The 141,736-nt window shown below is 51.9% G+C and overlaps 2 protein-coding genes and 2 long non-coding RNA genes across 6 annotated transcripts in view; 3 read left to right on the forward strand and 1 right to left on the reverse strand.

Annotated features, from left to right (window-relative positions):
* Positions 1 to 56,892: 56,892 nt before the first annotated feature.
* LOC143437598 (uncharacterized) lies at positions 56,893 to 68,922 on the forward strand. Its single transcript, XR_013106981.1, has 4 exons — positions 56,893 to 57,040; positions 59,187 to 59,402; positions 62,841 to 62,916; positions 66,823 to 68,922. It is a non-coding gene; the product is annotated as an uncharacterized LOC143437598 (long non-coding RNA).
* An 873-nt stretch (positions 68,923 to 69,795) lies between these two features.
* Positions 69,796 to 73,009, forward strand: LOC143437599 (uncharacterized). Its single transcript, XR_013106982.1, has 3 exons — positions 69,796 to 71,363; positions 72,347 to 72,487; positions 72,893 to 73,009. It is a non-coding gene; the product is annotated as an uncharacterized LOC143437599 (long non-coding RNA).
* A 2,028-nt stretch (positions 73,010 to 75,037) lies between these two features.
* Positions 75,038 to 119,872, forward strand: Fam222a (family with sequence similarity 222 member A). Of its 2 annotated transcripts, none has more exons than XM_076922478.1 (3): positions 75,038 to 75,182; positions 100,766 to 100,893; positions 117,463 to 119,872. In XM_076922478.1, the coding sequence occupies exons 2-3, from the start codon at positions 100,812 to 100,814 to the stop codon at positions 118,740 to 118,742; spliced, it is 1,362 nt and encodes a 453-aa protein (XP_076778593.1). In that variant the 5' UTR covers positions 75,038 to 75,182; positions 100,766 to 100,811; the 3' UTR covers positions 118,743 to 119,872. The 2 variants fall into 2 exon arrangements, with proteins under 2 accessions (XP_076778593.1, XP_076778594.1); XM_076922479.1 differs by lacking the exon at positions 75,038 to 75,182 and adding an exon at positions 115,579 to 115,753.
* Positions 119,873 to 127,805: 7,933 nt separating this feature from the next.
* Positions 127,806 to 141,736, reverse strand: part of Trpv4 (transient receptor potential cation channel subfamily V member 4) — a 35,784-nt gene continuing 21,853 nt past the window's right edge. For both annotated transcript variants that reach the window (XM_076922482.1, XM_076922480.1), the window contains exons 4-16: positions 141,444 to 141,596; positions 140,450 to 140,590; positions 139,485 to 139,783; positions 138,206 to 138,385; positions 135,972 to 136,130; positions 135,653 to 135,745; positions 135,281 to 135,354; positions 134,135 to 134,300; positions 133,870 to 133,936; positions 132,090 to 132,406; positions 130,238 to 130,365; positions 129,145 to 129,266; positions 127,806 to 128,467 (exon numbers count right to left, since the gene is read on the reverse strand). In XM_076922482.1, the coding sequence (XP_076778597.1) occupies positions 128,310 to 128,467; positions 129,145 to 129,266; positions 130,238 to 130,365; positions 132,090 to 132,406; positions 133,870 to 133,936; positions 134,135 to 134,300; positions 135,281 to 135,354; positions 135,653 to 135,745; positions 135,972 to 136,130; positions 138,206 to 138,385; positions 139,485 to 139,783; positions 140,450 to 140,590; positions 141,444 to 141,596 (2,057 nt within the window). In that variant the 3' untranslated portion in view covers positions 127,806 to 128,309. The remainder of the gene's footprint in view (positions 128,468 to 129,144; positions 129,267 to 130,237; positions 130,366 to 132,089; positions 132,407 to 133,869; positions 133,937 to 134,134; positions 134,301 to 135,280; positions 135,355 to 135,652; positions 135,746 to 135,971; positions 136,131 to 138,205; positions 138,386 to 139,484; positions 139,784 to 140,449; positions 140,591 to 141,443; positions 141,597 to 141,736) is intronic.

The raw sequence follows: 141,736 nt of genomic DNA on the forward strand, positions 1-141,736 counted from the left end.
CTGTGGGTGGGTAGGGCGGGGGCTGAAGCAGGAAGACACATTCCTGACCATAAAAAATACAAGCCATCTAGGTGGGGCTGTGACTGGAAGAAGTGAGAAATATTTTGTAATGATGGTATAGGGGACAGTGACTTGGTAAGACTACATTTTTGAGAAAAATGATTGTACTGAGTAATTTCCATGGCTATTAACCTTTCAGGGTGGGTTTCTCTGGAATGTTTCACTATTCTTATGTTATGTATCCTTGGCAACCCCTCACCCCCCAACTCCCCTGGTTTGCGGTTTTCCTCTTTAAAAGACCCCTTAACCCGTCACTCGAGGCCAAACCTTGCTCTTGAGAGAGAGCTTGTGGTTTGATCACCGGCCAACTTCCCTAATAAAGCCTCTGCTGATTGCATCCAGGTATGGTTTCTTGTGATCTTTGGGTGGTCGTGATTTCTTGAGACTTAAGGAAGGGTCTCATGAGTATGGAGGTCTTCACAACAACGCAGTAAAAACAAAGCTCCCGGTGTGGTGTGATACTCCCCTCTAACCCTAGAACTTGGAAAGCTGAGGCAGGAGGATCACCGCAAGTTTGCGATCAGTCTGGACTATACAGTGAGTTCCAGGTCTGGGAAATATAGTAAATTCTAGACCAGCCTGAGGACAGAAGAGTGAGACCCTGTCTTAAAAAATATTTTTTTTTTCTTTAAAGAAAATTGCTTTTAAACCATTTACTGGCTTAAAATTTGTTTTAAAATATCATTCAGTGCATTTTTGGCTTGGGATTAAAACAGAACTTCTGACGTTTCTGAAGCGGTACCAAATATTGAAAAACCGTAGAAGATCTAAGTAAAGCTTCTCACAGTAGATGGCAATTAACAGAAACCCTCAACTGATCACTGTATAGAAAACTATAGACTGTGAGGTGCTCAGGGCTGAACGGGATGCAAACCTCCTGTACGGCCCCTGGGAGCTCAGATACCTATGTGAATGAAAGGAGGAAGTTATTACTGGAGTTGTTAAGAATTCAGTTAAACTTAAAAATTAACTGCTCCAGGGCACATCCTGGGAGGAGCACATTTCTTAGTCCAAGGACACCTACTGGATAACCCTGCTAGATTAAGATTCAGAGGTAGAAGGGATTAACATTCCTCAGATCACAGGGAAGAGAACTCACCGGCATGTGGGGATTGCCCAGAGCACATAGACACATTCCAAGCAAGCACAGACCAACCCTTGACACTTACAGACAAGGGAGGTCCTTGCCACCTCATTCCCCAAAGACCAATCAATTTAAAAGTCACACTGTTCTGCCAATCATATTGTGCCTAGTCAGTTTCTGTAGTCCACCCCTTAAACTGTATAAAAACTGCTCTTAACTTCTCTTGCCTACAATGCAAGGGAGCCCTGGTGCACCAGTATCGTTAAACCTCATGTTGTTTCAGCGAATCCCTTCTGTGTGTGTTTCTGGGGGAGTATGTTCCCTGGTTTTGGATTTTACAACAGAGTCAGCTGTGGTGGGCATCTCCAAGGAAAGTGTCTCCCAGATACAACAGGACACATTCATGTATGAACTCACACAGACTGTGCTAACAGGCACAGGACCTGCCAGACTCAAGCCAGACACAATCCCACCCCTAGCTGAGGAGCTATTAGCATTTGTTTGCTTCAGGATGTGAAATCTCTAATGGTGTGATGGATGCTAAGGCCACCACACTCCAGGACAGTCTCTGTGTCCAACAGTTGTGTAAGATTCTGACAAGCCTTAGCTTACCGGGGACCCCCTGAGTGAACAACACAGAGCCAGGGGTCTATGCAAAAGCAACAGGAATTTTATTGTTCCAGCATGCTGGGGTCATCCTGCATCCAAAGAAGAGGCAACGAACCCCAGGCAGCTCGTTTGGTCAGTTTTTAAACAGTTTTTAGGGGTAGGCTAGAGAAACAGTGACTAGGGGTGATACCATTGGCAGAACAGTGTCACTTTTAAACTGATTGGTCTTTAGGGAATGAGGTGGCAGGGAATTCCTTTGTCTGCAGGTGGCCAATGGTCCATCCTGTAGAATGTGTCCATGTGCTCTGGGCCTCCCCCAACCAAAGGTGGTCCCCACCCTCTGTGGTCTGAGAAATGGTAATTAGCCTCTCTCTTCCCGAGGGACAAGTGTCTCAGAGTTCCTGAGCTGACCTCTGTCAGTTGCTCAGTACAGCTGAATTCAATGATTTGAGATTTTTGTTTGTTTGGTTTTCGTTTTCCAAGACAGGGTCTCTCTGTATAGCCCTGGCTGTCCTGGAACTCACTCTGTAGACCAGGCTGGCCTCGAACTCAGAAATCTGCCTGCCTCTACTTCTCAGTGCTGGGATCAAAGGCGTGCGCCACCACTGCTGGCTTGAAGGGTTTTTTAAAGAGAGAGAACACAAAGTATTCATCAGTCTTATTAATATGCAAATTGTCTTCAATCTGATCAAAATTTTCAGCAGATTGATAAATTCTTAAAATAAATGTCATGGTTTCTTAGCAGCAAGTGTTTGATTTGTGTACCTATGAGCCTGGAATTGCTTGGAAGTTTCTTGGGCAAGAAGGGATCTCAAGCCCAAAAGGTTAAGAAGCCCCGTTATAAAAAAAATGAGAGTCCAGAAGACAATCCTGGAAACCTGACTAAAGACTCCCTTGCTTTAGAAATATTGTTTGTTGGGGCTGGTGAGATGGCTCAGTGGTTAAGAGCACTGACTGCTCTTCTAGAAGTCCTGAGTTCAATTCCCAGCAACCACATGGTGGCTCACGACCATCTGTAATGGGATCTGATGCCCTCCTCTGGTGTGTCTGAAGACAGCGACAGTGTACTCACATGCATAAAATAAATAAATCTAAAAAAGAAAGAAAGATTGTTTGTGATCTCTGAGCAGAGGCAGGAGGTGACCCCTTGGTGGCAGTGCCATCTCTAGGCCCAGCTTGAAGCCAATCGATCCCTGTGTGATGCTGTTCTTGTGGACAGGCCTTGTTTTATTTCTCCATTGCAGATGGGGGAACAGCTTGCAGGGGTTGGGGTGGGGAGTAAAGGGGGCGGGGTTTGGCTGGAACTCAGCAGACAGAGAAAGAGCTTGGCCCAATCTCACACTCTTGGAGGCTGACCCCCCAAGTCCCATACCCTCATCATCAGTAAGGATAAAGCATGGCAGGAATCACCCCCTTTTACAGATGTGGAAACTGAGGCTCTAAGAGGGGGATGGGACTCCCAAGCCAGTGTACTTGATACTGAATCCCCATATATCTTGAATGTAAACCACATGATTGGGGTTATGGGAGGATGGGCCAAGCAGAGAGATTGAGCCTTCTGGGGACAAAGGGCCCCTGTAGCCCACACAATGGTAACAGCCAAAGCGGGATGACAAGCGCTAGGCTTCAGGAGCAGCTTGCAGTCCACCTGCTGCCTCTTGCACACAATAGGAAGTCTGTGCTACCCGGGGGCACAGCAGGCACCCTGCCTGTACTGGGCACTGTCCATTTTCTGCACTGCTCTGGGGAAGAGACAGCAGGGCAGTTGATGCCAGGTCTATGAGCCAGGGGGTGAGACATGGACCTATGTGACATTGTTTGGTTTAGAAAGTCTTTCTTTCCTGGCCCGAATACCTCACCATCAGCGTCCTGTGGCTATGTCTAGAAGCATTCAACTAGTTGTCCATTTTCTGGCCTTTGGGTAAGAGATCTAAATCTCCAAGAGCCTAGAAGACAACCTGTGTGCTGCAGAGGGTGCAGCCAAAGAAGCGACCCAGGTCCCTTGGAGGAGCCCAGAGGACCTAGAGTTGACCTCACATGTTAGACACTGAGTTATTTACATCTGGAGTTTAGTTTTGCTTGGTTCAGATTGTGACTGCGCCCTGGCTCTTCTCTCTTGAAGTAAGCATTTAATTAATTTATTTTATTTTATTAGAGCCCACAGTTGACAGACTTTGGGTTTAAAAAAAAATCTGTTTTTTTTTTTTTTAAGAGACTGAAATTTTAAAGTATCTGAATTTGTAGGACTGTGGGCTGAAACTGAAAATATTTGATATTCTAATGTTGTGGGATGAACAAGACAGGAAAGGTTGTGGCTTAGCGGCGATGTGTTTGTGTGTCAAGTTGACACAGGATCAATCGTTCTGGCTAGTTCTAGGTCAGCTTGACACAAGCTAAAGTTATCTGAGAGACTGGAACCTCAGCTGAGAAAATACTTCTATGACACAGGGCTGTAGGCAAGCCTGTAGGGCATTTTCTTAATCAGTGATTGATGAGGAGGGCCCCACCCTATTGTGGGTGTGACCAGCTCATTGTGGGTGGAGCCATCCCTGGGCTGGTGGTTGTGGGTTCTATTAGAAAGCAGACTGATGCCTGTGGATACCATTCTCTAACTGGTCTGTCTGTGCCTAGCCCTGCAGAGATTTGATGTGCCAGGGTGAGGGGATACCAGGGAGAGCCTCTAACCTCTCAGAGGAGAAGGGGAGAGGAGAAGATCTCTGTGTGTGTGTGTGTGTGTGTGTGTGTGTGTGTGTGTGTGTGTGTGTTGGAACCCGGAATCTGGGCAGCGATCAGAACGTAAAGTGAATAAATAAATAAATTATGGGGAAAATACATTGTCCACCAAACAATAAAATAAATAAAAATGAAAACAAAATTTAAAAAGAGAATGAAAGAAAGAACGCAGGCTGAGCAAGGAAGAGAGAGTGGCACTGGGCCTGGCTAAACTGCAAAGCTTGCCTCCAGTTACACACTTCCTGCAACAAGGCCTCAAGTACTCCAGCAAGGCCACACCCACTCCAGCAAGGCCACACCTACTCCAGCAAGACCACACCCACTCCAACAAAACCACACCCACTCCAACGAGGCCACACCCACTCCGGCGAGGCCACACCTCCGCCATCAAGGCCACGCCCACCCCAGCGAGGCCACACCTCCCCCAACAAGGCCACACTTCCTAATAGTGCCACTCCTGTGATCCCTTGGGGGTTCATTTTCATCCAAACAACCAGACTTGTGGTGTCTAAACAAGCCTTCTCACCTCTGAGCTCCAACTTCCTCATCCTCTGAACAATCACAGTCAGTTGAGGTTGCATCCCAGAGCCGCTGGAAGACACTGGAAATGGCAAGGCTGCAAGGTAGAAGGCTCTCTGGAGCCAGGGGCCTCTACCACGCGTGGGAAGAGTCCTGGGACTGCTGGGTTACTCGGCAGGGACGGGTTGAGGAGAGCCAGGCTCCCTGGGCACTCGCTGGTGGCCCCAGAAGAGATTGATATAACTCATCTCCTGATGAGAGAGCCGAGGTCTGATGATGTGAAAGTCTCTTACCATGGTCACGAACCAGGCCCAGTCTGCAGGACAGAACCCAGTCCTGAGTCTTCCTGGCAGCCAGGTCTTGTCTGTGGGTATGCGTTCCTGTGTGAAAAAGCAGTTTTTCTTTGTTTTTTTTGTTTTTGTTTTTGTTTTTGTTTTTTTTTTAATCAAAAGTGGCTGGCCTGCCAGGGACCAGAGTTTCATGGATCTCTCTCAGCTTGTAAACCGCTAACGCAAAGGGATTTCAGATCTTTTTATCTCCCGCACTTGGCGGGAGCTTATTCACAAGGAGGCCCTGCTGCCTTTGCTCGCTCCCTGCTGTGAGTGATCCCGAGACAAATCCTTACACCTTGTGACCTGACTCTGCTGTTCCTAAGCCGGGCTCCCTGCTCTGCCCCTCTACAGCGGGCGGGCGAGCCAGGGCGAGCATCTGGAACATGCTGGGAGCATCTGTAAAGTGGGAGGTTGGTGTACTCTCCTGGTGCTCTGATGGAGGGCAGCTCTGGGGTCACACATGTGTCCCTACCCAGTAGGGCACAGCATCTACAGATGGGACCTTCAGAGCTGTGGCAGGAAGCAGGTGGGGGGGGGGGGTGTTCAGGCAACTGTTGTGCAGGTTTGGGGACTGAAGGGACAGGCAGACAGGCAGGCAGACCAGCCTCTCATGGCTCCTCCAAGGGGCACCTTGTCTATAACCATCCCCTAGGTTGGAATGTCAGCAGGTGTCTCCACAGCTTTATCGGGAGTGGATGCTCTTACGTGTCCTCCTCCAGTCTGCCACAGGGAATCAAAGGCTCTGACAGGACCTTTAATGCAGCTTCTCAAGGGATCATCAGACAATTCCAACGACTCTGTGACAATGGCTGTAATTAAGGTGTCAGCATGTCATTTCTCCCTTTCCTTGAGAAATCCTGGACAGAGAAAGGCCTCTTGAGTGAGCTGGAGAGAGAGCAGAGAGTAGAAGCAGGGGCCTGTGCCCCACAGAGGTGTGTCTCCCCAGTCCAGATGGTGGCTTCTCTCAGCAGTCTCTGCTGACCCAAAAAGACAGACCGGGCAGGTGAGCATCTGAGCCCGAAGGCCATGGTCATGGAAGTGTCCGGAGACACATTGGAGTTTGTGCTAGTTAGATGTTTGGTTTTTTTTTTTTTTTTCCTCTTGAGATTATAATTTAATTACCAACATTTCCCCACTTCCCTTTCCTCCCTCCAAATACTCCCATGTACCCCTCCCCACACCCCTTCAACGCCATGGCCTCTTTTTTTTGTTTTTGTTTTTTGTTTTTTTGTTTTTAAATAATAGTTATTGCAGGGCTGGAGAGATGGCTCAGCAGTTAGGAGCACTGACTGCTCTTCCAGAGGTCCTGAGTTCAATTCCCAGCAACCCACATGGTGGCTCACAACCATCTGTAATGGAATCTGATGCCCTCTTCTGGTGTGTCTGAAGACAGCGACAGCGACCAAGTACTCATGGATAAAATAAATAAGTAAATCTTTAAAAACTAAATTTAAAAAATGTTATTGCTTGTGTGTGTGTGTGTGTGTGTGTGTATATATATATATATATATATATATATATATATATATAAACAATCTGCTCGGTCTATATATTGTATAAGGTATATATGTATATATGTATAAGGTATAACTTGTATATATGTTTTCGGGGCTGACTGACTCTTGCTAACCAATTAGTGAGCTCTTCCTCAGAGAAGGCCACCTCTCCCAGCTTTCTTCAAGTGCCTGTAGTTCTTGTGCAGGGTTGAAGCCTCTGGGCTTTCCCCAACGCACCTTGGCGTGTCCATTGGCGTGTCCATTGGCGTGCTGGCTCAGCTCATATTTGACCATCATGTTGATAAGACTCAATGGGTGTAGCTCCCAATGTTACCAGGAGACACAGTCTGACAGCAAACTCCCCGATCCTCTGGTTCTTACAATCTTTCCACCATGATCCGGAGCCTTAGGTGCACCGGTGTTTTGTAAATGTAACCAGTGGGACCGGGCTCCACAACGCTACATTTTGATTGGTTGTGGTTTTCTGCAACAGTCTCCATTTGTTGCAAAGTGAAGTTTCCTTGTTGCGGAGTGAAAACCACACTTCCCTGTGGTATGAGGACAAATGTTTATAGATTGAGGTTAAATGCTGGTTACTTTTGTCAATTTGACACAAACATGTCACCTGGGAGGAAGGAGCTCAGGGGGGGAGTTGCCTCCATCTTTCTGGAATGTCGGTGGAGCATTTTCTTGGATGCAGTGTGGGAGAGCCCAGCCCACTCTGGGTGGTACCACTCCTAGGCTGGTGGTTCTGGGTTGCTTAAGAAAGGGAGCTGAGCAAGTCATGAGAACAAGCCAGAAGCAATGTACTTTCATAGTCTCTGCCTCAGTTCCTGCCTCCCGTTTCCTGCTGCAAGTTCCTGCTTTGGCTGCCTTCAATAAAGGGCAGGAATCTGTAAGCCAAATAGATCTGTTTCTTTCTGCCTGTTACACCCTGGCAACGGAAAGCCAAGCACCCATCCACCCCGAGTCACGCCTTCACGCCTTGGTTGGGGACACATACCGCTAGCACTTTACACCGCAGAGGATATCATACCACGCACCAGCAAACACTGCCCCAAATACCTCAGCTCAGACTTGAGAGTGTTGTATGTTGTGAATTACAGTCTTCCCACCGCACATGCAAAGGCTTTTATTCATATACGAACAGACACCGAGGTTTAATTACAGAAAACAGACTTTTCGTGTTTTCTTACCACCATTTCTCAGTATGTAAGTATCAAATTAGTCTGTCTTGGGATTAGCTTGTGTTAGAATGTGTGATTTAAAAAAAAACAAAACAAAAAAACCCCTACTGTTTGAGTTGCTGGCTTGAGCCTCATTTAAAGTAAACACGTTAACTGAGTTTTGGCTCAGGATGCGGGCACAATTTCCAGCAATTCCTGAAATGGCGCCGAGGGTGCCCCGTACTTCTGCTGTCTTGAGCTAGTATTTGTGTGAAGCAGGGTTCTCAGCACTGCCGGTTATAGAACCAAAACACTGGGCCTGTGAGATGGCTCAGTGGATGAAAGCACTTGCATCTAAGCCTGATGACTTGAGTTCAATCCCCAGAGTTCACATGATAGAAGGAAAGAAACAATTCTCCCAGTTCTTCTCGGACCATCACATATGTACTGGGATGCACACGTGCCCACACATGCACGTGCTCACACACATGTACATACACAACTGCCCTGACTTAGCCAGGTTTACTGCTGCTATAATGAAACACTGTGACCAAAAGCAAGTTGGGGAGGAAAGGGTTTATTCAGCTTATGCTTCCACACTGGTATTCATCGCTGAACCAAGTCAGGGCAGAAACTCACGCAGGGCAGGAACCTGGGGACAGGAGCTAATACAGAGGTCATGGAGGGGTGCTGCTCACTGGCTTGCTCTCATCAGCTTGCTTGGCCTGCTTTCTTATAGAACCTAGGACCACCAGCACAGGAATGGCCCCACCCACAAAGGGCAGGGCCATCTCCCATCACTCACTAATTATGAAAATGCCTTACAGGCTTGCCTACAGGCTGCTTTTTTTTTGTTTGTTTGTTTTTTCGAGACAGGGTTTCTCTGTATAGCCTTGGTTGTCCTGGTACTCACTTGGTAGACCAGGATGGCCTCGAACTCAGAAATCCACCTGCCTCTGCCTCCCAAGTGCTGGGATTAAAGGCGTGCGCCACCACTGCCTGGCGCCTACAGGCTGATCTTATGAAGGCATTTTCTCAATTGGGGTTCCCTCCTCTCAGATGGCTCTAGCCTGGGTCAGGTTGACATCAAACTTATCCAGCTCATCCCCAATTTTTTAAAATAGAAAACATTGATTAACTCTGAAAAATGTTGACGATCCTGCAGTGTCAAATATCCAACAATAATTCTTTATGCAAAAATAAGTGCATCCATCTGGTGAGTATGCAAATCTGTTTTCATCATTAATAAATGGAACATTTTATATATAGCAACATATGTGTGTTGCGCACACACACACACACACAGAGTATCGTTTTTGGTTTTCTTGGAGACAAGGTCTTACTATATAGATCAAACTGGCCTTTGATAGGTAGAACTCACAGATCTACCTGTCTCTGCCTCTGGGATCAGTTAAAGGCCTGTGCCACCACCCCCGGCCCTGTAAATGTTCTGATGTACCGTCAGTCAGTGTTTGCTTTGTGTTCCTGTTGCTTTCACCAGGATCCCCTGGTCCCTAGAGAGTCCATGGACAGATGGGACTATGAATGGGAGGAAGTCTGAGACCTGCTTCAACAGGACTTCCCACACCTCCTTTTTGGGCAGAAGTGAGGTATGGGACAGGTCTCCTTATGTTGCCCAGACTGGCTTTGAACTCACATTCTTGTCTCTTCCTCTCAAGGGTTGGGATGACAGGCATGTGAGACCATGCCAGCCCCACACCCTCTGATTTTTTTTTTCCTCCTTTGGGTTCTTTGGTGGCAGCTGTTCTCCTAAAACTGAATCATTCCCTTCCTTCCTTCCTTCCTTCCTTCCTTCCTTCCTTCCTTCCCTCCTTCCTTCTTTCCTTCCTTCTTTCCTTTATTTGAGACAGAGTCTCACAAGGTAGCCCTGGCTAGCATGGAATGCACTATGTCTATCAGGCTAACCCTAAATTCATAACGCTCCATCTGCCTCTGCCTTCCACTAATGCTGGGATTTGAGGTATGTGTGTCATGCCTGCTTCCTCTTCTCTTGGAGAGACGCTCGCCACTGGGCCTGGCTTAACTCTGTCCCAGCTCCACAGACCATGGCAGTGCATGGGCCACATGACAAAGTGGCCCAGACCAGGGGAGTGACATGGAAAGGACAGGAAGGAGAACCTTTCAGTTCTACGGCTGGGGAAGCTGGGACCAAGGCATGATCAGTGTAGTTTGGAGATAGCCCATTCTCTGTGTGCAGGATAGTGATGTGATATGTCCACTGAAGGAGGGGACACTGTGTCCTTCCATGGCAGAAGGACAGGAGGACAAACAATCCTCACCTTTGACTCTGAGGTCTTTTAAAGGGTGCTGATCCCACAGGCAAGTTAGGGTCCTCACCACCTCCGGAAGGCCCCTCCATCCCTGAAAGCAAGGGAAGCTGCATCTCCAATTAAGGCCCCATTCTCTGGGCTGTGGACTTCACCACATGCTTCTGGGGACTCAGTTCCATGCACGGAGGCCAGCGAAGGGTTGACTGCTATACAATCCTGGAAGCATTGGGTAAGACCCCAATTGCCCAGGAGCTACCAGGACACAGTATTTCTGTTCCTACATTGCCTGCACCCCCATTTTATAGATGAAAAAACTGAGGGCTAGGACCATTCAGAGGTCTGGGGAGGTGACAAAGTGCATACCTCGCACACAGGAAGCCCTGGGTTTCATCCCTAGCTGGACCAGAAGCTTTTCTGTTGTTGTGATCAAACACAATGGCAAGTTTACTTAGAGGAGGGAGAGTACCTTTGGGTTTCCTTAAGTGCTAGAGTCCACGCTGGTAAAGCAGAGACGGCAGGCGGCAGGCCTGGCAGCAGGAGCAAGAGGCTGAGGCTTCACATCAGGAGTCACAAGCACAAAGCAAGGAGGGTGGAGTGGAGAATACATATGAATTAGAAATGGCTACCTTTAAACCCTCAAAGCCTGCCTGTGACATCCTTCCTCCAACAAGGCCACGCCCCCTGGGACCCCCCCAACATTATCACAAACTGGAAACCAAGCATTCAGATGCTTCCGTGTGTCCAGCTGTCCTCCCTGTGGCTTCTACTCCCATCCCAACCCCAATTCCAGGGTTGCAGATCTAGCTGGTTATCCAGTATCTGACAGCACAGGCATTGCCAGCTTGACCCCAGCTGACCCCAGCCCTTTCTTGCTCCCTCCCAGCATTTCTCTTCTTGGTCCCCAAGGCTCTATCATCTGTATCCTCAGCTCCATCCTCTGTATCCTCAGCCCCATCCTCCATATTCTCAGCCCCATCCTCCATATCCTCAGCCCCATCCTCTGTATCCTCAGCTCCATCCTCCATATCCTCAGCTCCATCCTCCATATCCTCAGATCCATCCTCCATATCCTCAGCCCCATCCTCTGTATCCTCAGCTCCATCCTCCATATCCTCAGCCCCATCCTCTGTATCCTCAGCTCCATTCTCCATATCCTCAGCTCCATCCTCCATATCCTCAGCTCCATCCTCCATATCCTCAGCCCCATCCTCCATATCCTCAGCTCCATCCTCCATATCCTCAGCCCCATCCTCTGTATCCTCAGCCCCATCCTCTGTATCCTCAGCCCCATCCTCCATATCCTCAGCCCCATCCTCCATATCCTCAGCCCCATCCTCCGTATCCTCAGCTCCATCCTCCATATCCTCAGCCCCATCCTCTGTATCCTCAGCCCCATCCTCTGTATCCTCAACTCCGTCCTCTGTATCCTCAGCCCCATCCTCTGTATCCTCAGCTCCATCCTCCGTATCCTCAGCCCCATCCTCTGTATCCTCAGCCCCATCCTCTGTATCCTCAGCTCCATCCTCTGTATCCTCAGCTCCATCTTCCATATCCTCAGCTCCATCCTCCATATCCTCAGCTCCATCTTCCATATCCTCAGCTCCATCTTCCATATCCTCAGCTCCATCCTCCGTATCCTCAGCTCCATCCTCCATATCCTCAGCCCCATCCTCTGTATCCTCAGCCTCATCCTCTATATCCTCAGCTCCATCCTCTGTATCCTCAACTCCATCCTCTGTATCCTCAACTCCATCCTCTGTATCCTCAGCCCCATCCTCTGTATCCTCAGCCCCATCCTCTGTATCCTCAGCCCCATCCTCTGTATCCTCAGCTCCATCCTCTGTATCCTCAGCTCCGTCCTCCATATCCTCAGCCCCATCCTCTGTATCCTCAGCTCCATCCTCCATATCCTCAGCCCCATCCTCTGTATCCTCAGCTCCATCCTCTGTATCCTCAGCCTCGCTCTCCCACTGCAGGGTCATTTCAGCATTACTTGGTCAGCCCCACCTCCTGTCGATGTCCAAAATCCCATCACCTCCCACCAGCACTGTTAAGGTCATGCCCCTGCATCACACTAGCCTCCTGTCAGCCTGCCTCGATGGCGTCCTGTTTCACTTCATCTGTTCCTCAACACAAATGCCACAAGGGAGGTTTTCAGAGAAGGAGTAGCCTGTCCCCTCTGCTCCAAACCTCCACTGCACAGCGATTTCCTCTGAAACATTATTCTCTTCTGTAGGGAATGGGGGAAACTCAAATGACTCCCAGGAAAGTTATAAAAAGTTATATGAAACTTGAAAGGCCCAGAAGGCCCCTTTCCTGTGTTCTGTTGGCAGCCAGCGATTGCTGGGGGAGAGGAAAGTCTCTGGAGGAGACGCCTACAAGCTGGGCAGGGACCCCAGCACACAGCGACTTCAGTAAACTCACTGGTTCACCAAACCAGACTTGGGATCCTTTCTTTGCTCCATTGTTAGTTTCCTGTGTGGAGTTAATAGGCATCTGTTCATATCTCCATCCAATCCCCCCAAAATGCCAAACAGCAAGTTGATGGACAGCTGGGGGCAGGGGCTGTGGGTCAGTGGTAGAGCACCTGCCTCGTGTGTGTGTGTGTGTGTGTGTGTGTGTGTGTGTGTATGAGTATGTGTGTGTATGTGAGTATGTGTGTGTATGTCAGTGTGTATGTGAGTGTGTATATGTGTATGTGTGTGTTTGTGTGTGTGTTTGTATGTGTGTGTATGTGTGTGTGCATGTATGCACTAGGGACAAAAATAAACGGGAGCTGACACACAAACCAAAAGAACCAAAGGTAAGCATGGGAGGGTATTGGCGTGGACAACATCAAGCAGACAAGCCCGATCCTTCTGAGAGCAATTCTGACACACCCATGTTGTACAGGATGATGTGACTTCACAGTGCAGCGGCAGTTGTGGTGAGAAGACATGAGGCTGAGTCTGGGGGACTAGGATTCCCCTAGGGGAATCCTCTACATGATATCAAATCGCATCCCTCCTTGAAGAATGGGGTCAGTCATTCGTGCATAGGGAAGCCTGCACCCTGCATGGCAGTCGGACTTGAGAATGCACGGCTGCCCTGGTGGCTGCATGTATCTGAAGGGATTGTAAGCAGGCGTCATATACGGTCGTGTGGGTTTGGCTGTGACTGCTACATCATTCAACAGAAGCTGTTGTGTCTTCCCAGGCAGAACTCACCCACATCAGAACAGGAAGAAGATAACCAGTATCTGGCCTCTTGCATCTAAGTTCTCCTGCTTGGCAGTGTTTTCAAGGTCCAGCCGTACCAGCACCTGACATTTTGGCCTGTATTTGCTTTCTCTGTGCTCCTCTTCTCCTGAATCCCTTCAGCTTGGGGAACCACAGAGCTCCAGCCCAAGACAGCATCAGGCACAGCTAGGACTTCACGTGCAGAGGGATGGGGCTAAGGACACTTGAATTTCTCGTGAGACTCCCCTCATATCCAGAGCTCTCTGTATGCCTGAAGCCACCCTGCTTTAAACCAGCACAAACTTACTTCCTTTCCTGGGGTGTCTTTTGTATATACATGTCCCAGGACTCTGTCTTACTTCATCTCTATTGAGACTCTTCACGGTGTCCTAGGATACCCATCCTAAAGGCTGTTTGAGGCCTCCACAGGGCCCCTATCTGATTTCTGTTGACTTTTGTCCTGGGGGTGCAGGTTGCAAAGGGTGGGTTTGAATATGACAAAGTTCCACTCTGCTGCACACAAAGGACTGGTGGAGGAGATTTCCAGATACCCAATAAGTCTCCCCCTTTCTCCCATGCTGCCTAGAATCAGCCAGCAGATCTATGGGATGCCCCCAGGAAGCTCCTCAGAAAACATGGAGAGCAGGAAGCAGAGCCCTGGCTGAACCACTCAAGCTGGAGGAGGAGGCGTGCATTGCCCAAGGAGGCAGCGACAGCAGGCATTGCTGCTTTCCCTGTTACTGATTGGTAAACTGAGGTCTATTTGTGGCCAAAGGCCTCAACATGAGTGACTGCCTTAGAGGGACTTTTGTGAGTCACTAAAATTCAAACTTAGTCAGGGTTTGTATTCCTGCACAAAACATCATGACCAAGAAGCAAATTGGGGAGGAAAGGGTTAATTTGGCTTACACTTCCATGTCACTGTTCATCACCAAAGGAAGTCAGGACAGGAACTCACACAGGGCAGGAACCTGGAGGCAGGAGCTGATGCAGAGGCCATGGAGGGATGTTACTTACTGGCTTGCTCCCTGTGGCTTGCTCAGCTTGCTTTCTTATAGAACCCAGGACCACCAGCCCAGGGATGGATCCACCCACAATGGGCCCTCCCACCCTTGATCACTAATTGAGAAAATGTCTTACAGCTGGATCTCATGGAGGCATTTCCTCAAGGAAGGCTCCTTTCTCTGTGATAACTCCAGCTTGTGTGAAGTCGACACACAAAACCAGACCTACACAAACCAAGGAACTTCTATCTTGCTACCTTGTAACAGGATTACCCAGCTGGACTTTTTAACTGTTTACCCACCCCCACAAGAACCTCACCTGAGTCTCCAGTACTCCCTGCCATGTGTTGTATGCAACTTTGCCTCGATGACACACGGTCATGGGAAGGCCTAGAGCGTGTAGGCTGAGGAAGGTTGTGGACGGGGCCAACCCTGCTGGGCAAGGGCTTTTTAGTTAGGCCTTTGGGGGAGCACCCTCACTCCTGTAGGCACCCTCACCTATACTCTAAGGAAGTTTAATAAGGTCATTAGTTCCCCAAGTGAACTTTGACCTAAACGGCACCTCAGCTTGCTGTAGGGATCTTGGGAGGAGGGGTAGATGTTTCCTGTATTCCCCTGAAGAGGAATTTTAGCAACAGGGTCCCAGGATCACACTCAGGGAAGATCCTTGGGTGCAAACCACCTGTGTCAGGTTCACTGGGGGAACCCACTCCAGAAGGCTTCCCCCAGGTGACGCTGTCTCTGAGGATTTGAGTCAGAACCCTTTTGGCTTCTAACATTCTGATAGTGACACCCGTGGGGCTTGACCCTGCTACCTGGTGGGCTCAGGACCCAGAAGTTGTGGAAGCCCGTCCAACCCAGTGTGTCTGCTTCCCAAGGCGGCCTCCCTCTGCCTCTGCCCCTGCCTCTCCCTCCATGGGGACGGCTGCCAGCCAGCACACACGGTTCTGCTGGTAAAGTCTTTATCGGGAATGTCGCCTAATGCATTCATATCAAACAATAGCGCCTCATACATCATCCCTGCCAGAGGCCACCCCTGCTAGGACAAGCACAGTCCATTACCCTGACGGGCGCAAGCCATGTGCAAAACAGATAACAGGTCCCGGCTGTGCGGGAGCACACGGGGTGGGGAATCGTCACTGGCCTCTGAGATCACTGAAGAAGCCCTGGACAGCTGCCACCTGGTCAGCCGGGACACGGGACTCCTGAGCTTCTGATATCATAAAGCAGTATGAAGGATGGTTATGGAGGCCTAGCTGTGCATTCTCCAGGGAGTGGCTCGACCTCTCTGAGCCATGTTATCCCTATTCATTAAATAAGGTTGGAAGTGGTCCTTGCTTGCTATGGGGCTGGTGGGTGCTTTAAGAAGGGAAGGCTATTGAAAAGAGGAGTGGCCTGGAGCAGGAAGACACTGTCAACACCCAGAGTGGTGGCTGCAGTCCTTGAGCAAGTTGTCACCTTCTCACCTACTCTAGAAGTAGTGACCATTTCCTCCAGACCCCCCTTGGGAGCTAGAGAGGGACAACCTCTCCCCTTCAAACAGCTGGCTCCCCAAAGCGGCTCCTGGAGGAAGCTGGAGGCTTCCACAAACCTTGGAGAGGAGAAAGACATGGGGTGAGCAAGCTGCAGATAAAGAGGTTCTGAGAGAGCCAGAGTGTCACAATGCATGATGGGATGTAGGCCCACCAGTGACCCAAGACAGAGTGTGGAGCCCACACATCAAGGGGCTAGAGAGTGTTGACAGGCTCACCAATTTGCATCAACCTCAAAGCTGCTCTTGAGGTAAAACCCTCCATGAAGTGCAGGTGACAGTCTTGTTGGTTCTCATGGCCTCAGACCCCAATGTCTCCCCGCACCCCCCCACCCCCCACTGCAGGCTTTAGCATAGTGGCAGGAAGCCAGGAGTCTGCTCACTGGATTTCCCATGGTGCATTTCTGTCTTCCAGGTCCACCATGAACCCTCGAGACTGCCTCAGAGTGACTTGCAAGTCCCTCTTTTCCATCAACACAGCATGGGTGCCTAGTAGCTGCTCAGTAAACCTTGAGGTAGGACAGGAAGCATTGGGAAAACTCACTAGCAAGTTCTTAAGCTTGGGAGTTTGCTCATGGCCGCCCGAGCCAGGAAGGATGCCCAGTGAGGAACAGGATCAGCAAGCCTGTCGCCCATGGATCGGGCTATGGGATCTGGGTGTCTGCTGGCTCCAGGCTGGCAGTAAGTACTTTTTACTGTGGACTCAAACCTTCTTTTTTTTGCATATGCATTTGTGTGTCCATGTTTGTGTGCATATGTGTGCACATGCGCATGTGTGTGTAGAAGCCGGAGGTTGTCACTGGTGTCTTCTCTTGACCGCCCTCTATTTTATCTACTGAATCAGTGTCTCTCTTGACAAAGGGCCAGCTTGCTCTTAGGGGCCTATTTCTTCCTCTGGGCACTAGACATACACACAAGACTTCAATGCCTTCATCCCTGTCCGGCTTGTACGTGGGTGCCAGGGAACCCCAACTCCAGTCCGCATGATCGCATGGGAAGTGGCTTACCCGCTGAACTAGCTCTTCAACGCACTGAATTTGTACCCCAGCTCTGCCTGAGTGTCAGCTAATGTAGGGACTCTGGTGCCCTGTCGCCCAGGCATTAGCCAAGCCCTAAGACTCACTGGCCATGCCTTTGGACAAGTGAAAGGCTGTTTGTCTTAGCTGTTTGTCTGTGAAGGTAATGTGGAGGTTCTGGGGTGCTTGTCTCAAGGGCTGAGTATCACGCCTGATGGTGTGAGTTTCAGCATGATGGAGGTGGGTCCCCAGAAATCCCACCAGCTCACGGAGTCATTCCCTTAACACTGTATGTGACTTTGTGTCATGTGTGACTGAAAACTTCAGGCCTGTGTTTAATATCCTGGTAGGGACTCGTGCCTCATAAGGCCCTTGACACGCTAGAGTGGCTGCTGTCTCTTGTTTTGGCAACAAAGTTGGCAGCTGGCAGCTGGTAGACTCAGGAGAGGGTATTTTGGTGATAAGGGGACCAGTCTGATTGATTGACCCTTCTGGGTGGCTGCTGGCCCCAAGTGCCCCAGGCCCTCACTGGCTTCCCCGTTGGTGTTCACTGTTGGGTGATGATGGACCTTCTCTCTCTGAGCCAACCTTGTTGGGCTCCTAAGCCCCAGAAGACCCAAGGAGACAGCAGTAGAGCAGACAAGGAGAGAGCTGGCTTAGGGTCTCAGGGAGATGGAAGAGCTTCCTAGACCCTGTGATTAAAGACTCCCATAATGGCATCTGACAGAGACCTCATCCCTAGGGCCGGGCAGGAGGAAAGCCCAGAGCCCAGCTGTGGTCCAGGGTCAGGGGCTGCTGGGGTGGGGAGCACCCCCTTGGAGCTCAGCACTGGTGCCATACATCACTCGGCATGCCTTTCTGTGGGACTGCAGCTGACAGTAGCCATTTATCTGAATGTCATTGGCAGTAAACTAGAGGGGAACAGTGAGCAAGGGAGTGGGGGGCGGGGCTCCTCGGGAGTTTCTCACAGGCCTCAGCAGGGTACAGAGAAGTGGGGAGCAGGGTGAAGAGAAGTGGTGGAGTGGGGGTGCAGAGGTGTCCCCCCCCCCTTCTTGGGAACACAGTGGGGGAGTGAAGGAGGCCAGAGAACTCAGATCTAACCTGGGAGTCAAATGGGAGGTGCTATGTCCTGGGAAAGGATGCCAGGTGTTTACAATCTCTCACAGTTACAGGAAGGGATCTGAACCTGCGGTCCAGTCCTGGTGTTCTCCTTTGTTTAAAGGAACCCACTTCCCAAGACGTAGTTCCTGCAGGCACACTCACAGGACCCAAGGTGAACAGCTCACGGTTAGCTGTGTGTCATCAGCAATTGCTGTGATGTCTCTGTGTCTCAGAGCCCTGTCTGTAAAGTGAGGGTGGGCATCAGAGCCGCTCTGCAAGGCTGTGGGAGGTGGTGAGTGACAGGAGAGCTGACTGACTCACAGAGGATGTGGGTGTTTCCCTGAGTCTCTGAGGTACCAAGCCATTGGGAACCCGTGCAGGCGAGACCTGGAAAATGTGGCCAGACCTGGAGAATGATTACCAATGGCGCAGAGGAGGTAGAAGGTTTTCTACCCATACACTATGACATAGGCAAAGCCCTCAGGGCAGGAAAGACACCGTCCAGGAGCTAACAGGAAGCTAGAGGGGCTGGCAAGGGTATAAGCATCTGCTCTTGGGCCGAGTCCCCAGGCTCTGGTTCCTTATCTGTTAAAGGATAAGGAGATTCTGTAAGCAGAATCCCCCTTTCTTGAGTCCAAGAGGAGTCAGAGTCTCCACCAAACTGGCTTGGAAGATGCCTGGTCCGACTCCCAGTTCCAGCCCCAGGGAAGCCTGAATACAACGCTCTACCTTCAAGCCAGAAGAGCCTAGAGGCCACTGAATGTCACAGGTAGGGTGGTGAGAAGTCAGAGGCTTTTGGAGAAATGTGTACACCAAAAAAAAAAAAAAAAAAAAAAAAAAAAAAAAAAAAGCCATGGAGAGTCCATAGATAAAATTTACCTGTCATCCTGTCATGGCCGGGCGGTGGTGGCACACACCTTTAATCCCAGCACTTGGGAGGCAGAAGCAGGCGGATTTCTGAGTTCGAGGCCAGCCTGGTCTACAGAGTGAGTTCCAGGACAGCCAGGGCTACACAGAGAAACCCTGTCTGTCTCGAAAAAGAAAAAAAATAAATAAATAAGTTTACCTGTCATGGAGCTCTTGGGATGGAGATAACGGCCGCCACTCTGCCTTCCCATGTATGAACTGAAGGCTTGTACAGGGCCCACACAGAGCACATACGGTACTCAAAGACCCTATGGGAGGCTGCATAGGGCCCCACCTGAAGGAGGCCTCCCTCTCCTGGCCTGTGCAGACTGGGGCAGCCTGACTTCTCAAGTGCTGGTTGCAAGTTACATTTCCTTGTTCCTATATGTTAGGAAAAAAAAACAAAAACAAAAACAAAAAAACAAAAACAAACAAACAAAAAAAAACGTTCTAGGTTTTCTCCATGTAGCCCTGGCCGCCTTGGAAGTCACTCTGTAGATCAGGCTGGTCTCAAAGTCATAGATCCGCCTGCCTTTGCCTCCAGAGTGCTGGGATTAAAGGTGTGTGCCACCACCTCCCAGCAACTTTACAGCTTTAAATATATATGTATATATGTGTGTGTATGTATGTGTATGTATGTATGTATGTATATATATATATATACATACATACATATGCGTTTGCAGCCTCCAGGGAGTAACATAGAAAATGAGGTCCTTCTTCCTCGGGGATCCCTCTCTCTACCTACATCCTCCTGGTCTGCCTGTCTCCATCTACTGACTGGGTACCACACCTTCCAAGATAACCTGGGACCCACTGAGGTGCAGGAACCTCTGGTTCAGAAGGGAGCCCTCCCCAGCCAGGAAGCATGGGTAGCTGCTGTGTAAGGGGTGTGTGTGTATGTGTGTGTGTGACAGCCTTGTGATCCCTCAGGCTTCTGCTCTCTTCTGATCAAGGTGGGAGAGCCATTGTGGGTGGTGCCATCCCTGGACTGGTACTCTTGGGTTCTATAAGAAAGCAAGCCTGGAAAAAGCAAGCCAGTAAGTAACATCCCTCCATGGCTTCTGCATCAGCTCCTGCTTCCTACCCTGTGTGAGTTCCTGTCCTGACTTCCTTTGGTGATGAACAGTGATGTGGAAGTGTAAGCTGAATAAACCCTTTCCTCCCCAACTTGCTTCTTTTTTTTTGTTTTGTTTTGTTTTTTGTTTTGTTTTGATTTGTTTTGTTTTTTTGTTTTTTGAGACAGGGTTTCTCTGTGTAGCCCTGGCTGTCCTGGAACTCACTTTGTAGACCAGGCTGGCCTCGAACTCAGAAACTCAGAAATCCACCTGCCTCTGCCTCCCAAGTGCTGGGATTAAAAGCGTGCGCCGCCACCACCGGCTCCCAACTTGCTTCTTGGTCATGATGTTTGTGCAGGAATAGAAACCCTGACTGAGACACCATCTTTGGCATCAGGAAACCCTAGAAACCTAGTGATACAATTCCCTGGGGTCTGTACCTTAGGGAGAGAGTGCAGGGATGGCAGTTGTGACTCAGAGGTAGGGGCAGGATTACATGACAGTAGATTTCATACTAAAAGGAGTGATCTGAGGCCAGCCCAACTGTAACCAGTGGAGAAACCAAGAGAAGGCATCCCGTACAGTGCGGGGCTCCATGTGTTAGGGTCCATGTGTACTAGCTGGGACGCATGCTTTTTTTCCACAGTAGTCTCCTGACCAATGCTGGGAATAAGGGTTGGAGGAAGGGTTCACTCCCTAGGATAGGGAAGAGGGCTGTGCGGGCCTGCAGGCTATGTCTTCACCTTGGTCTCTCCTCTTACTGTGTGTCCTTGGACAAGTCTCTTAGCCTTCCTGTGGCTCAGTCTTAGCACAGGGAAATGTGATGTCATGTCTGGCTAATAGCAACTCTCTAAAAAAATGTTTTTACATCTATTCATTTGGAGTGTGCCCGCACACACAAGGACACATGCTCACATGTGGCAGTCAGAGGGTAACTTCTGTTCTTCCTATGTGGCTTCCAGGGATCAAACTGAGGTCACCAGGCCCAGGCTGGGTGGGGAAGCATCTTTACCTGCTGAGCCATCTCATGGCCTGTGCCGGGTTTTTTCCTTTCTTTCTTTTTCGTTTTTTTTTTTTTTTTTTTTTTTTTTTAAACGCATTTATATCTGAACTCATTTCAGAGAGTCCCCAAGTGCTTTTCAAATATTTACCAAGTTACTAAAGCAGGAGACGCTTAGGTGAGATGCCGAGAATAAGGGGAGGGTAGCTGCCCGGGTACGTGGGCTGAGAGTTTCCTGGCAGCCACTGCAGAGAAAATATGACCATTATTGTTAGCAACCAGGCACTTATTTCCACCAGCCTGCCCTCGGGGACCTAGCAGTGGCTTCTGTCATCACCATCACTGCTGCCAGATGCAACAGGTGTTCCAGGTGTGGCTCTCTCTCCCTGTCTCCTCTCTGTTTCTCTCCTCTCTCTCTTCTAACTCCTGTTAACACCGGGTCTCTCTAGTTAGCTTATTCTCTCTGTCCCCCATCTCTTTCTCTGTCTCTTTGTCTCTGTGTGTGTGTCTCTCTAAGTCTGTCTCTTTGTCTCTGTGTGTGTGTCTCTGTCTTGGTCTATTTATATATCTCTTTGTCTCTCTCTGCCTCTCTGTTTTGTGTGTTCACTCTGTCCCCCATGTCTCTTTGTCTCTGTCTCTCTGAATCTCTCTCTCTCTCTTTCTTTCTCCCTGTTTTGCTCATTCTTTCTGTCCCCAATCTCTCTGTCTCTATCTCTCCCTCTTGTCCACACTCCAAGATGGCCTTTCTCTCTCCCTCCTCCCCCAATAAACCTCTTACATGAGATCTCTTGTGTGGTCTTATTAATTTCTTAGTGGCCCACCAAAGGTTCTTCCCCGCCCCCCCCCATCTTTGCCGCTTTATCCTATCGATTGTACAGACAAGTAGAGTGTCAGCTGAGAGGCCATCAAGACCTTGAGGAAAATGGAGACTCTCCCAAGAAAGAGGGATAAACAGCTTCTCCTGTTGAAAGGTCCGGGACTCCCCAGAAAGGAGGTCCACTTAAGTCACAGGATAGCACGCACCCAAAGGACACACGAGAGACCATCTTGCTGTAAAGCACATGAGGTGGTTTATTAAATCAGAGCTCTGGGCCAGCCCATATCCCCATATCTCACATAGGGGATAGAGGGACTGACCTCGTGGCTCAGGGGTCTAGCGCTTATATATGGGCGGGGTGGGGAAAAATCGAACTTTCGCGCGGGTGCACAGGATTGGTTGTTTTACCTTTTTTGAACACTAGTAGGCCGTACCATGGGGCAGGGTGTAGTTCTTCCCTTGGCCAGTCAGTTTCTGGGATGTTCTTAACAGGCCTTTGTACTGTAACTCCCCCTCCTCTGTAACTAATTAGATGGACCCAAACCTGCTGGCAGGTGCTTTTCTGCCCAAGGTCTAAGGCGAAAAATTTACACATATTTCATAAAATGGCCTTTATAATTTTTCACTCCACACTGTGAGTCTGGAACAAGCAAACCCAAACCATGAGGGTGTCATGACTGACAGCCCAGGCTCTGGATGACAAAACCTGTGGTAACACTGGGCTGGCAGGTCCTCCACAAGGCCTTCTATTTCCCTCTCGGCAAAACAAGAGGAAGGAATTACAATAGAAGTGTGCAACCTCGGCTTGTCCTGACCTTTCAGGACTGTAAAAAGCTTTCGGAAGTGCTTGGCATACAGTAAGTGCTCAATAAGTGCCTGCTGCTCTTACAGCAGGAGCTCCGTAAACACCCTGTGGATGGGTATGTGGGAGCAGCCAGATCGTTTTATCTCTGAGCCCGTCCCTTAGGCTTCTCAGCAGCAGACCTTCTCCTGAGCCCAAATGGAAACCATGTGTGTGTGTGTGTTGATCAATTCCATGGTTTGTGGAAGCCAAAAGCCCAGGTTAATGGAACAGAGCCGATTCCCTGGTGACTTCCAAACCCTCCCTCAAAGCCTTTTGCTTTTTCCTGCTCAGCCACTGGGAAGCCACCGCCTGCACTCTGGAGGAGAAATTGAATAATTGATGCAATTTGAATAACACTAGGATTTGTAATGATATTGAAATGTAAAGATAAAAGGGGCGGGAACTGGAGCCAAGAGCGGAAGGGAGAACTTGTTAATAGGCTCTCAGGGGTTGGTGTGGGGGGGGCTCTGCTGGAAGCAGGGGCTGAAAAGGCATTTAAAAGAGGAGGTACCCAGCAAGGGGCAGGCTGGGAAACTTCCACCCCATGAGGGGGGAGAAACCATATTCATAAATAAGATGCGGAAATTTCTCCAGACTCAGCAGCGCTAACAGTTAGAGAGTGGATAATTATTTAAATGCCAAATCACTCCGTTCATTAGAATCCCAAATTATATCTGAAGAAATTGATTGCTCTGGGCAGGATGGAGGAAGGGCAGGGAGGAAGGGAGGAACCAGGGACTTATGGAATCAGGGGAGGGACCCCCCAACCTTTCTCTAACAAGAGATGAAGCAGAACGAATAGGAAGAAGGAAGACTTGAAGCCAGAGGCAGGCACTACCGTAATCTCAGCATTTGGAAGGCTGAGGCAGGAGGATAAGGGGCGGGTTAGTGTAAAAGCCTATGTCCAGTAGCTCTAACAAGCTAGATTCAGCCACTTCCCTGCCAACCTGTAGCCAAGCAATGGTGAAGAGAAGGGTTCATTCAGTGTTGGGAAAAGGGATGGCATAGGGGTCAGTGACCCCAGCTTGATGTGAGCCTTAGGTTTAAGTAGAATTGGAGAGGGGACAGGAGATACAATCAACAGGGTAGTGTGTCCTATAAAGTCTGGCTCTTCCTGGAAACCCAAGATGAGCCAGTTTAGGACAAAGACTTAGCTGTACGCCTGCAGCTTTGTGAATCCAACTGAAGATTGGATGTTTACTTACTTAGTAAAAGCAGCTTCTCTGAGCCTGCTCCAAGAGTAATTTCAAATTCAAGGGCAACCGGGGATTTGCCTTCATCTCCATCTCGGTCCTCAGGGGTCAAAGAGGAAGGCCTCAAGTTGCAGGTCAGTCTGGGCTACATAGTGAGACCCTTTCTCAGACAACAAAAGAAAAGAGGTCGGGGAGATGGCTCAGTTAGTAAAGGGCCTGACCTGTATAAAAGCCAGGTATGGTAGCACTATGCAAAGGTCATCCCTGTGCCTGGGACTTGGAGACAGGAGGAAGGGTTTTCTGGTTGCTGGATAGGTTCAGTGAGAGTCCCTGTTTCAGAATCTAAGCCAGAAAACAACCGAGGAAGACACTTGATGCTGACCACACATACAGGCCAAGCGGACCTGAGCTCAAACCTTGAGCCAATACTTCCTTCTTGTGGACATTTTTATCACCTTCTCTCTTTGAGCCTCAGTTTATCCAGCTGAGCAGTGGAGGTAATACAAGACTCGTTTCTTCACAGGCAGGACATGTTCATCGTTCCTTGGATAGAGCCACAGTCCCAGAAAGTCGATCATAAGATGAAAGCATCGTAAGTCAGAAACGTATTTAATCCCCACGGACACTGACATTGTAGCTTAGCCTCGCTGACCTTGAATGTGCTCAGAACATTGACGTCAGCCTATAGTGGGTGACATCATCTAACACAACACCTAGTTTTATGATAAAGAGTGAAGCTGGAGGTGGCGGAACATGTCTGGAATCTTAGCACTTGGGAGGCTGAGGAAGCAGGAGGATGAAGTTCAAAGGCAGTCTGAGATACACAGAAGACCTTGTGGTGGTTAGTGTTACTGTCAGAATCTACAATCACCTGGGACAAGGATCTCTGGCCCAAGAATAGGTATCAACCTCCCTGACTCTGCTCTTGGGTGGTATGAGTAAAGAGACGAGCAGCCAGGGGGTATTCATTGCTTTTAGCCTTCAGATTACCGATACATTGTAACCAGCCCCGTCCAGCGTCTGATTCCCTGATGTCTCAGGACCTCCGGAAAGGGTACTGAATGGCCAGCCAGGAATAAAACAAAAACAACACCCGTTCCCCCCCCCAAAAAAAAAAACCAACCTTTGTCCCTTAGGTTGCTTTGTTTGTCACTTTTCTATTTCTGAGATAAAACACCATGACCAAAGCAACTTTACAGAAGAAAAAGCTTAATTGGGCTTCCAGCTTCAGAGGGTTTAGAGGCCATGATGTTCCTGCACAGCGCCAAGAGCAGGGAGCTGAGGGCTCGTATCTTGAATCTGAAAGCACAAAGCTGAAAGAGTGAACTAGAAATGTCTCAAATCTTTAAACTCCAGAGCCCACCTCCAGTGACATAATTCCTCCAACAAGGCCACGCCTCCTAACCCTCCCCAAACAGTACCAGCAGCCGGAACCAAGTGTTCAAATGCCCGAGACTATGGGGGACATTCCATCCAAACTACCACAACTGCCTCTGTCAGGACATTTCTTTAACATCACAGCCATAGGGAAAGAAATGAAGACGGATCCTGTCTTAGTTAGGGTTTCCATTGCTGTGAACAGACACCATGACCACAACAACTTTTATAAAGGAATACATTTAATTGGGGCTGGCTTACAGTTTCGGAGGTTCAGTCCATTATCATCACGGCCGGAAGCATGGGAGCATCCAGGCAGAGATAGTGCTGGAGAAGGAGCTGAGAGTTCAAAAGCATCCGGAAGGCATTCAGAAGGAGACTGTCCTCTGCAGGCAGTCAGAAGGAGCCTCTCTAAGCCCACCCCCATGATGGCACACTTCCTCCAACAGAGCTACACCTATTCCAACAAGGCTACACCCATGGGGCTAAAGATATTCAAATCACCACAAGGTTCTAATCCCTGTTTGGATGCACAAGTGTGTCATAAGGTCAGTGCTGGAGAAGGAGCTGAGAGTTCTACATCTTGATCTGAAGGCAGCCACATGGAGACTGTCTTCCAGACTGGGTGGAACTTGAGCATGGGACCTCAAAGCCCACCCTTACAGTGGCATACTTCCTCTAACTAGGCCACACCTCCTAATGGCCACTTCCCACGGGTCAAGCTCGTTCCAAACCATCACAGTCCCCAGGGTCAGGTGTTAGAGCGGGCTCACCCAGTTGCTTGATAGCCATGGATGCTGACTTGAGATAGAGCTGGGCTTAGTCCTTGGGCAGCTCCTAAAAGTATAGGCTAGACCACTACCTCCCAAGTCCACAGGATGACAAGTGGCACATGCTAGGAACAGCCAGACTGTGGGTGACAGCCAGAGGATTGGGGCCAGAATTTATTTTCGTTGCTCTGTGGTCTTGATCTGCTCCCTTCTCCTCTGAGCCTCAATGGAGACGTCAATCCTTCCTGCTTTGTATGTACTAATTTCGAGGGCCTAGTAGGTCCTGGGATACAATAGGTGCTAGATAAATGCTTGGTGATACCACAGATACTCTTATTGGGGGAGAAGCAACGGCTATACTTCTGATGAGCCGGCCCACCTCCATCTTAGGCTTAAAAGCGATTTAATAGTTTAAAAAAAAAAAAAAAACAAACCTAGGCTCGTTCCTGTTTGTGACGAAACCTCTGTTTCTCAAGGATTGGACTATTCCTCACCTGTAACCTTAAGTACATGTGGCTCTGTACGGCCTGTTCCAGGAAAGGTCAACCACGGGTTTATTTCAAAAAGTTGTTTATAACCATCTTGCGAAACTACCTTTGTTTCAAAAGGTTGTTATGACAACCCATCGTTACAATGACCTGTTGTTATGACGACCTTGTTATGCCCACCCTGCAGTCACGACTTTGTTTCTAGAGGTCGCTATGACTAATCTGTTACACTTATGTTCCGCCCCTGTAGCCCCTCCTATTTTGCCCACCAAATCTCCCATTTGGAAACCCCCTACCCCTGAGCTATAAAAACCTTGTCTTCCTCCCATCCAATGCTGACCTCTGAAACCTTGCCTTAAGGGAAGGCAGCCATGTACATAAATAAAAAAGCTTGCTTTAATTAATCACTTGCTTTTAATTAACCTGGCCATGGTTGATTTGGGTCTGGGGTCTTTCTCCTCCCATCTTCGGGATTCACTTCCTGCCACAGCGGCATGATTGGTGTACTTGTTTCATTAATGTTACTCTGTGTCCCACCTGGCCCCAGTCAAACCAGCAGGGCTATACAGCATCCTGGAGTAATATGACCCAGGGACCTGCTGGCTCCTCAGCTGGCATCGCTGGGTGCCCTTGCTTTCTGAAAAGAGGTGGAAGCTAGCTTTGGGGTGAACATGAAAGCTTCGTTTTCCTCATATGTCCCCAGGCATAACGTCCTCTCGAGAAGACGTTATGCTCATAATAGATATCCCATAACGGTCCCCCTTGTAGCATCCCCCTACCCCGACAGTAAGGAAAAGAACATCAAGCCCCTAAGTAAAGGCAAGCGGGCCTTTAGCCCCCTGGGAGCCTCGTCAGCAGGGCCAGCTCCAAATCGATCTTTTCTCCCCCATTTTTGTAGCTCATGTCAGCATCTCTTGGGATGGGCGGAGAAACTGTCCGAGTCAGCACACCGCGCCCGCCAGACACCGCGGTTCTTTATTAATTAACCGCCAGATGTTAACTTTGCATCTTTTATCAGAGGGAGCTTTGTCACAGGGACCTTGTATGTCAAGTCATTAGGGACAGGCAGAAAATCGTCTCTGGAGGACACTGAAATTGACAAGGTGGCTCCTACACCCTTGGGGCACACAGGCTCCCACCCAGAGCCCTGCCTATGCTTGGGGCTGCCCTGGAGATACAGAGCTTTTGGTGTTGGTCTCTGCAGATACCTTGCTGAAAAGAACCTGTTTCACCCCATTCCGATCTGCTGGAGAAAGACCTAGAAGCCAGTTAACCCAAATAAGCAGTCCTGTGACAAACCAGTGTCTGTGTCACCAAGGAAACTGACAAGGCTCCTGGAGAGGGGAAATGACCAGCAAAGAACCTAATTTAGATGGAGCAGTTTTTCCTCCCTCTGGGGAGTTGATGTTTAAGTATAGAGTCATGGGAAAAGTCAAGGGCAGAAGTTCCAGGCTGAGGGCACAGCAAAGGCAGAAGACCTGGGGCACACATAAAGGACTGAGCCAGGATCTGAGAGGCCCAATGTATGAGAGGCAGCTACGAGACTTGTGGCTCTGCGGAGGCCAGGGTGGCGCCCTCGGGGGACACAGCAGAGACGTGGATTTCTTGTGTGGAGGGCACTAGAGAGTCACAGCAGGCTTCTGGGCAGACATGGGATGCCAACGGGGTAAGGGATAGGCTGATTTCAAAATGGCCAGTGTGTCAGGATACTGATGTCTAATCGTTGACATGGATGTAGTTTGGCAATGTCTCAGCGGGGATACAGAACTCACAGGGTATCCGCAGGGTACCAGGGTTCAGGAACTGCTTAGGAGGTGGAGACTAGGGAGCAAGTTTGGATCTTCCTTCCAGGTGGAAATGGGCAGAAGAGAAGTACCACCTGGAATCTTAAGTTGCTCGCTCCTGACAGAACTGTGGTTTTCTCCCTCTTTTTAAAGATTGTTTTTTTTTTGAGTGCTCTATATGCATGACAGACATTGGATCCCATTACAGATGGTTGTGAGCCACCATGTGGGTGCTGGGAATTGAACTCAGGACCTCTGGAAGAGCAGCCAGCGCTCTTAACCACTGAGCCCAAAACTGTGGTTTTTGTTTGATTGATAAGAGCTGGCACCAGGGCAGCAAGATCAAGGTCATGCATAAGAAGCAGCAGGTGGAATCTCTGAACCAGGCTGGCAATCATCCAGGTCACCCTGCAGCTGACCAAGCAGCCTTTTACAGTAGCTTCCGTGCCCTGCAACCTTCTCCCAACTCACACAACAAAGGCCCCTGGGAATAGCATGCACTGAGCTGTCCCCCGGCAGGAAGCAGTGAGTTCCAGTTCCAGGCTGCCCCAGCCTACTAGACCCCAGCCCATGATTGGTCCAGGACTCTGCGGATGCAGATCCAAGCCTGTGGAATTTGGACACACAGAAAGCCGTCACCTCAGGTTATCATTTTCCATCCGATCCCCAAGCCGTCTGATAAACAAGTGATTACTTTGGATTTGCATATAATAAATATCACCCCCAGGAAGGGTGCGCCGGTTCTTGAGGGTGGGAGCGGTTCTTGAGGGTGGGAGCGTAGAGCAGGGCTCATGTCTTATTTATGAGGATGAGCAGGAGCAGAAGCTGGTATAATCAACACATATTTAATCTTAGTCACCCTTTGACTCTAATCAGGCAGGGTCTTACAGTGTGTGCAGGTTGTGGGGGACACCCCTGCCACAATCTTCATCCCACTCAGAGACGGCTTGTGGCTGGCACCCAGACTACCTAAGAGGACTATTTAACAGAGACAATGCCTTTTTTTATTTCTTTTTATTCTTTTCTTCCTCCCTTTTCTTTGCTTTAAAAAATAAACAAACAAACAAAAAAAATAGGGTCACAAGTAGTCCAGGTTGACTTCAAAATTGCTGAATAGCCAAGGCTGGCCTTGAACTTCTGACACTTCTGCCTCCACTTCCCAAGTGCTAGGACTATACACATATGTCGTCATGCACAACACTGTTTTTAGTTAGTTTTTTTCCTACATACATTTGTATGTGGAGGGAGGGCTTGCCATGGAAAAGATACAGAGGCCAATGCTGGTTTTTCCTTCTATGACATGGACTCTGGCTGGGGACTAAACTCAGGTCACTATGCTTCACAGTAAGGTCTTTTACCCCAGGAACTATCTCTCTTGTCCTTTGGTGTGTGTGTGTGTGTGTGTGTGTGTGTGTGTGTGTGTGGTTTTTTTGAGACAGGGTTTCTCTGTGTAGCCCTGGCTGTCCTGGAACTCACTGTGTAGACCAGGCTGGCCTCGAACTCAGAAATCCACCTGCCTCTGCCTCCCAAGTGCTGGAATTAAAGGTGTGCGCCACCACTGCCCGGCGTATGTGTGTGTGTGTGTGTATGTGTGTATATGTGTGTATGCATGTATGTGTGTATGTATGTGTAAATGTGTGTATGTGTGTATATGTGTGTATGTGAGTGTGTATGTATGAGTGTGAGTGTGTATGTATGCATGTGTATGTTTGCATGTGTATGTGTGTATGCATGTGTGTATGTGTTTATATGTGTATGTATATATATGTGTGTGTGAGTATGTGTATGTGTGCGTGTGTGTGTATGTGAGTATATGTATGTATGTGTGTATGTATGTTTGTGTGTATGTGTATATATATACACGTATGTGTGTATGTGTGCATGTATGTGTGTATTTGTGTATATATGTATGTGTGTGTGTATGTGTGCATGTATGTGTATATTTGTGTGTATGTGTGTGTATATGTGTATGTGTATATGTATGTGTGCATATGTGTGTATGTGTGCACCTGTGACACGATGTGTGTCAAGGTTGTGGAGCCCTTTTGTACGGTCGGCTCTCTCCTTCCACCTTCATGCTGGTTCTGGTTATCAAACTCCTGTCATCAGGCTTGCCCAGCCACGTGAGCTCCAGGGATAGATTCAGGTTGCTCAGCTTGTCAGCAAGCCCCTTGACCACTGAGCCATCTCGCTGGCCCATAACAAGCCCCCCTACCTGCCCAGTGTTGCCAAAATATGTCTGAACCATCAAAAGTCCTTGAAGACAGTAATGTAAATTGCAGCGTTCGCCATGGTTCCGCCTGTGGTGACATCTACCACTGCAGGTTTTCAGTGCAACAGGAAAGCAAAACTGGAAAAGAAGGGAGGAGGGTGAGCACTGTACTAGAACATAAGTCACGTGTTTACGTTTGCCAGAGAGGAGACTCGAACCTGGGACTCAGAGCCTGAAACCCAGGACCCCCTCAGCATGCCACTTTCCTAATGTGGCAGGAAAGAAACCAGGCAGAAGCTCTCCCTTCACAGTCTCCAGCTCTTAATCCCCTGTTAGAGGAATTTAGGCACATTAAGGGGAAGGTGTTTGTTTGCCCAGATTCACACACAGAACTATGGCAGGAATAGAACTTAGATGCAGGTATTGACTACACATGTGGTATTTACACCAGGGCTCTTGGATTGTCCTTGCCATTTCATGGTGTGGGGTGAAGACAGACATAGTGGGGAGCCAAGGAAGCCTGGTGTGAACAAAGTCCTGAGCGAATGTGTGCTGTTGTCATGGGTACAGTCATGTCAAGAACCCCAGAGCCTCGGGCCGGGAGACAAATGGCAAAGCTTTCCTTTCTGGTCTGTGTGTTGATGTTGATAGTGTGTACAGAAAATATCTACCATAGTGTTCTCCCCCAAGATATTTTCAGCCTGCAGAATAAACCTGCCTCTTTGTTCAGCTTTACACCATATACCCTGCCTCTTGTGCTGGGCTTTCTCCATCAGCAGCCAGATCCCCAGATCCCAGATTTGTCCGTGTGTCTGTCTCTGTGTGTGTGTGTGTCTGTCTTTTTTTCGTTTCCTCTCTGCCCTCATCAGGTCCACCTCCCATGCAAGGACATAGTAGTTCTCTTCGATCCATGATGACTGCACCCAAATTTGGGGGCCTGGATGACTTGAAGTACACCTGAGATCCATATCTTTCTGTCAGTGGAGTCCTTGGGTCTAGTCATTATTGCATGTTCCGGGGCTGAAGTGCCAAGGGTGGTCCTTCCACTCACACATCTGGTGCCTGGATTCTGTGACTGGGGTGGCTGCAGCTGCCCATGTCCCTCCTCTCCTCAGAGCCCCCTCGCTTGCCCAGTTAGTGCTTCCTCACAACATGATGGTTAAAATGGTATCCTACATCTTACGGCAGCTGTCTTCCACAGAACTGACAGTCTAAAAAGTCTTGGATGCATTTTCTCTTCTGGTGTGTTTGTTTGTTGTTTATGCAATGCTTTATGCCAGCACAAACGGTGGCTGTGTGGTCTTAAAGTTTCAAGTAGCCCAGAAAGTACAGATTATAAGAAACCCAGCAATCACTCAAAATTCCATCACACAGAAACACGCTCGGCAGCCATGACCGACCGGAAGGAGCTAGCTACAGAGTCCAGTCTCTGACTGGTTGCTGGACATTCTGGAAACGGGCCACTTCCTACCAGTGAATTTCTAAAGAGAAAGTAACCAAGAGGTAGATTCCAGGCACTCACACACAGGACAGGCGCCTCTCAGTGGCCTCCCACTGTCCAGCCTGAGTCTTTTAGATTCCCAAAATGTCATCTCTGTCTGACCTTTGGGGAATGCTTTTCTGCCACGGCTATATGGTGTCCAATCCACTCCTACTGTCACCATTGCTGTGGCCACTGTTAACCACAATAAACATTACTATCGTTACTATGATGGTTACTGTCATTGTTACTCCCATAAAGACAGTTACCGCCACTATTGTTACAATAATTGCATCGTGATAACTATTGCTACAATGTTTGTCACCATGCTTGCCACCACCACTGTATCACTACTAGGACTGCTGTTGCTGTCATAGCCACTAATACTGTTACTGATGTTACCACCGTTGCCAATGCTACATAGTGTTACCACCTCACTGCTGCTGCTGATTTCCCTTCTCTGTTTCTACAGTAATTGTTTTAGTGATGTGTGTGTGTGTGTGTGTGTGTGCATCTGAGTGTGAGTATGAGTGTGCCATGGCATGTGTATGAAAAGTGGAGAGATGGCCTTGCGTGTTGATCCTTACCTTCCACCCTGTTTTGGGACAAGATCTCTTTATCTCTTTGGTTTTTCCTGCTGCTTGAGCTAGTCCAGATGGCCTGTGAGCTTCTGGAGAATCTCCTGTCTCAGCCTCTCATCTCCCCACAGAAGGCCTGAGATCATGGATGCACGCTACCGTTTCCAGCTTTGACATGACTTCTGGGAATTTGAATTCAGGTCCTTGTGTCCACACGGCAAGTATTTTACCCACCGTGCTTTGCCATCTCCACAGCCCTTCTGTAATAATTATTTTGTTACTTTTAAATTCTCATTATAAATGCAACAAATTTTCATTATGTAAAAATTAAATTATAGGTAATTTCAAAGAAGAGAATAAAACTCATTCCTGAGTGCCACCATGCAGAGGTGTCAGGCCCCACTCTGTCCTGATCCTTCCACAGCTAAATCCACTCATCTTGTCTTCCTGTTGCTTCTCTGGTGGAGTTTTTTTTTTTTTTTTTTTATTAATTCTTTTTCAAGACTTATTATGTATGCATCAACACTGTCGCTATCTTTAGACACACCAGAAGAGGGCATCAGATCCCATTATAGATGGTCGTGAGGCACCATGTGGTTGCTGGGAATTGAACTCAGGACCTCTGGAAGAGCAGTCAGTGCTCTTAATCACTGAACCATCTCTCTATTACCTCTGGTGGACTTCTTACATCAGTTTATTTTTCAACTTTAGCAACATTTTACAATTTTAAAAGATCATGTTTCTTTAAATATTAACTTAAAAAATATTGACACTTCCATTTTTTCTCTAAAAAATTCTTTATTTATTTGGGGGGTGAGGTCATGCACCTCTCTTGGTACCTGTGTAGAGTTCAGAGGACAACCTGAGACAGTTATGCCTCTCCTTCCACCATGGGTGTCCTGAGTGTGTGCATGCATATGCGTGCATGTGCGTGTGTGTGCGTGTGTGTATGTGTGTATCCCCAGAAGCCAGAGGCATTGGATCACCTGAAGATAGAGTTACAGGTGCTGTGAGCCTCCTGCTGTGGGTGCTGGGAATCGAACTTGAGTTCTCTGGAAGAGGAGCACATACTCTTATTCACTGAGCTATCCCTCTAACCTCTCAGACTATTGGCTGGGGTGCAAAGCAGAGCTGCCTCTGGCTTTCAGTCAGTCCCTCCCCTGCTGAGAAGCATTGGGGGAGTCTCTGGGGCCCTCTGACCACATTTTTCTACAGCAAAAGAGGAGATTAGCAGAAGCTACAGAGAGATGGACAAAGGACAGCAGCTTTACTGTGTGACTGTCACTCCCTCAAGAGACAGTGACACTCCCATGCCACTCTGCTGGTGAGTTTGCACCCATCGTTGCACCAGACAACATGAAACTGTTAAAACATTGTAGAGAAGAGTCCCAACCCCACTCCCACCTGTTTTCAGAAAGGTTTCTGCTAGGCATGGAATCTCAGGTGAATCCCAGTGTATGACCAGGAGCAGGAATGCGTGGTGGGTACCAGAATGTGACATCTGTACTTGGGGAGGCTGGCAGGCCTCTGGCTGTCTGTATCCTGTCCTTAGTGACAATATTGACCCTCCGTTAGAGGAATTTTCCCATGTGGCGGCGGGATGGGCACAAGGTATCCTGTGGCCACAGGGAAGGGTGTCAGGACCGGACAATGAATCCTAGAGGCCGGTCAGCCTCTAAAGGTGATGCTCACTGTGGAGAGACAAGGTACTTGCTCCCTGGACTGGAACCTAGGGGTAGTTCCTAATAGGCACGGACACTTTAAAGTAGAAGGCAACTCACTCTCAGCGTCTCATGTCAGCTCTGTAGGCAGTTTATTTCTGGGTGTGATCATGGTTACCTGGCATCATGGAAATCCTGATTCTGCATTGAGAATGGAGCTTAGTTGCCAGAGTGCTTGCCAGGCATGAACAAAGTCCCACATCTGATCCCCAGTACTGAATAAAATGGGTGCACGCCATTATCCCAGCACGTGGAGGGGGAGGCAGAAGGGTTAGGAGTTCAAGGCCATCCTTGGTTACTTGGCCCGACCTGGACTACAGAAGACCCTGTTGAGAAAAAAAGAAAAGAGAAAAGAAGGGAGAAGGGAAGAAAGGAGGGAGGGAGGGGTGGATGGATGGATGAACAGCTGTTCCTGGTTCACAGGTAAGTGGTTAGCATCATCATATTCCTGTTCAGTGATAAGAAGTCAGCATTGAGTTTAAAGGCTCAGGACTTCAGAATGTGGGGCAGGGTCCTTGACCTCTCTGAGTCTGTTTTCTCTCAGACCTCCCTGGCAGATGGGGATGTGAGGATGGCACGAGTCTCACTCATGATAGACTTGGAATCACTGGCACCTGTTACATAACGGGTAGCGTCTTCTTAGTATTCTGTGGCGGTCACATTACCAGCCACCTGTGTGCTGTCTGCTTGGGGCTGGCAGCTTACCTGGACTGAAGTTCACCTGCTATGTCCGGGTCACCAACAGCATCCTTGAGATGGAAGTTGGGAGTCCATAAAACATTCTCGAGTTTGCTCGGCTGATTTAGGATTCTGTAGAAAGTGACCTCAGAGCTAGGTTGCAGGGACATGGGGAGCTCCAGGGAAGCTTCAGGGGAATGAACTCGCGCTCCATGTGTGAGGTGTATTCCAGTGTGTAGAGCGAACAGCATCCTCAGGTGCTCTGTGGGGAAGGCGGCAGGCATCAGGGAGAACCCGAGTGTCCATGGGTACCTGCCTAGTAAGCCTGGGAGAAGGTTCTAGCAGCCTGGAACAGAAGAGAGTACAGGCAGGCCAGGAGGGCCTGTTGCCTTCCAAGTAGCATAGCCAGTTCAATCCTTGTAGGTTTTTTGCGAGACACAGATCTCAGGAGAAACCCAGCCTCGGGGTGGCTTCCTGTGGTCTTCCCAGCTCCTTTGCCTGCTCTGACCCTCCCATGAGCCACAGTGGGTCTCCCCATTCCACTGCTGCAGAAAAGAGGCCCAGAGAGGCAAGGGGAGCACGGAGGATCTCAGGAGCAGAGCCTCTACCCAGTCAGACAACCAATCTGAGACAGAGCCAGTGCATGTGTTCCCTTGTGGCTCAAAGGACAGAGTGGGCTGTCCTAGGAACTAGCTCATCCTCAGAGGGGCTTCAATGCAGAGTCGGTTTTTTTTTTTGTTGTTGTTGTTTGTTTTTGTTTGTTTGTTTGTTTGTTTTGAGACAAGGTTTCTCTGTGTAGCCCTGGCTGTCCTGGAACTCACTCTGTAGACCAGGCTGTCCTGGAACTCAGAAATCCGCCTGCCTCTGCCTCCCAAGTGCTGGGATTAAAGGTGTTCGCCACCACCGCCCGGCAAATGCAGAGTCTTTATGCACCTTTTTCCTTCCTCTTCTCCGTCTTCCTTCCTTCCCCCTCTTCCCCTTTCCTCTTCCCTCCTCCTCCCTCTCCTCCTCCCTCTTCTCTTTTCTTCCTTCCCCCCTCCTCTTCCCATCTCCCTCTCCCCCTCCTCCCTCCTCCCCATCCTCAGCATCCTCTCCTCCTCCTTCTCCTTCCCCTCCCCTCCCTCTCCTTTTCCTCCCCTCTCCTCCCCTATCCCCCATCCCTCCTCCCCATCCTCCCCATCTTTCCCACCTCCTCTTTTTCTTCTATCTTCTTTTCAGGCAGCTAGACAGACACTGCACCACCGCTGAGCCACACCCTCAGCCCTTGCTTCTCCTTTTAAATTTCAGTGGCCAATGAGTGGGTGGTTTGGGTTCTGGAAAAAAAAAATTAAAAACTACAGAAAAGTCACTTACATTAATTACATGTGTAGCTCTCGACAAACTCCTGAGAGACAGGGACTCCCCAGCCCTCCGTTTAGCCCTGGGCTTCTGCCTTAGAGAGTTTTAAGGGGTCAGTGGGGATCAGTTGAGTCCTTTGACGGTCCCAGCCTCTCCTCCCCATTCCAGCCCTCCACTTTGTCTCCCCAGCCCAGCCTGTGCACTGCACCCAGAGGCAATTTATGAAGCAGATGTTTACTGCAGGGTTTTACATGTGCTTGGTGTCTCGCCAAACGCTATAGTAATTGGAGGTTGTGTTTAATTACTGATCAATGTAAAGTTAGGACTATGCAGGCCTGGAAACACTCGGTCTAGACTCTCCTCTGTCTCAGAGATGGGAGGGGATCCTGGCATCCCAGGCTCAGCCCTTGCCAACCAAGGCCTGGGAGGGGACAAGGATGGGCAGAGCAGCCTCTGCTTGTGTCATTCCTCATTGTACCAACTCACCACTGATGCCTTTTCTGTGCCAGGCACAGAGCCACCTTGGCGAATGGTGGTTTACATACATACCCAATACAGGAGATCCACGGTAGCTGGGTTCTGACCACAAAAGCAAAATTTTGTGACTTTCAAGGCTGGGTCATTAGAGACACCCCAGCCCCTGCTTTGCTTTCCTGGGCCACTCCTGGGAAGCCAGCACACCTTGGAGATAGTCCAGCAGCACCGTGGAAGGATCAGATGGAGGGACTGGATGCTACTGTGGAGACTGCATGCTGCTGCCCCAGATAGGCTTGCAGATGTTTGGGTCTCAGGGAGGAGCAAATGGTAACTGTGTTCTCATGAGACACCAAGCCAAAGCCTGGTCCTGTCCCACAAACTGTGAGGTGTGGGGCGGTGGGCTGTGAGAGGCAGCTGGGTACCTGATCGAGCACAGGCCTCGAACCCCGACAACCCTAAAGGGACGGTGTTCATTCAGCCTTGCTCCTGGGCCCTGGTTCCTTTCACTTACCTTCAGCCATCCACAGCCCCACCCAAAGAAAGGTTTGTGGCCTTTAGTCACGTAGCACAGGTTGAGGGCGTGACTACAGGCCGCAGAGCCTCAAGAGATCTCCATATTCATGAGATACCTAAAGGCCAGAGGGCGTAGCCAATTAAGCATTCCTTTCCAGACCCTCCTACTCACAAAAGGTATTTAACCTCAGGCCTGTTCTGAGAACACGAGTACAGCTTCATCCACTTTCCCCCATGATAATAAACCTTTTAAAACTGTGGACTACCTCTCGTCTTTGGGGCCCCCGCTGTGGGGGACTGTGGAGGTCTTCAACTACCGAGCCAATGCCTAATCTCCTGCCTAAGGACATCTCTATGTTCCAGCCACAGAGAGGCCGCCAACCCGAGCAGAGCTAGCCGAGCCAGCCATGACCCAGACAAGCGGATCACTGACCAAGAGTCTCATTCCCGGATGGGTGCTGCAGGTCGCTCTAGCCCATATGCCCGTCTCAACTCTTCCGAGGCCTCTCAGTGGTGCCTGGGATGGGAGCCCAAGGGTCTGAGACCAGTCAATCCTTGCCCACCTTCTTGCCCGGGCCTCCAGACCACGCGGGACCTCAGACTGGGATCTCGCCACACCCAGTGGAGCTCTGTGGCTTCCCATAGCCCGGTGTCCATCCTGGGCCTCTTGGAGTGAACTCAGTTGAATTCCCAGGCTTCTGCTCCCTGAGCTGTGTGGTTCCAGCCGCCTGGGGCGGCAGACACGCGGGACCCACAACTCAGCCCAACAGGACCCACGCCCACTCGTGAGACACGGCCTCACAATAAGGGACAAAATGCTTATGTTGTCACTATACTTTAGAGCTCTCCATGAGAAAGAAAGGAACTCACTGGGAGCCTGAGAAATAAAAGCAGCAAAGGGGACAGCGAGGTGTGGGGACTGCACAGCTGTGCGAGGTGCAAGGGAGGTTAACAGCTTTATCTTTTAATATTGATTGAATGTGTCTCTCTCTCTCTCTCTCTCTCTCTGTGTGCATCTATGTTTATCTCTGTGTGTGTCTCTGTGTGCTTGTCTCTGTGTGTGTGTCTGTATATTTGTGTGTATGTCTCTGTGTTTGTGTATATATGTGTTTGTGTGTTTTATGTGTGTATCTCTGGGTGTGTCTACGTGTTTATATCTGTCTCTGTGTGTGTATCTGTGTATGTATCGCTGTATGTATGTGCCTGTGTGTGTGTAAATATGTGTGCATGTTTGTGTGTGTGTATCTGTGTGTATGTCTGTGACTGTGTGTATCCGTGCTGTTTTTGTGTCCCTATGTGTGTCTGTGTATGTATCTCTGTATGTGTGTATCTTGGTATGTATCTGTGTATCTATGTGTGAGTTTGTGTGTCTGTGTATTTCTGTGTGTATCTGTATATGAATTTGTGTGTCTGTGTATTTTTTTGTGCATCTGTGTGTGAGTTTGTGTGTCTGTGTATGTATCTTTGTGTGTGTATTTCTGTGTGTATCTTTGTGTGAGTTTGTGTGTTTGTGTGTATTTCTGTGTGTATCTTTGAGTTTGTGTGTTTGTGTATTTCTGTGTGTATCTGTGTGTGTCATGTATGTCTCTGTGTATAACTGTGTGATTTTGTGTGTCTCTCTGTGTGTGTTTATGCATGTGTGCGCATCTGCAGCACATGTACTCAGAGGCCAGAAGAGGACGTTGAGTGTGTTCCTCTGTCACTCTCTTCCTTTTGGGGTAGAATCTCTCTTTGAACCTGAGGCTTAAGGATTCTGGGCTTGGCTGAAAATCAGAAAACCTCACCAAACCTCCTGTCTCTGCCTCACTTAGAGATGGGGTTACAGGTGTGTGCAAAACAAAACCAACTTGTTACATAAGCACTGGGGGCTGGCCTTTGTTCTCGTGATTGTGCATTGAGAGCTCTTAACTGCCAAGTCATCATCTCTCCAACCTACATATTGATATTTGTTGTGTGATATTATAATACCATCATCACAATAAGTGTGAATGAGTTAAACTTACCAATCAAAATGGCAAATATTATTTCCTTCTTTACAAAAATCTCATAAGATAGACACTCTTGTATCCACCTCAGAGATGAAGAAGCCAAGGCTCAGTAGGAAAAAAAAATGTACCTAAGTTCACCCAGCTCATGCATGGTGAGCCCAGGCCCTCCTTACTACAAAGCCCAGTGGCTATAACACCATTCTGTATTGTTTTTGTTTGTTTGTTTGTTTGGTTTTTCAAGACAGGGTTTCTCTGTGTAGCTCTGGCTGTCCTGGAACTCACTCTGTAGACCAGGCTAGCCTCGAACTCAGAAATCCGCCTCCCTCTGCCTCCCAAATGCTGGGATTAAAGGCGTGTGCCACCACCGCCAGGCTCATTCTGTATTGTTAATTCCTTTGATTGTAAGAGGAAACTGAAATCCAGAAAGGGTCTCCCAAGGTCTGCAGTGGGTCATCTCAAAGCTGGAGAGGAAACCAGGAATCCCATCCATGCTACTGATGTTAAAGATCTGTTACCAAAGCATAAAGATACTGAAGACACTTGACCATGGCCATGAGACCCTGTGGGGTCAGATGGTGGGGGCTCCTCAGGAAAGGAAGACACAAGCAGAAAACACGGAAGGGTTCAGGGAGAGGAGGCTCAGTGCATTGAGCTAAGCTCCTGCAATTATATCAGCCACGTGTAATCTGTATCTGGGTGATGAACGTCTGCAGTTTTGGATCTGATTGCCCTACTTACATTCGGGATTTGCTGATCTGTTATTCATGTGTCCTAGAGGCTTGGGCAAGGGGGAGCCAAGGAGCCCTCCTTTTTCTAGAGCTCAAGAATATGAGTCCTTACCCCTTCACATGTAGCCCAGGCTGTCTCAGACTTCTCTTGGACCAACTGACAGCAAGGCTGAATTGAGCTCAGATTCCCAAGCCTCTTGGAGATTAGTGCACACACATTTAAGTGTGCACACACCCAGGCACGGCCATTGCATCTGGACACACACTTACATGTGCATGCACCACACACTTACACACCAGCAAGCACACACAGGAGATGTGCATGAGTAAGTGGAAAAACCCACGTGTGTGCACATCCAAGTGTACATACGTGTACACGGGTGCAGCGTGTGCATACTCCCCCGTATGCTAGGGCGGCACAGCAGATTTCCTGGGTGGGCCTCCTGACCACAGAGTGGTGATAGGTGAGTATATGAACCACTGGCCCAGATGGCATCTCCCGGCTCTGTCACTCTCACCAGCTGTGTGACCTCACACAGGTCACCTCCCCTCTCTGAGCATCTCATTGGATTGTTGTGAGGATTAAATGAACCACCAGAACTTATTATTTACGCATTTTGTTGAAGGGAACGTTAAACGTATTCTCCCACACCCATGGGCTCAGAACACACACAAATCCATGCATGTATCGTCGCACATGCCCGTACACTCACGTACTCCTCCTGACCCTTCCTCGGACATCTCTGCCTGCTCCTTCTCCTCCTGGAGCATCAAGGGTAGTGTCTACAGACTGCAAGCAGAACCGAAGTGTGTGCAGACGATAAGCATCAGGCCTAGCTCTCAGACTGAGGACCAAACTCAGCTCAGGCACCTGCTGACAGAGGAGCCTGGCCTGGCAACCCTGTGCCTCGTACCTTGTACAGTCAGGTCACGATAGATGGGGCAGCTTGCAGAACTTACCCCACTCCAGGTGACCAGTTGCACAGAACTGTCCCATCTCTGTGTTTACTAACAGGGTTGTAGAGGAGGCGGTGACCTCACTCCCATGCAAATGAGAATGCAAATTATGTTAATTCTTTAAGATGTGGAAACCCAGGACCTCCCCAGGTCAAATGGCTCTCTCTTCAACCAGATGTTTGCTCCAAGGCATAAGGGACCAGGGACACAAACAGGATTCAGGAGAGGTGACACAGCCAGGTCACATGAACACATGCACACACACACATGTCCAGATACCCTATTCTTAAAGGAGCACCTTCAGCCGGGCAGTGGTGGCGCACGCCTTTAATCCCAGCACTTGGGAGGCAGAGGCAGGAGGATTTCTGAGTTCGAGGCCAGCCTGGTCTACAGAGTGAGTTCCAGGACAGCCAGGGCTACACAGAGAAACCCTGTCTCAAAAAACCAAAAAAAAAAAAAAAAAAAAAAAAAAGCACCTTCATACAAACATGGGAACACGTGTGTGAACAGTCAAACATCCGTGGCCCAGCTGCGTGGGAGGAGCTGGAACAAGGCAGGCTCTGAAGCTCTCTCTGCATCTGCTCTTTCTTCTGTAGGATGTGATAAAGCCACAGCTGGGACGTCTGAGACAGTAGGTGGTGTTCCTGCTTCTTGACTGAGATCCCTGAGGTAGGAAAACCCACCTTGAATGTGTAGGACTGTTCTGACCTCTGCAGACACCCCAGGTAGATATACATCTGTACAGACAAAACATGGGAGGTGGGTGTGGACTGGGCACCAGCATTCATCTCTGTCTGCTTCGTGTGAGGAAATGTGACCAGCTACCTCATGCTCCTGACAGCACCGTCAGGATTTCCTCAGCAAAAAGGGCAATATTCTCAAGTTTGCTGATACCAAGTATTTTGACACAGAGAGAAAAGTAACTAAAACCCATGGTGAGACGTGGTACACAACAGGTGCCAATACACGGTGGCCACACTGGGAGCTTCTTCACTGGTGAAGTTCAAGGCTGGGAGAGGCACCCGAAGGCTCCTGGTGGCTCCAAGGTCCTGTGACTCTGTGGTTTCTCCTTAAAGTCTGTTAGCCACCTAGATAGGGGTGGGCTTTAGGACGTTTCTTGAAATTGGCCCTCTAAATTGTTTTACTGCTGTTCTTTACCTGTGCCCACCTCTGGCCTGTGACACAGAAACTGAGAAAGTGGGAAGAAACTGAGGCCAGAGTCATCCAGCGTCACCAAGACCACCCCAGAGCTGGTGGTGGGATGATTCTGGGAGATGTGGTTGCTTCAGGCTGTGGTCCTGCCCACAGCGTGTTCTTTAGCTGTTCTGGGCCGGAGTGAGGTTGAGTGTCCCGTTGAATCCTCCAGGGTGGCCAGGACCCAAGCAGTGCCCCCAAATAAAATGAGGTGGGGTGTGTGTGCATGGTAACGGGCACGTGCTTGCACTGGGCAGACACAGACAATGCTGTTCTTCTTATTCCATTCGCAGGAAGCACATAACCCCAGGCAAGGTCACTCAGGGAAGGACTAATAGACAGGACTTGAAACTTGGTGCTCTGGGACTTCCCCTGGGGGGGTAAAAGCAGAGGGAAACAGGCTTGCAAATGGCACCTGCCAGGTGCCCAGTACAGAGGCCTCCTCAGCCTGCTGGGGACAGGGGAAGTGGCATGTAGCCCCATGTGCCCATAAGGACCCCCTGCTTCACACCCGAGGAAGCATCGTCTCCCTGCCGTGCCAGGGAAGGTCGGCAGAGAACACATTAAATAAGGCCCATGAATTTATCATGAAGGCCTGGAAATGAGCAGGCTTATCATTTATGGATGGAATAATTAAGCCGGGCTCTCCACAGGTTCACGCCCCCCCCCCCCCCCCCCCCGCACCCAGGTGCCAGGTGCTGCCAGCAGCTGAACTGGGGACCAATCTGAGGCCTTCATTATCACCCCCAACCTAGACATCTCACCCTGAACTCTGGGTGTGGACATCCCACGGATGCCCCAGACGTCTGGGTAGGCCCCACCCCATGATGTCATATGAATTGGCCAAAGGTGGGGCTGCACCTCCTTAGACAGAACCGGTGGTTCTAGCTTCTTGGGCAAAAGAGGTCCCTAAAGTGACATTTAGAGGAACTTGGTCTGACCTATCCTCAAGTTTTGACTCTGCCGTGTCTGCATTTCTGGACCGGTCACCTCCTCTCTTTGAGCCACTAAACAATGGGTGAGGTAAGACATAGGGTGGTTGATACAGTGCTTGTGAGCTCAAAGCCCTAGACTGGGTCTCCACTCCAAGTACGCTTCAGTGTGCCCGTCAACCAGCTGTTCAGCAAGTGGAGGCAGGAGGACAAGAAGTTCAAGGTTATCTTTGGCTATGTGGGGAATTTGAAGCTAGCCTAGGCTACATGAAAGCTTGCCTTAAACTCTGAAGCAAAACAACAACCACAAAAACCAGCCAGGGATTCGGGGGGCAAGTTCAACACACCTGTATGTACTTAGTTTATAAAAATTGAAAAATAAAATCCCGGGTAAGGGGAAAGGCTCAGCAGGTTAAGGCCCTTGCCACACAAGCTCGGCGACATGAGTTCTCTCTCTGTAGGAAGTGACAGAAAGGTGGAGAAAAGAATCAACTCCACAAAGTTGTTCTCTGTCCTCCGTGACACAAATACTCTCACACACACACACCCCTCTCTCTCTCTGTCTCTCACACACTCAGGCATACAGACACACAGGCACGCATTCATGTATGCAAGTACACACATACACACACACACACACACACGAGAGAGAGAGAGAGAGAGAGAGAGAGAGAGAGAGAGAGAGAAAGAATAAAGCTAATTTTTATAAGTTAAATGAAAACAAAACACAGGCAGCTAGGAATCAAAGGCTCAGAGAGGCAGTGGGGCTTGACCAAGGATGCACAGCACAAGAGCAAGACATGGATACCTACTTCCCTCCCTGTGGTTACTCATGGGAGTGCCCAGCCCTTCTGCCAACAGAGGCCGACCCCTCCCCCAGCTCTCCCAGGTCATTGGAGAGGAGGGCTGTGGAGGTGACCCTGACTGTGAAAGTCTGCCACTTGGTCTTCTCTCATGACTTCATTCTATTCTGTAAGCTACTCTTACAAGCCAGCACCACAATTACTCCCCCTGTTTTATCTGCATGTATGTATGTATGTATGTATGTATGTATGTATGTATGTGCGGGCACACACCACAGAATACATATGGAGGTCAGAGGACAGCCTCTGCTGTTGGGTCTCTCTGCCGACCTTGTCTGAGGTGGTCTCTCTCCTGTTCACTGCTCTAAGCTTTTTGGCTATTATCCTGTCCTGGCCTTCCACCTCTGCATGGGCGTGGGTACTGGGATTGAGAGGCAAGCTACTGAGCCTGGCTTTGTGTGAGTTCTGGGGATCTGAACCCAGCAAATAATACCCACTGAGCATCTCCCCAGCACTGTTCTTCCCATTGTAAAAGACTTTATTTAATTACATTTTTATTTATTTATGATGAGTACACTGTCGCTGTCTTCAGACACTCCAGAAGAGGGCATCGCATCCCATTACAGATGGTTGTGAGCCACCATGTGGTTGCTGGGAATTGAACTCAGGACCTCTGGAAGAGCAGTCAGTGCTCTTAACCACTGAGTCATCTCTCCAGCCCTGTTCTTCCCATTTTAAAGGTGAAGAAATTGAAACCTGTGCTCAGTCCCTTGGCCCAAATCACTCAGTCAACAAGTAGGCTCACGAGACTTCTGGTGTCCCAACATTGCCAGGCACGAGCCCAGCCAACCAAGGTCTGTTTCAGTGCTGCTGGCAGAGTCCGGAATCACATGTTTTTTTTTTTTTTTCTTAAATGGGCCCAAGCCCTTGGCTTACAGATGGGAAGACTGAGGCCCTACCAGAACTAGCCCAGCCTGGCTATTGGTGGTAGACACTAAGGCAGATGAGATCAGTGGGTCTTCTGATACCTGCTTTGGGGATAGGGTCCAAACCCTTCTTGCCTTCCCACCCCACCCATCCTCCGTTGCCATGGCAACCATGCAGGTGAGGCTCATCTCCGCTAATCCTCTAATTACCAGCCACCTCTTCAATCGGCGGTAATTACTTTGGGGACACAGTTAACCTCTCATTAGGAACGCACGGCCGCTTTCTCCAAAAGCGCTGCGGTGACATGCCTAGTAATTTACCGCCCCGGCTCACGGGCCTCTTTGTGTTTAACTCGGGTACCATCGCATCCCTGTCATTACTCCAGCCCGGTTGTCATGACGATTAATCATTCAATCCCTCATCAGCAACTTTTGCCAAATGTCACCCTGCTCTTGATCAAAATCCATCCTGCAGCCCGACACTGGGGGATTAATGACTTGGAAATCGGCTGCCCGGGCTTCCCACAAGATGCTTGTAGCTCCTCCAGGAGCGGAAGTTCGCTGTGGGGAGGGAGGCAGGAAGATGGGGCACACTGAGCTATGTGCTAGACTCCTGAGGGACCGCATGTGTCTAACTCTGGAGACGATCCGTTTCCTGGAAGGGAAACTGAGGCTCTGGAAGCCAAGAATAAAAAGATCAACCCTAAGTCCGTCTGGATCCCGCGCTGGGCTCCTTCCTCCAGAGAGCGCCAGGCTCAAGAGCCATCACAAGGCAACTCAGAGAGGGACTGAGGCCTGGAGCAACAGGCCTCAGCCTCCGGCCCGTGCTGACCTCATATCCGGGGGCGGAAACCAGGTGGACCGCATCAGCACCAAGACCACAAAATCATCTGAATAGAGGCGATCAGGACAGAATAGCCCAGGCTGGCCCCCAACTTTCTACCTTCCTGCCTCAGCTCCCGGGTGCTGGGACTCCGAGCATGCGCCTTGATACCCAGTTTAGACTACGAGCCTGACCTTGAGAGCTTAGAGCTTTACCATGGGCTCCATCCAGAAGGCTCTGAACCCCGGAAGTGCAGACTGGGTGTGAATTGCTGCTGAGGCTATCTCACTGCCCTGTCCCCAACATCCTTATTTTATTAAAGGGGAAACGGGGGGGGGGGTGCGAGGGGGGGAGGAACAGGCATCGAGGAGCCATAATAACAAGTCAGAGTGAGAGACACAGGTGAGCAGTGGGTGAGCCCTTTCTTGTATGCCAGGGCAGTCATGTGGGGTCAAGCAGGCTTGTGTGGTACACAACTCCAAGGGACGATGAGTCAGGGCACCGACGCCCTGTCTTGGAATTACGTAAAAGGGGGATTTCGTTGTTCTCTTTTCCAAGAGCTTCTAGCCCCATCCCGGTCCCCAGCCTCCTGAGGAAACCCAGCCCCCTTCTCTGCTGAAGGAATCTTTCCTCGGCCCCTCCCAGGGAATGTTCCCGCTGGCTGGGCCCGCCAGCATGTGTGAGACATAATTACAGCGCGTTGTAAATGGCATTAACAGACTGTCACAGCAGCCGCATGGTATTAGCAAACGGCTCTGTCTTCATCACCAAGTCCCCACAGCCCTGGCTGGAGCACTTCCCAAGGGGTCTTCTTCGGAGTCCAGGTTATAGGATCTCCTTGGGAGGGGAGAGGGGGAGCCATGATGCCATTCACAGAGGCCCTTGACACACCCCACTCCTGTCAGACACACAGGCACTGCACTCACCCTGACCCCCAGGCTTTCTGACATGTCCCTATCCCCCACCCCTCACCTCATTCCTGGCAGACTGCTGATCAGAAAGTTAGGAAGCCTGAAATGCTGACCTGGTTCTGCCTGTTTCCATGCGGGAAGGTCAGCCCTTTCTCAGGTTGCCACAGGACTATGTCATCTTCTTAAGCCTTGTAACTACACCAGAAATGGTTCTCTTCACTGGGCCACACTGTGACTCGGATGCAGAAGGTGACTGGCTCAGGTGCTTTGGACTGACTCAAGCCAAGGCCAGACATCACCCCAGCCTGTACTTTTCCAGCGTGAGGTGTTTGGTGAACTGTCAGTCACTGATCAGTTATCTGCCAAGAGATAGTGTAGCCGGGCATGGTAACTCCCACAGCTGCTCACCACCAGAAAGTTACCACTGGATCTATTGCCGTCCTAACAACTGGGATTATAGAAATATGGTATGTTTCCACTCAAGTCCTCCCATGATTCTTTGCAGCAAGCCCACCAGAGGCAAAGAAACAACTAGATACTTGTGAGAGGGTTGAGAACCAAGGTCCAGAGGGGGAAACTAACTTGCCTCAGGCTGCACAGCAGCCTGCAGCAGAGTGAAAAACTTTACCTGTTGGCAAACTCCCCGTCAGCCCAGCAGGTGGGGATGGGGGTCTCGAGGCTGGCTTTGCCCATCCTCCCACCTGCCCTGTTGGGCACAATGACTGCTGCTGCATGGGGGCAGACCTCCTGGAGCCAACACCAGTGGCAGGATGCACTGTCTCTGATTGGTAAGCAAATGTCCCGCTGAGCAGGTCATATTTGATCCGGGCCACCACCTGTCAGTTCATTTGCTTATGGACATAGGTGCTCATTGGGAGGAATTATCTGGGATTTAGCTCAGAGACCCTGGCAGACAGACAGACAGACAGCCAGACAAGGCCAAGGCTAGATGGGAAGCCAGGGACTTGACCTTGAGATCTCTATGTCCCGCCTCCTCCCCGACCTCACCCTCCCGGTCGCCTTGGAGGAATTGAGGGTAAGGGTACTGGAGGGGTGAGTTGTCCTGCTTTGGGGGAAGCTGGTCTTGACTTCCGCCCCCATCCAAATTCCTCCATTCTCCAAGGCTTGGTTTGGTGTCTGGATCTCTCCCCTCTGACACCTTCCAAGATCTTCCCTTCCCTCTGCCAAAATAATTCAGTGACAGGGACTGTCCCAGGTAGCATTGGTGCCTGGTGCTGTCACATGCTGCCTCACTTTATCAAGACCAATAAAAGCAGGGGTTTTATGCCCCTGACTTTTTACATGAGGAGTGTGACCCTCGCAGAGAGTGCAGATGGGACCCAGCCCCTCTTCCCTCCCAGATAGTCCCTGACAAAGCGCCTGGCCACGATCCCTCTCTAAAAGCCGACCTCTGTGTTTTCCAAGCTTGTCGACCTTTTTAAAAAATCTAGTGTATTTATTTTCCATTCTTGTCTGTTTGTTCTTTTCTTAGCGACAGGGCTTTCACTATGTAACTTGGGCCGACTTGAATTTGAGCCTCAAACTCCCGAGTGCTAGGGTTTCGGAGGTGGAGCTCCCACATGCCAGCTCCAAAATAATGACCAGGGTCATATTTACAGAAAAATTACTCCAGATTTACAGAAAAATCATGCAGGTAGAACAGACAGGTCCCCACACTCCTATACCACTTCTCCTTGCATAAGCCTCTTAAGAACACCCTGTCACAATGGAAGGGCCAACATCCACACACCCTAACAGGAACAGACATTCTTAGTGTTGACCTGTGGTCCCTTTCCTTTATCTGGCTTTACAGATACTTTTCCTTAGTGTCTTCTTAATTGAGGCAGTTTCTGGCAAGTTTCTCGGTTTTGCTTTGGGGCATATGAGCGTCTGCCTGTGGACATGCATGTGCCTTTAGAGGCCAGAGGTCGTCGACATTGCTGTCTTTCTTCGTGATTCTCTACCCTGGTTTCTGAGGTAGGGACTCTCAGTGAACCCATAGCTTACCAATTGCCTAGGTTGACAGGAGGAGACCCCTAAGCCTCCTCCTGTGTGCACCTCCCTGTTCTGGGATTCCAAGGGATGACTGCCATGCTTGGCTAGTTATATGTGTGCAACAGGTAGATCCGAGCTCAGTCCCTCGGCTCATACATGTTTCTAGTAAACCGTCTCTCCAGCTGCAAGTGTCCTTATGTTGGTGGCCACCCGGGTCTTGTGGGGCTCTGGCCACATAGGGTAGCACTCAGTAGGGTGTTGTGAGGTGACTCTTTCCAGTTATGTCATGAAGGAGGACCACGGAGGCCACCAGGGCAATACACTATCCACAAAGGGCCCAGGGACCCCCGTCTCTCTCATTGAATAGAACTTTCTTTTTTGTTTGTTTGTTTTTTGAGACAGGGTTTCTCTGTGTAGCCCTGGCTGTCCTGGAACTCACTCTGTAGACCAGGCTGGCCTCAAACTCAGAAATCCGCCTGCCTCTGCCTCCCAAGTGCTAGGATTAAAGGCGTGTGCCGCCACCACCCGGCTTGATTAGAACTTTCATGGTGACACTCGGGGACTGTTCCTTGCTTGGGCTTCTCTGTGTGAAGTCTGTCTCTTTCATCTTGTTCCCTTCAGTAGAAAACCACCTGTGTAGACTTAGGGGTAGGACTACTCTGCCCGTTCCCTCTTCCGGGAAGAGTGTCCAGGGACAAACACTCCACCAAGGAGAACATCACCTGTACTTATGGCGTGCTGTCTTTGTGCCAGCCTGTTCCAAGGTCAATGTTTTAGACCTCCGTCTCTTCTCTTCTGTGCTTTGTGAATGACACTTGCTGCTTTCCCCCTTGGCTGATCAGCATCCCCTCCCCCAAAATCTGCTCTGAGGCAACCTCATTCCACGGGGGTTTTAACAGGCAATCCTCTTAAAATAGTTTCTGGAGGCAAAGTCATCTGAGGTCGCAGCACAAGAGCAGAGATCCCAGCTGCAGGACTTGTCAGGTCTTTTACGTGCTGATCCTGTGTGTGGTGAACCACTCAAGAGAAAGACCTGGGAGACAGCCCTCCCCGAGGGTCTGTTCCTACAACCCTGGTCCGGAAGAGAAGATGGAAGACACTAGAATCGAACCTGGGTCTTCTTAGAATGCCCTCACCTCAGGATGCCAACCAGCACTGCCTAATGCCCCCCCCCCCCCCCCCCCCGGCTCAGCTTTGAGACTGTGTACGACCAACTGCAGTGCTTTTTACCACACAGTTTGCTCTTGTAAAAACGTTGTGGGTCAACTACAGAAAATAAAGAATTTTAATATTTTTCTACCACCATACCTCAGCATGTGTCAAATTAATATTCTTGGATTGTATTGTGTTAGAATGCTTAAGATTTTCTTTTCAAAATTTTTAATTATTTTACTTCATATGAATGGGTTTTGCCTACATATAAGTCTGTGTCCCATGTGTGTATCTGGTGCTTACAGAAGCCAGAAGAGGGCATTATGAGATCCCCTGACTGGAGTTACAGACAGTTGTGAGTTGCCATAGGAGTGCTGGGAATCGAACCTGGGTCCTCTGGAAGAGCAGCCAGAGCTCTTAACCCCAGAGCCACCTCTCCAGCTCTGAATGCCTCTCCGGAATGTTTTTAAATTGCTATTTGCATTGCTGAGTCTCTAAGACAATGGTTCTCAACCTGTGAACTGTGACATCTTTGGAGGGTAGCAGAGCCTTTCACAGGGTTTCTGCTTAAAACCATTAGAAAACGCAGGTGTTCACATTATGATTCACAAACAACAAAAACAACAACCAATGCTAAGTGAATTTTTGACTTGGGATTAAGATGGAATTTTCCAACAAATTCTGAAATGGCTGCCAGTTTGTGCTGTGTATTTATAAATCAAATATCAATCAACTCTCAAAACTTTGGAGATGTACTATATGCTGCAGTTCAAATACTCAGCCAAGAACTCATTCTTTTTATATATACATATAATTCTTATTTTATTTTATGTGCCTTGGTGTTTTGCCTACATGTCTGTCTGTGTGAGGGTGTCAGATCTTGGAGTCACAAACAGTTGAGAGCTGCCCTATGGGTGTTGGGAATTGAACCTGGGTCCTCTGGAAGAGCAGTCGGTGCTCTTAAGCCCTGAGCCATCTCTCCAACCCCAATAATTTATTCTTTATAGAAACAAGTGCATATCAGCTTGTGAGTTTGCTTTTCCTTTTACTACATGGCAAAATTATATGCATACCAAACTGACTTAGAATCAATTTCTTCCTTTTCTTTTCATTCTATTACTTTATGTGTATGGGTCTTTTGTTGCTTGTATGTCTGTAGTATAAACATGCATTTCTGTCAGAGACCAGAAGAGGGCGTTAGAGTCCCCGAAAATGGAGTTACCGGATGGTTGTGAGCCTCCATGTGGTTGCTGGGAATCGAACTCGGCTCTTCTGGAACAGCAGCCAGTGCTCTTAACCACAGAACCATCTCTCCAGCTCCTAGAGTTCATTTCTCTACTTCCTATCAGGACTAAGTGACCTCTGTATACCTATTTTATTTGCTGTATACCTGGGGATTCAGGACGTTTCTGACGGGGTTGGGGGTGGGGTGAGGGGTGAGGGGTGGGGGAATGTGAAGATAGCCTGCAGTGAGGTGCGAAGGAAAAGGAGGTAGGAAAGCGGGAAGATGGGTGAGTAGATGGGTGGACGGGAGATGGGTAAGTGGATATTACATAGACGGATACATAAATCAATAGAAAGTTTTGTGATTAATGACGGGTGTGAACGGATGAGTTGATAGGTGGATGAACGGATGAAAGAAGTTTGATAGGTAGGTGGATTGATAACGAGGTGTGCTGATTAGTTTTTGTCACAAACTAGAGTCACCTAGGGAAAGGGAACCTTCACTGAGGAAAGGCCTCTACCAGAGTTGTCTGTGGCATGGATGATTGACTTGTGACCCAGGACCCAGCCCACTGTGGGCGGTGCCATCCCCGAGGACCCAGCCCACTGTGGGCGGTGCCATTCCCGAGGACCCAGCCCACTGTGGGCGGTGCCATCCTTGAGGACCCAGTCCATTGTGGGCAGTCAAAACAGCTGAGGAAGGTGTGGAGAGCAAGCCAGCAAACAGCACTCCTCCTTGGCCTCTGCTTCAGTTCCTGCCTCCGGGTTCCTGCCCTGACGTCCCTCAGTGACGGACTACGACTTGGAAACGTAAGGCAAATAAATCCTTTCTTGCCCAAGTTGCTTTCGGTCACAGTGTTTATCAGAGCAACAGGAAGTAAACTAGGGCAGGTGGGTGGGTGGCCGCGTTGGCAGAAGTTAGCTCGTGGCTTTGAGCATTCCCTTTACCAGTACTAAATATCTCACCCCTCAGTCGCCTGTGAGCTCCCAGAATCAGGGCCTGAGGTCCTTGTCTGCTGAGGTGGTGAGGGCAGGGTCAGCTGACTCTGCCATGCCCGCGGGCTAACAATTTGGCATACCCTTCTGTCTTCCAACAACCTAGAAGGTAGGTATTAATGTTTCTCTCCATCACTCAAAGAAAGCAACTGACAATCGGAGATGTCAAATTCCTGAGGGGGAGGGAGGGAGGGAGGGAGGGAGAGAGAGAGAGAGAGAGAGAGAGAGAGAGAGAGAGAGAGAGAGAGAGGGAGAGAGAGAGAGAGAGCGCGCGCTGGATTGGAAGCTGAGGCTAAAGTCTGTCTGCTCCTTGGATTCCCCACAATGGCTGAGGTCTCATCCTATAATAACCTCAGCTAGCTCCCTTTGCTGTGTTCTGGCAGCTCTGAGGGAACTGTTCTCGGGAACCTGGTAAGAACGAGGCCCCAGCACGTGGGTGCTAGGAGGGGCCAGGAAATGGACACGCCAGGATCCCAGAAGCACCAAGCCTTCAGACCAGATGTGCCAACGTACGAGTGCGCATGCGTATGAGAGGGTGTGTGTACATCCGAAGACCGGGGTTGTTTTATGTAGCTGCCTGGATTGCTTCCAAAAGATGATTTGAAGTAGTTGACATTAAAGGGGGAAAAAAAAATCTCTGCTTAGTTAAAATTATACCATTAAAATTGGAAATACAATACAAGGGCTAAGAATAAACGCTGTTGGGAGCAGAAAAGCACCCGCTCTCATCAGCGAGAGCGAGTGGGGGGAGCGAGCTGCCGGAGAAAGGTGAGAATCTGCACCCAAAAAAGGTTCCAATCCTCAGACTCCCGCAAGGTCAGCAATCCCTTATAAATAATTTAAGAGGCATTTTTTAAAAAAGACTTTGAGTTCCCCTATGGTATTCTATGAGGAGGAAGATTATACTAGAAAATGTAGGTTAGTGTCAACAACGATTAAGTCTAAACTGACCCCGAGCTTCCTGGTAGCCATAGCAAAAACAAACAAAAACCACACATTAGTGTTCCTAGACCCTAAAAGCAACATTGAAAAGAATGAAATCGCCGGGCGGTGGTGGCGCACACCTTTAATCCCAGCACTTGGGAGGCAGAGGCAGGCGGATTTCTGAGTTCGAGGCCAGCCTGGTCTACAGAGTGAGTTCCAGGACAGCCAGGGCTACACAGAGAAACCCTGTCTCGAAAAACCAAAAAAAAAAAAAAAAAAAAAAAAAAAAAAAAAAAAAAAAAAAAAAAAAGAAGAAAAGAATAAAGAATGAAATCACAAGTTTTTAAGAAGTGCAGACCACCCTAGATGCTGGATGGCACAGAATGAGCCTGGGAAACATCGTGGTTTCTTGAGACAAGTTTCACTGTGGAACTTAGAATACTATCAATTTTGAATCCTCCTGCCTCAGCCCCCGAGTGCTGGGATCACAGACATGATCCACCACACCTGGTCATGGCTTACCAATGACATCCTGCACCCTGGATGCCTGTGCGCACACACACACACCTACACAGATTCTGTCATCAAACCTCAGTGAGTGTTAACGTTGCATTGCCTGTGGGGCTGGTAACAGCTCTGTCTGCAGTGTGATCTGACTTGATCTGGGGACCAAAGGGTAACCCATACTCAGCTGTGACATTTGCTGGCGGAAGCAGCAAACAAGGGTCATCCAGCTTTGGGGGCAGGCTAGGCAGGCTGGGCTTGTTCTCTGGCACATGATGGGACCAGTCTGGCTAGTCTTTGGACTGTTCTTCATAGAAAGTCATAAGTAGGGCCTCTGCCCATCAGTGAGAGGCCTCAGCCAAATCTACAAAGCAGACCTGGAGATTAGACAATCAAGGCTCAAACATCTGGACTGGGATGTAGCCTAATCATAGCACCCTGGCCTAGCATGCCTAGGCCCCAGGTTCCATCCTCAGCACTGCCTGAACACACACACACACACACACACAGACACACACATACAAACACATAACACATACACAGATATACATAGACACACACAGATATGCACATAGGGACACATACATAAATATATGCACAAAAACACATACACACACAGACATATACACGCAAACACAGACACAGAGCACACACAGAAACACACACACAAACATCCATAGCAAACAGACACACACAGATATATACACAGAGACATACATAGACACACATAGATATACACACAGGGACATACACACATACACATTGTTCTGTCCACTGAGCTTTGTGACCTTGGACAAGGACCTTGAGCTTCTAGAAGCCTCAGGTTCCTCAGGGTAAGAACAAAAGCTGCCCCCCGGCCACCACCCCAGCCCTACAGACGCACCCAGTATCCTGGTGTTCTCTCTCTTAATCCAAGGAGTGCAGAACATGATGCTTTGAAAACAGCTCTTTGGGGTTTCCTTGTAGGTTTGTTGCGTCCTCAAACCCCTAAAATACAATGGAGAATTGATCCTCTCCCAAGACAGGTACTCATGGCCTGTCAGACAGCCAAAGAGGTTCTGTGACTCCAGAAGCCAAAGGGAATGATGGGAGAATCCCACCCAGTGCTGCCCACTGAGAGCCTCCTAGCCCAGCCCAGCTCAGCCTTGTTTACTGGTTCCAGACCGGGTTCTGCCTCTGCTGCACAGGGGATGTGGTCAAATCTGCTCCATAGGCTTGGGGCTGCCTCTAGGAAGCAAAAGTCCTTGCGAGGGGTCTGGAGGGGTAGCCCAGTGGTTAAGAGCTCACACTGCTCTTTAAGAGGACCTGAGTTGCCGGGCAGTGGTGGCGCACGCCTTTAATCCCAGCACTTGGGAGGCAGAGGCAGGCGGATCTCTGAGTTCGAGGACAGCCTGGTCTACAGAGTGAGTTCCAGGACAGCCAGGGCTACACAGAGAAACCCTGCCTCAAAAAAAAAAAAAAAAAAAAAAAAAGAGGACCTGAGTTTACTTCCTAGCACCCACATCAGAACCCAGAGGATAATGCGTGCATGCGTATCCATGAGTTCGCGCACGCGCATACGCGCGCCGCGTACGTACATGCTTGCGCCCGCCTGACAGGCCACATGTAGCCAATCATCTTCCCTCTTCGCCTAGAAGTCAGCCTGGGATTCGTGAAAACCAAACCAAAGAAAAGATTGTGCCTAGAGCCACACGAAGTGAGGTTGCACCAAGGATGAGTTATGAGTGATTGATAACGTTTATAAGTGATTTCAACCTGAGTGTTTTTGGTAGCAGCTTCGGCCAAGGCTGCACACACCTGTGATTCCAAGGTATAGGGGGGCGGGGCAGAAGGCTGAACTCAGGGGACGGAGGCAGAAGGGCGACAAGGCCAGTGCATTCTGAGCTACATAAGGACACCATTTCTCAAAACCTCAAGGGTCAGGGGTAGCTCTGTGCGGCAGAAACACTTGCCCAGCATGTTCGTACAAAATCCAGTCTGTCCATCTATCCACCCATCCATCCAGCTATCCAGACATCCCTACGTCCAGCCATCTCTCTACCCATCCATGCATCCATTCACCCATCCATTCATTCACCCATCATGCATCTGTCCATCCACCCACCCACCCACCTATCCATATCTACCCTTCCATCCCTGTGTGTTGGTGATGGACTATGTGGTTCCTGGGAGGTAGGCTGGAAGCCCCAGTAACAGAAGTCTCATCACTCTTTTTGTTTGAGCTTGGCTGTTTGAGACACAGTCTTTCCGTGTAGCTTGGCTGCCCTCGAAGTAATGATCTTCTTGCATCGGCCTTCACGATATCCAGATCACAATGATCACAGCCACCCCAGCCCTTGAACATCACACCCACAAGGCTTTGCTTGTTTTGGTTTTTAAAGCCAGGGTCCCATTTGACCGAGGCTGGCCTGAAATTCCGCATCCTCCTGCCTCCACCTCTCAAGTGCTGCCGTCTCAGCCGTGGGGCCACCCAACTCAAATTTGCACCTAAAGTTTTGCTAAGAGCAGAGCTGTTTCAGGCTTGGGGGCTGGTGGACGGAAGGGCTAAGGTGTTGCAGGGTGGGTCCTTTGTGCGATCATCCCAAGGACAAGCACTTTCCTGAGTTCCGTGAGCCATTCAACCGTATATGAAACAAGAGGCATCATGGGAACCTTGGAGTCGGTGGGTCCTATTTGCATGGAAGAGGACTGGTGAGCCCTGAGCTAGCAACTGGTGTCAGAGAAGCTTTGTTGGGGGGCTGTAGCCTGTTGTTTGTGGGGTCAGAGGTGGGGATTAGGTGTAAGGTGGACAGTGAGTGTAATTGTGACCTCTCCCTGGGCAGGGTAGGCTCCACACTCTATGGCTGTGCCCGGGGCGTGCTCCCTTCTGCAGCCCTGCCCTACCCCTTACCCACACTCACAGCCTCAGCGGGTCACTGGCCAAGCCCTTCTCAAGGGTGGTATCCTCTGGGCCAAGGACTGTGTCAGGTGCTTGGGACAGGGAGATCTATCGTAGGCACACTGAAGCCCTCTGCCTGGGTCCCCCAAGACCCTCAGGTCCCTCTGGGTGCTCATGAAATCCTACTTTTGCTTGGGACTCAGCTTCCAAGGCATCTTTGGGGGTTCTAGGGCTATCCTGGCAACTGTACAAAGCAGGGTTTCTTTTCTCCTTTGGCTGGCATGCTGGGCAGCCAAGCCAACGGCAAAGCTTAGCATTTCACCTGGGGCATTGGCAGCTGCTTGCCACTCCTCTGGGGTGCCGGGTGGGGCTGGCAGACTGTCCTCTACCTTCCATGGTAGAGGACATGAAACGTGTTTACCCTTTTCCCATCCCTCCTAGTTCCCCACCCTCCTCTTTCTGCTCTCTTGGTTAAGTAATCATTTGCATACCAACCTTGGTTTCTGGGGCAACATAAACCCCAGCTCTATCCTCCGGAACTCAGGTTAGTTGCAGGGCAGGTTACAGACCTTTCCAAACCTTGAAACGAACGCTAATGGAGACCAGTGCTCCACAGGGAAATGACAAAACAGGGCATGGAGAGCTGCAGACATGCCTGGTGAGAGCAACCAAGAGAGACTCCCTGGAGGAGGCGCACTGCAGGAAGACGGGGTGAGGATGGAGTATGGCCTGGCTGATGCAAAGGCCCTGTGGCAGGAGAAAGGGACAGCAGCTGAGCAGAGCGGGATGGAGCTGGCAGAGGCAGGAGTCAGGCTTGTCAGCCTGAGTGGGGACTCGGATTGCTCAGAGAGTTGAATGGGGATTTGGATTTGAGTCTCTATAGTCTTCAAATGCAGAAACAATTTGGATCCTAAGAATTGACCTTGTGAGCCAGCCATGGGCAAAGCTGCAGGAGGGAAAGAGCATTGCCAGGATTACCACAAAAGGAAGAGCATTACCGGAAGGGGCGGGAGAGCCAACCAGACAGTCGTATGAGAGCAAGCTCAGAAAGCACGAACCGGACTCATATGGGACTCCAGGCTGGGCCACCATCACTGTCATATGTTCATTGCATGTCCAGAACACACGGGTCAGTCACGTGTGTTCTCATGATTGTCCCATGCTTGGGCAGAGAAAAGACCTCACTATGAAGTCAAAGCTGGCCTCGAACCCATGGTGATCCTCATGCCTCAGCCTCTGCATCGTGGAATTAGTGTTCATCACCGTGGCCTGTCTGTGTGTATTTTCTTTACATATATATATATATTTATTCCTGGGAAGTACAATGTACATACAACAAAATTAGCTTAGTTTAAGAAAGTACTTTGATCAGTTTCCACACACAGAGTCACGGTGAAGGCCACTCCTGGACCCCACGCTCCCCCTCCCCCCCTCCTGTCATATTGAGTAAAGAGGCTGCGGTCAGTGTGCCCGACCAGGGCTGTCGAACCCCACGAGTGTCCTCGAGGGTGACAACAGTTAGTGTCACCCCACCCTGTATAGTGTAAGGCTCCCGTTTAGAAAGCCAGGCAACGGCTTTCCTGAGAGATCAAAGGCTTCTCCAATGTTTCAAAACGTAGAGGGGCAAGCTGGGGCCTGCCTCTGCCCAGTGCTCAGCCCTGGGGATTCTGGGATTGAAAGGGAGCAGGAGAGAAAGTATGCTAAAAATATTAGGGTCGATGGATAGATGTGAGCAAGGACACACATACACACACACACATACACACACGCATACACATACAGATGCACACACAGGTACACACACTTGCACACATGCACACACGCACATGCCTACACGGGTACACACACATATACATGCACACACATATACATGCACACATAGGCACACACACATGCATGCACATACAAACATGAATACACACACACACACACACACACACCGCTTCTACAATAGGAAAACACAGCAGGCACAGGGACCACTGCCATGCCCAGGGTCTATCTGAGTCCCTCACCACAGGTGTGTGCTAGCCTGAGTCTCTCAGCTGGGACCCTGCTGAGGGTAACCCTGAGGGCTGGGAGGGAATAGAGGGTACATGAAGCTGCACCCTTCTCTCTCTCTCTCTCTCTCTCTCTCTCTCTCTCTCTCTATATATATATATATATATATATATATATTATATATATGTGTGTGTGTGTGTGTGTGTGTGTGTGTATTTTGTCTTTTCCCCAACAGTAAGTGGTGAGGAGTGTCTCTCTCAAAGCCCTATGGTCCCTGTCAGGGGAGGACACAGGCGTGTGAGGCTTAGCCAGTCCATAACCATGAGAGAGACATTGCCCACATCTGGAGGCCAGGATGGCCTTGAGTGGCAGGAGCCTGGGAGAAGTATCACCCACCTGGCCAGGGGCCACTTCCACCCCACAGGAGGCCCAGGCCCTGGCTAGGACTCACAGGCTTGGAGGCCTTTTGTAGGGCCGGCTGGGCAGCCACTGCCAGCCAGGAAAGGACTTCAAAGGCTCCCCTAATCCCTGTGACATTTTCTGACACAGGAGTTTGCTTTTTTATGCTGCACATCAAAGCCCGGGGCTTTATAAATAACCCTCATAAAAGCAGAGGGGCCTGTAAAGTTAAACAATAAGTCACAGAGTGTGGGCAGGAGAGAAGACAGGAAGTCAGCCTTCTCTCCTGGGCTGCTCCTCCTCCTGGCTAAGTGCAGGGAACAGGGATGGGGTGGAAGGGATGAGGGCCCTTGGGAGGCTGATGGGGAACAGGTGTCCAGAGGCTTGGGGTTGGACTCTGATAGGTGTCCTACTTGAGTTGGGCATTCCATGAAATCATTCCTTCCCTTCTTTCTTTTAGTCAATCAACAAACACTCCCCAGTGCCAACTCTAGTAAGAAGCCCCTGACCTGACCGAGGAATGTGAACTTGGGAACTGCTGACCTTAGAATCTGAGTTCCTAGCTGGGGACTTCTGAAGGTCACTGTCCTCAGTTGTGGCAAGTGGCTTCAGGATGGCACCAAACCAATTTAAAGATGAGAAACACCGCAACACAGGAAGGCTGGATCACACCCAGGTAGAGCTGGCCCCACATCAACCTCTTTGGCTGCAACCAGGCCAGTAGCCCAGCACCCTGTGAGCTTCCCACCTTACCCCACCCGACTCCCCGCTGCCCCCAGGCTTCCTGCCCAAGCCATTCCCAAGGGAGTGAATTAGTGTCCAGAGCTGAGAATCACGTAGCACAGAAGCCACCAGCGTCCTGGCTCTTTGCAGAGGCTGGATTGGAACAGCCTGACCCCAGCTAACCACACAAGGTGCTAGGTCTGCCCAGGGTGAGCAGGAGATACATCCAAGGACACTTTCTGACAGAGGTGACAGTTGAGCTGGGGCAAACAGAGAAGTCAGCCAGGCAGGGGACTGCAAAAGGGAACTAAGGCAGAGGGACAGACTAACAAAGGTGGACAGACACTGTGGAACACAGGCTTTGTCCCGTTTCAAGGATTTTTCTACTGCCTGGCATCCTATGATGCCTCATACCTGGTGTTCCTGACCCTGTCTTCCCCAGGTGGATATTATAACCCACTGTGGCACCTGAGACCAGGAATGCTCTGTGGTTGAAGCCACAGAAAAACGTCATCTTGGATCAGACAGTCCAGGAAGATGAGAATATCCAAGACCCAGCTCCCAGGCCCCCTCTGGGCCTCCGGGGCGGCACAGGCTTGGCAAGTCATAAGAGGACCCCCAGTGGAGGTCCTCTTATCTGCAAACATCCTCTAAGATAGGAAGAAGATTCCAAAATTGTAATAAAGATTCCTCCCACACGCCATCCTTACAGGGCAGGTATGGAGTGGTCCCCAAAGGAGGACAAACCCTGTCTTAACTAGGGCAGGGACAATGGCAGTCCCCTGGGGATGGCTGATAATTCCTCCCCAGAGACTCCTGTTGGTCTGTCCCCAATGCAGGCCCTGGGCTTTCTGTGACACCTGACAGTACTCTCTACTTGCCCACACTCAGGTCCCTGCAGATGTCAGTTCTTGGTGGCAGAGGCATCTTGAGAGCTCAGTATCACGTGCCTATTGGCCAGAGTTGTTGCCAAGGGAAGGGGGGGGGGACCCACAGAGCCTTGGATGCCGGAGGTTATTCCTGAGGTCACCCTGATGTCCTCTGTCTGGAAAGCAAAGATGGAGAGTGTTGGTATCAGGCTCCAAACCCAGTGACATCACATCTAGGTGACCCCTACATGTATGGCAACCGCCATACATTCCCAGAATCCACCAGGCTACCTCACCTTTACCTGGGAGAGGCTATGTCACCGCCCATATAAAACAGGCAGAACCCCCCTGACCTCTTCCTCTCTTCTTCCATCTTCTTCCTCTTCTTTCCACCCCCCATCTTTGCCCTCTCCTGAGTAAACCCCACTTGGAACCATTTGATCTGGTGTGGTCTCTTCTAAGCCGTGTGCGGACTTATTTCAGCGAGGCCACCCTGTGAGCAGTTCCTCAGCCGTAGGAAGCTGTATGTCTGATTTGCCAAGTTACTTCAAGAATTAACCACCCACAGGGCTGGAGAGTCACCTCGGCTGCTAAGAGCACTTGCTGCTCTTCCAGGGCACCCGCCAAGTTCAGTTTCCAGCACCCACATTAGGCAGGTCAAGACTACCCTGGCTATCCTTGGAACTTGCTCTGTAGACCAGGCTGGCCTCAAACTCACAGAGATCCACCTGCTCTGCTTCCCAAGTGCTGGGGTTAAAACTGTGGACCACCAGGCCTGGCACAAAAGTTTTAATAGATGTATTTATTTATTTTATGTGGATGAGTGCTCTATCTCCATGTACACCTGCATGCCAGAATAGGATATCAGATCCCATCACAGATGGTTGTGAGCCACCATGTGGGTGCTGGGGATTGAACTCAGGACCTCTGGAAGAGCAGTCGGTGCTCTTAACCACTGAGCCATCTGTCCAGCCCGAAATAACCTTTTAAATCTGCCAATTCTAACGATTATGTGCACTCATTGAGCATTTACTGCGTGCTGGTGACGATGTGTCAACTTGGGAGGTGGCTCTTGCTTCTCTCCCCATGCTACACCAGAGCAGGCAGAGACGGTAGGAGTGTTAGGGTCTCACAGAGCACGGGAGATCAGCGAAGGTTTGTTTTCATCTTCCTTTCGTTCCCTTCCCTGCCACACGCCCTCCAGAGATGTCCTTCGTGGGCTTTGACACTGACTAAAGATAGACCTGAGCTATCTCCAGTAGCCAGTACCCATCACCCCGGCACGCAGGAGGCAAAGGCAGGTGACCAAGGCCAGCCCTGGGCCACATAGCTAGACCCTATCTCAAAATAAACAAAAGAAGTAAATAAATGAAATAAAGCGAGTCCCCAAAGGCACCTCCAGGCCTCGGGGATTGTGGGTACAGGATTGTTCCTCAACCTCAAGGCTTTGGAAACCCCAAACCCAGGGGTCTCCCCAGCTATACACCAATGCCACCTACGCTGGACCAGCCAAACAGTGGCAAAGTCATGGTGTCATCTCACACACATCTGCTTGGGCTGGGGATGCCAGGCTATTGTTTGGTACTGGGGGAGGGGCAGTATCATCATGGCAGGATCCTGGGATTGGCATGAACACCCCCTTCCCCTCCTCGTCGGCAGCCCACCCCCCAGCAGCCCAGCCGCTTCTGCTCCCTCCGACCTCATTTATCACTCTGAGGGGGGCAATGGCACCGTGAGGTCCCCGGGGACAGCTTCACTGTGGCCCCATCTGATTGAAATCCAGGCCCAGCAAACACTCCACACGGGAAAGTGGCTGCTCGGAACCCGGAATAAATAACACTGCGGGCAGCAGGCACGAATCTGCCACTAATTATGGCATATCCTGATTAAATGGGGTGCATAAATAAATATTGCAGCAAGAAGATAAATCGGTCAGCGACGCTGGCTAGGCTGGCGGAGCTCCGAGCCCCTCTTGCCCACTTTGCCTTGGTAGGGCTGAAGGATACCCCTGTGATTCAGCTAAGTGTGAGGCTGGGGGCAACCATTCTGCCCTGGGGTTGGGGGTGGGGCAGTCGTCAAGCAGAATCTTAGCCACACTCTGGTCTGTGACTTTGTGTGGTGACAAGGAATCCAGGACCTGGCAGTGTTGGCAGCCTCCCGTCCCTTGACTCAGTTTCCCCATCAGTAAACAGTGGAAGAGGAGACCCGCGTAGCGCACAGTGTGTAGTTCAGCAGAAGGCTGGCAGGTTCCACTGCTGGAGCCAATGGTAGCTATGAGCTGTCATTCACAGTAAAGGTTCCCAAGGGTGGCCCCAGGGGAGGCCACACTTTCCACTCCTGCCCCACAGCTCCCGGGAGAGCTCTGTGTTTGCCAGCACGGGTCCCCTAGTCATTTCCCAGGAACAGTCACAATAGCAGCAAGGGGGAGGGGCTGTCATTCTGGAAAAGTTTAAATCAATTAACTCCCTTACCAGAAAGCAGGCTGGGAAATGTAATGGGGAAATAATGACTTTTCTCCACAGGATCAAATGACAAAGACCAGGGCCTGGCAAGGCGGCAGAGAAGCTGGCTTGGTTTCCGAGGCCTGTGTGGCCCTGGGTGAGTCCGGGTCCCATTCTAAGCCTTGGTTCCCCAGGGAGCGGGCTTGAGGACTGGCTTCTGGATAGCACACCTGTCTCGCCTCCCTTCCTTGACCGCAGCAGGCATTATTAATGGGTTGTAGCATCATTCTCACCTAGTCTAATCCAAGCCAACGCGCAGCATCACCTCTCAATGGGTCCAGTTAGCACACGGGCATCAGGTTCCCCTCCGTCATGAGGCCAGTATCCACCAACAGGGTTAGTTCTGCCTATCGCAGCTGGTAAAGGTCCTTAACACTCACTGAGAGCTGTCTGTGGGCCAAGCACTGTGAACGCTTTCATGCATAAAATCAACACGTCACAACCAGCAGGCCGGGCAGTCACCATTAAAACCATCATATTTTAGACAGAGAGAGGGAGACCCAAGGCCGCACAGCTACTAAATGACAAGTCAGGATTCAAACCCAAAGCCCTGCCTTCCTGAAACAGTCCAGAGCAGAGAGACCCCTCTCTTGTGAGTCGAAGTCTAGGGAAGAGGTCACCATCACTGTCTCTCCATCATGCTAAGCTCTCTGCCAAACGGAACACACATTACCAGTTGGCACTATGATCAGCCTGATTTTGACCGAGGTTCTGAGAGGTGCTGGACCTGTTCTGGGTCACATGGCTGACTGTTTGCCTGGGATGAAGTGATACCCTTCTGGTGTGTGCTGTGGGCCCCGTGGACTGGAATAGTGACTGTCTATCTTGGTAAGCTCCAGAGAGGCTCCCAGGACCTGGCACCACTGTGGAAAAAATTGATGAGAGGTGGGCTAGCAACTCGGAGCCTGGCTCTCCAGACACCCAGGCTCTAACACCAGCCCTCCCTCCAGGATGCTTTGGGCAAATATCACTTATCAAATATCACTGCATCCAAAATGGCAATGTGTGTTTGGTGGGTGGGTGGGGGTGGGGAGTTAAGGGAGATCTACCTGGTGTCTGGTAGTCCCCAGGGTGATGCCTCTCACAGAACCACAGCCGGCCTGAATTTCTGAGTAGATACAGCTACTCTCTTCCTTGCTTTGGCCCTCAGTTTCCTTATTAGTGAAATAACAGAGTTGATTTTTGCTGGTTGGTTAGTTGGTTGGTTAGTTGGTTGGTTAGTTGGCTGGTTGGTTAGTTGGTTATTTAGTTGGTGCTTGTTTGGTTAGTTGTTTGGTTAGTTGGTTGTTTGGCTAGTTGGCTAGTTGGCTAGTTGGTTGGTTGGTTGGTTGGTTGGCTAGTTGGCTAGTTGGCTACTTGGTTGGTTGGCTAGTTGGTTGGTTGGTGAATTGGTATGTTGGTTGGTTAGTTGGTTGGTTAGTTGGTTGGTTGGTTAGTTGGTTGGTTGGTTAGTTGGTTGGTTGGTTGGTTAGTTGGCTGGTTGGCTAGTTGGTGTGTTGGTTGGTTAGTTGGTTGGTTGGCTAGTTGGTTGGTTGGTTGAGACAGGGTCTCAGGTAACACAGTTTGGTCTCAAGCTCACTATGCAACCAAGGGTGACCTTAGATTTGTGGTCCTCATGCTTGCATGTCCTGGGATTCCAGGCACATACCACCAGATATGCTGAGGGGCCTTGAACCCAGGGCTCATCCTCACTGGCTGTGTTTGCAGAGGACCTGGGTTTAGTTCCCAGCACCCACACGGCAGGTAACCTGGGAACTCCAGTTCCAAGCGATCTGGCGCCCTCTTCTGGTCATCACAGGCACGGCGCCCGTGTGCCACAAAAGCTAATATATTAAAATAAAAATAAGTTTTAAAAATCACAGCCAGGTAGTGACGATGCATGCCTTTAATCCCAGCACTCAGAAGGTAGAGGCAGACAGATAGATCTCTGTGAGTTTGAGTCCAGCCTGGTCTACAGAGTGAGTTCCAGGACAGCTAGGACTACTCAGAGAAACCCTATCTTAAAATAATAATAATAATAATAATAATAATAATAATAATAATTTTTAAAAAGTAAAAAAGATCAAATGCCAAGTCCCATGATGAACTTGAACACGTTCTTGAGAGATAGCCAGTAGAGGAAGGACTGCTGTGGACCCCAAATGCCCTCTACCGAGCCCCGTCAATAACTTCCGGTCCTCAAGAAATCCTAAGTTCATAGAAAGAATTTGGAAGTACAAGGATCGCTCATTCCTTCCAAGCGTTTTGTCATGAAAATGTTCAAACACACAGGAAGAAAATCAAAGACATTTACAATGACCCTGGTGCCTGACATTAATACTTTACTGCCTCAGCTTTCTCAAATGAGGGTGCCCTGGACACTCAGAGAGTGATGTGCTGGGGTGTCGTCGTAGAAAGTGGTACTGACAGTGCCGGCTACCTCTGTGGGTGGACTCCAAGGCTTCCAGACTTTAGTGAAGAACGGTTCACAGCCAGGGTCACTGGTGTGCATGTGGGCAGCTTTCTTCCACGGTCATTTAGTGATGCGGGTGCCTTCTTTTGCCCCTATCCTGCCACGCCCTGCCCCCTGCTCTGAAGTAGACAGGAAATTCCACAGGGAGGAAGCCAGCCACCCCATACCCTGCGCTAAAACATCGCTGGCAGGAGCTGTTGGCTGCATTGCCATCCTAGAAAAGAAGCAGCCCGTTGGGCAGTGCTCCCTGTGGGCGGTCCACCCAGAAGGGGCTTAGTCCCACCCCCAGTTTGCTGTCTCCTCCCACATCCACTATGGTTGGGTACCCCAACATACCATGTCCCTTCCCCGCTTCATCCAATCAGAGAGGAGCTGACCAGCTGTCCTGAGGAGTTTAACACTGCTCTACAAACAAGTATTGAGTGCTTACTGTATACCTGGGCTGCATCCCGACGCGGATCTGGCCTACTTCAGTGAAAAGGAAAAAAAAATGAGCTTTTTTTTTCTTAAGCTCACCCTTTCAAACAGAAAGCCAGTGAAATTTCCTAGCTCGTGAAAGTGGGTGGAGCTAAGGTTTTAGAAAACTGGGGAAAGGGTCAGTAGGTCATCTTAAATTGATTTTGTTTTCTTAAGATTTATGTTTAAGCCGGGCAGTGGTGGCGCACGCCTTTAATCCCAGCACTTGGGAGGCAGAGGCAGGTGGATTTCTGAGTTCGAGGCCAGCCTGGTCTACAGAGTGAGTTCCAGGACAGCCAGGACTACACAGAGAAACCCTGTCTCGAAAAACCAAAAAAAAAAAAAAAAGAGTTATGAGTGTGGGTGGGTGTGTATGTGTGGGTGGGTGTGTGGAGGGGGGAGTGTGTAGGTAGGTGTTGGATCCCCTCAAGTTGGAGTTACAGGCTGTTGTGAGCTGCCTGGTATGGGTGCAGGTCTTCTACAATCAGTGTGTGCTCCTAACCACTGAGCCATCTCTTCAACCCTGTTTTGTTTTGTTTTGTTTTTTCCTGAGACAGGGTCTCATTGTGTAGACCATGCTGGCCTGGAAGTCATGCTCCTCCTGCCGCCGTTGCCTGGGTGTTGAGATCACACTGTGTGCCTGTGCCCAGCTTTGCTAACTTTGTATTGGCACCTTCTGTGGGTCTAGCCCAATCCCAAGGCTCTTGAGTAGAGTTAACGATGTCACCGCCCAGAGTGACGTCAAGGTTCCCTGAGATCTGAGTGCTAACATCGATTTTCCATCCTAGGGTTCTGCCCTCCTCTGTCCTGTGAGGCCCCCTGAGGCTGATGCTGGGTTTGTTTGTTTTTTTAAATGCGTTTGCCTACATGCATCTGTGCAGTGCGCATGTCCCTGATGTTCACAGAGGCCAGGAGAGGGGAGTCAGATCCCTTGGAACTGGAGTTACAGAGAGTTGTGAGCTGCCACATGGGTGCTGGGAATCGAACCGGGTCCTCTGGAGGAGCAGCAGGCTCTTAATCGCCAAGCCATTGTGCCAGTTTCACTGATCACTTTATGTGCATCCTTTTAATTTTTTTTTTTTTTCTCTTTTTCAGTGCTGAGGTTCCACTGGACGATAGCTGCATGAGAAAGGGGGCCATAAGCAGGGGCTCAGAGAAGTGGAGTGACTGACCCAAGGTCAGACAGCCTGTTTGGGTTCACCTCCTGGTTTGTCAGACTCTCTCGGTAGGGTACACATTGGTGTTGTCCGTAGTTTACAGGGTGGCAGAAGGCCGGCTTCCTTAACCGGGCACAGCACATTTTAAGGCAGCAGAAAGTGTCTCTGAACAATGGTTTAGCAAACAGCTTAGCAGAGCTCCTCACAACTGGATCCCAGCCAGAGAGGGGCAAGGGAGGGGGGCTCTCATGGAGTACTCTGGGTCTGAGCCCTGAGTTGGGGCTCCCTGCAGGGACTGGGCAAGAAGGGACTGGCCTATCGACAATGAGGATAGCAACGGGTCCAATCAATGCTATCTCTCCAGGCCATTCCTGGCCAGGCATTGATTTCTAGCAGTGTTGTTAACTCCCTGTTTATGTAACGCCTGAACTTTGCACAACTGAACATTTAATGCGCAGAGAGGGCCTGTTGCCATGAAAACCAGGCTACACTGACAGCCGGGACGCGGCCCTATCCCTGTTTTATTGGCCTGCACAGAATGTATTTTAACCTTGATAAGTCAATAACTTTTTATACAAAAGGAAATCTGCCAGGAGGGCTTAGGACCCACTGGCCTCTCCCGGTCAGAGGGGAGGCGTGCAGCAGCTGGCTTTAATCCCCTGGAAGTCTCTCTGCCACTCACAGGCCTGGCCTGCAGATACCAGCGCCTAGCTGGGGGGTCGGGGCGCAGACCACCCTCACTCCCAGCCTCTGTCTGGTTACTGAATGCCTCCAGCAAAGTTGGAAAGGCTGATTGGTGAAGAGACCCAGGAGGCTCAAATTCCAGCTCCACCTTCCCATGACCTTGAGGAAAGCCAAGGTCACCAAAATCCACACTGGTAACCCAACCAGTGAGTCCTCACTGTGGCTTGTGCCAGGTTTATGGATAAAAAAACAATCAGAAGTATGGGGGTGGGGTAGGGTTAGCTAGTCACCGTGACCCCAAGGGGCTGCGGTTGTCATCGTTGTCACATTATTTACAATATAAGACTTGTGCCTGTTTTCTCATTATTGTCTTGAGATACCCCCACTTTCCAGTTGTGCAAACTGAGGCCCAGGGAAATTGGCTATCTCATACAGGATTTTGTATAAGAGGGTTGTTCCAAGCCCTGTGTACTTCCAAACTCAGACACTTAAACACAGGAATCACACACACACACACACACACACACACACACACACACACACACACAAGCTACCAGTTCAACTCAGTAGACATCACTAGCCAAAGACAGCACAGCGCTTTCCCTCCTGAGCCTGCCTCAGAATTCTCTTTAAGACAGAGCTGTGTTCCAAATGGATCTTATATGGAACCATTTGTCCCTGAAGGGCTCTGTGTTCATGTTCTCTGTCCCGAATTTGCTGTGTGACCCTGGGCAAGTGCCTTTCCCGCTCTGGAGGTGACCCACACCAGGTAGCCAACGTGATGTAATATGGAAATGTTTTGGGGCTCTGGGATTCCCAGAGAGTTCTCCCATCTTGGAGGAAGCCCCATGAAACCTGACTTCCCATCCTAACTCTGCCCTCTTCTCAGAGCCCCTGAGAGAGACAGAGAGACAGAGAGACAGAGACAGAGAGAGACAGAGAGAGACAGAGAGAGACAGAGAGAGAGAAAGAGAGAGAGAGAGAGAGAGAGACTTGCTAGTGAGAGTTCAGCTCACTTCCACTTGTCTTAATACAAGCCCAGATCTTCTGTCTAGGGAATGGTGACACCCACAGTGGGCACCTCTTCCTGCCTTAACATAATCAGGGCGGTCCCCTAACACATCCACAGGCCAACCTGATCTTCCTCATCCCTCATCAAAACCCCTCTCCCTGTCATCCTATCAAGATGACATCTAAAAGTAGCCAAGGCAGTGGGTAGGTAGGAGATGGTGTCTAGACAAGGAGACAGATGTTTGAGCTGGGACCTGAACTTCACTAAGCCAGAGGTGCAAAGAGCCTCTGGGGGAGGGAGGGGGGAACACGTGGGGAGAGTGCAGACTCTGCCAAGCTGAGTGGGCAAAGGTGTGGCCAGCAGGAAGGGGCCAGAGGGGTGGGCAGTGGGCTGTGGTGGGGGATGACTAGGAGGTCCAACCCTGAGGCAGCCTGTGCTGCCTCTTCATTACAGCCTGTAGTTTGCGGTGGTGCCCCAGTCTCTACCCTATCCCTTTTGCCTGCCCATCCCCCTCCCAGGGGCTCCACGTCCTGGGGGGCGGGGCAGGTGACTGACAAGGTTACCAGGGTTCCCTCCCTCCCCCTTTCTCCCAGAGAAGCATAAAGAGCTCTTTCTTTTCTGCTTATTAATAGCTCTGATTAAATTATCTCTGAAAAACCTACATGGTGTGCACCAATGGGGGCTCGGCTCCCTCCCGGCTCTGGCCTAGATTAGAGCAACCAGGGCAGGTGAGGCGACTGGGGGGCGGGGTGGGAGGCTGAGGCTGCCCGCTCCCCTGCCAGAATCCAGGCTCCGCTCTGCCGGCTCAGCCCAGGCTCAGCGTCTGACTCACTGGGCCCTTCTGAGCTCCCCGACCGACCGGGTCTTTGCATTGGCCTCGCCCCCTGCCAAGGTCCACTCACCTTTCCTCATGGCTATTTATTGCTCCTGCGCACTGCTCACGTGCAGCCCTCAGTGGCCCTCGGGGTGTCTCCTGCATCACCTGCCCCACACTGGGGGCAGCATCTGCCCCAGGGGCTTCTTCCAAGATACCCAGCATCAACCCTATACATTCCCCTCTTAGGAACCACAGGAAAGCTACATTCCTTAGGGCCCAGTCTCCATCTGTCACTGGGGATCCTCCTGGTCACCCAGAACGGTTGTTAGAATTTGCTGAATGTGTGGGGAAATAGCAATGGAAAGGGATAGCCTGGGCTCCCTGGGGGTGGGGGTGGGGGTGGGGAACTGAGGCACAGAGGAACTGGACCACATGGAGGTACACCCCCATCAGTCTGTTTCTACTCCCCCTCTTCCTGTTCATCCTCCACCCGAAACTATAGCCCCGTTTAATCCCAGCAGTTATGGGGGGCAGGCAGAGATAGAGAGACAGGCAGATCCTCGTGAGTTTGAGGCCAGCCTGGTCTACATTAAGAGTCACAGAATACACAGCAAGACCTTGTTTGAAAATAAAAGAAAAGAAAGGGAGAAAAGGAGAGCTCACATTTATAACTTAGCACTCAGGGGAGGAGGCAGAAGGTTTGCCCGAAGGGCAGCCTGGGCTAAATAACAAAAACTATTTGAAAGAAAAAAAGAAAAAAAAATCTGAGCCACCTCATTCATTCATTCATTGGATGATGGAATCAACAGATCTTTCTTGAGTGCCAACTGTTTGTAGACCTGTACTAGGGAGCGCCGGGGAGCCTCAAGCTTAGGAAAACAGACAGCTATCAGACTAGACCCAGCACGAGGCTCGCAGACCTTGCTTCATGGTAGGTGGGAGTCGGGAAGGCTTCCCAGAGGAGAAGGCTCACTACCTGCAATCTGAAGGAGGAGCAAGAGTTGGCTACCTGGAGGGAGGACCCTCTAGGTAAAGGGGACAGCATGTGCAAAGGGCCTGGGGCGGTAAGAGGCACATATGAGGAAGGATGTACATGCATTTCAGCAAGATTGGTATGTAGGGTCTTACAGTAAGCTAACTCCTAGTCCCCAGTGTTTAGGAGCTGGCCGGCCTGGAGGTCCTGAGGGCTTCAGAAAAGGAATTTTAGCATAGTCTCTAATCAGATCGTGTTAGTGTTGGACATCGTGTAGAGAAAAATCCAGGACTATGAGAGATGGTGGCTGGGAATGTGTGCAGTGGAAACTTAGGGGTTCTTGGGAAAGTTGGTTAGATGTTTGCTGGGGCAAACACATAAAGGGAAGTTTCGTTAAAGAAGACACAGGTGTGAAAGGCTAAGGCAGACTGGTGAAGGGATGTTTTGCTGAAGCAAACACAGGAGAGAGGATATTCCGCTAAAGCAAGCACGTGAAAGGACACGTGATGAAGGATTCTCCGATAACAACACGTATGTACTGGTCTGTCTTGCATTGCATAGTTGAGCTGCATTTGTTGGGACTCCATAGAGAGAAACGCACCAAAAAACTTCTGGTGGTGTGCTGCCATTTCTTGCTGCTTCCAAGGACTCGGGCTGAGGCAAGACACGTGGGGACATGTGATGTTGGGAGGGTATAATGAGGACTCTGGGTACAGCTGTGTGATGTTTGTTGGTCTCCAGTCTTCGCTTCCCTGAGAGAGGCACAGCCAAGAACTTTTCCTGGTTCCTCGCTGGTCCCTCCACTGACTTGAGCAAAGGCTGAGGCTGAGCTGTCTCTGCTCCGTCTGCTAACCGGACTCTACTGAACTGGACTGCTGGTGTATCCATCAAGTGTTTGTGAGTGGATCGAGCTGCAGCTGCTGACCTGTGAACTGAACTGCCGATTTCCAGACAACACAGACAGGAGCTGCTTCAAAGAACCTTTGTAAACAGGTCCTCTTCCCCATATCCTTTCTCTTCCACTACCTCTGGTGGGTGACGGGCTACAAGGGAGATTAAAGCATTTAAGAACCATCATTAAAAATAAGGTTTGAGGGCCGGAGAGCTGGCTCAGAGTTAAGAGCACTGACTGTTCTTCCAGAGGTCCTGAGTTCAATTCCCAGCAACCGCATGGTGGCTCACAATCATCTGTGATGGGAATCCAATGCTCTCTTCTGAAGGCAGCTACAGTGTACTCACATACAGGAAATAAATAAATAAATCTTTAAAAAAAAATAAGGTTTGAAATAATTAAAGTTACAAATGTGTATTTGGAGACATACAAAAAATAAAGGCCCAAGCCAAGCGTCTCCAGGGCCTTTAACTGCTTTCAAGACGCGTCTCTATTAACACAGCTGCCTCTGAGTTCACTGACCCCCCCAGAACCCATCATTAGCACCTCACAAACTCCCTGACCTTTAGAGACGGACACCTCCTTCAGATCTCACCCCTAGCTGGCCCCCTCCCTGCCTGCACTGATTGGGAATCATGCCAGGTCTTTGGGAAACTGTTGACCCAGATTGGGAGAAGCTGACAAGGAAATGGGCTCAGAAAAGAGACGAAATGTGCATCCAGGTCACACATCCATCGTCAATCCACAATCGAGGGGTGCGATAAGCCAGGGTGGAGGGTTCTGGGAGGGTTCCAGTTCTGTCATTGGCTGACCTTGGGCAAGTCTGGCAGCCCTCTTCCCATACAAGAAGTGGGTAGTAATTCTATCCGCACGGAATACAGGCTCTCTGCGAAGGTAAAAGGACTCTGAAACTCGAATAGCACAAGGTTGATCATAAGGCGCTGTCCCGGTGACCTACCACAGAGAGTCTCAGGCTTAGAGATGCTTGTACTTAGCTTGGTCCACTGTTCACCTTAACCCCACCCACACCCCACCCCTCTCTCTTCCTAGACTTTGGTTGTCATTGTCTTCTACTCTGTCCCAGGCTTGAATCTGGTCTCCCCACCTGTCCTTGCCCTGGGTCCTGCCAGCGAGTCGCCTGGGCAACTCGCTCTGGCTCTGACGTCAGGGCCGCTCTGGCAGCTGGCCCAGAGAGGAAGCAGCTGGCAGCTGATCGTGTTTCCAGGTAAATCCCCACCCCCACCCGACTCCCGGAGCAGGGAGAGGCCGGGAGGAAGGACAAGCAGCCCCTGTGAAATACAGCAAGTCCAGAGGCAGCCTGGAGCTGCTGGAGCCTCATTCACAGTGCTGATCGGAGACCCGAAACAGGGCCAGCTTCCGCCCCAGATAAGGAATGTGTGGCCTACTTGGGCCTGCCCTCGAGGTCCCTTGCCAGTGCCTCTCCCAAGTTCTAGTTAGGGGTGGGTTGGCTTCTGAAAGTAGGCTAAGACCTGATTGTAATCCACACAGAACCCTGGGTACACTCATTGGCCCTCTAGGATGAAGGACCACTTCGTGCTCACTTTTCTGCCCCTACCCCCAACGGCCTGATACAGAGGGGATTAAGATATCACGTCTTCTTATTTTACAGACTCGGAACAGACACCAAGCCCTGAAGATAAACGGCCAAGATCAACTGCAAGCAAGGTTCTGAGAGGACTCCAGGCATCACAAAGAGAAAGCCTTTAAAGGGGCTGGATGGGGGCGGGGGGGGGGATCGTGCCTGGTTTATGTTTTACATTTCTGCAGGGATTCTGAAGTTCTGACTGAAAAGTTGGGCGTCCAGCTTCTTTTGTGATGGACATTTTAACAGTGTAGGAAACTGTGGCAGCCAGGATTCAGTTTCCCTGTCTGTAGAGGGGAAACGCTACCTGTGCACTGTCAGGCAAATAAGAATAGAAACACCTACTTAGGTTTAGGTGATACCGTGCCTCAGTTTCCCTATCTGTTAAGTGGAAGACGAACTGGAGCCTCACCAGGTATGGTGGCTTGTGGTCATAGTTTCTGCACTCTGGAGGCTGAAGCAGGAGGATGGCTTAAAGCTAGGAGTTTGAGACCCACGGGAGCAACATAGAAAATACTGGTGCCTGCCTTTTGCAGTCAGTGGATACATCTGTGGGATGGAGCTGACCAAGGCCTCAGTATGTGGTTTGTGCTCCACAAATCTCAGTGCTGATGCCAAAAACTCCACCACCATCCCCCATCGTTCCGTGGGAACGGGACGTCTCATGTCTTTTCATCTTAGTGTCGTCAGTAAACTGTGAACAAGTCCCAAACGTCATTGTTCTCCTCTGTAAAATGTAGGTCATAAAGCCGATCTCACAGTTTTGAAATTTAAGTGTAGTATGCACTTTACTCTGTGTGTGTGTTTGCGTTGTCCTAAGGTTTGATGCTGGGTCTTGTAAACGTGTGGATCCTTTACCATTTAGGGGCACTCCAACATATTTTTACATCTTTAACACATTCCTCATAGGGCCGGTTCCAAGAGTAAACGAAATAGGTACTCAATGAATACTACTGCTTTTAGGTCTTCGACAAAGGGACTACAACAACCAGCATACCTTGCGCTTCCAATCTGGATTCCTTCGCCCGGTTTAGGCGCGCAGCATGCCGGGAGTTGTAGTCCTTCAGAAGCAGGCCCCGCCTCGTCCCCTCTTAGGAAAAGAGGTTGGAGAGCCGCCCTGCCGGCCTTTGAATTTTGCCGCGAAAAGCGCGCGTGGCGGCCCCCGGCCCCGCCTCGCGGAGGACGCGGCGCCGCGTCACCGTGGTAACCGCCTCTCGGCTGCAGCTGATTGGGCCGTGACGCGGGGGGCGGGCCGGGGGCGAGACGCAGCAGCGCCAGCGGGCGCCCGCGCCTGTCAGTCGTGCCGGAGCGGAGCAGAGCAGCGGTCAGCACTGCCGGGCCGGCAGCTCCGCGAAGAGGCTGCGTGCGCCGGCCAGGCCGGGTGGAGAGCCGGGCCCGAGGCTAGGCGAGGGTGCTGGGCGGCGCGAGGCTGCGGCCCCGGGAGCTCCGTGAACCGTCCGGGGCCACGGGTACCGGAGAGACCGGCGCGCCGCCTCTGCTGCGGCGCTCGAGCCCCAAGCCGGGTGCACGGCTCTCCATCCCCGAGTCTGCCCTGCGCCAGCTGGATCTGCTGGTCCTCAGCGCCAAGGCCCGCGAGGCTGCATCCCAGCCTCTGCCGCTCGCTGCGGCTGCCACTGCCGCTGCTCGCCGGCTTCCCCTCCCCCCACACCCGGGGCTCGGAGCAGGAGGAGGAGGAGGGGCCGGTTCGTTCTCGGCGCTGCTCCCTGCAACCTGCGGGGGCCGGTGCACGCCGGGCGAGGAGCCCGGGCCGCTGCAGGTGCGTGCAATCCTCCGAAGAGACGGACTCTCCACCGCTGGGCAAACCCGGGAGCTGCAAGCCGAGGGCGGGCGGGCAAGCGAGAGGAAGCAACAAAGACAGGCTTCAGCTGGGGCTGGCGAGAGGGGCCGCGGCCGCCGGCCTCCCAGCGCGGACGGAGAGGGCGCCCTGGGAGAGGCGCGGGCAGAGCTGCAGCGGTGAGCGGGGCCCCGAAGGGAGGCGCAGCGCCTCCCGCCGGACGCATGGAGCACAGTCTCCTGCGAGGATGCGTCGCCTGAGCGCGCGAGCGGCCGGGGTCCCAGGCGGACGCGACCGGTGCTGAGAGGGAAAAAAAAAAAACCTTTTCCGACTTCGGACGGCGCTTCCGGACGCAGGGATCGCCCTCACCGACAGCTCCCCTTCCCACACGAAGAAAAGCATCGGCCCCCCCGGGGGGGCCCTTCCTCGGGCAATCTTTATTACTCCTGCATGGCCGCAACCCGCAGATCGGAGCGTCGTGGCCTCTGAGACTTGGTGCCCTTCGCCTGCCTGGCTGACACGGTGAGTTGCAAGATACAGTATTTTGGGTTTGAGCTGGGGACAGCTCCTTGCAACCGGGGAACCTGGACGGGCCCTAAAAGGGTCCTAGGTTGTTGGGGGCCCAGAGGCAGCACTGCTTCTTGTCCATCCCCGTCCTGCCCACATAACTTATTTGGACTGGCTGGAGCGGAGGGTGTGGACCCTCGGTGGGTATTCTGCTGGCATCAGCATTTAGCAGAGAGGAAAGGTCACCCCACCCATGAAGCTAACAAAGGTGGTGGCTCTGCCCTCTGGAAATTCTTTGGGGAACTCTTGTAGTTTTGTAGAGATTGATTGCGGGCAGCCAGGCTGGGCCAACATGGAGGGTCTACAAAACAACCTTTGAGATCTTAACGAGCCAGTGCTCAGAGGTGTGGAGTCCCCAAACTTCTATCCGAGGGTCGGGTCTTTCGAGGCAAGACATTTGTGTCTCTATTGTTACAAATAACTCACAAAGACAGCACGTTCCCAATGGGCCGCATGTGACATCACTGCCCGACCTTTGATGTCACCAGAACTGTGACAACGCAGCTTTCTTTGAGCCATAGCCAGAATGGCCGGGGCCCGAATGCCTTCGTGGAGTAGAAGGTGAAGGACAAGTCCCAGTCCTCCCCACTGCAATCTTATGACCTAAATCCCCGCTCGAGGTGGGGGAGGGAGGCAGTGCCAGCTGTCCCTGCCCCTAAGGACAGGTGTTCAGAACTCTGCCCATGTCTCCTGCAGTGACTGGAGTCTCCCAGACTCCCAGACAGAGCAACCTCCCGCTCTTAAGTAGGATGCTCAAAAGGAGGCCCCCGTGAACCCTACCGTGTACCCAGCCAGCAGCTGAAGTTCCCAGGGTCTCCAGAAAAATGTGGGCTTCAGCCTTCAAACAGGGTGTTCTCTTGAAAAGGTGACTGTCCTGCTGTAGCCAGAGAGAGAGAGAGAGAGAGAGAGAGAGAGAGAGAGAGAGAGAGAGAGAGAGAGAGAGAGAGAAGGCAGGCTGCGACCTTCCTGGTGTGTGTGCAGCTGTGTAAGTTCAGGGAACTCCCTTGCTGCCATTCAGCCCCAAGGTGAGGAGCCTGGGTCCTGCCTGAGCCGCTTTCCTTGCATTTAAGATGATTTTGACAATCAGTGTGGTCGATGCATATTAAGCCAATGCTAGGCATAGCTAGGGTCTGAGTATGTCCTGTCTCTGCCAGGCCAGGGGGGATAGGTGGAGATGACGAGAACCCCCCCACACACACACACTCTGGCAGCAGCTCTGTACAGTATGGAGCCCACAGAACTCCCTGGCCACATCATGCCTACTCTCCTACGGCCCGTCCCAGCCATCACTGTCAAGACCACACGGGGGTGAAAATAGCCACAGTCAAGTTTCTAGGGGAAAAGTTGAAGAGGCTGGCGTCATTGCCCCCATAGTGAGGGGGACAGGTGAGACAGGGCATTCTGAGAAGCCTGGTTTCTCTACAGACAGCATTTTTATACAGCCTCCGCCCGAGATTGTATTAACAGGTCAATAAATACCGGGGGAGGCTGCTTTGGGGGTCTGAAGGGGTGATCGTGTTTCCGGCTGAAGGGGTTTCCTTAACACACAAGCTTCCAAAGACAGCAGTACAACTGCAGACTCGGGGTGGGGGGAGGCTGTGGGCACAGGGCTGTTTGCCCGGCCTCTCCTCACTTCCCAGCTTAGAAACAAACTTGGAGTGTGCGCCAGAGACACACACACAGGCGGTTGGAGGCCCTCTGTGGAGTATTTACACTCCTTCAGCCAAGGCGGAGGGAAAGACTGTCAGAGTTGGGCAACTCCTTCTGTTCCTTTCCCTCCGCTCCCCGGGCTTGGCAGTGAGTGCCAGACGACAGGCAGGCAGGGGGAGTTGCCAGTTTACCCGGCGTCTTCTCGGAGTGCCAGGCATTTTGCAGCGTCTCAGCTGCTTCTTGGAGTAGAACGTGCTGTGACCCATTTTGTGGATGAGAAACCCGAGGCTTGGGCCAAGGAAGTGATGGTCTTTTTGAAGAACACATCCAGGCAGCTGCAGTGGGTTGGCCTCACCCCCCCCCCCCTTCAGAATCTCCAGGACTCAGGCACAGGGCTGGCATCCCTGCCCTAGGACGGGTTCCTGTGTGAGACAAGACCAGCTGAGCACAGTGGCAACTTCTGCCAGGCCTTGTGAGCCCAGCCTGTTCCTGGCAACCTGCTGCTGGGCTCCTTTCTGTAGCCTTGGGAGGAGGAATATATACCATGAAAGCCACCTGCCAGAGATAGTGAAGAAGCTGGCCATAGCTGGGTGGCATGTGTGATGGCCCTGGGCCACCCAGAGCTCCTGGCAGGCTCTCCTAGGGGAAGGCAGGTTTATAGATGGTAACAGAACTTTAATGGGTGGAGCTCCCGACCCAGCGGCAGGTGGGGGTGGGGGTGCCTGAAGAAGATGGCATATGAGTTCACAAAAGGGGCGGATGGAAGAGCAACACACTGGAGGATGAGTGGTTTAGAGCTGTCTGAGGGTTGAATGGGGCAGAGTGCCACTGAAGTGGCCTGTGTCCTGGGGTCTCTGGTGACAGGGCAGGTGCTTGAAAGAGGACCACTCCTGCCGGTTCTTCCTAAGCCCCGCCCCCCAGTGCTCCCGGTCATTGAGTGCACTTACCCAAAGCCCTGACCTCCCGAGCCTTGCAGTTGCTCTGAACTAGGTACAGGCCCTGTCTGGTTGCTTGATGCTTTAGGTGAGAAACTTGAAGCTTCCCCCCAGGCCCCGTGGGGGCCGCCTTGTATTGCAGAGATCCAGACTGGAACGGTTGGGTCTGGGGCTGCTGTGAGACCGTGTTGCACGGCTTTGAGTCTGAGGCTTGGTTTCCTCGTCTGTCTGGAGAAGCTCCAAGGAGCACCGGTTGCCCAGGGGCGTGGTGAGGATTCCGTGAGGGCTTAGCACAGGCCAAAGCCTCCAGTAAGTGTTCCACAAACGTAGTTTATACCTGCTATTAGCATAATCCCCCGCTCTCCCAGTGTCTCAGAGCCCAAAGCTGAAGACAGCATTCCTAGGCTGGGGTCCCTACCCTTCCGGCGCCTCTGCAAGGGGGCTCCCACGTGGTGAGCCTACATGGTGAGCACACGTGGCTCCCATCTGAGTACCAGGGGCTCTGGGGCCTGGCCAGGGCGTCCTTCCCAACCTCCTCCTGCCCACTCTTGCTTTGCCAACCCTCCCCAGTCAGAGGAAGCAGGCAAGCAGCTCGTATTCATGAACCGTAATTCAATCAGGCAGCGATTCCTTGGGGCTGGGCGGGGGCGAGAACGAGGAGGCGCGCACAAAAGGGCCGCTTTATTACCTCCCGCGGGCCGGGAATTGCTGCTCTCCCCCAGCACCGGCCGGAGCCGCCTTTATTGTGTTAACCCATTTGCGTGTCAAGAGCTATTGTGCGCTTTCTCGCCGCCTGTGCGGTGCGGCCGAGGGAGGAGGGCTGCGCTGCCGGCCGGTCACCTCCGCGGGCGCCGCCCGCCGCCCTGATTGGTTGCTAAGCGATTTGCATCCAAGGTAATCACTTTTATCTCAGAAGGATGTCGACTATAATTATAAGCTACTGACATCTTTTGAAATCTGCCTAATGACTATTTTAGTCTGCCCGGGCTGGGGGTGGGGAAGGGGATTCTGCGAAGGGATGGAGGCTGTTGGGGGGTGTGTGCGCATTCCTTCCACCTGGACCACTGGTTTTGCCTAGTTGAGAAACAGCTGAGTGCCTACTGCCAGCCTCAGACAAAAGACAAGCCTACACGGTGGCTGGTGGGGCTCCCCATTCACCCCTGGTGGACTTGGTGCCATTTCAGAGATGGGGAAACAGAGGCCTCAGAAGGAACCAGATGACCAATAGATATCTCAGTCCCTCTGGCCTGGGGGAGGGGGGGAACACAGGATCTGTTCGTGCCCCATGGTCACACAGCCAGGGAGTGGCAGGGGGAGGGCAGTGGATTCCCATAGTCAGGGTGGGGGTGGGGACACAGGCAGCCTGGAGAGTGTAACTGGGCTAAGAATTTTTTGCCCTATCTCTACTGCCCTTGGGTAGACACTTCGACTCAGCCTTGACTAGGGCGCGCTGGTGTGGCCAAGACTGCACTGTCCTCAGAGCAAATCTGCAGGCAGTGGGAACCCTGGATTGGGGGGTGGGGAGCGAGGCTGGGGGGAACCCCAGAAGTGAAAGACTGCAGCTGCTCAGGGAGGGCGGGCAGAGGGAGAACCCTGGTGTGGCCCCGGGGGAAGGACCACTTATTGGGGTTGGGGGTGTCATGAGTCAAGGAGAGAGACACTAGTAGGAACACTGGAGGATAATCCCAAGGTTCGAATGGCTCCATGTGGTTCAAGGGAAGAGAGGCTCCATTCATGGCCTGGGATCTCTGTGTGTGTGTGGGGGGTGTCAGCAGAGGACCTCCTGAGGGGTCCTTAGGCCTGTTTGGGGTAGAACCCTGGTTCCTATCCTCATTGAGTATGTGTGTGTCCTGACAGATTGGTTACCCTCATGGGCCTCAGTTTCCTGATTGGTTTATTGGCAATAGCAGTTCTCCCATGGGCTTATGGGTAAGAAAATTTTTGGGTGCACAGGGCACGCTCTGGAGCTGTGAGGGTGAGTGAGCTAGGTCTTGGCCAGTTACCACAGCTCCACAGAGAGCCATTGCCCCGGCTGGTTGGTTGTCCCCATCCCCAAGCTGCTGTTATTGTGTTGAGGCCCAGGGGACAAAGGTCTGGGAGGTCAGGAGGTGAGGCCCGAGGAGCTGGCTGTGAACAGGCTCCCAGGGACAGGGACTCAGACACAGAACTTATGTGGGGAGAGGGGCCTCCCTGGGAGGAGGGAGGCCAGCCGTCAGCTGTCTGCTTCAGGATTCACTTCTGGCTAGGGCCGGCCGCCTGGCAGAGCCCAGGCTGAGCTTGGTACTGACTGAGGCAGAGGCAGCAGCTTCAGGACACACACACCCTCGCCATCTGTGTGACCACAGGCTCCTAATCTGTCAGGTGGGTCCTTGGCCTGCCTGAGAGGAAGGGTGTGAAGCCCAGGGCTAAAATGAGCCATTGCCCAGCCAGAGGGCTTCTCTGCTCCCGGCACCTTAGACATCTGTGTGCTATCCCAAGCTTCCTGCTTTGGTCTTTTGAGTCCTCATTTGACTCCACCGTTGCCCCACCAAGGGCAGTTTTATCCTTGTATGAGTAAAGACGTGAGAGAGGCTCAGCAAGGCGAAAGGGAAATCTAGGGCAGGGCGCCATCACAGGTGAGCATCCTGTGTGATGAGGCTGTGGCTGGGTAGGTTGTCCTAGCAAGATGCCCGAGCAGGAGCTGAGGGGGATATCGTAGAGTCACCATCTCTTCATGTTTTGCGCAACCTTGAGCAAGTTGCCCCCTGTCTCAACCCAGATGCAACCGCATCCTCTGTAAGCTCGTAAAATGTCAAGGATGGTAAGGGCTGGCTCTCTTCTGCCAGGGCGCCCTTGGCAGACATTGCCAATCAATCCCTGCCCTCTTCCCCTGCTGCGTTCTTTTCCTGACCTTGGACTCTTTCCAGAACTACGGGCAGCTAGTGCCAATCAGTCATCAGGGCCTATGGGCTGAAACAGGTCAGGTGGCCGGCCTTAATGCACTCAGGGGCCTGTTTATGTGGTTCAGAGGGCCAGGGCGCCACAGCTGGAAATTCTGGGGGACCTTCTTTGAGTGTAGGGGTTGTTCTAAAACTGTTTAAGCGTGAGGGTCGGTCACTACCAGCCATGCACATTCCAAAACGCCTGTAGCTTGGAATTTATTTACAGTCAGTGTTTGCTGAACTCTTCCTGGACACCCCTCGGGCACCCGCATGCCTCTGTTTCTATGAAGAGCTCAGCCCATTTCAGAGATGAAGAAACTGAGGTTCAAGCTGAGTAACATAGCGTACACACTTCAGACCTGGGACTCAAAGGCCATAGCCTAGGGGTGTCGGGCAGGAGGGACAGCCTCCTGAGCAAGCTGTCACTCGACCTGAAGCCTTAACTCTTTCTGCTAGGCGTGTGGGGAAGAGTGGAGTGTGGTGGGAGCAACGGGTCAGGTGGGCAGGACATGGAAGGACCATCAGGATGTGGCCGGGATATGACTGGGAAGGGACTAGCCTTGGCTTTTGGTTGTGGCAGTTCTGAGCCAAGGAGCAAAGGGGTCCCGTCTTAGTATCTAGCACCTCTGCCAACCAGGTGCTGTGCTTGGTACTACTTGCTTCTGGGCTACTTGTTGGGTGCCTGGTACATAGTAGGTAGACATCTAAGAACTGCTGAATGAGTGCATGCATGCTTAGAGAGCAAAGGTGTTCCTGAGAATCCTGGGGGTCCAGCTGGAATACCCAGGCCTGGCAGGGGAGTGGCTGGAGGGCAGACTTAAGCAGGTACCCCGGGCGGGGAGGGGGCCCCTCTCAGCCCTCCACAGCCCTGTTGTCTGTCCCAGAGACCCCTTACCGGCTTCTGCAGCACAGTCTGCACCTGAGCACAGAAGACAGCAGGCCTAGCACTTGGGGGCGGGGGGGGGGGTGAAAGATGAAGAAGGTTTGTGACCATTTTTTAACTCAATAAAGGGAGAGACAAGCTGCAGGCTGCAGGCCGGAGATATAATTAGTCCGCAGCAGTGGCGCTTTCTTGATTTAGCTTCTGAGAGAACAAGACAAGGGTGTGATACCCAATTAGCAGTGACATCTAGTCGGAGCCTCAACAGCTGAGATAGCAAGCTGGTTTTATGACTTTTCTCTCCCAGCGTGGAGCGGGCAGGGAAAGGTCCGTCAGGATCTTAGTTCCTTCATCATGGGACAATTATTAGTGATCTCAGGATGTCCCAAAGCCAAACGAGGCATTCGTTAATCCAAACAGCAGAGCATTCCCCGGGCAGCAGCTAGAACGAGCCTGGGCTGCAGCTGGAGCCCCAGACCAGCACCAGGAGCCCAAGGGTAGCAGGCAGGTACAGGTCCCTCATTCTCCAGAGGCCTGTGGGAAGACGGTGAAACATACAAAGCCATGTATGTTGGCTTGGCACAGCTGGCTCAGGTCCTTGAGAGAGTCTTGGCACCTGCCTTGGTTTTCCTACCTGCTCCACCTAGGGGGAGCGAGGCTGGGCTAATTCCTCTGGGGACGAAAGTGAGTGAAAGTGAGTCCGTCTGGCCTCTGGCAGCTCCTCCTGGCACCATTTTCTATCCAATCTGCCAACTGGGCTGGAGGCTCTGCCTCCTTGGCCCTGCACCTGCAGATTGCGCTGTGGTTGAGAAACCCCCGTTATGGCATGCGGCGGCGCCGGGGTCTGGTTTCTGGCAGGGTCTGACTATAATCAGCCCCATCTCTCGGCCCTTCCTGCCCTGTGGTCCAGGCACCCAGCACTAGCCAAGTCCTTTCCCAGTTGTCTGGCTATCCTGGTAAAGTCCAAGGGTGGGGGGGGATACGTAGAGGAAGAACTGTCTCTCTCTGTCCATCCGTCTGTCTGTCCGTCCACCCATCCAGCTTCAGTCCCAGGTCCCTGGGCTGCCGTCTATCCTGTGGACCGTTGCCTCACCCCACCCTCCAGCTCCTGTCTGTCAGTGTAGAGTCTTCCACTCATGGTTCAGAAGCCTGACAAATCCAGCCATGCAGAGTGGGAGTTTAATTGCAGACAGTTTTTACGGATCATGGGCCCATCTGTGCTACCATATGCAAAAGGGAAAAAAAATCCCCATCTTTTTTTTTACCCTCTCTCCCCACTGCAATCCCAAACTAAACCAGAACTACATGACCAAAGCCAGTGTAGAACTGGGGTTCATCGTGGGAACTTTCTGGGGCATGAACCTGGCAAAGCTGACATATCCCAGTGGAGTCCACCCTGACAGTAGACAGGATGACAGAGGCTTGGCCAGCTGCTCCCAACCCTCCCCCCCATCTTCTTACATGTCTTACATGTCCATGGGTGTCCTCATACACCTGTTAGAGGCCTCTGCATGACCCCTAGCCAGGTTTGGCATGTAGCCATGTTTGAATGATGGGTTTCTAGGAAGTGGAACCCAGATATGGGGGCTGGCGGAATATCACTGATTACTGTGTTCCCCTGGTGCCCCCTGTCCTGATGTCCTGCCTGGCTATGCATTTGAGTCCCTGCCAAGGCAGACAGACAATCAGGTGAGGTGTGTGTGTGGGGGGAGGGTCATCCCTTGATAAGGCTTCCCCTTAGGGCCCCAGGGGTTGGTCTCTGCAGCTTCTGAGAGGATTCACCTTATGCAGCATCTGTCCAGGTTTGCTTCCCAGACTGATGTTATTCTGTTTGTTTCTCCACTGTGTCTCAGTTTCTTCTACTGTAAATTGGAGATCAGGACGGTGGAGATCTACACAGAGAATACCCTGGGAACTGTCACCTCCCTTCATCATGAGGCTGTGTGTAAGCCCATCATGGAGGCTGTCCCCTGATGGCTTCTCAGGGTCCTAGTAGCGTGGTTGATGGCTTTGAGAATTCATGAGCAGTGGCTACGTGAGAAAGTGAATAAGTGAGCTCCCACGAGAAGGTGTGAGCTGCAAGTGAGGGAATGCATGAATCTCTGAGCAAGGGGGCAGATTCAGTGTGTGGACAGTGCAGCAAATACACTAGCAAGGCATCGAGTGCACAAGAGAGTGAGCGAGCACATGAGCAAGGCACTGAGTGTGCAAGTGAGTGAGCAAGCACATGAGCAAGGCACTGAGTGTCAGTGACTAAGCAAGCACACGAGCAAGGCATTGAGTGTGAGTGAGTAAGCAAGCACATGAGCAAGACATCGAGTGTGAGTGAGTAAGCACATGAGCAAGGCATTGAGTGTGCAAGTGAGTGTGTGAGTGAGCAAGCATATGAGCAAGGCATTGAGTGTGAGTGAGTGAGTATGAATGAGCACAGGAGCCCAGTGAATGCACAAATGTCTGAACATGGAAGTGAGCCCATGCCTGAGTGTGTGCATGAGTACTTGAGTGAGCACATGAGTGTGTGCATGAGTACCTGAGCGAGCACGTGAGTGTGTGCATGAGTACCTGAGTGAGCACATGAGTGTGTGCATGAGTGACTGAGTGAGCACATGAGTGTGTGCATGAGTGACTGAGTGAGCACATGAGTGTGTGCATGAGTGACTGAGTGAGCACATGAGCGTGTGCATGAGTACCTGAGCGAGCACGTGAGTGTGTGCATGAGTACCTGAGTGAGCACATGAGTGTGTGCATGAGTGACTGAGTGAGCACATGAGTGTGTGCATGAGTGACTGAGTGAGCACATGAGTGTGTGCATGAGTGACTGAGTGAGCACATGAGTGTGTGCATGAGTGACTGAGTGAGCACATGAGTGTGTGCATGAGTGACTGAGTGAGCACATGAGTGTGTGCATGAGTGACTGAGTGAGTGTGAGTAAGGGTTTGCAGTGTTGGTGTCCTCCGGGAGGAAACAGTGTAGGGCCTCCCTTGGGTTTTCCTCAGTTTCCCCTCCACCCTCTTCCTTCCTACCGTTTGGCAATCACTGTGAATTCAGTTCAAGTGAGGAAAACAGACTGAGCGATTGCGGGTTCTCCAAGGTCACGCGGAGGCCACAGGCCGAGCCGTGTGTGGGATCCTGGTCTGAATGAATCCTTAACTCCTCCTGACAGGAGAGGGGACCAAGCCCAGAACTTAGAAGGGACTTAGTCAAAGTCACACAGGGAGAAGCCTGTGCCAGCCATTGTGGGAACTGAGGGCCTTCAGCCAAAGCCAGACCAGTGTCACCTTAGGATTCCCCGGTGTCCTTGTCGGCACTATAACCGGCAGCTCCATGGGTGCCGGCAGCCAGGCCCACATTGGGGTTCAGTCCCGTGCCTCAGAGCCTGGCACTCGGCACAGCCCTCCTGCAGCAGGTAGCCGGGAAGCCAGGCACCAGGCAGCCTCCCCCCGCCCGTGGTGATCACCAGCTTCCCGTGTAATCATTAAAACTATTAGAAGGAAACGTTCGCTTGAAGCAAATGTCAGGCACCGAGTTGTGCTTTGTAAACGCTCACAATTAATGCCAATCAGGCCCGGAAAAAAGCCGGCCCGGAATCCTGTCTGTCTCATCTCATTTGTCAGCTGGTGCCGCTCTGTGTCGCACATTTTCATACAATTGCTATAAACATAAAAGGGAAACTCCACAGTGTTCCAGGCACCCGGATGGTGCGTCGTCTTAATTACTTGGTACTCCGCTGTTCACATGGCTGCCCCAGCTCAGGCGGGTAGGAGAGAATCGGGGAGATGGTGTGAGGAGGGTCAAGGTTCCAGGGGTCAGCAATGGTGAGGGGGTACGAGGCCAGGATCTCCGGCCCCATCCGCTGCAGGTTCTCTGGGACCCTGGTTCTCAGAGTCTAAGAAGTGAAATAAAAAAAATTGAAGAGTAGGCGGGACATGATGGTGCAACACCTTTAATCCCAGCATCGCGGAGGCAAGGACAGGCAGATCTCTGTGAGTTCGTGGCTAGCCTGGTCTACAAAGTGAATCCAGGACAGGCAGGGCTGGTTACTCAGAGAAATCCTGTCTGGGAAAAAAAAAAAAAAAAGAAAAACAAAATTAGAAAAAGTATTTCCAAGTTGTACTGTGGGATCCTGGACTACAAAGCGTAGTCTGGCTCTTGGACTGGCTGCCTGCCAGGCATCAGGACCCTGCTGCCAGCAGGCTTCAGTTCGTATCCTGGGACCTGGGGAGTGACCTCCTTGGTCAACACTTCAAGCTTGCTAGACCTGGAGACATTATGAGGCAATTTTCTCATATTAACTGTAGACCTCGGAGGGTGACCATCCCCTTACCCACAGGAAGGATAAGGCCTGAAGTCTCTGGGCTCAGATTTGAACACTTGTGGCTGAACCACGCATGGTACACTTGTCTGTGGCCATGGTACCATCCTCTGACCACCCTTCCAGGGTAGCCATGGGTTGAGAGGAGATGAGGTAGCTCCAAGTCCCTGTGTACGGTAGGTGTTTAATAACCGATGGCCACTGACACAGCAGCACCTGAAGACAGGACCTCAGAACCTGGCCTGAGAGCCAGTACCATCCCGTTTGGACTTTGTGGGATGCAAGGGGTGTTGCTTCCTCATCGACTTCCCGAGGAAAACTGAAGAGATGCACATGGCTTCTTAGGCCCAGGAGGGTCCTGTCTATCTCCTGTCCCCCAAACTCTGACAACCCAGGTAGTTGGACGTGTTGCTATCATAGGCCCCTCTGTTCAGAAGAAGAAACCAAGGTTCATTCTGCTCAGGTGGTGTGGCTACAGTGTGCAGAAGCTGGGACTTGAAACCCTGAGTCCTTCGTGTCTTCTGGTCCTCCCCACTGCACCTGGATGGAAGCCTCAGGCTCCCTGTGCACAGGGTCTTCTGGGGCCAGGCTGGCTCAGCAGGGACACACTGGCCTTTGTGTCTGCCCAGCCGGCTGGGCGGCCAGCAGAGAGGAGAGGGTGCTATAACCTAGCCTGGCCAGGGACAAATGCTCAGAGAGAAATAGAGGCTCCTTTGTTGTGGCTCTCAGTGGGGGAGGGGTGCTGCCAGCTGCCACCCCATGTGATGAAGGCCAAGCCCTTCTCAGAGGTTTGCCCACCACCCCAGGGGACCAGCCTGAAGCCTGTCATCCCCCACCTCCTCCTGATCCTGTGTCTCCCTCATGTTTCATAGAGACTTTGGCTGCTGGAGCCTCCGCAGCCACTCACCTGGTTTGCTGTGGACCTACTGTGTGCCACCACAGGGCCAGACCCTTATGAACCCTGATAAGATATAGTAGTCAGATCGCTGCTGTGGTTGTCATGTACAGCGTGACACGGTGGAGGTGGATGTCCTCTGGGGAAATGAGAACCAAAGCCGGCCCAGCCTCAGATACTGGACCTGCCTGTTAGGGGCAGGCGTACACAGCGGTACCAACGCTGTGAGCCCAAGGATAGGCTCAAATGCAGGATAGCCACAGGGCAAAGTGCCCCAACCTTAACTCTGACTCTGAGACCCTCCGATGCTGTGGTAGCCACCCATGACCTTGGAATCCCAAGGCAAGGCAGGGGGTCCCAGGTGAGAGAAGACTTAGACATCTAGAAAATGGCTAAGGTCATCTGGGCTCTGAGGGGAGTCCAGATCTGAGCCTCAAGCTGTCCGTTTCCACAGCCACACCCTTCAGAGTGGGAACGCAGACACCGACCTCCTATCGGAGGAGCTGGCACTTGGCCTCAGAGAAACAAAGCTGTCAGGTTGGCTTGGTTCTGATTTGGTTCTAATGCCCAAGACACCAAGACATGAGAGTACAGCATTCATTTTCTGGATCTTACTTGTTTTGGAGGAGGAGTCTCTGTAGCCTAGGGGAGCCTAGGACACACACTGTAGTCAGGGTTGGCCTGGACTTCCCAGACTCAGCCTCCACGTGTTAGAATGACAAGCATGCACTGCCATGCCAACCACATTTCTTTTCCTTGTTTTTAATTGCATGCAGTCAGCATCACAAAGAAAAGCTGGGTGCAGGCAGACACACACGGCTTGGCACTACCATGCGGTCTGGTGGGGAGCATGTCAGAGGTCCCAGGTCAGCCCTCCAGTCCTCAGAACCCACCCCAGGTCCCCCCAGAAAACACCTCCAGCTGCATCCACTCTGCCAGAGGCAGGAGGCAGGGCCCAAGCCCCGTGAGGGCACCACCCAGATAGCTATAATCAGCAGCCTCGCCAAGACTTCAAACTCACCCAATTATCCTGCGAGGCGAAAAAAAACACAAAATGAAAACAAATTAACATGTTTGCATAGAAGCCACAGAAGCAACACACACAGAGGCGCGCGCGCGCACACGCTCCTGCTGGCATGTGCCCTGGCAAGGCTGAGACGTGCCGCCAACGCCCCTCCTCTTCTGGCATCTACCTGGACTAAGACGGGAGCTGGCCCAGTGACCAACTCCTCCCCACGCTGGCTGGGCATGGCCCCCGGCTGACGGCATTTGGTTCCTTTTATCTTTACAGTGCTGGGTATTGAACCCAAGAGCACGTTAGCCAAGCTCTTGATACTAAACTGTTATTTATACACCTTAATTTTTTTTCCTTAATTATCGAGTAATATTATGTACCAAACTACTTTAATACCCAGTCTGTAAGGTATGTCTTATGAACAGATGGAGAAACCAGAACATGGAGAGATGCGTGGTCCTGCCCAAGCCTGCACAGCTGGCTAGTGGGACAACTCCAGGCATGGCACTCTCTTGTCTATGGGTGAGGGGTCAGGGCTCTACCTGGCCTCTGAGGACCCTTGGTATCTCCAGCCTGTGTCTTTCCTTACACATCACCCACACAGCCCCCCTTTGCCCTATGTGTTCCTTATAGGGACTTCAGACCCTTTCTCTAGGCTGGAAGACCCGTAGCTCCAGCTCTCAGAAGATTGAGGCAATTTCAAGACTAGCGTGACCCCCATGAGATCCTGTCTCAAACCAAATAGTCATGTCCCACCCCAGACAGGGCACGCCATTACCGTGTCCGGTTTCCCTGTCCCATGAGGCTAGAAGGAGGGGATGGGAGCCCCAGGGCTGAGGTTTCATCGCTGGCACCTTCTCCATGGTTCCCCATCTGCTGTGGTTTGCTGAGCTCTGCCTGGCTCACCAGACCCTACTGGGCACATCTGGGCTCTATACCAAGGCTCCCCTGACCCTGGAGTATTCAGATGTCCAGCCAAGTACCCTCCTTTCCAGGAAGCTGTCAGTTTTGCATAGCGATCTCTCGGCTCCCTAAGGTCGCAGGGCCCAAGGTTCAGGTTGCTGGCTTGCGCCTTGTCTTCTGTTGATCTTGCAGTCTGGTCTGATGCACACATGTGCTTTGAAAAGGCTTGATAAATGTGCCCTCTGGTGCCCTCCCCTTCTCTCTCTGGGAAGCTGCTGCCCTGGGTTAGGATTTGGGTTCTGTAGCTTAATGGTCCCTGACCACCCTCCCCTCTGATTCGATGCCACCATGGACATATTCCTGACTAGGCTGTCACTTCTCAAGTGACAAGAGTGAGTGACAGGCAAGCGCGGTGCATAGCATGTGTCATGGGCCCAGTCTTTACTGCAGCCACTGAAGCAGGCACAGTTTCTAACCTCACATTTCAGATGGAGAAACTGAGGCAGCAACAAGGGGCTTGGTAACCCAGGATAACCCTGCTGGTGGCAGAGCTGTTTGGTGCTTTCTGGAGCTGAACCTAGCAAGACTATGGGAGTAGTGTTTTGTGGATATAGAAACTGGGTCAGTAGGACACCGTGATGGTCCTGCTGGCTTGAGGGATGAGTTCGCTGGCCTCTCGCTGGCCCCATTGGTATCAGCCTTTTGACCTACATCAGAGCAACTAAGTGGGGCTGGAGCAGTGGCCAGAGAGAGTAGTAGCCCAGTGCCCACCCCAGTGGGAACTAGTGCCTACTGAGAGGCATTTCCCTCAGCACATGCTAGTGACTTGAGAGGCAGGTAGGCATGGATTTGCCGCCAGGTGACCTTGTCACCACATGACCCTTTCCCCCCACAGCCTCCGTAGCTTGCCCCTCTGGGTATAGGAAGCCTGAGAAATGGGTCCTCAGGCCAGCTACCACTAGACAAAGCCAGGGAATGCTCCTCCTTCAGGAGCCTCCCAGCCTTTGAACCTCTGCAACTCAGATTGAGGCACTAATGGTTCAGCCCATGCCCCAAGGACAGGTAAAGCCCAGGAGAAAGCTCTCTCTGTCTGCCTGACACACCGGCCTTGAGGGGTGTGTGTTTGGCCCTCTGTGACTCACACATGCCAGAGTTTGTCAGGTTGAGGTGATGAACCATGTGATGAAGTGGGGTGGTGGGGTGGGTGACCACTCAGCCCAGCCATACAGAAAAGAACTGTGAGCCCCAGAAGCACAGAGGCTGGAGGCAGAAAGGCCCAGCCATTCCTGCGTTCAGCAGGAACCTGAAGTGTCTGTTGTCTGCATGCCTCTCTCTAGCCCCCCCACTGCATCACTGTGGAAGCCACACAGCCTTTCTGGAGCTAGCCCTGCAGAGTGCTTAGGGTGGGGGGGTCTCAGTGAGGTGACATTCTGTACCCAGCAGCTAAAAACCTGGGTCAGGAAGTCATCCCCCCCCCCCACACACACACACACACCCGATGTCAGGGGAGAGATTTGTCCCAAAGGCCATAGAAAAGTTGCAAATGGTGGCAGGTAGCTCGCTCTGTCTTCCCTGAGTTCTGAGGAAAGATACAGGGGGTGGATTATAAACACCCCACCCCTCCCCATGATAAAAGCCACATTCTGCTTCCTGTATTTGGGATTAGACAAGCTGAAGCACTAGAAGCAGCCACCATGTCCTGAGCTAAGCACTTGGCCGTTTGAGGGAGCGTCTGCCCAGGTACAGAATGCCTGAGAAACATCCAGTATGCACCCTGCAGCAGTGGCCAGCCTGAGCAGGCAGGCTCAGGGGAGGGTGTGCTCAGCCTGTCCTGAGCTCACTGGGTCACACGCTGCAGCCCAGGCTCTGGGGAGCCACCTGCCCCACCCCCACCCCCAAGCAGCCTGTTGTCTGGCATGTGCAGGCACCGGGTGGCCCTTGTTGTACACACATCTGATCCTGTCTTTTCCACATCAGATCATTTGTAACCGTCACCAGGCAGTCGGCCCATTTGCTGATTCAATCTCGGCTTTGTGCTGTCATAGCCATTTCTCCATGCAGGCTGAGTTTGAAAGGAGGCCCATCCACGGGTTCTACTTCTCGGCGGGCGGGGGAGGGGGGTGCGTGTATGTGTTCGCATGCTTACATGTGCCTGCACATCCCCCACACGCATGCATGCACACACATGTGAGCATCTTAGCCTTCTGCAGATCATGGATGGGGATTTGAAATAAACTAGGCAGCCAAGGGGTTCCTGGCCCACTCCCTCCACACACTCTCTCTCCACTGTCCTCTTAAATACCTACTGTGTGCCCCGCCTACTGTGTGCCCCGCCTACTGTGTGCCCCACCTACTGTGTGCTCCCGAACGCATACACACAGCCTATGTCTGTGCTCCGGCAGTGCAGACAGGACCTTAGCCACAAAGCAAGAGGTAGATTCAAGGGTGTCACAAGATGGCAGTGAGGAAGGGTGTGGATGTGGTTGTGGCTGTGTGGAAGATAGTTAAGGAGGGCTTCCTGGAGGAGGAGATATTGGATGGAGCGGAGGCAGGTAAAAAGGGGGAGGGGCTGGCTGGGCACTGCCACTTGTGGAATATGGTGTGACAGGGACACGCTGGGGACAGTGTGGCCAGGTGGTGGCTACTGAGCCTAGACTGAGGTGTCCAATTGGTATAACATAGATTTCAAGGCTTAGTGCAGCGAAGGACTGCACCTTGCCTTGTCAGTGCCTACAGGCTAAGCTCTTGTAACTGTAAACCTGTTGGATCATGCAGGGCGCCTTGCTGAATTCAATTTCTCTTGGCTATAGAGAATTTATGCTTACAAATGGAGCCTGCACTGGGACTTGTTGGTCAGCACTGTGGGGAGAGACAAAACTGGGAATGTGGAAACTCTGGGTGGCCAGGCTGCAAGGGAGTGGTAGTGTAGACTGTCCTGAGGAAGAGGTGGGCTAGGGGCTGGGGGTTGTAGTTAAAAACCTTGGCCTGGGCCCTCAGGGAGGAGAGCAGTGTGAAGCTTCAAGGCCTCCGCTCTCACAGAGCCAGGTCTGTGGCTGGGCCCTGCTTTGGCATCCTTCTGGCCCTGAGATCTGAGCTGGGTGTCAGAGCTTATGGTCCTGTCCCTCTGTCTGTCCCAGCTCCATTCAGCCCTTCCTCCACAACAGCTGCGGCCTGTCCCGTGAGTGATTTACTCTGAGGCCAGCCTCCTGTCTCCTGATGGCCAGAGACTGGAATCCCTTTCCAAACATTCTGAGAACTAACAAAACACCGGTTTTTTTTTTTTTTTTTTTTTTTTTTTTTTTTTTTTTTTTGCTCTGTCTGTAGCAGGAACGCTAAGCTCCAGAGAACACAAAGAAAAAAAACACCTCCCTCCCCCAAACCCAAGGCAGAGAGCCTCACAGAGGAGCTGAAATTCAAAGCCAGGTGCTCCAGCTCGTGGGCGGGGCTCTTTGAAAACTGTGGTGCCTGGTGACTGGGTGACAGCAGTGGAGGCTTTTTGATAATCATGGGGGCCCGGACACCCTTGCTCACAGCAAAGACGGAAAGGGCCCCCACCGTGTGGCCCTCTGAGGCTTACAAGCTCCCGCTCAGGTTGCTAGCCAAGCCACACATGGCTTTAACTTTGCACACTGTGTTGCCTTTTTTGGAGACCCTTCACACCCCGTGCCATCTGATTCCACTCTTCCTTTGGGCTCCTCTAGAAATGTACTGCCTCCCTCTGAAAATACCTGGCCGGTCAGGGCCTTTCCTCCAGGCTTATCCCCACCATGATGCTGTAATGTAACACCCATAGTTCATTCACTCCTGGCTTCTCGCAGCCTTTGCTGGAATATAGCCGGCAGGATCCCGCACTTCCCTACCTTGGGATCTGTAGGAGAGAATGCTTCGGAAGGTCAGACGGGGAGACGGTCTATAAGACCTCTTAGCTAGGACCTGGTTCATTAACACTAGTCTCCCGCCTCTCACTAGAATAGGTCAGAACCTGACCCAGCATGGCCCTGGCTCTGGAGCGAGGAATAACTGCTGCTCTATCAGAGTGCCTTTGAGCTTTGATATTGTGCCTCCGTCCCTACACCTTCGAACCCCTCCCTGTGCTGAGACTACACTTCTGTCACTTGAAGCACGCCTACTGAGGTTAGGGCCTGCCCGGCTTCACACACACTTGGTGCTTTTAGTGTCCACCCCTAGCCCTCTCAAGGGGCGTTCTGCAGCACTGGAGACCTCCCAAGCTCTCTGCTCTTCACTTCCATCCCTCGGGACCACCCACTCACGACACTCTCTGCTGCTTTGTATTGAGTATGTTACAACCTACGTCGGCTGTCACTTAGGTCGCTCCCGCCCGGCCTGGCTTATACTAATAGACACTTTTGGGAAGGAGTTTTTTAAAAGTTGCATTCATTATGTGTGTGTACAGGGGAGCTGTGCATGTATGTAGAAACCGGAAGTGGGAATCTGTTCTCGCCTTCTGCCTTGGCGAGGGAGGATCATACTCCAAGCACACTCCAAGCTCTAAGGGCCTAGGAACTTCCAAGATGTCCCTTGAACCTCCCCCCTTCTGTCTCACTGTAAGAATGTAGGGATTGCAGATAATTGCCACCACAAACAACTTTTTTTCTGTAGGTTTCCAGGATCAAATTCATATTGTCAGGCATAGCAAGTCTCTTTACCTTCTGAGTTATTTTCCCCAGCCTATAAAAAGGAATTTGAAGAAATTAAGACTCAAATCAAGGATCTGGCGTGCAGTACAGGTTTAATATGTTGTCCCCAGAAGCGGGCATGTGTGGGAGAAAGGCAGAAACAGCTGGTTCCCGAGGTGGCTGGCGTCATTGACCTCCCTGACTTGGTCCCACCCCTTTCCTGGGCCTGTGCTCTCAGAGCTGGCCTTGGTGCTGAAGGTCTTGGTGCCAGCTGCCTACCTGCAGCCCATGCGCTGCCTCCCAGTGAGACACTCACTAAGGACCTACCTCTCATTCATCCTTCCCTCTGGAGATGTTTCCCTGATAACCTACTGTGTGCAGGCACCGGTGACCCATGAGAAAGGGATCTACACAAGGAGCCACTTGTCACAATGCGTGTCTTGCGCACCCTGGGGATCTTTGAAGCCCCACAGCATTTGGGATTCAAGTGAAGGTCAAGAAGCGTCATAAAGAATATTCTCCTGGAAGGAAGGGCTGATAAGGAGAAGCAAGTGCAGGAGCCGGGTCCACAGGGTGTGGGTGAGAACCTTGTGACAGAAGAGGCTCTCTTAGTGTTCCTATGGCTGTAATAAGATGCCGTGACCAATGCCAACCAGGGGAGGAAAGGGTTCATTTCCTCTTAAACTCTCTGGTCACACACCATTGCTGAGGGAAGTCAAGGCAGGAACTGAAGCAGAGACCTTGGAGGAGTGCTACTTCCCCCAGGACCACCAGCTCACGGGTGGCACCACCCACCGTGAGCTGACCCCTCCCACTCAACCAGTAATTAAGAAATACACTAACCTTCTATGCCCACAGATAGATTTTGTTTGTTTGTTTGTTTGTTTGTTTTGTTTCTTTGAGACAGAGTTTCTCTGTGTAGCCCTGGCTGCCCTGGAACTCACTCTGTAGACCAGGCTGGCCTCGAACTCAGAAATCCACCTGCCTCGGCCTCCCAAGTGCTGGGATTAAAGGCGTGTGCCACCACCGCCCGGCCCACAGACAGATCTTATGGAGACATTTTCTCAAGTTCCTCTCCCCAAGTGACCCAAGCTTGTGTTAGGTGGACACAAAGCAGCACAGAAGCTCACCCAGCCGCGCTGCTTACATCCCGAATTTGGGATTTCCACAACTTTCACCTTTGCCCCAGAACTACCAGTGTTTCTGGCTGTGGTGCCCTCCCCAGACCAGAATTTAGAAACGGCAGGAAAGGACTGGATGCAGAGGTGTTGGGTCAGTCAGGGAGCAGATGGAGCTGGGCATCTTAGGGGCCCATGGCCTGTGGGCTGGGACAGTAATCCTGGCAGGAGATGAGGCCCCTGTAGAAGGAGCAGCACTCCCCACCCCACCCACCGCCACCCACTCCCACTCCCCGCTCTTAAAAGAGTGAAAATCCCCTTTCCGTGCCAGCCCGACCCGGCCGTGGGGAATAATCACTTTTCACAAGCCCCTTATCCATAACCCAGCCCTGGGCCTGTTTAATCAGCAGTGCCCCCGTGACTGGAAGATTCCCCGGCTAGAGAGATCGAGAGAGAGGTTAAAGAAAATTACCCTGGCCTCCTCCATGCTAATGTAATCTCTAACCAGATCTGCCCAGTCGCAGCTCAAATTGCTTTTTAGATTAACATTTAATTATTAACAGGGTCCCCTGGAAGGCCTTGGGCTCTGGGAACGGGGTGGGGGTGGGGGGGGTAGGGGAGGGAGCGGTAGGAAGGAGGGGGGGTGGGCTTCTGTTCTGGCTGCTTCAGAGACAGAAGGATGGGGAGACCAAGTACAGGGCACAGGAAGCTAAGGGGTCAGGCAGGGAGAGGCAGACAAGGAGAGGCAGTCCTTCCTGCAAGGTTGTCTTGAAGCCTGGGGACCCTCCACGTTTCTCTGCACTGAGCCGATGTGATGTTTCCTGCGGTTTGTGCTGGTGACTCACAGGGGCATGATCTCTCAGAGCCACACAGCCAGGCTTTGACCCTAGTGCCCCCAGCTTGGTGCAGTGTCTCCTTCCTGGGTCTGGACCTTTCAACATTGCAGGCTCTTCCCTGTGTCTAAGGGTAGCTGTGTAGTCAGGACAACGTGAGGGGGTGGGGGCTTCACAGCCCTCCAGAGAATGGAGCAGAGCCCATGTGAACAAACCACTGGGCCCCTCAACTTCTTATCTCCACTGTGGGTTCTGGCTCCTGCAGAGCTAGGCACTGTTTTGTTTTGTTTTCTGTGACACCAGGCCAAGGACCTGGCCCTGGGTCTCCCACCCAGCTGGTTTATGACTGGTGCTGAAAAATCCCACGTCCAGACTGGCTGACTCCCCGCCAAGGTTCAGCCAGGGAAGTACTGAGACATCCTAGGTACTGTGATACCCTCAAAGCCCCCCCAGACCCCAGTGCCTACACCTTGCCTGGCTACTGCCTCCACAGCTCTCTGAACTCTTCACCCTGGTACAGGTGCCTGGTATGTCCGTCTTGAGCAGAGCTGCAGAGATCTGCTTAGGCCGTTCTCGATAAAGGCAAAACTGGAGGCTGGAAGTGGCCCAGGCTTTGGCCTTCATGGAGACACAGCCTTCCCTGGAGGCCCAGGGTTTCTCTATGTTCTACCTTACTGCAGGGGCAGGCGATCTTCCCTTCAAGGCAGGGGGGCACAGTCTCCCTTCTGAGGGAGAAGAGGCCAGGGCAATCTATTTTCAGCTTCCATTGAACTTAGCCAGGGAGGTGGAGGGTGGTTCTGAGGGAGTGGTATCCTGGGGCATTGTGGCAGGTCACGCATACCTGTTACCAGTGTTCCTGTATGTGGCATAAGAGTTGCCCCCAAAAGGTGTTTGCCAGTGTTACTGCCCAAGTGGTGAGTGAGTGGGGGAAGGGCAGGGTTTCTTCCACCCGCTGCATGGCACACATGCTGTGCTCTGTTGAATGGTTGTGGAATGTGTGGCTGGTCTCTGAGGAGGCCTGTCCTCTCTCCCCAGCCCCTCCCAGGGGAGAATCCAGATGGACTGTGGGCACTGAGGAGAATCAGGGCCTTGCATCTATTCCTTGATAGTGGCTTGACTGAAGTGGGGGGGGGGTGTTGGGGGGCGGCTTCTGGGATCCTCCCACTTGGATGGAATTGCCATCCAGTAGCCTGAGGTTGAGGGTCTAACACCCTTGGGCTCTGACAATTAAAAATCTGTCTGATCTTGTATGCCTTGCACCCCGTGCCCCCCACACACATACAGTGACTATTTCCCACTGTGTGAAAGGGAGCTAAACCCAGGGTCTAGCCAAGGCTACTACTGTGCTACAGCTCAGTGGAGGGACAGCCTGCACTCAGATCTGGATGCAGAAGGTTTTTGCATAGTCAAAATGGAACCACTTAAACAGCTGTCCTCAGGACCCAGCACCCTGCTTTTCCCAAGCTCTCCCTCCATCCTCTTGGGACTCCCTGCAGCCCCTAGATACAGAGGGAGATGACAGAAGGCTGCGCTCCCCCCCTCCCCCGACTCTTCTTTGAATAAAATAGACAGCCCAGAGACAGCGTCTGTCTGCTCCTCTCATTGTTTGGTTTCGGGCAGCAGACTCCATTCTCCTCAGTGCAGGAAGTTTCTCTCCTCCACCATCCGCTGTCACGGTTCCTTATCTGCAGTCCGGCTATGAAAGGGCAGTTCGACAGCCGGGGTGTTATCTGGCAGAGGGACCTTTTCCTTGGGTGTCTCCCAGATAAGACGGCTTATCTAATCCCACGTCAGGGATGGTCACTGAGGCTTGCGACATTGTCCCTCCCACTCCACCCCCCCTTTATTATTAAAGTCACAAAAGGCCTTGAGCTTATAAACAGTCTGATTTGCAGACAGTGGGGCTCTCCAGATGGTCCCCGGCTGGGCCGGACTATGATGATTCCATGCTGGGGGAGTGAGGGACCGCCATCTGCAGATAGGGTGGGGTGGGGCCAGGCAAGGAGGAGGCAGGCTGGAAATCAGAGGAAAGGCATGAGTGTTTTAGGTGCCCAGTAGAGCCCTATCCCTGGCTTGCTGTGTGACCTTGGGCAGGACCCTTGATGTCTCTGGGCTTTTCATACATTTCATCTCACAGCCAGTTAATTCATTTGACGCAGTCGAGGCCCTGTTTCGTTTTTTTTTGTTTTTTTTTTTATCTCTGTGCCTGTGTGAGTGTATGCCATACATGTACACGTGCCCTTAAGGCCAGAAGAGGTGTACTGGTACTGGAGTTTCATGGGCTCTAGGATTCAAACTCAGATCCTGTTGAAGAGCAACGGTCACTCTTAGCTGCCGAGCTGTCTCTTAACATCTACCTATTAAAGGATGTTTCCTGGCTAGACGCTGCAGAGATGGAAGCAAATAAGACATGGCCCTCACCCCTTAGAGACTCACATAGGGTCCCGTAGAGACAGACAGACAAGAAGCTGGCAATTACATCTCGGTGTGATTGGGATTGTGGCAACAAGGGACACTTGGTGGAGAGGCCAGCCCTGAACTACGATGGATGGTCTGATGGTCTGGGTGACAGTGCCACAGGCAGAAGGCACAGCAGGTGTCTGAGGCAGTTAGCCAGAAGGAGGGAGGCCTTGAGAGACTGGGCAGCTCTGGGAGCGCTGAGGCCTGGCAGAAAGGGCTGGCTATGCCGGAAAAGGTTGAAAGACCTAAGTGTTGGTATGATACAGAAACTTGGGGTACGTACCGCACTCCCTGTAATACTGGGCTGGCCCCCCGGCTCATCTGAGACCTGTCCCCAACCCTGTCACCTCCCCAATTCCCACCATAGGACACGGGTTGGGAAGAAGGAACAGTGGTCTGGGCGACTTGAAGCAGATGAGAAGCTCCCCCTTCCTCCTCCAAGTGAATCTGATGTCACTGTGGGTCAGTCAGCCTGGGTCCTCCGGAGGTGAGAACCAACAGGCAGGAGCTACCCTGAGAAGCTAGGGTCGCCAGTTCTTCCCAGGACTGGATGTTACACTGGCCCAAGCTCAGTCTGGTGGCCCTGTGGCTCCTAGGCTGCCTGGGCATTGCACAGGAGGCTGGAGGCCCCAGAAGGCAGCTAGGGTCTGAAAAGGCACCAGCACAGGTGGGTCCCCCTCATTCCTCAGCTGCAGCCCATCCTGTCCTTTTTGGCTACAAGAGTGTGGGGGATGGGCGGCCCACCAGAATCCCTCATCCTGGAGGGAGGCTGGGACCCTGGCCTCCTGCTCCTGGTAAGAAGTTAGGTCAGGACCCAGGAATTATATGCCTAGGGGCCCAGAAGAACCATGGAGGGGCTTTAACAAGTCAAAGAGTATGGGCCAACCTGTACAGGACTCGAGGAAGTCAAGTCAGCAACGTCCTCCCTCCTTCTAGCCCCATGAGCCTGCCTTGTGGAAGTCAGACAGCTCTGGGGCCCCTGGTTCTGCCGTCTTCAGTCAGTATCACCTGTGAAGAGAGGGACCTGGGTGGGGTTTGTGGGTCAGGATGGCAGGAAACAGGTGCTGTCACGGAGAGATGAAGGTGGGGGGTCAAGGCAGGTACCACCAGCTTTGTGTGTGGCAGTCCTGTGGCCCCGTGGACTGTCAACATGTACATTTCAGGGGCCCCGCCCACTTGACAGTATGTGACACCGGTATATGTTGCACGTGCACAAGTGTGCACCTGCAGAGTGTGTGGAAGTCCAGCACCCTCAGCCTTGGCGGGGTGGACTGCGTCCTCAAGGCTGTGGCATACGGTGGCAGTGGCCCCAGCAGGCCTGTTTCTGCCACATGCTGCCATCCCAGGTCCCTGAAGAGCCTCGCTGCCTTCTGCAGTCAAGGACTTCCATCCAAGCAGTGAGCCCCACTTCACTCCCTCCCTGAGCTCTGCCGTTGCTGCCTGATTGTAATGGCATATTTTAAAATTACCAGAAATCAAAGCTGGGAAGTGGCTAGATATTGCTGCTTTTATTGCCTTGCTGGAGCCTGGAGCCTGGAGCCTGGGGGGAGGGGAAGAGCATCTCCCTCCCCCATAGCTATCCATCCCCCTACTTTTTCTTTCTTTCTGATTCTTTTTTTTTTTTTTTTTTTTTTTTTTTATTAAAAAGACAGTAATAGGAGAAAATTGGTTTTGAAACTGAATAAAAGTCCCTTTCAGAGGAAGTCTTTACTCTCGGGTACCTTTGCTGAAAGTAAAATAGAGCGTAATGAAAGGTGGTTACGCGGTTGTCTTTCATTTACGGAGAGGCCAGGACAGACGGGAGGCTGCCACCGTCTCGGGGAACACAAGATGGGAATAATTGCGCGGTAACAAGGAGCTTGTTGTGAAATTAGTATCTTAAGAAACTGGTGAAAAAAAAAGGTTTTTCCTCATGAATACTTCATTATTAGAAGCGGCAGAATCCTGGGCTCAGACACCTGTTTAGTATTAAATACCTTCCCCTCTCCCGCTTAAACACCCCCCCCCCTTCTTCTTCTAACCAGCTCAGGATGGAGGCAACCCAGGCTGGCTGCCAGGGACAGGGGTGGCAGGAGGGAGGGGCCCTCCTCTGTGGCAGGGGTGGGGTGGGGGGAGAGGGAAAACCTCACTGGGACTCCCTCATCTTCCATGGTGGCCTCCAAGGCTGGCTTGTGCTGCCACCAGTGCTCAGGAAGATGGGCTTTGTGGGGACATGTGGGTTTTCTGAGTCCCCCATCCCTGGTGTCTGACTTAGGTATATGAATACAGTGTAGGCTATGAGTGGCCCATCTGAGCTGCCACCTAAAGGTTGCTGTGGGTGACTCTGGCCCCACCCTTCGTTTTTGGGATGAACAGAGTCAGTGGAGCGCCCCAAACCTCCCCAGCATACCACCCTGACATCTCTTCTCCAGGGGTACTGTGAGAACACCCCAAACAGGTGCCAGACTAACACTTATGTTAAACAAGGACACTGTACCCACAAGCCCTACCTGGTTACTCCTGTATGGACCCCAAAAATGACCATATGAGTCCCTCTCCCGGTGAGCTAGGTGCTGATGTATCATGGGACTATGAGACAGCTGAGGTCTACCACCAGCCAAAGAACATCTTGAGTTAGGGCATAGAGCTGTGACCCACATATTGAGCTAGCCAAGGGCACTTGAGGCTCATGAGTTCTGGCCGCGCTGTGGTGGAAGGTCCCCCCTTGAGACCTGGTTCCTTTCCGTGATGCCTCTGGAGCTCCTTTGGAAGCCACAGTTCCCTCATCTGAGAGCAATAGAATGTCTGGCCCAAAGTCAGGCGTGGTGGCACATGCCTCTGATCCCAGCACCCGGGGGAATGCTACCTGTAGGCCAGCCTGGACTCCAAAGAGACATGTCTCAGAAACAGCCAGTCTGACATTGCTTGGGGTGCTGGGGAGGACGGGAGGTGGCTGAGAGCAGCCCTCCGGTGACCAGTGCCTCATGTTTCTCTCCGAAGGATTTCCGCTGCAGAACGTGCCCCAGCCAGGGCTCCCAGCTCAGCCATGCTGGCCTGTCTGCAGAGGACTCAGAACCCACCCGGCCAACACCTGGCCTGTCCGAGCAAGAGCCTGGATCTGCGAAAGTGTGAGTGACACCCTCCACTGCCTCCTGACGGGGGTTTCCTCTCCCTGCACCCAGGGACTTGATTTCTGTTCTTGGGCTTCTGGAGGGCAGGGTAGGCCTCAGTCAGATCTCTCTCTGAGGTGTTCATGCAGAACTTTTAAGGTAGAGAGAGAGCCAGGGAGGTCTGTGCTCATGCTCCAGGGAGCCCACTCACCACAGGCCTCAAACTGAGACTTCTGCAATTGCCACCCCAGGCCTCGGGAGGGAGGCAGGACAACCCTGAACTTGAGGCTGGCCTGGACATAGAATAGGGATGAGCGGGGGCCTGCGGGGAAGCACAGAGCAGCTTCTGCCCTGTAGCCTAGAAGCAGTTGACAACACTGTTGCTGCTTCTTCAGACTATTTATTTATCTTGAAAGTAACATTCTTCTTCAACATTCCTAAGGAAGGAAGGGGTGGAGACACCAAAGCCCCTCCTCTCGGAGGCAGCCGATGTCCATTTCCTGTGTGCCCACAGATGTTTTATGTGTTCCAGCGAATGCGTGTGCATGTACATCTGACACGGTCCGGCACCCTCTCGCTTGGCCAAGCATCCTCCAGGCCAGCTGCCAAGGAGCCGCCTCCTTCCTTCCGTTTTCCTTTCCCTGGCAAGGGCCGACCCATAATCTGTTCGGCCGGCCTGTTTAAACCGCCCGCAGCTTGTTGGTTTGACAGGCAGTGCAGCAGGAAAACCTGTGCTGTCACCAGGTGTGAACGAGCATGGGGGAAACTCTGCAGGAGGAAATACGGGGTCTCAGGGCACGTTAGACACTTTGCGATGCTGTGGGTGGGTTCTGACAGCTTTAGCTGTCACACCCTGGGACGGTGTGCAGCCCCGTGTAAACACGCACCTGTGCCAGACACGGACACAGGTTCACCGTGTCTTTTTACACTGACAGAAGTCCCTACTTTTTCACCTTGAGCATTCTTTTATGTTTTTTTTTTTTTTTCTTTTTGTAAGATTTATTTATTTTATGTGTATGAGTTCACTGTAGCTGTCTTCAGACACACCAGAAGAGGGCATCAGATCCCATTACAGATGGTTGTGAGCCACCATGTGGCTGCTGGGAATTGGACTCAGGACCTCTGGAAGAGCAGTGCTCTAACCACTGAGCCATCTCTCCAGCCCCTTGGTCTGTTTTTTTGATGGGGTAGTAGCGTCTGTCCATCTTGGCCACAGTGTGGAGCTGCATGGGTGTCACACAGAGACTTCACGTCTCTCCGATTCTACCTCAGTTCATTCCTTACTTCCTCGTGTGGCTTCTGGGGTTTAAGGTGAACTTAGAGGAGCCATCCAGGCTGCTGCTTAAAGGGAAGTGATTTTCCCCCACGGTTTCTTCCTGCCTCTTTTTAGAATTATATGACTTAGCTTCTAAAGACTTCTCCGACAGGCTGTGGTGGCGCACGCCTTTAATCCCAGCACTTGGGAGGCAGAGGCAGGCGGATTTCTGAGTTCGAGGTCAGCCTGGTCTACACAGTGAGTTCCAGGACAGCCTGGGCTACACAGAGAAACCCTGTCTCGAAAAACAAAAACAAAAACAAAAACAAAAACAAAACAAAACAAAACAAAAAAAAACAAAACAAAAAAAAAAAGACTTCTCCATATATGTGTGTGTATATACATATATATATACACATACACGGTATCAAAAAGTGTTTGCCCAGCTCTTGGGAGTCAGAAGCAGGTGGATCTCTTCAAGTTTGAGCCCAGTTTGTTCTGCACAGTGAGTTCCAGTGACCCTGGGGGTTGAACCCAGGGCTTCACTCCTGCTGAGCAAGCTCTCTAACTACTGAGCTCACCAACCAGATCCATCATGTTCTCACTCATACTTATCAGCCCACCCCATTTTGCTTTCATTTTTTTGAGGCCAGGCTTTATTATAGCCCAGGCTAGCCTTGAATTCACCGCATAGCCAGAGAGAGATGACTTTGGCCTTCTGATCTCCTGCCTCTACCTCCCCAGTGCCAGGATACAGGTCACAGTACGACGCCCGGCTGTTTTCATTACTGGGGGTTAGAAACTGGTTGAGTTTACCCAGCTATACTTGACCCTGTTCAGCCTGCAGTGATCTCTGGGTACACCCACAGAGGATGGTCCCATCAGCCCGCACCTCCCTCCACCCCTGCTCCACACACAGAAAAGTTCAACCCTGAAGTTCATAATCGACTCGGTCACGCCTTGTGTGGTCTTTTGTGGTTGTTGTTATATAATGCACTTTAATGGTAAAATTCTTGACAGCAGGATGCATATAATCTGACACATCCTGTAATTCAAGCCTTCCATCCACGCACCTCTGAAATAGAAAGGTGCACCCCACTGCATGTCCACAGGAGCTCAGAAATTCAGAAATTCTCTCGTGGTTGTTTCTCTGTAATTACATTTATTTGTGAGTACGCACACACGTCACTAGGCACATGGTAGAGGTCAGAGAACAAATTGCAGGAATGAGTTATCCATCCCTTCCACATTTTATATCCTCAGGCTTGGGACCCTGTACCTTTAACCATGGGCCAGCACCTGGCCCATCCTGGCTGGCTCTCCAAGGTCAGCCACATTGAAGGGCGAATAATAATACACACTGATGTTCCTTGGAGCTTCTAGCTCTGTGTCAGTAAACCACCCCCGTCTCCATGGTAACCTTGTGTACTTGCCCTCTGACCCGAGGAGCCACTTACTGGCTGATAGTGTGGGACCTTAGATCCAGGAAGAAATGATGTTTCGTAATGCTGTCCTCATCTCCACCCCCCACCCCCACCCTGACCCCCAGGCAGGCATGCCTGTGTGTTCAGACTTCCTCTTGTGTCCTCTGGGAATGTTCTGAGTTGCTGCATTGAGCTCCTGTACGTTTGGGGCCCGGTTTGCTTCTGGAGCGGAGGGTTTTCTGATACCAGCTTCTCCCATAGCTGAGGCAGCTCTGTGAATGCTGCTGCCTTCTGTTGCTCTAAGGGCCTCCCAGGTCGGCCACTCCAGTTATATCCAGTGAGAACGATCATTTATTAATACTTTTCTGTTGTGACCCAGGTCTCGTGCAGTCCAGGCTGGTTCAGACCTGCCATGCACTTGGGAGTGTGCTATCTATCCCCCGCCTCTGCCTGCAGAATTGGAGTGACGGGTATGCACCACCATGCTCTGGGTTCTTGTGTCTGTTTTGAGACAGGGTCTCACTTTGTAGCTCTGGCTGGCCCCAAACTCACCAATATCCAACTAGCTCCACCTCCCAAATGCTGGGGCTATTTTATTTTTTGTTGACTAGAGTTGACTCTCTGTCACCCCCAGAACATTAATAAGATAGGAATGGAAAAGACAGGCTTGACCAAGCAACTCTTTCATAACTGGCATTTCCTGGGCAATCTGCACACTACAGTGTTCTTGGATTGTTGATACCTGTCAGTTTTAAAATAAGAACGGGGGTTGGAGCATTTCCAGACAGCCTTGTGGGTTATAAGCATATGCTGTCTCCAGCCTCTTAATATGAGTGATGCTGTCACTGGGCACCTTCCTGTTAAAATACCTTGCATTCCTGCTTGGACCCCAGGTGGTCATGGGAAATCACTCCATGGCATTCTTTCAGGATTAGATCTGTTCTTTTAAATTCTTACCTTAATTAGATAACTTTAGCATCCTTTAAGGCAGGTTCTTAAATGTAGCCCAGGCTACCTCAAACCCCCTCCCTCCTACCACATCCTTCACCATCTGCAGCTTCCCCCTCCCCCTGTGCTGGGCAACCGTTCATGTCTGTTAAAGCTTGCTCCCTTCTGGGTGAGCCAGCCTGCGTGTGTCACGTGGGGCCGGTGGCTTTTTAACGGTGTTCACTAGTTCTGCTCCAATAATTATTTTATTCTTCTGCTCCTTGACCGAGTCTGAGCGTCAGGGTTTTTGATGCGCTTACATAGGGCTGAGCAGAGCGGTGCAAGTGTTCTTCTGTGGCATTTCACCCCGATGCCGGGGATTTTCTCTGTGTGTGCAGCTTCAGGGAGCGCAACTGTAGAGTCCAGAGGATGACCCCGGGTTGCCATGCTTGTTTGAGACAGCCTCTCTCACTTGGCTGCGACTTGCTGACTAGGCTGCCAGCGAGCCCCAGGCATTTGGCTGGTTTCGCTTCCCCAGTGCTGGGATTACAGTCACGTGTCACCACATCCCACTTAGTGGGTTCTGAGGGACACAGGCACTCTGCTGACTGAGCCATCTCCTAGCCTCTTCCCCCTGTTCTTGATTAGATTAGCTAATGATAAGACCTATTGCCTTTCCCCATAGATCCATCTATAGTATTTATGAGAAATATTATCCTTTTAGGGGTTCTGATTCACTGATTTATCGTCTATTAAAATCTTCCTGTATTTTGAAGTTTTTTTTAGAGACTTAAAGCAATTGTGTGTATGAGCAATAGTATGCCCCAGCTGGTGTGTGGAGGTCAGAGGATAGATTCCAGGACTCATGTGGGTCCCAAGGATGGAACTCTAGTCCCAGGTGTGGCAGCAAGTGGCATTACCTACTGAGCCATCTTGCATGGTCTGTAATGATTTTTTTTTTTTTTTTTTTTTTTAAGGAAAAAGGCTACAAAGTCTATATTCGTATTTTGAATTTTACTTTACAGTTTTCTAGTTTCGGTTGATTTCTACTTCATCCTGACTTATCCCAGCCCCACCTGTCCATCTAAACGCAGGCTGCCTTTTTTTTTTTTTTTTTTTTTTTTTTTTTGCTTCTAAAAATGCATTGAAGTCTCTGTGTCTAGGGATATAGCTCTAGAAAGATACCAGATCTTGTCTGGGGTTCTTTGTGATACAAAGTAACCTTGGTTTTTGTTTCGTTTCCTATGAGAACTTAGAAGGCGGTAAACCTGTCAGTGTTTGGTGCACACACACCTTCTCTGTATCTCTCTGGATAAAGGAGCTGGCTGCTGGCTGCTAGAGTTCCAAGATGTTTCCCCTCATAGAGTCAGTCTTTACAGATACTGCACCACTGTTTAACGTGCCTATTTTAGTACCTTAAACCTTCATAGGAAGTAAGTCCTTTTTAAAAAACAAACGTATTTCAATACTTTGATGTGATTTAGAATAGCTAACCTCTGCTTCTGAATTCTGTTTTTCTTGATACCTTTGCCAGGTCTACAGTCCTGACTTCTCTGGGTTAGTTACATTTAGATGTGAATCTCGACTCTCATGCTGTCATGTTGGATTAAGCTTTGTGACACAAACACAATTCTCTTCCCCTCCCCCTGCCCACTATACTTAGTGGTGTGGCCGATGTGTGTAATCTGAGCTCAGGCACTGGAGGATTTTGTTGTATCTCCTCTTGCACTGTGACCTGGATGCTCTGCTTGTCTTTAGGTAGCTGGAGTTTTAACTCATCAGTTGTGTGTGTGTGTGTTGCCAGAGGGTGACATCAAGTGCCTTCCTCCACTCTCCACTGTCTCTAAACCCAGTGCTCACCAACTCCGAGGACCTCCTTGTCTCTCTGCCTCCCCTTCACATCCAGACAAGGATCTGAGTTCAAGTCCTCCTGTTCTTGAGGCAGGTCCTTTACGGACTAAGTCATCTCCCAGCCCCGCTCGGTTTCTAACTCCATGCCGTGGTTTGTTTTCCCTGAGGAAAGTGTTGAAATCAGTGCGTCCTGTCATCGCTCCCCTGAGTTGGCTTTGTATCTGCAAAGCCGGAGCAGCGGCGAGTGACATCTTCTGGTCCCAGCTCGTAAAGATGAGAATGTTCTGTGCTAGAACGGGCCCCTCATTCCCTCCCGCGGTCCGCAGCCTCTCACTGCTACCTCGATTCTTGGTTTTGTTTCACTGTATCCTCAAGAAGTAAGATTGTATTGCCGATGCTTTATCCCACCTTCCCTCATCTGGAGCTAGCTGGCCCACAGTGTGCTGCTGGCGACCTCAAGCCATCAGTATTCCGGATTTCCTACATACCAAATGCCCCTGCCTTGCCTTTCAAGTTGAAGGAGCTAACAAAAATGAAGCTTCATGCCGCCCTCCATCCCCATCCCCCCCCCCCGCCATCCCCTCCCCCGCACCCTTCTTTTCGAACTTAGGTGTCTTCTGTGTCCAGTTGCTTTACCAAACTGTCTTGGTTTGACCTGTTTGTAGCCTTTTCCTGGGCCCATAGCCTCTGTGATGGTTTGAATATGCTTGGACCAGGGAGTGGCACTTGGAGGAGGTGTGGCCTTGTTGGAGGAGGTGTGGCCTTGTTGGAGGAGGTGTGGCCTTGTTGGAGGAGGTGTGTCACTATGGGTGTGGGCTTCCTAGCTGCCTGGAAGCCAGTGTTCTGCTAGCAGCCTTCAGATGAAGATGTAGAACTCTCAGCTCCTCCTGCACCATGCCTGCCTGGATGCCGCCATGTTCCCGCCTTGATGATAATGGACTGAACTCTGAACCTGTAAGCCAGCCCCAACTAAATGTCCTCATAAGAGTTGCTTTGGTCATGGTGCCTGTTCACAGCAGTAAAACCCTAAGACAGCCTCTAAGCCTGGCTTTCATGTCCCCCGTTTCCCCCTCTGTGCCTTCTCTCTCCGGTGCTTTGTGGAGCGTTCATGCCTCCCCTTGCACCGCTGCTTGGTGTTCCTGCCTTACAAAAATGATGGCTTTTGCTACATGTCTTCCCGTCAGTACATACCTGCATGAAGCACTGGGCTGTCACGGGCATCTCTTCTATGTCGACGACTTTCTCTTGGGGTGTGGTGTATCCCACCCACGACCGTGCGAGCTTTGTTTTGATGATGTGTGCTGCTTATTCAACATGGCTTACCTCTGGAGGAAGCGAGTTTGTCTTGCCTGGCTGTTTGCAGGAGGCTCACGCACAACTCAGAAAAACCTGAGGCCATGTCTGACTGGACTTTGAGGGTCTTGCGCCCATTCAGTTGTCCTCCGTTGTCCCCAGAGCAGTTAGGTTCCTGCAGACAGGGCGTGGTCATGTGATTTTTACTTAGTCCTGTGCTCTTCAGCCAAGTATGTCCCATGAGCCTCTCCTGTCACTGGGAGAGGGACTTAGGCTTTGTGTTTGGGGTGTCCCATTATGTCACCACTGGCCCTCACTTGATTTGCATCTTTTTGCCTTCAGCCCTTAGCTGCCATGTGCAGGCCTACACAGATGGAGAGGCACGATTAGACCCCTCTGGTCTGGTGTCTGTGCTGTTTCTAGTTAGTTCAGTTCTAGGAGGGTCTTGCTCTCACTAAGTCCGTCCTTGTTTACAGATAGGGTCTCGACATGTAGCCCAGGTTGACCGGGCAATCCCCCTGCTTCTGCCTCCTGCATGCTGGGGTTGTAGACTTGGGCAACGGCTCTCATCTCTTTTGCTCCAAGCAGAACTCAGCGTGGCAGGGCTAGCCTGAGCTTCGCTGCTATGCTGGGTTAACACCAAGGTAGGAAGGTCCTGGCCAGACCTTGGACAACTGGATCAGTCTCTTAGGACCTGTGTCCCCTTTTATAAAGAAAGGGTTAGATGAGGTAGACAGAAAAAGCCTAGCTCTGGCCACTTGTGATGGGTGACATTGAAAGATCCAGGGGGTGGGGAACCAGTCTGAGACCCATGTCCCTTTCCTGCATGAGGGGGGATCACAGTAGCCTGACTTACAGAACTACAACAACCAGCTTCCACATGTGCCCAGAACAGGCCTCAGGGACTAGAAACAGCCACAGGTTAGATCTGTAAGAGCTGAGGACAGAGCAGGCTATCCCAGGTGACTAGAGAAAATGACCTGACCAGAACAGAGAAGACTGTGTCCCCTCCCCTCCCTTAGGCCTAAGAGCTAAGCCTTCCCAGCTGGCCAGAGTCCCAGGGTCCCATGCAGGACCTGATCACCCTTGCTGCAGAAACCTGCATCTTAGGTCTGTAGGGCCTCAGCAGCGAATAAATGTTTGACTTTCTCACTGCAGTTGCTAATATAAAAACTTTGAGTTTTGTGCATCCCTGAAAATGCAGGCTCTGCAGAGAGCCCTTGGGATGTGCCATGTAGTTGGGGGTCGGGGGTCTCAGGGACTGTTGTACTCAAAGACACACTATAGGGGGATGAGCAGCTGCCCAAGAGCAGTGGACAGCCTGTCTCAGACCGTGGAGCTTACCATCCTCCCCCAAAGCACCCAGGAACTGAGATGGATCCAAGGGGGTCAGGTCCTGGCTGGACCCCACGCAGGGCACATGTGTGTGACTCTAGGAGAGTGACTGGACCCTGGCAGCCAATCCCAACACTTTGCCTGCCGCTTCCTCAGGCCTCAGCATTTGTCTCTACAGCAGTGTGAGAGGTTCCCCACCCCTGCACATCTCCACGGAAGAGAACCATAAGAACCATGAAGAGTGCATAACCCAAGATGAAGTGGACTGTTCAGCCAAACTCCCACCCTTACCCACAGTCGGGCATTTCTGTAGGGGCCACTGGTTCTAGTCACAAAGTGGGCCAGCAAGATGGCTCAATAGGTAAGCTCGTGGCCAAGCCTGCTGGTCTTAGTTCAATCCCTGAGACAACACAGCGCAGGGAGAGAACTGACTCTCATGAGTTGTTCTTTAACCTCCATGCATGTTGCCTTCCCACTACCAAAATAAAAAACGTAAAATAGAAGGGGCGTTATGCCCTCGCCTATCTAGAGGATCCAGTCAGACTCACCTGCCACTGAACCCGGGGGCTTGGAACTTGGTGGGAGCGAAGCACCCAGGCCACACTGCCTGCGCTCAGGGAGGGAGAGAAAATGAACACATACAACACCCGGGACAAGACTGTGACTCTAAGCCGACTTCTACCACAGAGGATGCCCGGCTTTGTGTGTGGACAGCCACTTCCAACCTTAGGCCACACAGTCCGGTGTACCTTACTGCCCAGCAGCCTTCGGTGTGCAGAAAGCAAAGGTCTGACTGTTCTGATCAAACCTTACTGTGGTGGGCGGGGCAAGAGCTGCTGCCGGTGAGTTCCAGCCCCACAGTTGCTTGGAGGCAGGGGCTCCCACTGCAGCCCAAGCAGCCTCAAATTATAGCAACCCTTCTGCTTCAGCCTCTTGGGCACCGGGTTATAGGTGTGCATCCACACCCAGCTGCCCTCTGTCTTCATGTGTGCTTCATGTGGCCACCGGCTTGTATGTGTCTTCTTTGAAGGTGTGTGTGCAGCTCTTCTCTCCTGGAAGTTCCTTGACTCTTGGGTTATCCAGGTCCCGGGTGCATTCTGGGTACTGGTCCTGTTTCATGTGCGTGATGTGGGAGAATCTTTTCCCATTCTAGAGCTGACTTCCTCTGACTTCCCGGTCCCCTTTGAAGCAGGAATTGTTGGATTCTGGTGGCATCCACTTCTTTTGTCAGGGTGCTTTTTAGACTAGGCCTCGCGTGACCCGCGCTGTCCTTCGGCCATTGGCGGTTTCTTCTGAAAATTTCTAGTCTTGAGGCCAGTGAGAGCGCAGTGGGTGGAGGCGCCTACTGCCAAGTCCGAGGACTGAGTCTCTGCCCAGGACCCACACGGTGGGGAGAGGTGTCGCCCTGTGTACACGTGGAACGTGCTTGCATCCCCACGGGTAATAAACAAATAAAAGGTTTTTGAAAAGTCTTAGCTTTTCCATGTAAGCCTCTGATATTTTGAGTTGATTTTTTGCATGAAATGATCCAACCTCATTATTCTGCAACTGTAGATTTATTACTACCAGTATTTATCTCCACATCCAGGTGTCTGCACCACTAGTCTAAAAAGGCCAACTTCAGATGCACAGATCCCAACACAAGCAGACAGATTTCTGTGACTTTGAGGCCAGCCTGGTCTACAAAGCAAGTTTCAGGACAGCCAGGGCTACACAGAGAAACCGTGTTTAAGACGATAACGACGACCAGCTTCTCCCTACCGAATGGTTCTGTGGGTTTCACATTGGACTCTCTAGTACCCTGACATACCGCTGGTGCCTCCCCTTATGCCTGGTACCCACAGCGGCCTGAGTATTGTAACTTGGCATTGAGTTTCAAAATTAGAAATAGTTTGGGTTCCTCTGGATCCCCAGAATTCCAGGACAAGCTTCTTAGTTTCTCCAAGGAGGCTGGCTGGGATTCTGACAGAATGGCAAGGCCTGGAAATCAGATGCCAATTCTAAGTCTCCCGTGCACAAACATGGGGCGTCTTTCCATTGATTGAAGTCATTTCAACATCTTGTCACTTTCAGACCATTTTGTTCTTCTGTTGAAATTTATTCCTGAGTATCCTTTTTTTATTATTATTTTTTTATTTTTGATGCTGTTATAAATAGAATTGGGGACTTTTGTTGTTGTTTTGGTTTTCTGTGCTTTATAGAACCCAGGGCCTTGTGTGTTTGCTCAGCGACAGTCCTACCGCTGAGCTACCTGCTCTGCCCCGGTATTCAATCTCATTCCCTGAAACGGGAGCATACAGAACTAGAACTGAGAGAAAGTAAGGGTCTGTTAGTGGACAAAGGGCATGAGTGTCAGAGGAGGAAGCTGGGTATGGCAGGGATGAATCAGGCTGACCCTTCTGTGCATGGTGCAGACTAGTGTCAGAGGTGGCCAGAACAGCCAAGCTAAGGGGCGGGTGAGAAATCCTGGAAGTGTTCCCCAGCCCCACCTTCTGGGATACAGAGGCCACCCCAAGGCTCCCAGCCAGTGCCTGAGGTTGAAGAAGGCTTGGAGAGTACCTACCTGTTTCAGTATATGCAGGATGCCCCCTGATTAGGCACTCATGGCTTCATTCATGTGCCAAACATCTGAACACTCTCTCACCCCTCCCCAAGAGCTCTGCCCCAAGAGCTAGGCTGCAGAGCTGTTACCACCCCAAGCCTGGGAGGTCCCCAGCCATTAACAGAGCATGCTTGGAATTATCCAGGGTCCGATCCTCTAGTCAACCACCAGGGGTCAGTAGATGCAGCAGATTGGGGTCCCTGGGACAGCCAGCACAGTGCCCAGCAGCAACCCCCCCACACACACACACTGCTCAGAGTCCTTCCCAATAAAGACCAGAGAACAGCTGCTCTCCCTGCCCAGTAGCCTCCCGCCCCCTTCCAATCGACCTCATTAGGCATTCCGCTGGTGCCACCAGCTAATTAGTGTCACATTAATTGAGCATTCACGAGGCTGCCACCTCCAAGGGCGGAGTGTCACGGTGAAGGGGAATACAGATGAAGGGTGGTGCCCAGGGACCTTCTCTGTCCCTGAGAGGACTCACACACCCCTCCCTCCCAGCTCAGCATAGGATGCCCTGGGACTTCCTGATCCTGGTGAGGAAAAGAAGGGGCTGCCAGCCCTCCACTCCTGTGGGAAGAGGACAGTCCCATTCTGTACCCTGAAATCTGAGGTGCCCTGAACTACTGCTCCGGGGACATATGCCATGAGTGAGGAGGGGCCTGGCCACCTGAGGAGGACCCAATTCTAAGCTGCTGTCTGCAGCCCCACGCTCCTGAAAGTCCCTGTCCTTCCAGAGAGACTCACTCTGCTTCTCTGTGTAATGGAGCCAGCTAGCTCCAGTATATACCTCACAAAACACAGCCTGTCCCCCAGTGATACAGGCCTGGATCCTGCAGTGCACCTCGGACACAGAACCAGGAATTCTGGGCTGGCAGCTCCACACTCCCCCTTGAACAAGTATCTCATCGCATGCTTAAGCCTCCGGAACCTAGAAGCCACCCCTTCGGCCCCACATTGGCAAGAAGCAAGGCTGCCTGAAGTCTGCGTGGTCAAAGTGAAGGCCAAGACCCAACTCTAGTCGCTTAGCTTCTAGGACCCCCACAGCGGAGCCCTGCCCTCCCCTCCCTGCCAGGCAGCAATGCAGTGAAGCCATTTCTTGTCTCCCCGAGGCAACATTAAACCCCACTCAGAGGGCTGGTTTTAATTGGCTTAATATACTCGTTAATAAGTGCATCTATTTAATGCACCTGTAAAAGGCCCATAACATTAACTTAATGGCAGCGACAGTTCGCCCGGCACTTCCTGCCAGCCTTTTAAATCTCCAGACAAGCCTTTAATGGGGGCTTCGTGGATGGAGATGGATTGCAGGAGAGACAAGCAGGGAGAGGCAGCCCAGGTCACCCTTGCTTGATGCCATCCCTGCATCAAGTCTGACCTTTTCCTGAGAAACCAGGCAGTACCTGGCCCAGAGGAAACGGAGTGACAGGCACGGTATGTGCGTGCATTCAGGGCCTGCGACGGGAAGGGAGGCTGCAGAGGGAGAGGTAGCCAGTACCCCCAGTGTTGCCCTGAACATACCTCCAGAAAAAAATCACTGTTTTCAGTGGCCAAGGACACAAGGAAGACGGGCACTTTGCATCCACTCCCGAGACCCTCCTGGGCTCACACAGTGCAAAGCCAGTTTACTACAGGCTCAGAGAAGGGCAGCGGCCACTGCGGCACATGGGGTAGACCTGGGACTTAAAAGCCTGTCTGTCACCTGCCTCTCGACTCCATACCCCCCTCACCCACTCTCCCCAGCCGGGCCCATTTAATACCCCACTCAAGATGGACATGTCTGTGTCCAGGACTAACCTGTTAGGGCCCTCGTAATCCCATCAGCCTTTGTACCACCAGCTAGGAACCAAACCTCCAACACATGGCCTCCCGGGGGATTTTTATATCCATCCCTGGGGAACCTACCACTTGGAGCGCACACCCAGGTGACCACAGTGGCCTGGGGCCAGGAAGTTTGTTTCCCCCAACACAGAGTTCTTTGGGTTCCTGGCCCCTCGGATCCATTATGGTTCCCCCTCCTCTCCTTTTCCCTTACTTAGCGGTTACTTTACTGACCTCTGGGTCCAAGCCAAGAGACCCTCCAGCCCACCATTCAGTCCACCTCACTGCTGATTTCCCAGGGCAGCGTGGCAAACTATCCCAGGAGTCAACTATGCCCCGGGCAGGACGGGATGGAGTCTTTCCCATAATGTTCCTGGGGGTGGAGAGAGAAGCACTTAGGTCTTCTGAATGCAAGATACTTGTCTGTGGGACTCAGTGGAGGTCACATGGCCTCTTACGAAGTTCCCACGAGTGGTATTGAATACCTTCAATCCCAGCACTCAGGAGGCAGGCCATCTCTGAAAACTTGTGAGGTTTACATACTGAGTTCCTGGACAGAGAGGCTACATACAGAGACCCTGTGTTGATAGACAGACAGACAGATAGACAGACAGATTAGAAACTCAACTCATAAAAGCCACTCCTCTGCCCACTCACATTACATTCTCAGGATATTCAAGCCACTGACCCAGTTCGTGTCAGACGAAGGAATCTGACACTACTATTTATGAGAGACATGCCCAAGAACACAGACATGTCCACCACCCCTGTCAGCCTGCCACCCACCATCTTGTTTCTGGGCTTGCTGCTGCCTACCACCCCCATACAGGGTGCCAGTTCTTTAGGCTGCTGCCTCTGTAGTAGAGCCCAGGAAACTGTGGGTATCAGGCAGACGGGAGCAGTGGTCAGTGGTCTAGAAGGGATAGGCTCAGGTGTCCGCCGGTGCTTTCTGTGATGAAGATGCCAGGATGAGATTCCCCAAACCAGCTGGAGCACAGGGAGCTGGGCCTCCTCTTCACCCGACTGAGGAGCCCGCAGCCACAGAGTTCCCCAGTCTTTCCACGAGGACCTCTCCCTATTCCCTAGGCCCCCGTGTTTACCAAACAGACTGATGGCATGAGCGCTTGTGGCTGGGTTTTCTCCACAGAAAAGTCTGGAACTTTGCCAACCTGGGCCCAGGAGCTAAGTAGCCCAGGGCCTCAAGCCAAGTCCACTGCAGAACGGGATGTTTGAAGCACTGGGGGATAGCCAGAAAAGTCTTTGGGGGACCAGGATTTAAGGCAGGGGCTACTATGTCAATGCCATGTGCAGAGGCCATGATTTAAACCAGGTCTGTGACAGGACGCTCCAGCAGCCCCGCGATGGCCGTGCCCTGTCAGAGGCTTACCAAGCACCAGCTAGGAAACAGTAACTGCCCAAGCAGTCTCTCTCTCTTCTCTCTCTCTCTCCTTGAAGCTGGATAGTGGCCTCCTAAAGGTGACCCCAGCCTCTCTAGACCCCGCCTTGGGTGGAATGCTGACCTAGCTCTGACCTTGGCTGGTTGTAACCTCTGATTTCTTCACCTGTAAAATAGAGACCCGTGTGTCATAGACCTTGTGGTCCTGTGGCTGATGGGACTCAGAAAGCCAAGAGTCCCTGAGGGTCACATTAGCTGGGGCTGAACTATCTTCTCCCAACAAGACTCAGAAGGCCATTGCCCCGGCTTCCGGCCATCTCTGTAGCCTCTCCACAAGGTCTTTGTTGTGGGAGAGCCCCCATTCCTTCCAAAGGGTCTTACTGATTATAAACTTCAACCCTGCCTGTATAGGACATGGGGACCTGCAGGGGCTTGAATGGTTGGGAAGGCAGGTCTCCAGGCTGGCTGCCACTTGTCACACCCACCCACCCTACCTACATCACAGGGATGCATTCCCCACTCCTTTCACAGTTGTCTGGCCCTCCATACACAAGCCACTCAGAAAATGGTGGATGCAGAGCCTGGCACACAGTCACTGCCTGCAGAGAGGCTCCAACCCTCTCTCTCTTCCCTCAGTGCCACCACCCGCAGGATGCCCACTGACCAGAAGGGGGCGAGGTACGCCCTCTCTCGGGTAACAAGACCAGAGAACAATTGTCTCTCCTTTTTCCTTAAGGTTTTGAACACCTAATTTATTCCATCCATTAGATAGATTTTGTAGATTTAATCATTTTCACAGTTGGTGGCTCATTGGATACTCAAGATAAACTCGGAATGAAAGCATAACGCCAAGGACAAATGAGTTTTCACACCACAATGGCAGACGCTTGCCCGGAAAGAGAGTTTAAGGGGAGCGAGAACACACATGGATATCATTTTTTTCCCGCTCCCGGCAGCTGCTTTTGCTGAGTCTGGTAGGTTTCCACAGCTAATTTCACCAGTTTCGTTCATCTGTAAAATTGCATAAAAGTGACATTTTTTGTGCTCATTATAGCAACTGCTGATTTATGGCTGGCAAATGAAGAGCCAGTCCCTTTTTTGCGGGACTCTCCGGGCGTTGCTAAGTGCCCATGAAATTGCTTGTATAATGTAGTTTAAATCCAATCGCAGAGAAAGATTCCCCCATTGGCCAAAGTGACATTTCCATTCTCCACACCAAGTTTATTTTAGGCTACTTAAGAACAAGGGCTCCACAGAGCAGGGTAGGGGTTGGATGTACCTGCTGGGCCCGGGTTAGGCCCAAAGACTGAGAGGTGGAGGGATGTTACCCCCGTCCATGTTGTGACTACCCCCTTCTGCATCTCCCCTGTTCAACGCCATCTGTAGCTGCCCAGAACCCTGAACAAAGCAGGGGTACTGTCCATCCATGGGGCTGGACAGATCCCCCACGCCCAAGTCTGCTGTTGTGCATTTTCAGATGTGAAGCAGTCTCCCAGTCCATCGAAAGCCGCCAGTATATACGCCCATGCCATGACAAACACATATCCCTAACCATTTGGAGGCCCCGTGTAGTGAGAAGCCACGGTGGCGTGCACAGGCCCTGGCTCTGCTGCCTCTGGTGACCCTGTCTGGGAGAGCTAACTCTGCTGCCGGCCTCCCAAATACAGAGACCCATCATCCAGACCAACACTAGACCAAGGCTGTACAGGTCAGGGCTCTGGGAGGATCTGACAAGAGGCCTCCAACGGAAAGGACCCCATGGGTGTCCCTCTCTGGTGAGGCCCTGCCCTGGGCCACAGTTGAGCAACACTGATCTGAGTTCTGCCTTGTGCACATGGACCTGCTAAACCCGCCCAGATCCCCGTGGAGGCAGCCTTCGGAGCAGCATCGTCTTACTGTACTGATGAAGAAAGGGAGGCTCGGCATGGTCCCCCAGGAGTTACAGCATCCTGGCTCCGCTCTGTGCCTCAGCCCACTGGGCCCCTTGGGACAGCCAAGGTCACACTGCTGACGCCTTGCCTCAGAAGAAGCTGTGGGCTAGGCTCCAGTTTCGAATGGCTCAGGGTGTCAGAAGAGGGTCTTCCGACCAGCAACTCCTCCACACCCCTCCGTGGCAGAGCCAGTTGTGACTCCCTGTAGCAAGTCTCACAGTCTAGAATGTCACACCCAGTATTAGCAGGGCAGCTACCGTGAGCACCCTGCGTCAGACTCACCTCGCCCCACCAGGGCCGCCAGCATAGCCGTTGCTATACGCGGGTTAGGGCTTAGGGTACTCGGTTGGTAGAGCCTTCCCTAGCGTTGCGAAGCTCCGGGTTGGAAACCAAGCAGTGCATAACTGGGCATCATGGCATACACCTGAGATACCGGCGTTTGGGAGGGGCAGGCAGAGGAGTCAGAGCTTCAAGCTCATTCCTGTATAAGCATCAAGTCTGAGGGCAACTTGGAACACACGCAGGTCCCTATCTCAAAGATGAAAAATTGCAAGCTTGCCTGTGGCTGAGGATAGGTTGGGCCTGTGGCTCAACCTTGTACGTGTGTACAGTTTCCGCTCACATTTTGGTCCAGAAGTTGGAAGTGTGGGAGGAAGGGGCGGAGTGAGGGAAAGGGACTGGGCAGCCCCGAAGCCAGTGGGGGAGCAAGGGGCTGTAGTTACCGTCTCTCACTTGTACCTCTGTCCCTACAGGCGAGTCGGTGGCCAGCTCTATGCATTCCTCTCGTTACCCAAGCCCAGCCGAGCTGGATGCCTACGCAGAGAAGGTGGCCAACAGCCCCCTGTCCATCAAGATCTTCCCCACCAACATCCGAGTGCCGCAACACAAGCACTTGAGCCGCACGGTCAACGGCTATGACACCAGTGGCCAGCGTTACAGCCCCTACCCTCAGCATACCTCTGGCTACCAGGGCCTGCTGGCCATCGTCAAGGCTGCTGTCACCTCCAGTGCGGCCGCGCCCTCCGGGCACACCAAAAGCGTGCTCAAGAGCGTGGAGGGCAAGCGGACTAAACTGTCACCGGCCACCGTGCAGGTGGGCATCGCACCCTACCCAGTGCCCAGTACCCTGGGGCCCTTGGCCTACCCGAAGCCACCTGAGGCACCTGCACCACCGCCCAACCTGCCTGCAGCAGCCACTGCCACCTCTGTGATCCCTCTGCCAGGCCGGGGCCTGCCTCTGCCCCCCTCCAACCTACCCTCGATCCACAGCATCCTGTACCAGCTCAACCAGCAGTGCCAGGCCCCGGGTGCTGCACCGAGCGCCTGTCAGGGCGTGGCTGTGCCCCACCCCAGTCCAGCCAAGCATGGCCCCGTGCCCAGTTTTCCTAGCATGGCTTACTCGGTCACAGCTGGTTTGCCAGACTGCCGGAAGGGCACAGAACTGAGCCAGGGAGCCACACCAGCCCTGACACTGGCTGGGGCCACCAAACCTGCAGGGTATGCAGAAGGTGGCCTGGATTACCTGCTGTGGCCACAGAAGCCGCCCCCTCCCCCACCCCAGCCGCTTCGGGCCTACAGTAGCAACACTGTAGCCAGCAAGTCCCAGTCCCCAGAGACTTGTGGTGGGAGGGCATTCGAGAGGGCCAACGGGTCGCCCCACAACTGCAGCATGGGGCTGCCCGGCAGCTTCACCGTGGGCCAGTACTTTGCTGCCCCTTGGAACAGTGTTCTGGTGACACCTACCAGTGACTGCTATAATCCTGCAGCTGCTGCCGCAGTGACAGAGCTGGGACCAGGAGCGGCCCGGGAGCTAGCCGGGCCTCCTGGAGATGCACTCTCAGGCCTGACCAGCAAGAGTGTGTGTAACACAGCCGTGCTGAGCAGCAGCCTCCAGTCGCTGGAGTATCTCATCAACGACATCCGGCCACCCTGTATCAAGGAACAGATGCTGGGCAAGGGCTATGAGACCGTGGCTGTGCCCCGGCTGCTGGACCACCAGCACGCCCACATCCGCCTACCTGTCTACAGATAAGGTCTGCCCTGTGGGCACACGGACAGATGGACAGGGTGCTGGGGGTTGGCGGGCCATAGCACAGAGCAGGAAGCTAGCAGCCCTGTGTCCACAGGGAAGCCAGGCTGGTTACCGCCCCGCTGTAGTGGGCAGGCAGGTTGACCTCACACACCAGGGCTCCCCCCCATCCCCAACTTGCTGTCCCAGGAAGCAGGGAGGGTCCCGGGCTGGCTGCAAAGCTAGTCCTTCATCCAGGCAGGGAGAGAGGACCTTCTGCAAACAAGAAGTTCCTTCTGGGTCTCCAGCAGAGGGGTGCTCTGGTCATCCCGTGTCGTACACTGGGTCCCCACCCACAATCTCCCAGTCTCAGAAAGGGAGCCGAGAGGATCCATAGCGTGTCCCTGGGTCCAAAGTGCCCCATCCCACCAACTAATCCAGGTGAAGAACCACCCTGACTCCAGACTCCCAGAGGCCTCAGGACTACCAGCCCCCTGTTCCTGCCCACTCTTCCCCTAACTACCCACCCCCCCTACGCTGTACACCCCAGACCAACCTCTTCTCCATCCCCTACAGTACATCTCACAGGGCTGCTGGGAACAGCTGGTGCGTTGCACAAGGGCACCTTGCCCAAGGAGACTCCACTCGCATCCTAGACTTGTGTATTTATTACAGTTGTCTGCATTTCGAGGAAGGGACACCATCTTCCTATCCGCACAAAGATGTCACAGGGCGGGGGGCTAACAAGAGACCTGTAAATTCAGGTCTGTTCACAAGGACGAGCTTGCCTTGCTTCGCGTGTCGGGGTCTCCCAGGGACCAGTGGGAGGGTGACCTGGCTATAACTGGAATAAGCAATCCACCTCCCATTCTGTATCACCCCTCCCCCTGCCCTGCTGCGGGGAGGCTGGGGGGTGGTGATAAAGAAGCCCAGGAAGTCCTCAAGGCCTGCAGTCCCCTGGCCCTGCCGGCCCCAGGCGCTCCGGGAGCGGTACTGTATCTCTCCAAGGCCTGTCTGAGCACTAAGTGCATTTACAAATCTCTGAGAATGTTTTTTTTTATACTAAAATTGACCATTTTATTCTACTGTGAGAAGTGCAGTCTGTCTGCACTATATTGTTTTAAAAACGAAGAGAAAGAAAAAAAAGGAAAACAGATGGTGTCTCAGCTGTGGGTTTCCTGTGAAGTTCTCTCTTGCTGGCTCCTTCACCTCAGGGAGCCTTGTGGGAGCAGGGCGGGGTGGCATGCGGGGTGTGCCATGCCCAAGTTATTACAAAGCTCTTCAATAGGACTGCTATCCTGTGTCTTATGTGTCACCTCAGGCTGGTGGCCCATGGTTCATTCACAGGGGCAAAATCAATCCTGAGCCCTGGGGTGGCTCTGAAAACTCCCCATTGGAAGCCCTTCCCTAGATCCTGTTTGTCACCCTCCCAGTTTAAATGGTGGCAGTGTAGTTGAGAACAGGCTTGCCATCGTCCTGGCCAGAGTGGATTATGCTAGCCAACACCTGGCATATACCCATACCCTGCCAGTCCTGTTACTGGAGCTTGTCAATCACCAGGGACCAGTTGTACCTCCCAGAGACTTAAAACATCCTTGTAAGGTAGGAAGTCAGCCTGAGGTTACACTCCCATAGGCCAGGTACCCCCATGGAGAAAGCCAAGAGCACACCTGTCCTGCCATCTGCGGGGGTCAGAGCACACCTGTCTTGCCGCCTGCAGGGATCATAACGCCCAGCAGAATGGCAGTCTGGAAGAGGGGTCCCACTCCCTTGTGCCCTGTCCCCCACCCATGCTTCTTTCTCCCCAGTCCAAGAGGCGGACGGACCTTTGTGCTGAGAAAATTCGGAATCTCCAATCTAAGGCATCCCTCCTCCCCACACAGAACCCTGGGCAGAGGAAGAACACTGCTCGCTCCAGCCAAGACTCTCAAGTCAGCCAGGCCCTCGGCTGGGGCCACAGACTCCTGAAACCTTACAGCCACCCATGGTCTGTTCAGGAAATGGAGACTCAGCATCCATGTGTGGGAAGTTCACGAGCCAGGCACCTCTGCTAGCTAGCCCATGGGGTATGGGAGACCAGGATGAAGTCATAGTCGAGAACCAGGTGACATGATGGCCTTAGCGGTCCTACCAAATGAGGGATGAGGTCACACTCATTTCCCAGAGTGGACACAGGACCCAAGGTTAATAATGACACACCCACACTGCCTAAAACCAAAGCCAGTGGTACACTCAGAGCCAGGATAGGCGGAGCAGGCAGACGGACAGGATCTGAGCCCCACGGCCACACTGAGCTGCCCTCAAGTATTCCTCAAAGGACTGAAGTGAAAACCAGGGCGTCGGGGACATCAGGAGTGGTGATGGAGGGCAGCCCAGCCTGCTATCAGCGGGGGTCTGAGTTCAGAGCACTCCACTCTGGGAGCCCACAGAGCAATCTGCCCTGTGGCTGGGTTAAGTCTCCCTGGCGCTCAGTTTCCGGGAGCTAAGATGGCTGACCCGAAGAACATTCTAGATGTCGTGGCATGGACCCATGCTTTCACAGTGACTCTGGTCACAGCCAGACAGGACAGCCTTGGGACAGGTAAGGTCACCAAAGTGAGAGAAGGTGGCCCAACCACAGTCAAAGGCTCGGGGACTAAGCAGCTTCAGTGTGCAGAGGGCTCTGCACGGTGAAGCTCCTGAGCTGCCGAGAAGCAGCCCCCTCCCCGCTCCTAGCTGCCCTGTGCATGGCTGAAGGCAACAAACAGGCTTCGAGTTTTATTTGCCTTCAGAACCGTGGGTTGGTCTGCATGGTGGGGGCAGCCAGGTGATAACCTCCTCTACCCTCTCCTACCCCAGCTATGACTGTCTCTGTTCTGCATGCCAAGAACTCCCCCTCCACCCGCCCCAACCATCTTGGTATACCCATGTCTCCAGGCTGAGCAGGTGCTCAGGCATGTGCCACCACATCCATGGCTATAGTGGTAGAGGCACCAAGGAGCGACTCCTGCATCTTACCAGACCAGGGCAGCCAGAGTCTGAGAGCAACTGGGTTGGAGAGGCACCAGATCACAGGACAGACACCTTAGGCTCCACTCCCAAGCCCTGCCCAAAACAAGAAACTGCATCCTAGAGACAGATCACGCTGAAGAGGCCTGCAGGCTACACACTCTTTAGGTTTGCACACTATTCTGTCAACATCTGAACTTAAGGGTGTTTTTTTTTTTTTTTCTATTAATGTCCCAGGGAACGGAGGGCTCAGGGGACTTCCTGCGCTGCAGTGTGGGGAGAAAGGAAGAGTGCCTTCTTCCTGGGCCTCAGTTTCCCCAGTTGTAACACAGCATGATGGGCTGTGGTTACAGGGAGGGAAGATTTGAATCTAACTGTGGTCAGGAGTCCCGGCCTCAGCTGACCCCACTGCATCCTATCAGGAGGGGAGGACCGTGTGGCAGGATGACGCCTCTGAACACCCATCTGTTGGTTTGAGGCGGGAAGGAGCTCACCACACAACCTGGCCTTCAACTCATCCTCCTGCCTGAGTGGCCAAGTCCTGGGATCACAAGTATGTCCTAGCACACCCAGATGAAAACGATCTTGAAGAGAAAACCGAGGCCCAGGGAGGGAAGACGGCTTGCCTGCGATCATGGGGAATTTGATCCTAAATCTTCTAGAAACTAGGCCACCTTCTCACAGAACACAGGCTGCTCCCAAGCCCAGGGTTCCAGGTGTCCCTTAGGCCTTTTCTGAGAGGACCCAGGTGTGACCACAGCTGACCCGAACCCAGTTATGGCCGCCTGGGAAAGTTACCACACCGGTTGCTGATAAACTTGGGCACCTTTGTAGAGGTCCGAGAGACTAAATGAAAATAAATTAAAATCCTCGTGGGGCTGAGATACTGCTCGGTATGGCACTTGCTTACAAGCTCTGGGTCCCCCTCACCCCCAAACTCCCAAGAAAGCTACTAGAAAGTGAACCTGGTAATAAGACAGGTCCCGGGTTTGAGTCCTGCCTCTGCCGCATCCTCACTGTGTATACCCTGGAGTGGTTTCCATCGTTTGGTCTCACCGCTTTCTCTGTACAATGGAGTTAAGGTGCCATGCTTCCTACCTACATGGTGAGCGACAGAAACCTTGGCTTCACTCACTAAACAGCAGAAAATGCGTCCTCTCAGATCATGAGACACCTTTAAGGGCAGGGAAGCCTAAGTCATAAGGAACCCAGGTGTCATCAGGGGCCTTATACGCTTTCAATCATCCGTCTTAGTCTTTATTGTTGCGAAGAGACACCATGACCACAGCCTTCTAAAGGAGAGCATTTAGCCGGGGGCTGGCTTACAGTTTCAGAGGCTTTGTCCGTTACCGTGGCAGGGAGCGTGGCGGCAGGCGGAAGTAACTGAGAGCTACGGAGCCGCAGGACTGAGCCTGATATGAGCAAGACTGAGCCTGATACGGGCAATGGAAACTCCAGAGCCCACCAGTCAGTGACACACTGTCTCCAACAAGGCCACACCCACCCAAGGCCACACCTGCTCCAGCAAGGCCCCACCCACTCTAACAAGGCCACACCCACCCCAGCAAGGCCACACCCTTGAACAAGACCACATTTAGTCTAACAAGGCCACACCCACTCCTGGAAGGCCACACCCACCCGAGCAAGACCACACCTTCTCTAAGGAAGGTCACACAGCTCCCAGCCTGGCCTCCCCACACACCCCTTAGCTCTGCCCCCCAGGGACTCTGGGGTCGTCAAAAATAAAAGGTTCAGGAGGTACCTAGCTCTCAAAGGCATGCTTTTGGGGGCCAGAGTACAGGTAAAGGCACAGAGTGAAACCCACAGGAGTCACAGGCCGGGCATGGAGGTCACATTATCCACTCCGGGAGTTCGAGTTCAGACCCCCAGTACTCTAGTAGTGACGTCCCTGAGAGGTAACTGTTCAGTCGAGACCCCAGAGCTCCGGCGAAGCGTCTCGTGACCAAACCCCTTTGCTTTGGTCTCCATTATTGTGTTTGTATCCATTGTTTTCCAGAAATCTTGAAACGTTGGGGGGGGGGGAGTGTTCGTCACACATGCTGTACGCATGCGCATCCCGAATGAATCCCTCCAGGAAAGTAGATAGAGGTCCCTGAAGGGAGAGGGCTCCAAGAGAGCACCGGGGGCCAGGGGAGTGGGATCACCTGAGTGGCAGCGGACAGGCAGGGTGTCATGCAGAAGCCATGAACGCGCGGTGCTGGGTTCAAATCTCACCTTCACCGCTGGTGGCCCTGGCGAGGGTCCTGGCATCTGGTTCTAGGCTTGGCTGGGTTCTGTATCCAGTAACAGTAGCTGACTGCACTATTTAAAACAAACCAAAGGGCTAGAGAGATGGCTCCGTGGTTAAGAGCACTGGCTGCCATTTCAGAGGATGTGGGTTTGATTCCCGCACCCACGCGCCTCACCCTCTGTAACTCCTGTTGCAAACCCTCTTCTGGCCCCCACGGGCACTGCAGGGACAACAATGATAAAAATAAATTCCTTAAAAAGAAAAAAAAAAAAAAGAACTCAGCAGTATCTAAACTGGTTCATCCCGCAGACATCTGGGTTTTTTGCGCCTGTGTGTGAGCTCTGCAAAGTTGCCCGGGCCACGTGACTCATCCTTGCCTTAAGGCGGGCCACGAAGGATCTGCTCACACCCTATTGGCCAACACACATCATCACATGGTTAAGCTCAGGTGTTGGAAATTACACTCTGCTCACAGCGGGACTAAGCAAGAGGCTCGGACTAGAAGTGGGACGTGATGTCACACACCTGCTGTACCTGCACATGGGAGGTGGAGGCAGGATTGAGAGTTCAAGGCCAGCCCGGGATCTGGTGCGGAAATAAAACATAAAAATAAAGAGAGAGGTGCAATCTAGCATAGGAGGTGCAGGTTAACTTTCCTGGGTGTTGGAGGTGACTGGTCCTGCCTTGAAGGTGGGGGTGGGGTGACTCTGACAAAAACCACACCACGTCTGACCAATGAGAGAACATTCTGCTTCCCCCCTCTCTCTCAGAGAGCTGCCCAGTAAGAGGCAGTCCTCAAATTGCCAACCTCGTGGGCCAATTCCTGTGCAATCCTGACGGGGACAAAACCCACACAAAATCAGTGGCGGCTGAGGCACAGAAGAAGCTGGAGCTGCCTGGATCCAGCCATGCCTGAAGCCAGCCCTGCATGGTCGTTTCCAGTCATATGGGCCACTCTGAGTTGGGAGGCTGAGTTAGGGCGCTGGTTAGGCTTAAGTTAGCGCTGGCTGAGTTAGGGGCTGAGTTAGGCTTAAGCCAGCCTAAGGTATAGAGCAAGCTCGAGACTGATCTGGGCAAGCCAGCAGGACTCAGTCACCAATTCATACTCAGACATCTTGTCATGTACAACTGGAAAAGTATGTCTACGACTTTGGGGGTAATATTAGGGCTACCAGCTTAGGCCAGAGAGATGGCTCAGCGATCCGATCCAAGCCGGCTTGGGTCACAAGACTCACACACGCTTACATGGTCTGTAATTCCAGTTCTAGGGGGATCTGCGCCCCCTTCTGGCCTCTGCAGGTACTGCATGCTCATGGTAACGGATGGGCAAAACACCAGTGTGTGTGTGTGTGTGTGTGTGTGTGTGTGTGTGTGTGTGTGTGTGTGTGTGAAAATTTGGAGTGCAACTTTCTAAGACTCCCCACAAGATTTAGATGGGGTGACAGAATCCCGAAAGGGTCTGTTAGCAAAGGGGGGATTGTATCATCTATCAGAAACCCTAGAACCCTATATAGACCCCTGCAGAGCGGCCACTGGGACGCTGGAGACACAAGAGTACCTGGAGCTGGGATGTCCTCATAGGCTTGGTCCTGAGCAAACACCCCTGCGCTTTGTTCAAAGCACGGAAAGGGTGAGGTGTGGCTTGGTGGCAGAGTGCTTGCTGAGCCTAGTTGAGACCCTAGATGCCACTCCAGCACCTCAACACTGGAGAAACGACATGAGCCTCGGGCTGGGAACAGCAGGTCTACATCCCAGTCATAAACGGTGATTTATGAATTATGATGTCGCGTTGCGTCGTTGTGACGTCACTGCCCCACTGTGTCATCACAGGCCGGCGTTGGTTATATATTCCAAATGAAACAGCTAATTCTCAGGGCATGCCGGCTTGGTGATGCAATACCGCAAATTCCCCCCAAAAATAGCGTCTCACAGATCACTAGCTCAATGGGGGGGGGGGAGGGGAAGACGAAATTCACAGAATGGCCCCAACCCAGGTGGATCACGTTCACACCATTGTGAAATCCAAAAATCTTTTAATCAGAACCATCCCAAGCTGGAGACTGTGCTCAGGCAAACTGGCATTTATAAGCTGTGGGACCAAGTGGGATGGATCTGGGCATATTGTGTCCCTGCTGGAAGGCAGTGTGGGTGCGCCTGCAAACCCTGGAGGGCCTCACCTGGTTAAAATGGAAATGCTAAATGAACCAGAATCCTGGAATTCATTGCAGCAGTGCCCTGACTTGGGATTTCCTGAAATCCGGGATGATAAACACGAAGTTTTCTGTTGACTGACTATCTGAACCAGTGGCCACTACAGCCCCAGTCCTGTCTCTTTGGGGAATCCTGAGGAGTTACTGTATCTTCATCCCTTTTAGCCACCAGTATTATATAATATAGTATTATATTCCATCATACCGACGTACCTCTTTGTCCGTTCATCCCTAAGCCAGGGAAGCAGAGGCTATCACCATGCCCCAAGGACTCTGAAAATTCCTGAGGCAAGGCTAGAGCCCAGTTCTCTGCTCCAAAAGGAGAGACTTCTAGAACCTTTTCCCACATGTTCTTCAGTGTTCCAAATGGGAGGGGCACCCAAGATGGACAGAGCCCTCCCTGTGTCTCCAGCACCCACCTTTCCAGAATAGCCAGTTGCCATCTTGTCTTCTGATCACTCAAAGAGCGAGACCAGAGTCTGAGCTTAAGGATGCAGGTGTTTCCATGTCAGCCAGAGTCAAGGAAGGATGACAGTGAGCTGTCAGTCCTGTCCTGTCCCTCCAACCCCCACTCCCCACCCACTCAGGTCCTCACCTGCCCCAGCTGCTTCTGTCCCAATGCCCAGCCCAAGGGAGAGACCCCTGGCTTCCAGATGCTGCCTTGTGGTTCTGGGGAGGTTCAGCCCAGCTGGTCACCCTGCCTCCTGGTCACAAGATGGCCCCAGACCTGGCATGACACCCAAAGTGACAGCAATGGTTTCTGGGACTCCTGCTGAGAGCACTAAGGGGCTGCCCTTTGGCTGCCTCTCTCAGACCAGCTGTTAGAGAACCCAGGGCCCCCACAGGGAGAAGGATGGCGGAGGCATGGCTTCCTCCCCACACAGTGGTACACAGGCCATCACCAGTCTCCTGCCACCGTCTTTGTCCTTCTGACAAACATGGTCAGAGAGGCTCAGAGGGGTAAGAGACTACATGCCACTCCCCAGCTGTGGCCAACGGTTAGGAAGCGGGGGGTGGGGGGTGGGGGGGAGTCAATCTGTGTGGACCCTGGGCTCTGTCCACTGCAGCTGCCTCCCCAGACATCAGTGCTCCCTGCAGCTGCTTCGGGAGGATGGGAGACACTCCCCTGAGCTGGGGAGGTCACAGAAGACATCGGCCAGCTACAGGCTCCTCTGTAGACAGGCTGCAGGTGTGTAGGGACCTCCCTGATGCCAGGACAGCAAAGTGTCCCACCAGCATTGCCCAATGCTTCTCTGTCACCAGCATCACTGTGCCTATCAGTGTCCCTCCTCCCTGACCAGCACTGTGACTTCCCAGAGTCACACTCCTCCCTCATCCCTGCCCCCTAGAGCACTACTCCATCCCTACCCACCTCTCAACCACCACCTTCACCAGCATCTCACCCTCTCCACCTCCATCAGCATCCCACCCTTCACCCCATCAGTTCTGCTAATTTCATCGGGACCACGCCCACCACCGCCACCACTTTCACCGTGACCACGCCCACCACCAGCCTTTTCCCTGCCGCTCCGCACTCTGGTGCCTATTCTCAACCACAGAGTCGTGCACTTGTCCCACACCCCTTGGTGTCTTGTGCCCGCCACTCTCTCCCCACTTCCGACCTCACCCTCATTGTGTCCACTAAGAACAAACAAACATTTATTGAGCACCAGCGGCCCCCGATCTCTACAAAGTACAAAAGACCCACGCTAGCCAGGGCTGCAGCAGGTCAGATGCGCAGCAGGTTGGGGCTGCAGCGTCCCTGCACGAGCTTCAGCCCCAGCCAGGTTCCAGCTGCGGGTGGATTCCCGCCACGCCATTTTCCTGAGGAGAGCAATAAATAATACACAGGAGGGATGGGGCCTGAGCCCTGCGAGTGGAAGGGCCCTGAGCTGGCTTAGGCGACTCCATGGGAGTGAGACAGGTGGCCAGGAGCCCCGTCCCCCATGTGGGGAGAAAGAGAGCTGAGGGCAAAAGTCTTGGCGGGGATCAGAGGGTCCTGGGGCCTCCCCAGAGTCTCCACAGAGGCCCTCACCTCGGAGGTCCCATGTGTGTGTGGGAAGACACCATGGGACAAATGCTGAAATACAGGTGGGAGCCAGGGCCAAGCCTGGGCTATCTGCCCCAGCCCTGGCACAGCCCCTAGAGCGGGGCGTCCTCCGTCCTCCACTTGGGAGCATAACCCTGCTGGTGGCCGTCACAGTTGGGGTTTCCTAGGTTATCCAGGGGCACCACCACTTCATCTGCGCTCGAGTTCTTGTTCAGCTCCACTACGCGGGGCACCACCGAGGACCAGCGATCTGGAGAGTGAATACAGGGGGGAGGGGGAGGGTTAACGGATGAGCACCACTGTGGACTGGGCGCTGAGAGAAGGATCAGGAGGGTAGTACGCGCGTTTTACAGAGGTGAAAATGGATTCAGAGAAGTCAAGATGCCTGCCCAGGCGCACACAGGGAGGAACAGAGATTGAAGACTGTCACAATGCCCTGGGAGGCCATTTACCTCCAAGCCTCTTGTGGTTAAGGCTTAATTTAAAAAAAGAAGAAAGAAAGAAAGAAAGAAAGAAAGAAAGAAAGAAAGAAAGAAAGAAAGAAAGAAAGAAAGAAAGAGCCGGGCAGTGGTGGCGCACGCCTTTAATCCCAGCACTTGGGAGGCAGAGGCAAGTGGATTTCTGAGTTCGAGGCCAGCCTGGTCTACAGAGTGAGTTCCAGGACAGCCAGGACTACACAGAGAAACCCTGTTTTGAACCCCCTCCCCCCAAAAAAAGAAAGAAAACAGAAAAGACCTCTCTCCCACAGGGCTGCCCTGTCCGGCAGCCACATCGCACGCATCTCCTCGGAACAGGGAGGGCTGAGGTGGAATCTGCCCTGTGCAGCGGGGGACCCCACCGGCGGCCCCGCCCACCCTCCCACTCCCTGGACAGAACTGCTCAGAAGAACAGCCGGGTCCCCCCTCCCCGACTCTCAGTCGCGCTCACCCCTGCGGAGGCGCCCCACGGTGTGCGAGAAGCCATAGTACTGGTAGATCTCGCTCTTGCCGGGGTCCTCGTTAATAATGCCCAGGTTCTGGTTCCAATGAGACCAGTTCACCTCATCCACCCTGGCAGAGAGAAGCAGAGTTGTTTGGTTTTTTTTTTTTGGGGGGGTGTAGGGTGGGGCCTACCACACTGCTTCCTGCCCCACCCCCAGGTCATCTCTCCGAGTCAGCATTTCCCAGCATGCCCTCCTCACATAACTAGATCTCCCCTCCATCTCCATTGCTGTTTCCCAGGTTTGCTTGTTCTGGCCATTTTCTATCAACGGAAGCACAAGCCAAGTGACCTCTCACGGTTGGCTTCTTTCATTTAGCGTCTTTTTAAGGTCCATCCACACTGTGGCAGGGATAAGAACTTTATCCTTTTTAACGGCCAAATAATATTCCATTGAATGGATATACCACAGTCTGTCTATCCATTCCTTGACGGATACATTCTTTGATAACGTTTCCTCTTTTTATTAGGACATTGGTAAAGTCTGGTGATGGTCTCGTGGGAACGATTTGTGCGTTTCAACATTGTTTTTTGTTCTTTTTCCATACAACTTCCATTTGACGAGCGACTGCATATTGTACTGAGCAAGGGAGATACATTTACTGTTACCATTTTACTGATGAGGAACCCAGGGTTTGTGGGGCTTTATTTTCTGAAGGTTACAACTCTGGAAACAGCATCAGTACTAGACTAGACAAGGTGCCTCTCTCTCTTCATTTCAACCACAGTACCTAACCTCACCCATAGGGGGCAGCAGAGGGCGATGCACTGAGATGAGCGTGCTCCATCTCCGCCAGCCTTAGTGAGGGGCCGTGGAGCCCCCAGCCATCAGCGCATCCCAGCATGTATAGATGGCAGCTTCAAAGTTCTAGATGCCCAAGGAGGCAGGGCCATCATTGTGCCCAGCTCACAGTTGAAGGGACTGAGGCTGGGAGACTTGCCTAGGATCGCCCAGAATCTCGGCTGGCTTGTGCTGGGTTCGAAACTCAGATGCACAGGACAGGAGCTTGTGCTCCCTGCAGCCCATCCCCCCGGACCTCACCTGAAGCACCACCTGCGGTCTGGAGTGCCATCCGAGCTCTTGCCCACGGTCACCATCTCTCCGGAGCGGAAGGCCTTCCTCAGGAACACGGGGAAGGAACGCTCGATGTCCAGGATGGTGGTGGCCCACTGCCGGGGGGGGGGGGGGGGGGAAGGTCACAGGTGCTAAGTTTACCCAGCAGGCACCTGGTTCACAGCAACCACGGGCCAAATAACCCTCCCCCTTAAGACAGGGTCTCATGTAGCCCAAGCTACCCTCGCTTGTACACCTGCAGGCCAGAAGAGGCCACCAGACCTCATTATAGATGGCTATTATTTTGTTGTTGTTTTTTGGTTGGTTGGTTGTTTTTGTTTGTTTGTTTGTTTTCTTTGCTTTGTTTTTTTTGTTTTTGTTTTTTTTTTTTTTTTGTTTTTTGTTTTTTTTTGTTTTTTTTGAGACAGGGCTTCTCTGTGTAGCCCTGGCTGTCCTGTAGACCAGGCTGGCCTTGAATTCCATCCCTGAGCAGATAAAATCCACCCACAGGAGAATCCCAAGACCGCCACAAGGGGGCGCCGCAGACACACTTTGCCGTTTTAAACGTAGCGCTCCATCGGCTTCCATCTTGTTTGAGACAGGGTCTTGTGTGCTATTTGTACACCAGGCTAGCTGGCCTGCCTTCAGGATTCTCCTGTCCCAGCCTCCCATCCTGCCATAGAAGCTAGGAGTATAAAGATTACATATAGATTATAGAGACCTGAGCTCCCATAAATGGTTTGAGACATGAGCTTTACAAAACGGTTTGGGGGATCCGAACTCAGGTCCTTTCGCTTGTTGCGCGGCAAGCGCTTCACCCCCTGAGCTAACTCTCCAGCCCCTAGTCTCATTTCTGAATCAAGGTGGGGCATCGGCTCGGCGAAAAACCCATTAAAACGCCCCTGCTGCCTCCTGTGGTTTGAACGCATCCCTGAGTTCCTGAGTTGATGGGGTTTGAAGTGTGGGGCATTCAGTGCGGTCAAGATTGAGGTTAGTGAGGCCTGTGGGGGAGCGCCCTGCTCTGCCTCATAGCCCTCCACCACGGCGGGATGAAGCAAGGAGGCTCTCAGCAGACATGGCGTCATACTTGAACTTCCCAGCCCCCAAAGCCATGAACCAAATGAAGCTTTTTTTTTTTTTTTTTTTTTTTTTTTTTTTTTTTTTTTTTTTTGAGACAGGGTTTGTGATGGTTTGTATATGCTTGGGCCAGGGAGCGGCACTATTAGGAGGTGTGGCCCTGTTGGAGTGGGTGTGCCTGGACGCTGCCACGTTCCTACCTTGATGATAATGGACTGAACCTCTGAACCTGTAAGGCAGCCCCAATTAAATGTTATCCTTGTAAGAGTTGCCTTGGTCATGGTGTCTGTTCACAGCAGTAAAACCCTAAGACAGGGTTTCTCTGTGTAACAGCCCTGGCTGTCCCAGCACTCACTCTGTAGACCAGGTTGGCCTCGAACTCACAGAGATTCTCCTGCCTCTGCCTCCCAGGTGCTGGGATCAAAGGTATGTGCCACCACTGTCCAGAATCTTAATTTTTAATAAATAACCCTATTTTAGGGATTTATGTTACCGGTGACTTGAAAACAGAAGCAGATCCTCTGAGCATGCTCAGTGCTGATAGCTGAGTCTCTGAGCATGCTCAGTGCTGACAGCTGAGTCTCTGAGCATGCTCAGTGTGGACAGAGGTTATGAGATCATGCTGAAGGGAGCTAGCCGGGTCCCCTGAGCAGCACCACATCTGAAATGGAAGGGACTAAACAGGAGGGAGGAAGGAGGAGGGAGCGGCGTGGGGTGGGGGCGGATGGATGAAGCAATTCTAAGACACAGGCAGCGGCCTCACCTGCAGCTTCCAGATGTGCTTGCTCTCCTTCGACACCTGGCCCACGGTCTCCCCCATGAGGGCGATGAGCATGTTCAAGAGGAGCACGAAGGTGAGGATGATGTAGGTGACCAGCAGGAGAATGAAGACCACGGGGTACTTGGCACTGCTCAGCATCTCCAGGTCACCCATGCCGATGGTGAGCTTGAAGAGGTCCAGGAGGAAGGCACTGAAGGTCTCGCTGTCGCGGCACGAGGGGTACGTGGGCACCGTGCAGTTGCTCTGGTCCTCGTCACAGACCTTCATGTTGGTGCACGGATTCAGGAGGGTGACCAGGGCTGCGGGAGGGGCGGGGAGACTGAGAGGCGGTACCCCACTGGATGGGGATGAGGGGTCAGCACTGGCCTCTGATCAACCAGCAGGAAGCACACACAGACCCTCAGGGCGCCACCGCTCTCTCCCCAAACTCTCTGAGGAGTTAGGGATTTTTCAGAATGGAGTCTAGAGCTACCCAGTCCTCGTCATTTTCTCTCAGGGCACATGTGGCACCTTCAAGTGACAGGCGGGTGGATGTGCTGGCATCCAGCTCATAGAACAAGGATAGCCAGACCCAGCCCCCTGCCCCCAGAAGCCTGAACATAGCCTGTTACTTGCTGGCTCTACACAGGTTCCTCCTTCCCCTCCACACTAGCCAGAGAGAAAGCACAAGGTTGACTGCTCTGTCTTGCTGGTCCCAGAAGCCTCCATGCCTGTAAACATTCCAAGCTGTTCTCACCGTCTTTTCTTGCTAAGCCCAGATGACAGCAGCCAGCCACCAGGGCAGGGGGGGTGACCTCAGCAAGATGGAGAAGCTATACTGCCTTCAACTAGAGAGCATGGCGAACACTTTTCAACTCACACACCAATGCAATCTAATTGTGTAGTGGATGCTCAAACAGTGTGTGTGGAGGATTCTAAGACCTGATCTACATCCAACAGAAAAATCATTCTGTGATCCATTAGTAATGTCTGCTTTGGGCACAAAACATGAGTAACAGGAGCATGTTGACCTCAGCTGGGTGAGGCTACAGTGCCTTCAATTAGAGAGCATGGCGAACACTTTTCAATTCACACACCAATACAATCTAATTGTGTAGTGGATGCTCAAACACTCTGGGTGGAGGATTCTGAGACCTGATCTACACCCAACAGAAAACTCATTCTGTGATCCATTAGTAATGTCTGCTTTGGGCACAAACATGAGTAACACGAGCATGTGTGCTTAGTGTTATATCCGGCCCTGACCTGTGACCTAGTGTACCCGACCCAACCTGTAAGTTTCGGCTTCCGTTTGCTTCACAGAAGTAGCTCACATTCCACTTCTGTATCTACTGGCTTAAAACAATGTTTTCATTACACTTGTCTATTTGGGTGTGTCTATGTGCGTGAGCACACATGTGAGGGCAAGAGAACAAGTTTCATGAGTCGGGTATCTCCTTCCTCTCTGTGGGTCACGGGGTTGGAACTAGGTCATCAGGCTTGACAGCAAGCACCGTTACCCAGAGGCATCTCGCTGGCCTGCATTTAGTAACCTTTGGACACATGGACTCTCTGACCTGAGGCCGACCACTCCTCTGTAAAGTGGGATGATGAAGCCTTTTGCTTTGTGGTCTTGCTGGGAGCAGGGAACGCAGCTTGACTAGACTTGGCCCACACATAGGGATCTTAGGCAGGGATACCCATTGCCCTCAGCCCAGGGCAACGGGTATGGCTTTCCCTATAGCCCTAGTTACCACCACCAGCACCCTAGGCCCACACTCACCTGAGGCATAGCCGATCATGAAGAGCAGATAGACCAGTAGGAAGCGGAAGAGGTCTTTGAAGAGAATCTAACACCAGAGAGGGGCTAGTTAGGGGTATTGTGGGGGAAGGGCACACAAAGGTGTCTCAACTCCCCACTCCCCTGTTCCACTTTTCTCTCCAAGCTCCACCCGGTACTGCCTCCATGCTGGAGCAGGCCCACTGTCCACCGGTGCCCACGCCCTCAGGTCAGGCCACAGAAAAGGTCTGCTGAGTGTAGCCCAAACCTTCTGAATCATGATGCTGTAGGTCCCAGTCAGCTTCAACCCGCGGGTAAAGTAAAGGGCATTCATCCAGCCCAGGACCAGGGCAAAGACCATCACGGCCAGGTAGGCCTCGATCCCTGCCAGGTAGAGTGCCGCAGAGACAACCACCAGCACTGAGTAGATGAAGCTACAGGGCAGCAGAGAGGGCCAGAGAGGGGAGGGGATGGTGAGATTGTGAATGAGCAGAGAGACGTGTCCTCAAGCCCTTCAGGGCACCAAGAAGTCCCAGTCCTCAAGACCCCCAAGGAGAACAGTGGAGACCCTGGCATCTCAGTGTTCAGTGAAACAGCTTAGTTTCTTTTTCCTTTTTGACAGGGTCTTTCTACTATGTATCTCTGGCTATCTTGGAACTTGCAATATAGACCAGGCTGGCTTCAAACTCACAAAGATCTGCCTGCCTCTGCCTCCTGAGTGCTGGGATCAAATGCACGTGCCACCACCATCTGGCTCCAGACATTGGGTCCTAGGCACTACAAGACCCTAAAGCCACACCTTCTGGAATTTTTTAAGATTCAGAGGGCTAGAGAGATGGCTCACTGGTTAAGAGCACATACTGTTCTTGCAGAGGACCTGAGTTAATTCCTAGTATCTGCATCAGGCAGCTTACAACTGCCTTTAACACCAGGTGATCTGCTACCTTGTTGACTCCTCCTGAACATACATACGCATGAATAAGTAATAATTATAATTAAAAAAATGGTAAAAAAAAAAAGAAAGAAAAAAAAAGAAATGAAAGATTGATTCGGAGTTCTATGGAGATTTTGTGGCTAAATTTCATTGTTGGAAAAGATGTAGCACACATGCATTGATTCCCACAGTCTGTGACCTAGGCAGACATCAGTAATCGATGGTTGCACTTCTTCCCCACTAAACAGAGATAGTATTACAATTCTTAATCACAAGCAGACACTAGCATCATTCAATCACCGGTGTAAGAGGTCAAAATTCTTTCCGTGGTATGGATCAAACCCCTAGCAAGCAAGCTTGGCCTTTGATTATGGCTGCAGAGCTGGGTGAATTCATTCCTGACAGTGTCACTATCTACTCTCCCTTCTACCTAGATGACCATATTCACCCACAAGTGTTTGCCCCGAGACTTCTACTCACTAGAGCAACTGAAAGGAGCCATCGACGAAGAGAGAATTCACTCCAGGGCACTTCTTCATGAACAAGTCTTTGATCTGGAAGAGAAGGGATAGAGGAATATGGAGCCAGGAGGAGTTCAGGGAGGACGGTGAAGGGACAGAGGAAAGGAAGCAGAGTGAAGGAGAGAAAAGAGACCGTGGGCTCAGGTGTGGAAGAGCAGAGAGTGGAGGCCAGACTGGAGTAGAAGTGGAGGAGGAAGAGCAAGAGGGTGGAGGAGGAAGAGGGAGGAGGAGGAAGAAGAAGCAGGAGAGGAGGGAAGAGGGAGAAGAGGAGGAGGGAGAGGAGAAGGAGGGGGAACTGGGCAGGCAGGTGGCACTGGGGACAAGCACTCACACTGGTAAAGAAGAACAGAACTCCTGTGAAGAGCGTGATGATCTCACCAGCCAGCCTCAGGTAGTCCACCGTGGTACGGTAAGGGTAGGGTGGCTGAGGGGGAGGACCACATGCAGCAGGTCCTCACCTGCCCCCAACACCAGCTCCCCGCTACCCCAAACATTTGTGTCCTCAGCAGCTTCCTCTCCTGTCTCCCCCAGAGTCTCCTCCAGGCTCAGAGCCATCTGGGTGCTGGGGTATCTTCCTCCCCAGCCCCAAGCTCTCTTCTGTCCCCACCACAGAGGCTGACCCTGTGCCCGGCTCCCCAGCGGCCACTCACCGTGCCCTCCAGTGGCTGATAGTAGGCGGTGAGAGTGAAGATGACCATGGCACACAGATAGGAGACCACGTTGATGTAGAAGGACACAGCCCCAAACTTACGCCACTTGTCTCTCAGCAGTTCGTTAATCGGCTCCACGGCCAGCATCTCATGGCGGTTCTGGGAAAGGCAAGGTGTCGTGACTACGTGGATCCCCAGCGTGGGATCCCCAGGCAGGCTCACAGCAGTGCAGCCCCGTTTCCTAAGCCTTTCTCCAGCGAGGCCCCGCCTCCTAAGCCATTCTCCAGCGAGGCCCCGCCTCCTAAGCCATTCTCCCGGGAGGCTGGAGAGGTGCTTGCTGGGGAACTCTGGGGACCTGAGTTCAGTCCTTGAAACCCATATAAAGGTGGAAGGAGAGAAGAGACCTCACAAAGTTACCGTCTAGCCTCCATACACACACTGTGGCACACGTGTTTATACACACACACACACACACACACACACACTAGCAATAAGAATGTCTATTATGCTGGGCTTGTTGTCACCCACCCATAATCATAGCACTTGGGAGACTGAGGTAGGGGGATCTCAAGTTCATGAATTACACAGCAAAAGACTCAAAAAAAAAAAAAAAAAAAAAATCAAGGCTGCAGGACTGAAGAGCAAGCCCAGCTGTTGGGAGCACTGGGAGCACTGGCTGCCCAGCAGGGAACCTGGACTGGTTCCAGTATCCACAAGGTGGCTCAGGACCATCTTGAACTCCAAATCCAGGGGATCCAATGCCCTTTTCTGGCCTCCCTGGGTACTGCACACACACATGCAAACAGTTAAAACATAAATCTTTTTTTAAAAAATGGGGTAGAGAGCTGGTTCAGTAGTTAAGAGCACTGGATGCTCTTACAGAGAACCCGGATTCACCTCCCAGCACCCACGTGACAGCTCTGAACTATCTATAACTCCTGTTCCAGGAGCTCTGATGCCCCCTTCTGGTCTCTCCAGACACCAGGCATGAATGCAGTGCACACTCATAAAATGAAACGAAAGTTGTCGTTTTTTTAAACAGAGAGTAGTAGGGGAACACCAGGCATGGTGGCTCATTTCTTTAATCCCAGCACTCAGGAGGCAGAGGCAGGTGGATTTCTGTGAGTCTGAGACCAGCCTGGTCAACAGAGAGAGTTCCAGACCAGCCAGGGCTGCAGAGTGAGATCTTGTCTCAAAACAAAACCCTAGGGGTTGGGGATATTGCACAGCGGCCGAGCGCCTGCCTAGCAAGCACAAGGCACTGGCTTGGATCCACAGCACCAAAACCAAACCAAACAAACAAAAACCCCAAATACTCCCCCCTTTCCATGTTCCCCAATTCTGGTCAAGCTTAAAGTACAAATCTTGGTTCCACATTCACAACATCTAATCAAGGAACAGGTTTGGGATATTCAGCTCAACAATACATGACTGGTGTGCCACGACTGTCCAGTTCCTCACACAGGCAGACATCAATAATCGAGCGCTGCACAATCGTGTTCTACACAGTTCTCCTGGTAGGCCCTAGTGGTAGATCCGTTTGCATCGGAGATGCTATGCCTGCAAACCTGGATCTATATGACAATGGATTCTCATCTCAGAGGGAGGAGGGAAGGAATGTACTGGATGCCAGAGCCAGGAGCCACAGGCAGGGCTGGGAGACAGGCTGCCCACACCTGTCCCCACATGTCCAGAGTGCTGTCCATCTAATGGCTAGAAGTCCCCACAAAGGTCAGAGTTAAGGGGCTGACAACAGAAGAATGACCTGCTAAACACCTGAACTTTTACTTATGCGGCGGTGCCAGGGAGAGCATTTCCTGATGCAAATGAACAGGGCTTTCAGAAATCTGACTTACAACCGCATGTTATGGACAGAATTGCTTCCATACCAGGGCTTTCTAAAACAGACTCATCTGGTCCCCCAACAACCTCAGGGGATAAGCATCACCCTCCACACATTACAAATGAAAAAGCTGACCCAGAGAGGCTATGCCACTCACCCTGGGTCACACAGTAAATATATGACAGAACCAGGATCCCCAACATGTCCCCAAGCCCACCCTGCCACAGACCCTGTTTAGTTCCCTAGCTGCTGGAGACTGTCCTGGATGCTTAGCTGACACTGATCACACGCTCCGGGTCACAGAGCCCCCAGCCCCTATGGTCCTGGTCTAACTCAGCAACAGCCAGCCCTCCCTCCCTCCCGCCCCTCCCCCACCCCCCCCCATACCCACCTCAATCTTGCTGTTGTACACCAGGATCTCCAGTACGGACACTTCCTCCCCGCATGTGTCCAGGGAGGAGAGGTCATACAGCGATGAATACACAGGCCCGTAGGCCCAGTCCTTGAACTTGCGAGACAGGTGCCGTGTGTCCTCGTCCGTCACCTCCCGCCGGATGATGTGCTGAAAGACCTGTGGAGGGGACGTTTGCTCACAGACGCTCGGTAGAACACATGTGGGAGATTGACAGGTGACAGGCAGACAGACAGACAGATGATAAACACATAGTAGGCATGATCCATAGATATAAATGATAGACATGATAGAAAATGGATAAATAGATGCCTGACATATGTACAGACAGATGACAGACAGACAGACAGGCTTTCAGTGCTGCAGTAGAACCCGGGGCCTCGAATGTGCTAGACTTCTACCACTGAGTCATTCCCCTGTCTCCGTTTTTACTCTGAGACCCGTCCCTTAATTACCCAAATTGGCCTTGAATTTGCTCTGTATCCACAGCCTGGCATGAACTTTCAATTCTCCTGCCTCAGCCTCCCGAGTCACTGGGGTCCCAGGCTGACCACTGAGCTGGGGTTCTGGGATTCTGCTGTACTGTGTCCAGTCCTACTCGGTTTCCTGTGAGCATGCACCACACCCTCACCTCTTCATTAAGAGCCTCCTTAAATGGTCCCAGCAACAAGGAAACTGAGGCACGAAGGGGCGGGGCCTGAGGCCCCACCCACCCTGCTGGGAAGCACCAAAAACCACAGCCAGGTTCCTAACGGCAGGTTACTCTGGCCTGGCTCTCAGGGCAACGGTGCCTCCCAAGCGACAGCCCAGCAATGTCTGTAGAGACATGTGACATGTCACAGTGCATGTCACGGGGTACTACTGGCACCTAGTGGATCAAGGCCAGGATATCCCACAACACACAAGACAATAAAGAACAACCCCACAGTATCCAGGGCTGGGATTAGGAGTCCTCCTCCCGTGTACTAAGAGAGCCAAGGAGAAGCAGCCCCGGCTGCTGGAAGTCAGCTGGTGAGCGGCCCTGTGACTCGGTTTACCTCTGTGGCTCATCCTGACTGATGGAGGTTGGGGAGGGAGCAAGCAATGAGGGTGATTTATGTGTTTCCAGATAAATCTGAGGATCCTGGCTGGGTGCTAGGGAGCTATAGAAGGTTCTGGAGGTACGATGCTTTCTCCCTAGAGAGGGCCTGCAGAGATGGATTGGAGGAGTGGGGGTGGGAATGAATGTAGCGCCCCTGGGTGAGCTGGGTCCACTTACCCCAATCTTGCCCGTCTTGGCAGCCATCATGAGGGGCGAAAGGCCGTCATTGTTGAGGACGGTCTCCAGGTTGCTGTCCGGGAAGAGGCGGGAACACTTGAGTAGCAACAGATCATACATCTTGGTGACAAACTTGGTGTTCTCTCGGGTGTTGTCCGCGATGGCCACCAGCGCGTGCAACACTGTGTTTCCTCTCGAGTCCTGTCGCCTCATGTCGGCTTTCTTGTGAGGGTTCTCTGTCAGGTAGTTGACGATGTGTGGCTGGTTGGTGCAAGCCGCCAGGGACAGGGGCAGCTCCCCTGGGGACAGAGAAACTGAGGGTCAATGCAGGGGACCAAGGAGAGACTTTGCCGGTCGTGCCGGGGATGGGGACACATGCCACCACCTGCTCCACATAACTGCAGACGGGGTCTGGGGCTTCTCATGGTGACTGCTGGAGAGACAGGGGATGGTTATTTAGGGACATGGCCCATGCAACCAGGAAGCTGTGGGTCTGAAGTCCTGGTGGTAGGACTCTGGGACTTTGGCCCTGAGTTCTATGTTAAGTGTGGGTGTTAGCAGGGTGACATTTAGAATATTTTATTGGTCCAATTATGGCAACGTGTTGGCAGTCTGGACCGTGAGATCCCAGCCCTCAGACAGTGTTAGTTGAACCAAAGGACACTATAATAGGGTGCTAGGTGCTGATACCCTATAACAGCCCCCAGAGTTCTCCCCATCTCCAGCTACAGATGGGGAAACCGAGGTTCATGTAGTCAGTCATGTAACCAGGATGAAGCAAGATGAGAATCTGAACCCAGGTCCCTTCTGAGCTTTCTTCAGCGCTCTGGCTCTGAGGCACAGCCTCAGGGAGCGGGACCCTGGGGAATCCACGCCTGAGGCAGCCCAGCTCTGAGTATGTGGAAGCCATGAGGGCTGCAGACACCACCTCTCCCTTATCTCTACCCTCAGCCACCGATACTCACCGAAGTAGAAGTAGCCACCCTCATCCTTGGGCTGGAAGAAGCGCCCTCGGGCCTGGGCATGCACGTCGGCTCCCTGGGCCACCAGCAACTCCACATAGTGTTTGCAGCGTCGCTCAATGGCAATGTGCAGGGACGTCTGGCCTGGGGAAGATGACAGCCAGGCTTGCTGAGGGGTCCAGAGTCTGCCACCAGATGTGGAAAGCGGCCTAGGGACCTCAAAGCCAAGCCTTATCCAGCAATCACTGGAAGGTGGTGCGGAGGGTTGACATGGGATTTGGGGTGCGTGACAGCCAGAGCCTGATGTATTCAGGACTGAACTTTTAAGCTCATGGGATGAATGGCTTATAGGTTCCAAGGGCAAGAACTCAGACACACACACTTTAGTCTTGGAGGGCACAGTGGCCTCCTGACCTCAGACTTTCGGCTGCTCGCTGTGTGCGAGCTTTGAGGACTCTTAAGAGTCTAGCAGGAGCACAAGCTTCTTGCAGGCCACTGATCTGAGCACACAGCCTGGAAACGATGCCCCTGGAAATGTAGGGAACCCCCCATCCAGCCAAATGGGTCACCCAAATCAACCCTTGGAGACCAGGGTAGTGCTAGATGTCCTGGCCAAATCACCCCGACACAGCCATGAACTTCACAGACTCTGAATGTTGGCATTGTACAGCCTTAGGATTGGTTAGTAGGCTCTCAGAAGTGGGGAGCGCAGAGCTGGCGCACACGACATGGAATTGGAGGCTCAACCCCATGCCCTGCAGAGCCTCAGGTGGCCTAAGGGTCCAACCACACAGCCTCTGGGCTTCAATTTTTTTCTAGCTCACGGTACCAGACAGCAATGGGCATTGCATCACAAAGGTTTGGAATCTCCCATTCTGAAATTCAGAATAGCAGAGAGCGAGAGGTAGCTGCTGCACCATCATTCATTCACTCATTCATCCACTCATTCACCCACCCATTCAGTAACGGTGTGTCAGCACTGCGCGGCCAGACCTACCTCGGTAGTAGATGTCTCTGAAGGGTGAGTTGATGAACTCACGCATGTTCCCGGTGCGTTCCGCAATGTCCAGCAACACGGGGATGGTGTCATTACGGCCATTGCTTAGATTCAATAGCGCCTTGGGCAGGCAGGTCTTCCCCGTGGACGGCTCTGAGAGACAGGGGCAGGAAGAGACAGGGCTCAGAACCTGGCTGTGAATTTGGGGCAGGAACAGGAGCCCAGGCCGGGCTGCCACACCTGCCTGAGATGGCTTCCGCCTGCCTGGTGGGGACACAGCTCCCTCGGTCTCT

The sequence above is a fragment of the Arvicanthis niloticus genome, chromosome 24 (assembly GCF_011762505.2).
Source record: "Arvicanthis niloticus isolate mArvNil1 chromosome 24, mArvNil1.pat.X, whole genome shotgun sequence".
Taxonomy (NCBI): Eukaryota; Metazoa; Chordata; class Mammalia; order Rodentia; family Muridae; genus Arvicanthis; species Arvicanthis niloticus.

Bases quoted from the DNA above. Each gene is read 5' to 3' on its own strand.
- Fam222a (XM_076922478.1), top strand. From the start codon at position 100,812: ATGCTGGCCTGTCTGCAGAGGACTCAGAACCCACCCGGCCAACACCTG. The intron at 100,894-117,462 runs GTGAGTGACACC...CTGTCCCTACAG, and splicing joins GAGCCTGGATCTGCGAAAGT to GCGAGTCGGTGGCCAGCTCT.